The sequence below is a fragment of the Cavia porcellus genome, unplaced genomic scaffold (assembly GCF_034190915.1).
Source record: "Cavia porcellus strain 051 isolate PalLab524CR breed Dunkin Hartley unplaced genomic scaffold, mCavPor4.1 scaffold_19, whole genome shotgun sequence".
NCBI lineage: Eukaryota > Metazoa > Chordata > Mammalia > Rodentia > Caviidae > Cavia > Cavia porcellus.
This window is the reverse complement of record NW_026947502.1, coordinates 4,271,070-4,413,218: the sequence shown is the minus strand read 5'-3', so window position 1 is coordinate 4,413,218 and position 142,149 is coordinate 4,271,070. Positions and strand designations below refer to the sequence as shown.

General features: G+C 47.2%; 3 protein-coding genes, 1 non-coding gene and 1 pseudogene across 7 annotated transcripts in view; all 5 read right to left on the bottom strand.

Annotated features, from left to right (window-relative positions):
• Slc22a5 (solute carrier family 22 member 5) overlaps positions 1 to 17,009 on the bottom strand; it is a 28,931-nt gene extending 11,922 nt beyond the window's left edge. For both annotated transcript variants that reach the window (XM_003464533.5, XM_013146748.3), the window contains exons 1-2: positions 16,383 to 17,009; positions 6,905 to 7,008 (exon numbers count right to left, since the gene is read on the bottom strand). In XM_003464533.5, coding sequence (XP_003464581.1) covers positions 6,905 to 7,008; positions 16,383 to 16,775 — 497 coding nt within the window. In that variant the 5' untranslated portion in view covers positions 16,776 to 17,009. The remainder of the gene's footprint in view (positions 1 to 6,904; positions 7,009 to 16,382) is intronic.
• A 19,246-nt stretch (positions 17,010 to 36,255) lies between these two features.
• LOC111755365 (septin-10-like) lies at positions 36,256 to 37,803 on the bottom strand (annotated as a pseudogene).
• Positions 37,804 to 50,258: 12,455 nt separating this feature from the next.
• Slc22a4 (solute carrier family 22 member 4) lies at positions 50,259 to 99,949 on the bottom strand. 2 transcript variants are annotated; one of them, XM_023562739.2, is made up of 10 exons: positions 99,410 to 99,949; positions 77,857 to 77,960; positions 73,767 to 73,921; positions 67,118 to 67,289; positions 61,856 to 61,982; positions 58,599 to 58,699; positions 56,947 to 57,161; positions 55,907 to 56,089; positions 52,769 to 52,904; positions 50,259 to 50,719 (listed from the first exon to the last, which is right to left on the bottom strand). In XM_023562739.2, the coding sequence occupies exons 1-10, from the start codon at positions 99,800 to 99,802 to the stop codon at positions 50,629 to 50,631; spliced, it is 1,677 nt and encodes a 558-aa protein (XP_023418507.2). In that variant the 5' UTR covers positions 99,803 to 99,949; the 3' UTR covers positions 50,259 to 50,628. The 2 variants fall into 2 exon arrangements, with proteins under 2 accessions (XP_023418507.2, XP_063086660.1); XM_063230590.1 differs by having other exon boundaries at positions 50,259 to 50,704.
• On the bottom strand, positions 82,589 to 82,717 carry LOC111755371 (small Cajal body-specific RNA 24). The gene has a single exon (XR_002789933.1). It is a non-coding gene; the product is annotated as a small Cajal body-specific RNA 24 (non-coding RNA).
• A 14,245-nt stretch (positions 99,950 to 114,194) lies between the features above and the next one.
• Positions 114,195 to 126,840, bottom strand: Pdlim4 (PDZ and LIM domain 4). Of its 2 annotated transcripts, XM_063230587.1 has the most exons (7): positions 126,668 to 126,836; positions 122,363 to 122,514; positions 118,848 to 118,926; positions 115,319 to 115,500; positions 114,941 to 115,104; positions 114,599 to 114,716; positions 114,195 to 114,491 (listed from the first exon to the last, which is right to left on the bottom strand). In XM_063230587.1, exons 1-7 carry the CDS (start codon positions 126,758 to 126,760, stop codon positions 114,287 to 114,289), a joined length of 993 nt encoding a protein of 330 aa, XP_063086657.1. In that variant the 5' UTR covers positions 126,761 to 126,836; the 3' UTR covers positions 114,195 to 114,286. The 2 variants fall into 2 exon arrangements, with proteins under 2 accessions (XP_063086657.1, XP_063086658.1); XM_063230588.1 differs by lacking the exon at positions 114,599 to 114,716 and having other exon boundaries at positions 114,421 to 114,491; positions 126,668 to 126,840.
• Positions 126,841 to 142,149: the final 15,309 nt, after the last annotated feature.

Genomic DNA, 142,149 nt, shown 5'->3' with positions numbered 1-142,149 from the left:
TGGAAATCAAACTCAGGCAGGCCCTTGTGTGTGTTAGGCAAGTGGTCTACTGAGGAAGTGTACTAAGTGACATTTCCAGCCCATAATCTGTCTTCTGATGAGATAACTGAAAGCTCTGATATGTCAGTATGGAATACACAGTTTCCCAAGGAGCTGAGACCATGAGAAGTTGTATCTTTCACAAATGCAGATATACAAAAAGGACATCTTTTCATTTATTAGGTCTGCAACCATTTTACTTCTGGGCACAATGCTTATCCACGAAATAGCACCATAATTCACTTTCATGGAGTCAAACTTGCATTAAATACAGAAAATGCATTAGGACTTCCAGAAAAGCTTTACACAATCTAAGTCCCTAGGATTGGAAATGATAAAAACATGAAATAAACAGCACGAAGAGTTGTAAAAAATAATGCTGGTAATTTAAAATATCGGAAGGGCTGAGGGTGTGGACCAGAAATAGGTGGTATGCTTAGTATCTTCAAGGCCCTGAGTTAAATTTCTAGCACCAAATGAATAAATAAAATAGTTGGAAAAAAAAAGACATGGGGGCTGGGGATTTAGCTCAGTGGCATAAGTGCCTGCCTTGTAAGCCTGTGGTTGTGAGTTCGATCCCTGATACCGGTAAAAATACAAAAAAAAAAAGAAAAAGTAAAAGAAAAAAAAGACATGAATAAATGAAAAAAGAAAGCAACATATAAAAAAGTGTACCACAGACTGAGGATGTAGCTTCGTATGCACATGAAGCCTTGCACGCCCAAGGTCCTGGATTCTATCCCCAACGCTCCCCAGAAATTTGTATTACAGGGATAAATTATAGGTAACTGATTTGACAATCATTAACTACTGTTTGAAGTCTTGCATCATGATAAGTAGCTACTTTGTCTTTTAGGGAATGGCTTTTCTTGGAGAATAAACATATTCATATTAGATGTCTATAGACAGATCTCCCCCCAGGTGCATACGGACACACAGGCACCCCAGGTTTCACGGCACTGAACATGGTGCAGCTCTCCTGTGCACAGTCAAACCCACACCAGTCCCTCCCAGGCATGAGGTTTTCTACTTCTCTTATTTAGTTTTTTTCCAACAGGAATTTTAACTTCTAGGATTTCAACATTCAGGATTTTAGATTTTAGGGATTATGGCTCTAGAGATCATATCTTTTAGGATTATAATCCAGCTGGTGGAGAGTCAGACTAGTGGCTGTGTACGGGGAAGGGTGGGGGTTGTATCTGGGATGGCTTCACAGATGCAGCTTCTTTTTTTTTTTTTTTCTTTTTCATTTTTACTGGTACCAGGGATTGAACTCACGACCGCCTGCTTGCAAGGCAGGTGCTTATGCCGCTGAGCTAAATCCCCAGCCCCCAGAAGCAGCTTCTTGACAGCAAAATTCACTGTGTGCCTTGGTGGTGGTTACTAGGTTATTTTCTTGGATTAATTCATACATCACACATTTGTCCTGTGTGGTTTTCTGCTTCTGTACTCATTTTAAAGTAATTTTTTCCATTTTGTTGGTTGCTCTTCTCATTTAAAAAGAATACCGCAAACAGGAGGAACAAGTTGATCTAGTGGTAAGCGGTAGTTTCTGCTTCAATCTGGCCAGAGCTGGCTGAAACCTTCCTTCTGTAACACTTACTGAGCATGTATTATCGTAGGCACTAGGGTTATCAGTAAATTAAAAAAAAAAAAAAAAGATGCTCAGAGATGACATGGGACACTGACGAGACCCACAGGAAAAGCCAGGATTGACAAGGGGGATTGAGAATATAGGAACTCAGCTTTCAAAGATATTCACAGTCTAGAGGAGGAGACCAACATTAATCCTATGAGAAAACTTATTTACCAACTTGTCACGTGTAAAGACGCCCAAGTCATAGGAGCCAGGGCAATGTACAGCAGTTGCCTGCATCAGCCTGCATGGTTGAGGAGGAGTCCTGGGTGCAGCGCAGGGACTTTAGACACTGAGAAGGGCACACACCACCGTAACTGGAAGTGGTGTGAAGAATTTGGAGCAGGTGTAGCTGGCCCTGCTTGTGCAATAGAAGGCTGTGGAGGAGGCAGGAGCCAAACTGCACAAGGCCTCTCAGCTATGTGAGAGAGTTTGTTTTTCCTTAATGCAATAGTTTGTGTTGCTATTTGTGTTTTGTGTCTCAGGGAGACAGTGCTACTGATCTCTAGTGAGTAGAAGCCAGAGATGTTGCTAAATACTCTAAAATGGCCGGGTTAACCCCCAACAACAAGGGAACATCAGGGCTGAGGCTGAGAAAGTCAGGTCTAGAAGGAAATTCCCATTCTACCTGTACTGTTCTGCACATGCCAACTAAGGGGTGATCTGCAAGGCAGACTGGTGTAACCCCTGCACCCTGTCCCTACCCAAGTGCTCCCCTGGACAGTAAGGAAGAAAAGGCCCATCAGCCCTTGACAGCATTAGCCTCTGGCAGTCAGGTGCTGGGACCAGAACCTCCTTTCTAAAGTCCATCAACCACATGGCAAACACATACCTATCTACGAAAACACGAAACACTGGTTTACTGTGCTTCCCATAATTAGTAAAGATAACTCAATAATGTCAGACAAAAGGCTTTGGCAACCCAGGGTTATTTTAATTACTCTTGAACTTACACTTAATAATATGGCAGAAAGAAGGTTAAATAAACTTTTGTCCTATATAAAAAGTTCCTGCTGAATTCCTGGACAACAGTGGAAGGCATGAATCTGTAGCTCTTAAGTGACTTACTGGGCTTAGGTTTCAAAATTGCTCACTCAGAGATGATAAGATGAGAAGCTTCTGTCCCACAGAGCCCTGCACTGCTGTCGGGGTGCAGGGGAGCTTGAGGAGAGTCTGTGGGAGCTGCAGTCAGGACAGTCATACTATTTTGCTATTTCATCATTGGACTTAAATGACCCTACTTAAAGTTCTGCTGCCAAAATTTTTTTGAAAGACTTGAAACACACCATGTATGCCAGCCCTTCGGTAGGCTGAGGCTTGTTCCCACTGTTTCTGTGGAAGTAATCCTTCTGGAACGTAACATTTTTCTTGGGTGATCACAGTGTTACGTGATAAACAGGTTCGGATGCTGGCCCATTAAAATCCACATAACTCATGTCACATTTGACCTGGGGAAGTATATCGGGTTTCCACTCTGAACTTGGAGTACCTCCTTGTTTTTCACAGCAATGCAAGTCCTCTGGACCTTGGCTGCCCCTCCACCGAGGAAAGGATGTCCCCCTCTCCATGTGGAGGTCCCCTAAGCTCGGTCCTGTCCCGCTTCTTCTCCTTCTCTCTCTCCCCTGGCCATCTCATCCATATCTGGGGCTTGGGTGTGGGTTCTACCTGGCTGACAGTTCCCAACTCTGCTTCTGCAGCACGCACCTCTTGTGGAGTACACACATGTGGCCACACACCTGGGTTCAGCATAGGGTTCCCATCCCCTCAAATTCAGTACGTTCCACCTTAATTCAGTATCTTCTCTGCAAATAAGATGCCCTGCTAGCATTCTCTGTCTTAGGGCATTATCTTTCCAAGAGTTAAAGAGACCTGAAACCTTTAGTGGCACCGTGGAGTAAATCCAGGGAGCGCTGTGTTACATCTCCAGCCAGCCAGCCAGACAGCCTGCCTGACTGTCTGTTATCCACCTATCCATCTATTAACTGACACAATCTCATTAAGTTCCCTAGGCTACTTATTTATTTATTTTTGAGACCTGGTCTCACTAAATTGCCCAGTCTGACCTCAAACTGGAAATCCTCTTCCTTCAGCCTTCCAAGTAGATGCGGTTACAGGCATGTGACATCACTCCTGCCTCATTTCCTGCTCCTACCCCATCAACAAATCCTGCTGATTTTACCCCTACCGTTTCTCTCCATTTCTACCAACCTCACTGCAGGCCAACTCACCATCATCCCTTGCATGAACTGCTATGAAACTGATCTCTCCACAAAATCTCTCTGAGCCTTTCTCCACAAGGCTATCACATCATCACCTCTTAAAAGATACAAATCTGGCTGGGAATGGTGCATGCCAGTAGTATCAGTGCTCCGGGAGGCTGAAGAAGAGGATTACTAAATTAGAGCCCAGCCTGGGTAACTCAGCCACTTAGTGAGACCCTGACTAAACAAAACCAAAACCAAAACCAAAACCAAAACCAAAACCAAAACCAAAACCAAAACCAAAACCAAAGCCAAAGCCAAAGCCAAAGCCAAAGCCAAAGCCAAAGCCAAAGCCAAAACCAAAACCAAAACCAAATCCAAAACCAAAACCAAAACCAAAACCAAAACCAAAACCAAAACCAATAAACAAAGAAAAGGAAAACAGAAAACTGCAGGTAGAGCTCAGTGTGAAGAGTGTGGGTTCAACACCTAGTACTGGTAGCGGGGAGCAAATCTGCTGTCATGTTCCTATTTTATAAATTCTCAATAGCTCCTTGAGGATGAGGCCCAAACTTGTAAGCCCTTTTCTGTTCTGTCTGCAACTCCGTCTGCCTCGTGGCCCTCATCTCCATTACATGGGACTTTTTTCCGTTCCAGGGCTTCCCTTCCAGGCTTTAGTGTGGGCCGTTCTGCCTGCCCAGAATGCTTTCCTCACCACCCCACAGCTAGCTAATCCCTACTCATTTTCCAACTCCCAGCTCATGCTTCACATCTCAGGGAAGCCTTCCCGACCTCTGGTTACACGCTCCCAGAGCACCTTGTATTTCTGTTTTCCCACAGCAAATGATAATCACCTCTCAATGAGATGTTTAATACATTCTTTCCTTCCTTCCTTCCTTTATAGAAGGCAAGTTCTTGGGGAGCAGAAACTTTGAGTATTAGTCTACACAAAGTGGAGGAACAAAACTGTCTGGGGTCCAAACTCTGTGATGCCACTTGCCAGCCCTGTAAATTTGGGCATGTTACTTAACCGCCTCACTTACAAGATAGGAAAAATAGATTTGGGGGAGGCCAGTGCTTAAATATCCCTCAAAGCTCGTGGGTTGAAGGCTTGGTCTTTGGTGGAGCAGTATGCAGAGGTGAGGCTATGGAAGGTGACTGGAATACAAAGGCTCTGTTCCCATCAATGGATCAGTCCATTTAGGGATTCACAGCTTCATGGGCTTGGGGAAGAGGCTCTGCTGCAAAGTGAGCTCTCTCTGTGCCTCCTGGCCACTGGGAGGTAAGCACCCCTAGTCGTACCACGCGCTGTCTGCCGCCCCACAGGCCCCGAAACAATGGAGCCAAGTGACTACAATCTGAAACATCTGAAAGTGTGACCCAAAAGAAATCTTTCCTCCTCTAAATTGACTTTCGCCAGGTATTTTGTCACCACAGTGGGAAGTTAACATATTCATCATAGCGTTGAGTTTTTTTTTTGTTTTTGTCTTTTTCGTTTTTATCAGTACCAGGGATTGAACTCACGACTGCCTGCTTGCAAGGCAGGCTCTTATGCCGCTGAGCTAAACCTCCAGCCCCATAGTGTTGAGTTAGTACTTCTAACAATGAGTAACACATACTGAGTACTGCATGCCTGTTAAATCAATATAAGTAAATAATTGATTCTTGCTACTAGGTTAAAGATCTAGAGAAGCAAAGATCTTTGCCCAACAGGGGGAAGTGTCTCATGGCCTACTGAGCTATAACACTTACTGGGAATTATAGGAGTTTTTCTGCCAGTACAGGACACTTTGGAGAAATGCACATACTTTCATGAGAAAAATTTCAATGATGACATGGAGGATATGGATACAGGATGAAGTATCTCTGTTCTTTGGGGGATGATGTTCTTTTTCTGACTTTTGTGAGTCCCCAACCAGTACGGAGGATGCTGGGACTCCTCTCTTTCAGGTGACTGACTGTGTGGGTGTCCTTTCTGTGCCACTGTGGCCACGCTCCCTATCTCGGACTTCCATGACAGTCCCTGAAACACCAGGATAGGAATGCACAATATAATGGAACGCTTTGGGAACTTCACGAAAACTTGTCCAAAAAAAGGGCTTGCATATAATCTCTACTGTTTTCATGTAATTTCAAGTGTTTTTGGATTTCCTAAAGCACTGATGGACCTCAATTAAAAGCTTTGGAGTTGCTGGGTGTAGCAAAGCATGCCTGTCATCCGAGCACTTGGGAAGACAGAGGCAGGAAGATGGCTGCAAGTTTGAGGCCAGCATGCATGACATCCTGGCTTCAATTCCCAGTACTCAAACACACCCCCCAAACAAAACAAAACAAGAGAAGCCACCTACGATTTAGCTAAGGGGCCTCAGCCTGGTGGAGATAAGAGTTCTACTCCTTATAACAGCACTGAGGGGTAGTGGGATCTCTTCTCATCTTGCACAGAAAATGCTGGTCATAGCTAGGCTTGGTGGCATATGCCTTAATCCTAGCACTTGGGAGGCGGAGGCAGGAGAATTGTTGCAAGTTCGAGACCAGCCTGAGCTACAAAGTAAGCTCAAGGTCAGCCTGAAGTGCATAGTGAGATCCTATCTCAGAAAGACCAAAGGGGGAAAAAAAAGCTGGTCTTGGGAACACAGAGATGCTCACTGTGGTGTTGCCTAAAGATCTACAAAGCAGAGAATGGCCATGTGTGCATGGCATCGACCTCTCCCGTGTTCAAGGACATGAGAGTGCTATGTTCACTCAGGGAGGGCAAGCCCTGTAAGTGCAGAAGTAACAGTGGCGCATCACCTGATTCCTGCATCATAGCTATAGTTGGCTTGGACAGCTCAGCTTTCTTTACTCAGCAAGAATTAAGGAGCAAGGTGAGAGATTCCTGGGCATTTCACTCTTGGCATGAAGTCCATCCTGGGCAGCTTCCTCTGCTATTAAAATGCAGGGCCCTGGTCTCAGAGAACACTACTGTGAAGTCAAGCCATGTTTCCTGCTCAGGGCCAGGGCCTGTAGCTGCAGGAGTCAGACACCTTACCTGTCTGAGAGCTGCCCCGAAACGAAGGAGCCCACCAGCACACCCACAAAAAACAGGGACATGCTTAGCGGGGTCTTCCAGTCGTCCTTACACACCAGGTTCCACTGTAAGAGAAGCAAAAGGATGGATGTATCACTCACTTCTTTTTAGAAAAGGTTTTAAATTTAAAAACTGAAATCAGAATATCCTGCATCCCTGCTAGGTACACGAATTCCATTCACAGGTAGTGGTGCACTTGGGCAGGCTGCCTGCCTACCCCATTCCTGTTTTTCAGTGACTGGGGCCCCTTGTCTTGCTTCAGTTTTTCGAAGGTCACAGAAGCAAGATGTGTCCTGTCCACATCTAAGAATGTGGATGGAACCTATAACGGTGAACCAGAAAGGATGCCCTTGTGCAGTGGAGTTTAGGCACCTGAAACTCAGGGGAGCCAAATCATCCAGGAAGGAAGGAACTGAGCCAGAGGTCTGGAGTTAACCATATGGACCTGCTTCTTCAGCTCTGCTCAGGGCCCAGCCGGTCCTTCTTGTGACACTCAGGGCTGGAATCCCTGATAGTGCACACCAACAGTACTAGGCCCAGGTAAGGCTGAGAGCTCTAAGCTAGAAGTCAGGAAAATGGGTTTTATTTAGTTTGGAGAAGCTCAACTTTTTAATAGGACATAAAGTATCATGGGTTCTTCTGGTTGGAAAGGAAAAATGCCAGTGAAGGGGCTTGTCTTTGTTTTCTTGTGTCTCTCTCAGACAGGCCTATTTATATCATTGAGTCCATTTTCAAGACCTCATGACACCAACTACAGTCCCTTTCCCAGAGACCACACACCACGTGTGCCAAGGCGACTGTCTCAACAGGGTCCTTACCTAAGGGAGTGACCTTTGAAAAAGAACAGCTAGCCTCCAGGTCCTGCCCTAGGCAAGGAAGGTTTAGTAAGGGATGAGGCCCTGTGCAGCAGAGCTACCACTGAAGGCAGCTTTGTCGCAGTGATGTCGCTAAAGGCAGGCTGGCAGGATGGACACACCAGTAAAACATGCGTTATTTCCAGAAGGGAAGGAAGCAGATTGGGAGAAGACTTTAACAATGGAGGTAGGGTCTCTAGGGAAGCAAACGCTTAGATGGGGGACACACTGCATATCAACAGTCCACTGGTTCACTTTTATGCCATCTCAGCCTGGGTACAGTGATGCCACCCTGAACTGCAAATCACCCTGTCCCACTGACAGCTGCATTCATGATTACATTCCCCTGGAGGTCAGGCATAGTCAGCTCGGAACTTGGAGAACGATGGATTCAACAAAGCATGTCCTATAGCTTCCCGATGAACAATTAGAACATGATCTTCAAAGTATATAATTAAAAATTTAAAAATGTTAATCATAGCCTATTTCACACACTCAAGAGCAGAAGATAACATAAATTATTTTGGGCCCTCCATGCTACTTCACACCTGTGAACATTTTGCCATTATAGCTGGAGATTAAGAAGCAATACGTGGTTATAGGTGACAGCTCACCTGGTCCATCTCATCTGAATCCATTCTCTTCTCTTGATAGAAGAACCCACTCTCTTAAAATAGCTTCATATCTTTTCTACACTGTATTTTTCTAGGTCACACATATTTTTCAACAGAATAGCATTAGAATAGCATTTTGAGGGTCAAACTACATGCTGCTTTAAAGTTTTGTGGTGGTGTCTGCTGTGCTGCGATTGGACAAGCTTAGATGGCTGCTAAGGGTGACTGCAAAAGGACCAGCAGCCAGTCGTGAGCCAGAGTGAGCTACATATATCTCCGTGTGAGCAATATGTAAGTTAACAGTTCCACAAACTGATTTTTAGGAGGCTCTAGAGCATATCCAGACAGACAGGGCAGAGCAGACAGAACGCCAGAGATACTGTTTCAAGCTGCAGCCCTCCCTCCTGTCTTGGATCACAGGACCTGCCATGAGGAAACTGGCCTTTAAATTCTGTTCTAGTGTTAACTAGTTGTCTAATCCCAGATAAGTTCCTACCACCACACCCTGCCTTAATTTTTCTGTCTGTAAATCAGAGAATGGCAAAGGGAACAGTTGCCCTGTTCAATATACCAGGACCTAATGTGTGGCTCCAGAGGACTCATGGCGAAACAGTTAAGACACTCAGACTCCCAGCCAAAAAAAAAGAGCCAAAGGAGGAGGAAAGCCAAATCAGGAAACCTGTGATTCCCAGGAAAATGCTTTCCAGGACAGAGATGGTGGAGAGCAGTGAATGATATTTTTGGACTTCTCATGCAGGGCCACCATCCTGCATATATGCAAACCCTGCCTGCTTGGTTTGCCTTCCATACAGCCTGCTGGCTCCCCAGTAACCAAGAGAACTGGGAGGTGTGCAGCCCCCCAGAACAAAGCACCTCTTTTACCACAGACAAGGAAAAACAAGTTTGCTTTCCTGTTCCACTGGGCCACGCACACAGCACACAGCTGCTGGGTACCTCTCAGAGGCATCAGAAGGCAGCCCTCTGGCTGAACATGAAGAACCCCTGCAGCCCACACAATTCACTCAGGCATGCTGCAGACTCTATTTTGGAATTCACATGCATCTGATAGGCTAAATGGAATATGATCCCAACCCAGGGAAGAATTGGGGGCACCCAACTCTCAAATCTGGAGTCAGCCCAGACTGGCAGGAGCCAAGGCCATGGAGCACTGTGGCTGGTACTGCAGCTCAGGCTGCTGCAGCCTTCCTATCCCAGCAGCTTCAGTGGCCCCGGCACTCAGATGCTCCCTCTGAGTGTAGCCCCCACCCACTCAGGGCTGCTACAGCCAGCACTGGGAACAGCAGGGAGACAAAGCCAAGACAGCAATAATGGGTGCCAGCCCCTGGCTGTCAGGCTGAGCTGCAAAGGCCGCCTTATGGCTGCTGCCACTCTATCACCTCTGCAGCAGCAAAGATGAAACGGTGACTCAAAAGCCAGCAGGTGTTTTTCAGCAAGTCTTTCACGAGAGTTGGAGAAGCATATGGCTGAGTCAGACAAGAGAGTCACATGAGTTTCTGCACTGAGTCCTGGGGTCTGTAGTGACCCCAGCTAGGTCTCCCCAAAGCAAACTTCCAGGAAATGGTACACTGACAAGGCTGAAACTAGGAAAGGGCACTATTCAGAGGACAAAACAACTGTAACGCTCATCCTGAGACAGCCTCGGAGCATGCTGGATTCCTCATCCCCGCTCTCTGCACGAGGCCCAGCCTGCCCTAAATCTGGGCAAGTATATACCTCCTTGGAGGAACCGTGCCCACTATCTACTACATCCTTGACAACACAGGGCCTGGATCTGGGCCCTCTAGAAGGAAACATGTATGGACATTTCCTTCCTACTGCCCACTGGAAGTCTGGGAGTATAGGATCAGGAAAGGCGATCGATTTCAAAAACTAATGTAAGGGCAGGCACAGAATGGGTTTCACCTAGCCCATCTATCCACTTCACGGTATTTCTTTTTTTTTTTATCAGTACATCTTAGATATGCACAATGATCACATTCATCATAGAGAATTAGTACCTATATGTGATATAACTTGATTCTTTTTTCCCATTCTCCTACCCTCCCTTCAACCCTTTCTCTCCTCCCCATTTCCAAAAGCTTTGGTTCCATTTTTTTCTTTTTCTCACTTCTTTTAAAACTCTTCCTTTCTTTGCTTTCCCCCTTTCCTCTCCCCATCTGAACATTTTCTTCCTATTTCACAATATCTAATATACATTTTGGTACTTACTTACACTTTCAATTTCTCACACCAGAGAAACAAGGCGGTTTACACATATGTCTATTTCACTTCAGAGTATGGCCTCAAGGTGCATCCATTTACCTAGGATGCGTCCACTTACCTAAGCTTAACCTTTTCTATGGGACTTAACTGTATTTCAGTGGGTTCCAGGTCTTGGCTTGAATCCTCCTTAAGAAGAAAGGGATGAGAAGCCTATAGAGTGCAGGCTAAGTACCCTTCGTTTTTACGAAGGCATCTAGTGTTCTTGTACTGAGCTCATGGCTCCCCACTTGTTATGGTTTGAGTTTGGACATCCCTCCAAAACCTCATGCAGTCATGGAGGCAGGTTTCTAGAGTTCGTAATGCTGAGATTATGAGTGTGAGTGCTACACCCAAGTGAATATGGCCTACACACGATATAAAGGGCAGAAAGAGTCTTCTCTCTGAGCTCCTCCCTTTTGCTCTTATTGCTTGTACTGTTTTTTGCTGCCATGGACTGCTGTCCTCAGCCACGTGCCACTCTGCCTTGCATCCAGTTAATGATGGACTGAAACTTCCACAAACTGTGAGCTAAATAAACTTTTTCTTCCTTAACTTTAGGTGTTGGCTATTTTGTCCCAGCAACAAGACAAAAGTAACCAAGACACTACTTAACCAGCCACAGACCTGCTTACTGATGGTCCTTCTTGAAACATAAGATAGGTTATACTGGCCGAGGACAGCATATATCAATGTTAAAAATAAATGCATGGCATTAAGATTTAGATCTCAAGTCTAGCATCATTGCCTGGGTAATCTGTGAAGCAGGTCCAACCTGAAAACACCTGGGAGGAGCTCTGGCAAGGGGTGGCCTTGCTGTCTTCTTGCTCAGAATCACACCCTTCTAAGGGTGATATCTTCAGGTATGTGTATCAAAGCTTTCCAAACTGCACACTTTAAGCCTGTCCAGTTTCTTTATAGCATTTATCTGCCTCAATAAAGTTGATAAACTTTTTAAAAAGGAGAATTGTTTTTTGGATCTTGTGTATAACTGCAGCAGCTTTTCAGTTATGGGATGTAAAAAGAGGGCATAGTTCCCTGGGACTAAATGTTCTTATCCATGAACTGACTGTTAGGGAAAAGAGTTAGGACATGTGCCCACAAGGTGATAGTTTTTCCCTGAGGTGCACCTAGCCTGTCCGCATCAATGGTCAAGTGCACTGGTAGGCACCATGTGTTACTGAAGGCCATGTATTCCCACATACATTTCATCCCGCCTCCCAGTCCCTTTAATGGTCAACCTTCACTGGGCATGGTGCCACAAGTCTATACAGTTCTAGCTGCTAAGGAGCCTGAGGGAGGACGATAGCTTGAGTCCAAGAGTTCAAGGCAAGCCTGGGTAACATAACAAGATCTAATCTCAAAATAAAATAAATTTAATGGTGGATCTTTGCTCTAAGACTATTGGGCATAGAGAAGAGATATTTGCTATCATATCCTCTACTAGTGTATGGAATAGTAGCTAAGGAGTTGTCTGGTACATTGCTGAGTGAGTAAACGGAATAACAAAAAGGCCACAACCTTTGTCATAGTATAAAGACAGTTTAACATTAGTTAGCTGATGACTAGGCAGCTGGCTAGACAAAGGGCCTGGGATAGAGTTGGGGAATCAGTCACACCACTAAGAATTAAAATAAGCATAGACAATAAAGGAGGACTTGGGAAGAGTAGGTCTTCAGTAACATGGGAATACAGCCCCTCCTTACTAAAGTAGTTATTGTTCTTCTCTATTAAATTCTATTTAAAAATGCAGAATAATCAGCTTTCCTTTAAAATCTCAGTTTCCTTTAAATTCTGCACATGGAGTAAGTAGCTTAGAGAGCCTGAATTCCAACTGGTCATTTTAAATCCACAGAGCTGCCTGTGATAAGTGGTCACTAAATAGCCCAGCAATTATTGTACTCCCCTTATCCATGAAAAGTTCTGGACCAAGAGGCCATGGGCACCCCAGTTTCTGGGAGCCTTCCTGGACACCCACCAAGAGCACTTTTTCTTCTAATATTCCCAATAAACACTCTCCCTTTAACTTCCTTTTTGTCTAGGATTTCATTCCTGGACTTCATGAGACAATAGACTTGGTTTATATGATGACAGCTGTTTCACAACGATATCTTTTCAGCTTAGTCCTTGCCTTTAGATGCCAGAGCCCAGATGAATCCTGCATTTCAATCTATAAAAGGAATTCTTCTCTCTCGGATCCCTGCCTTGTGCCAACTATCAGAACTTGGACTCAACATAATGGTCCTAAGCCAGGTGGTGCAGAGAGGTGCTTGACCTGACCTCATCACCAGATGTGTCACACATAAGGGGCCACCGAGCCCAGCAAGTGGTCTACCTAGTTTGTTATGCTGCTGCAAAGAGACAGATGAGGGTTTGTGATTCCCCTGGAAGAAGTCAGCAAAGCTCCAACAGCAAGGTGCGGGTTCTGGGTTGCTCTGACACAGTTAGCCCTGGCCCTGCCTCCTAGGAGGCTGAGTCTTCCTGCGGGCAAAGAGGTGGATGACAGTGTGGCTCTTCTAGCCGCAGGCAGGATATTGAGACTCAGACAAGAATGGCACCAAAAACAAAACAAAACAAAACAAAACAAAAAAAAAACCCACACAAAAAAAACCCCAAAACACAACAAAACCTAGTCCACTACAAGAGGGAATAAACAGGAGTCTCACCAAGGACTGGGTGGGGGCTTCTGGAAAGCAGAGACAGCAAGAAACAAGACTGCCTAAGCCCTGACTTAGAGGTCAGACGCCTCAGAAGTTACTAACGGTTACTTCCTGCCTGCATGCTGGGCTCATCTATGGCAAAACCAAAGAACAAGTACGCCAGGAACCTGCGAAGTCACCTAGGCTTCCAGAGGAAGGGAGAAGTCCTGGTCTCTAAAGCATGGCGGGTTGGGGTGGACGATTCCCCAGTGCCCAGGAGTGACACAGTGGCCATGGGAGAGGCCAACCTAGAGGCATATGGATCACCAAGCTAGTCCTGAGACACAGGACACAAACTTCTTTCACTTCTTTCTGCCAACCCTGATTCCTTGTCCCATAGACGCATAGCACCAAGTTCTTATCAGACGGATAGAGAATCACATTTCTTTTAAAAGATGCCTGGAAATTCTTTTTAGATACCTCCGAGTTTCTCTTTTATGAATTTTTTTTTTATTGGTACTGGGGATAGAACTCACGACCACCTGCTTGCAAGGCAGGTACTTATGCCGCTGAGCTAAATCTTAGCCCCTCTTTTATGAATTTTAAACTATTCATTTTGCTTTAGTTGTTCAACTTAAGAGATTTCCTAGGTTATTCATTAACCCATTCAGTTGAAATTTTCCTGAGTGGAAAATTTCCCTGCATTGTGTCAGAAATTAAGGGAGATGCAAAGGTCCCAAAGCTTAGTGCTACAGGTATGTACTTTAATATACACACACACGCAAAATCAAACAGGAGACCAGAAAATTTAGTCTTCTGTCAAAAAATATAAACAGAAGGGGCTGGGGATTTAGCTCAGCAGCATAAGCACCTGCCTTGCAAGTGTGGTGGTGAGTTCGATTCCCGGTACCGATAAAAAACAAACAGAGCAAAAAAAAAAGGGAAAAAAAATATCAACAGAGCTAGGGATAACAGCTCAGTGGCACAGTGCCTGCCTGCCTGGCAAGTGCCTATCTGGCAAGCATAAGGTCTTGAGTTTAATTCCTGGTACAAAAAAAATAGGAATTCAGTACCAGAGTACTTACAAACACCTCTATGTTTGATTTGGGGCGGAGGGCAGGCTTGGGGACACCTATCAGCACAGAATGAACTGCACTAATCAACAAGCCATGTCTAAGTGGATAAAACTGGCTTTAGAAAAAGTAATCAGAGTGTCGATGCAGCAGTTTCCAGCGGTGACTGAGTTCACCTGAGAGGAACATGCAGACTTGAACTTTAAGCCAGCACTGCAACATCCCAAAACAAAGGGTAAGTACTAATCTTGCCTCTCTGACACCTGTAAGTAGGTGACAGGGCACATAGTTCTTACAACACTGCTATGACAACTGAATAAAGTCTGAACACAACCTAGAGGAGACAGACATTGGCAGTACAGCCGGGTCAGGAGGGTTGAGATACTTCTGTTAAACTGGCCCCCGGGAGCTCATCGATGCCACTGACACTCTCTACAGAAGGCAGGATAGACAGAGAGAACTAAGTGCAAGTGACTACAGTGAGCTGGGGAATCCTAAACGTCAGGACAAACAAACCCCACAAGATGCTACGAGCTGCTTGTGACTTCACACCTTCCCCTTCTTTGAGGAGCCACAAGCAGACTTTGTAGGAACTTCTGTGTCACAAAGCCTGCTGTCTTCTCTGTGGTCTCTGCTTGAAATCCCAGGGACAATGTCTTGTTTTCACAGTTCTCACTGGCTTCCAAGAAGGCAGCAGACTCACTTTTGAGGCTAGTAACCAGGATTTGGGACAAATCAAAGTTTCCATTCTCTATGGAGGTAAAGCAGAACGCTGCCTCCCACTGTTGCACTTCTGTCAGGGAACAATGCTTCTGTCACTAGATGGGAGACCGCTGGTCACACTCCAGCTACTTGTATTCTTCAATAAATAAGCAGGCACAGGTGCTAGGGACATCGAACATTCAAACATACGGAGAAAACACATGGGTGTACATGGCGAGTCTCCTGGGGCAACTCAGACTCTACCTCCTGGAGCATTTGACACCACACTAGAGCCCCGGGCTTCTTAGCATTCCTTTTATTCTGCCCTTCTGATGATACCTTCTTGCTGTTGCACCTGGGCCTCTAGCTCAACACCATGGACTCTGTAAGAAGTCTCCACCTCCAGGAAGCCACCCCTACCCCGAACCTCTAATCCTGACACTCGGTGAACTACCCTATGCCTGATGAGGGTTCTTATCACTGTCCTCTGCTTACTTTGCTCTTCTAAGCCTCCAGGGAATTAGTGTCAGTGCCTAAGTCAGTCCCAAAACCCATCCACATGCACTATTACCATCAGGTCATACACTCTGCTTAAATGACTGCAGAATCACTGGGGGCCAAAGCCACCTGAGAGGAAAATTCAAGAGGCTGAAGAATGAGAAAGGCTGCCCTACTCTCTACAAACTAAGGTCTTAAGTTTCAAGTAAACCCTGCCAGTGACACTGCCTCAAATATCCTGGGAGATACTCTAGGATCTTCAGAAGCTCGGATTCATAAAAATGACAACTGACCATGGGAAAAAGGAAGACAGTTCCTCACCAGGCATGACCGGATTGTTGGGGGGAGGGAGGGAGATGGGAGAAGGAGTAACTAGAGAAAAGAGGGAAGATAGTCTTATGCTTCCTTTCACTTTAAAAGTTCTGAAAAGAGGAGTATTTCCCTTTTTTCAACAGATGCCTTAAAGCTCAAGGAAAAATGGTGACAGTCCCTTGGTCCAAGCCCTGGCCTTTTCTCCTCATCTTTCCCATCACCGTGAAGAGTCTCCCTGGCTGCCAGGGCCTTTCTAGCTCCACCACCGATGTGGCCTTCGGGATGGGTGGCCAGCCTGACACCTGTGCTGTGAGCAACGCTCACTGGCCGGGAGTCACCTTGTGGTGCCTCAGAGCTCCTTGGCCGAAGGATTCTCATCCCCAGAGCGCTGCGCGCCCAGGTTGGGGGTTGGGGGTTGAGGGTTGGAGTGACAGCGTCCGGGGCGCCCCGGGAGGCTGCAAGGACCACGGTGACGGCCTGCCACCCACCTCAGTCACGATGGTGGACAAGAAGACGTCCTGGCTGAACTCCCAGCCGTCCAGACAGCTCTCCTGCTCCAGCTGCCCCAGGTCCACGTCGCGCCCTGGCTCCAGTCCGAGCGCGGAGAAGTTGGCGACGGCCGCGAGCCGGTAGCGGTGGCAGCTGTCGGGCACCTCGCGGCCGTCGCGCTGCAGCAGCGGGATGCTGTGGTTGCGCCAGGCGCTGCTCAGGTTCGCGGCGCCCGGGATCCGGCAGTGGTGCTCCGGGATCCCCGCCAGGAACACGAACGAGATTCCGTTGAAGCCGTTGGGGATGATGCTGGCACTGAGCAGGAAGAAGATGAGGCGCTGGAAGGGTCCCCACTCGCCCAGGAAGGCGGTCACCTCCTCGTAGTCCCGCATACTGCCCTCCGTGGGACTTGCGCGCGAACCCGGCCGGGACCGCACCTGCAGACCGCTGTCCGCTCCGGGAGCCTCGCGAGCTTCCACAGGTCCGCCGCGGGCCCGGCCCCGCCGGCAGCCTTACATAGTGCACGAGGCCAGGGCGGGTTCTGGGCCTGGGCCGCAAAGCCCGCCCCGCCGACCCACGGTGCGGCGCCCAAAGCTGGGGCCGACCGCGCGACGCAGGGGCGGAGCCGCGCGACGCAGAGGGCGGTGCGGCCTGCCTGCGTGCGGGCGCGGGGCGGAGCGAGATCTGGGGGCGGGGCCTCAACGGGCCACGCCCCAAGAGCGTCGCCTGGGTGACCCAGGTCCGGCGTCTGCTCCTGCTGGTTGAGTGACCTTGGAGTGTGGGACTGAAGTCGCTTTACTCAGAAGGGCCGGCGGCCCTGCTGAGTGTCTGGTGGAAGAGCGACCGTGAGACGCGACTTTTAAAAGTGTTCATTATTCCTATTATTATTGCAGGCCCAGAGGGGGACCCTGACTGGCCTGGGGTCATAGTGACAGCTGTCCCTGTCACGCGGGTCCTTATGGAAGGTCGAGGGAGTCTTGAAACTGGGCAACAGTGAGGCTGAGAGCATTGAGTTAATTCTAACTCAAATACCTTTTCTATATTTTGATCTTTAAAAAAATTCTGTTGTTCTTTAACTTGTTCCAGCAAATGTAAAAATTTAACTGCGCGATTATTAAGAATTTTAGCTTAGGGTCAAATGTTCCCCTCAGGTTAGTTATTTTTGCAAGGTTAACTCATTAATTCGGGAACTGACTGATTACAAAAGAAAAGTAACTACAGTATGCGATTCTAAAGCAGCACTGTCTAGTAGAATAAGGAGCTACGTTTGTTATTTCATTGATTAGAGACAGTGTCTCACTATTGTTCAAGGCTGGTCTCGAACTCCTGGGTTCATCTTCCTGCCTCAGTCTCTCCAGTAACCAGGACTATCCATACCTCCACAGCCGGATATGTGTGTAATTTTGAATCCTCTAGCAGCCATGTTAATACAATTTGTAGATTCAGCAATTAAAAATAAACAGTTAAATTCAAATTGTGACTAAAGAATGAATTACTTTAGTATACAGATGTCCTTTGCAAGGATAGATGAAATTCAGTTGTAGTTGGTGTCCTTTATCATATTTGACCATGGGCCATATTTAAATTTTTAAAGGATGAATTAATTTTAATGATATATTTGTTTAGTGTATCCACAATATTATTTCATCATATATCAAAATGCGATTTGAGAATGGAATTTTACATCCTTATGTAAAAATCATTGCCGCCCCCCCAAGAATCCAGTGCGTGTTTTTTCAGCACTTTTCAGTTGAGAACAGCCAGCTATACTTTATCTATTTATTTCAGCTCTATTTTCTTTTTCTTTTCCTTTTTCTTTTCCTTTTCTTTTCTTTTTGTGGGTACCAGGAATCAAACTCACAACTATGTACTTACTAGGCAGGCATTTATCTTTTCTTATAAAGAAAAGATTTTCCCTTCCTTCTTTCTCCATTCCCCTCCCTGGTTCTTCTCTCCTTTTGAACAATTTCTTCCTACTTTGCAGTATCTATTGTACACTTTGGTCCTTATTTACTTTCAGTTTCTCACACCAGAGAGACAATGCAGTATTTACATGTGTATCCAATTTATTTCACGTGAGTGTGGTCCCAAGGTACATCCATTTGAGGCTGGGGATTTAGCTCAGTGGCACAAGTGCCTGCCTGGCAAGTGTGAGGTCATGAGTTTGATCCCCAACACACACACACACACACACACACACACACACACACAAAAGGAAAAAAAGTACATCCATTTAACTAGAAATACCTCAAGTTTATCTTTCTTTATAGTGGGCAGTACTCCATTATATTAAAATTACACTTTTTTATTCATCTGCGGTTGATGGTCATTTGGGTTGTTTCCAAGATTTAGCTATTACAAACTGTGCTGCTATAAACATGGGTGCACATATATTGCTGTGGTATGATGTTTTTAATTCTGGGAAGACACCCAGAAGGGGAATAATTGGGTCAAATGAGACTTTTAGTCCAGTTTTGTTTCGGTCTTTCTGAAACAGGGTCTCACTATGCAGTTCAGGCTGGCCTTCAGCTCACTTTGTAGCCCAGGCTAGTCTCAAACTTGCAACAGTCCTCTAGCCTCAGCCTCCCAAGTGCTGGGCCTGCAGGCATGTGCCTCTATGCCCAGATCTCTAGTCCTTGCTTTTTTCTGGACTCTCCACACTGATTCCTACAGTGGTTGTACCAGTCTGCACTCCCACCAACGTTGGAGAAGTATTCCTTTTTCCTCACAGCCCCTCCAGCATTTGTCACCGGTTGATTTCTTGATGACAGCCATTCTTTCCGGAGTGAGGTGCAATCTCAGCATTGTTTTAATTTGCATCTCTCAAATGACCAGTGATGTCGAACTTTTTTTTCATATATTTATTTTTTCATCTGAGAAGTTTGTATTTCTTCATCTGAGAAGTGCACATTCATGTCAGTTGCCCATTTTTGGATTGGATCTTTGTATTTGGAGGATGTGATTTTACTCAATTCTTTTTATATTCTAGATATAAACCCTCAATATGAGGGACAACTGGAAAAAATTTTTTCCACTCAGTAAGTTGTCTCCTCACTATATTGGTGATTTCTGTTGCTGTGCAAAGATTTTTAATAACATGAGATCGTAGCTGTTAATTCTTCGTAGTATTTCTTGTGTGATCAGGGTTTTGTTTATGAAATCTTTGCCTGTATCTGTGTCTTTAAGAGTTCTACATATTCTCTCTTCCACAAGATTCACTGTTTCTGTTTTAATATTTTGATCTTTGATCCGTTTCGATTTTAGTTTAGTGAATGTTGAGAGACATGGGTCTAGTTTTATTTAGGCATGTGGAAAAAGTTTTTCCAGCACCGTCTATTACAGAGGCTATCTTGGGCAGGGGGTTTAGTTCAGTGGCATAAGTGCCTGCCTTGCAAGCACGCAGTCCTGAGGTTGATCCCCCATACCAAAAAAAAAAAAAAAAAAAAAAAAGATAAGTTCATTTATTCACAGATTTGATTTAGTTCTGGTATTTCTTGGTTGATTTTTTTGTCTAGTTGATCTATCTGTAACAGTGGGGTATTAAGGTCCCCCATTACAACTGTGGGGTGCTTATTGGATTTTTCATGTCCATTAATATTAGTTTTTTGCAGTTGGGTGTACTGATTTTTGGTGCATGTATATTTATGATTGTTATGTCTTCCTCCTGTAGTTTTCCCTTAACAAGTATGTAGTGACCTTCTTCATCACTTTCGATCAATTTTGGCTTGAATGTCACATTATTTCAAATAGAATAGTTACTCTTCTTTTATCTGGCCTCCTGTCATGTATAGTATTGTTTTCCATCCTTTGATTTTCAGTCTATGAATTTCTTTTTTTAATTAATTGTGACTTTTTTGTCTTTCTGAGACAGTATCTCACAATGCTGGCTGTAAGCTCACTTTGGAGCCCCGGCTGCTCTTGAACTTGCAATGATCCTCCTGCCTCACCCTCCTGAGTACTGGGATAAATGGGTTTCTTGTATGTGGCATATTGTTGGATGTTGCTTCTTGATCCATCCTGCCAGATTGTTTCTTTTGACTGGTGAATTGAAACCACTTACATTGATGCTTCATTATAACTGATATGTATTGGCTTATTCTTCATAGCTGTTTTCCTGTTGTTGGTACGCTTCTTTCCCTTCTATGTAATTGCTTGCTCAGTCTGGTGGCTTCTTCCTTTTGGTGTTCTTGGAATTGTGGTCTTTGTTATCTCTTTCTAAAATATCATTCAGAGCATTTTGGAGAGGCTGTTTGGTGGTCATGAATTGCTTCCGTTGATCTTTTTCATGGAAGTATCTTTTTTCTCCATTGATTCTGAAAGATAGTTTTGTGGAGTATGTCAACCTGGGTTGGAGGTTGTTTTTGTTCAAGGTTTGAAATACTTCTCTCCAAGCTCTCTTTGACTTAAAGGTCTGTGTTGAGAAGTCTGCTACTATTCTAATAGGCTTTCCTTTATATGTGATTTGTTTCTTTTGTGTAACTACATTTAATATTTTGTTTTTGTGATGAAATCCTGAAACCTTGAGCTGCGCATGGTGACTCATGCCTATAATCCCAGCACTCAGGAGGCTGAGGCAGGAGGATCATTGCAAGTTCGAGACCAGCCTGGGCTACAAAGTGAGCTCAAGGCCAGCCTGAACTGCATTAGAGAGACTTGTTTCAAACAAAACAAAAACAAACAAAAAAAGTAAATCTGAAATCTTGATTATTATGCCTTGGTGTAGATTTATTTTGGTCATAGCTATTTGGAATTCTATATGCTTCATTTATTTGTATGCCAAAATTTTTTTTATTATTATTTAAAGAGAAAAAAAAAGAAATAAAATAAAAAAAACAAAGCAGTAAAAGGGTACAAATAATACAGAATTTCAAGGAAAAAAATACAGTAAGATATCACTAGTTAATAGGTTACATATTGTCATCTTTGAAATAGTTGTCCAAATTATAAAATTAAAGCATGTAAAGTGAACATTCATACAATGAGATTGCACACAATGCCGATCAATGATCCAACAAAAGTTTAATAATATGGATTTCCATCCTACACACTCAAATATACATGCAGTTATATCCCTTAGACCATCTTCCTTTCCTCTCTTTTTAATAACAATTACACTTTTTGGGTTTTTTTTTACTCCCACAATTCTTACTATTTTTTGGAGAGAATAAAACCTAACGTGGCTAAACAAAACAGAGTCGGTTAGAACAAAAGGATGGGCATAGTACATGATGTATGCCAAATTCTTTACCCATGTTTGGGAATTTTTCTACCATTACTTCTGTAAAGAGATTATTTTTATGTCATTTGTGCTAACTGCAGCTTTCTCTTTGATCAGTTGCATATTGTTCTTTGCTTCATCTTGCAGCTGTTGGATTGTTTTTTTATGGTCCCTTGCTATTTTTAAGATATTTTTCTTTCCATGGTTGCTAACCCAATCCTGTCTTCTAGATCTGATATTCTATCCTTGCCTTTGTTCAATGTATTGCATATGCTTTCAATGGAATTTTCAATCTCCTGGATATCTATCTTTTTGTTTTTGTTTTGTTTTGTTTTATTTTTGAGACAGGGTCTTACCAGGTAGTGAAGAGTGGTTTTGAACTTGACTATGTAGCGCAGGCTGGCCCTGAATTCATGGCAATCCTCCTGCCTCAGCCTCCTGAGAGCTGGGAATGCAAGTGTGCACCGCCATGCCCGGTGCTGGATATCTGTTTGGATCTGTTTCCTGGATTCCATTTCTTTTCTGTGTTTAGTATTCATGATTTCCATCATTTTCCTAAGCTCCTCTATTTTTTAAAATGTGTCTACTCTAGAGTCATTGAATATATCTTTCATTTTGATTGTCACTTCTTTTTTTACCTGAGAGATTATTTTTTAAATTTTTATTTAAAGAAAGACTAAACAAAACAGAACATAGGTAGAAATAATACATATGTTCAGAAAAAAAATAAATAGTAAGAAATCACTAGTTGATGCTTACATATTGTCATTTTACAAATAGTTGTTCAAGGTACAAAAATGGAACATGTAAAGTGGGAATTCAAACAGTGAGACCGCAAACAGTTCTGTTCAACTATCCAACAAAAACTTAGAAATATGGTTATCAATCCTACACACTTAAATATACATTCTCTTCAATTATGTCGAGACTGAAAAAACCCAAGCAGGCTAATATCACTCTGAACAAAGAATAATACTACTGCTGGGTTTCACATTATGACACTCCAGGATCAGCACTGGGTATTTTAGTGTCTCTTTTTCTTCAAAGTATCTGTTCATTTCATCATGTGTCATAAGATCTGTTCTCATAAACTGTTTATAGATTCTACACATGCATGAGTCTTACCATGTATTTCTATCCTTTCTATATTAGAGGGAGAAACAAAACAAAGCAAGGCAAAACAAAACATATTCCTATAAACACATGAAATGAAATAAACATATAAGACAGTTGTACAAATCGTTCTACCATAGTTCCTGTATTGTCTATTGTTATCTCCAATAGAATTGGCTGTATCATCAGACAGTATAATTGAATATGTCAGTATATAACATTAATAAAAACACAACTTTGTATATAGTATAGAACTTCAAAAACTGGCAGTTATCAAACCAGAATGTGTATTGTTGAGTCTTGTCATCTTCAGTGTAGTTGCCTATACTCTCAGACTTGATACTATCAATCATATCAGTTTTGAATAAAATTTTCTCTGTTTCATTTATGTTATACTCTTTTTGCCATTATCTGCTTATCTTCTTTATTCTGTTTTCTGCTCCATTCATTGAGGCCTTTCTGCCTCCGTTCCTGGAATCCTAGTACTTTTCTCTCTCTCTAGAATGCCCTGCAGTATTCTCTGTAGAGTTAGATTGGTGGTTGCGAATTTCCCAAGTTCTTCTTTGTCTTGGAAGCATCTTGTTTCTCCATTAATTTCTAGAGACAGTTTAGCAGGGTGTATATCAATCTGGGATGGAGGTTATTTTCTTTCAAAGCTTGGAATATTTCGCTGCAGGCTCTTCTTGACTTGATGGTTTGTGTCGAGAAGTCTGCCGTTATTCTGATGGGCCTTCCTCTGTAGGTTATCTGTTTCTTGTCTCTAACAGCTTTTAATATTCTGTTCTTATATTGAATTTCTGGGATCTTGATTATTATATTCCTGGGTGTAGCTCTGTTTTGGTTGTAGGTGGCTGGAGTTCTGTATGCCTCATATATAAGAATATCATTTCCTTTTCCTATGTTTGGGAAGTTTTCCTTAATTATTTCTGTGCATAACCTTTGTCGTTCCTTTGTTTGTACTCCAGCTTCTTCATTCACATTCTTTATTCTCAAGTTATAGATCCTTTTGTCATCTTCTAGCCTTTGTATTGTTACTGCTTGTTTCTTTGTTATTTTTAAAAAGGTTTCCCTTTCATACTCCCACATTGCAAAATTGTCCTCCAGTTCGAATAATCTATCCTTAGTTTCTTTTAAGCTGATTTGCCATCTTTCCATAGAGTTTTTAATTTCCTGGTAATCTCTTTGAATCTGCTTCATGTATTCTATATTTTTTTATATTCTTCACCAAATGGTTCTCTCCTGTGTTTGAGTTCCTCCCTTCTTCCGTCTGTGTCTGCTTGCGGGGTGCTTAGTATCTCTTTTATTAATTTTCTTTTATCTTGCTTTATTTGGCTAAATATTTCACTTTTGAACTCGTCTATGAGGTCCCGAATATATTTCTTTATGTCCACTGGTGCTGTGTCTGATATTGCATGTTTGCTGTTCTCATTCTCCTTTGTATTTACCTGTCTTGGGTCAATGTTCTCAGGTTGGGACCTGGGGACTTTTTGTTGTTGCTTCCTCTTCCCATCTTTTTTGCTTCTTCCAGGAGGCCCCAGTTTCTTTCTTTGTTGGTTACAGTTCTTCTGAAGTGCACTGGCTAGATGACCCTTCACACTGCAGTGTGCTAGTGAGTTGCAGACAGGGACAGTATATGCCAGCCCCTCCCCTCCAGATCAGTCAAGCTGCTGTGGCCTGCACTACTGTATTACTTTGCGCCACCTCCCCTCCAGACCAGCCGAACCTCCGAGGCCCCACTGGGCCAGTGTGGTCAGTGTGGGACACCGCTGCAGGGACTTGACCTTGGATAACCTATTGGGTCTCAGCCAGGTCACGTGACCCAGGCCTAGCTCACTCCACCAATTCCGTTTGGGAAGGGAACAACTGACTGAAGTCACTGCTGCCCTTTGTACTTGCTAGTCCTGCTGGTTCCCAGAATGTCGTCCGCCAGAGCCCACCTATTTATGGAACAGCTCCATTCCCATCACTCACCACAGGTCGATGTAGGCTCCCCGCCAACTCAGCTCTCCATTTGGCTTGCTGACCCTCAGACTCAATGTAACTGTACCTCCAGTGAGTCAAAGCGGCTGGACCTCAGATGGCTCAGCAAATCTCGGTGGGACCCCAGCAAGTCACAGCATCGGCCAGTCACAATGGGACCTCAGATGGTCCGCAAGTTGCCTTAATTTCTTCTTGGGAGAAGAGAATTCATCTCCCTCTGTTTGGGGCTCCCCACTCTATATTATGTTGAATTCTAAGTTGACTATCTCAGGGAGCCTCTGTAGCCAGTTGTTATTTACCCACCATCTTTGCTCCTCCGTCCCTAGAGAGATTATTTTTTTCTGTCATCTTACCCATTTGTTTTTTCACATTTGCTGCTATCATTTCAGAAGGTTCCAGCGGGCGGCTTCCAGTTCCTTACCTCACTGTGCTCTGGACTTGCTCTGGGTGGGCTGTGGTTGCATTTTGCTTCTGTATCTTGTCACTTTCTATAAATTTTGATTTCTGTGTTGATGCTTATAGATTTCTTATGGTAGATAGCTTTATCGCTAGTATTAAGGCTTCTCCAGGAAATATCTATTCCTCAGAGACATCTTCTTGGTCTTTGTGTCTATCCCAAGAACCTATTTTCCCAATTTATCTGAGATGGGAAGCTGCTATCTGGTTTAGCTTCCTGTCCTCTGGTACTGTACTATGATGATTACGGCCCCAGATAATCACAGCGTTGTCATACAAGGAAGACAAACTAATTATAATAGATATGACATTCTAGTTAAAGTAGCACAATTAGCAGTAACAATAGCATCAGTCATAACTTAGCAGCTAATAAACTGGTAACTATCAATTTGGTATCTTTAACCAAGCTTTACAGTTATATAACAAAATAAATCTTTAGCAAGCTTTACAGTTACATAACAAAATGCAACATATACCAGGAACTTACATGCAAGGGTTTCCCCTTACTAGAGTGACTTTACTCTGAGATTTAAGAGGGATGGGAGCCACAACAGAGAGATGAATGAGGAGAAATCTAGTAAAGGCAAGGCTGGAGGGCAAAGGATGGTCACCCAAGTTTTGGGAAAGTGGAGAAGAGTGCAGGAGAGAAAGGATGAAAGAGAAAGCAAAAGAATATTGAAGTGAACCAAAAAGAAGAAAGACAATGTTCACTACATGAAAATACTGTGAAATAGAGAGAGTTGAGGAAGGAGAAAAAAGATGCATAGAACAAAACAAAAATACAGTAAGAAACCTTAATAGTCAACACACACACACACACACCAACCCCGACCAGACAGAAAAAGGAAAACCAATCAAAGAAAAAGAATAAAACTCCCCTGAGGTCCACGGTTCTGTGCTGGTGTCCAAGTCAGATCCCAGAAACATGCTGTGAAACCCTAGCAAGTTTGCAGTAAGATTGTGCTGGTATAGGGCTGATCTTGGCCTCGGGTGTGGGGGCGGGACTGGTCTTCAGCTGACCACGTTTTGAATGTCTCCTTCTCCTTACGATAATGGTCTCTATGGTGCTCTCCTGATTGCTATGGCAATCAGGGTAGGAAAATCCCAGAGCTGCACCCAGAGCATTCCCTCTTTCTGATCCTGCATGGTTTCCTCTGTTCTACACCACTGACACACTCCCCGTACACGCTGGCCGCTGGGTTGCAGGAGTGCCCCTGTCCTATCATAGACCAAGGCTGCTTGCCTGCCTGTGCCACTGGGCCAAGGCAGCTCTGCTGGTTGTGAACCGGGGACACTTTTGGCCCTTTGTATTTAGGGCTAAGACTGGCTTTTGGAGGCTTGCGGAGTGGAGTCTGGGTGATCCCAGCTCCTACCTCTCAGCAGTCCTCCTGTCTGCTTCCCTACTTCTGGCAGTCTGTGGTGACTGGGTGGCTCTTCCCTTGTTCCACTCTGGGACACTGGAAGCGAAGCAACCTGAGATTGTTCTGCTGCTGGGGTTCACCCTGAATCCTTTGGAAAACAATGGTGGCCCTGCCTGCCTGGTTCTGTGAGTCTGCTGTCAGGGCACAGTGCTGGTTCACGTCACTCACCAAGCCCCTCAGGAAACGGTATGGTGTATTCTGATTCCCCACTGGTTGCCTGCCATCAGCCATGCCGCGGGCCGTCTGCCCCCAGCTGGCCATACTTTAAGCGCTCTGTAGTTACATGTGGCTGGAGTGAGGAACTGTCTTATTGAGTGGCACTGTCCAAAGACCTTGAGCTGCTAAATTTAGCACTGCAAGATACTCCTTTTCTATGAAGACTTCCCTGCCAGGACTCAGGATTGAGCCTAGGGCCTTACACAGCCAGACAAGTTTTTAAAATGTAAAACAATACTATTTTCTTAGTGAGTGATGGAAAGAGAACTGGGTTTAAAAATGTAATTGGTAAGTATTATTTAACAGAGACTGTATTCCAAATTGAAAATAAAATCAGAAGTAGAAATTGGCATTGCCAATGTTTTGTGTTTTTTTTTGCCAACAGGTTTTATACAAGGAAATGTAAACATTTTCAAAAACATAGATTGTTAAAAATTACGATGTTACCATAATTGTCACAGTGTTGCTCATCTCTTTACACTTCACCATTCCTGTTTCCAGACAGTGGGTGTCTAGACCTTCAGAAGTGGAGCTAATACTTCCTAGTATCTTAAAGGAACTAACTGAAAGAGAAAGCAAAGCTTCCTGAAAATAAACCTGCTTCCTTAATGCTAAATATTATTTTAACATTTCAAAATAAATGAAAGCATCTATGACCAGAATATGCTGGCCTATTCAGACCAAATAAGGTGAAAAAGTCTTAATTTAATCTTAGGAAAGAATCCACAGGGCATTAGAGAATACTCCAAAAGATTCAAAAACAATTCAGTAGACTGCCAAAACATTACAAGTAAAATTGTGTGTGTGTGTGTGTGTGTGTGTGTGTGTGTGTGTGTGTGTGATTCCAGGGATTGATCTAGGATCTAATGCTTGCTTTGCCACTGAGTTATATCATAGCCTTTCCTTCCATCCTTGCTTCCTTCATTTCTTCCTTCCTTTCTTATGTTCTTTTTAATTTTATTTTTTTCAGACAAGTTCTCGCTATGTATGCAGGCTGGTCTTAAACTCACAGGGATTCTCCTACCTCAGCCTCCCGAATGCTAGGATCACAGGCTTGTGCTACCAAAGCCAGTTTTTTTTTTTTTTTTGAGTTTCAGAAACAATCTTGTCAGATGTGGTGGTGCATGCTTGTAATCCTAGCACTTGGGACGTTGAGGCAGGAGGATTGCTGCAAGTTTGAACCCAGCCTGGGCTACAAAGTGAGCTCAAGGCCAGCCTGAACTGCATAGTGAGACCTTGTCTCAAAAAAAAAAAAAAAAAAAAAAAAAAAAAAAAAAAAAAAAGAAAGAAAGAGAGAGACAGACAGACAAAGACAAAAACAAAGAACAGTATTTTTTAAAAAGTCAATGCCTACTAACTGCTTTTGTCATACATAGGAAAATATTAATATCTAGACTAGATATTATAAAATTAGGACTGATTTGTCCAGTACATAATACAGACAGCGTAGCGAAGCTGAAAGAAATGGCTGCCTAACAAAACAACGTTTGCAGTTCCTCCCTTCTCACTTCACTCAACCGGGGGAGCAAGTTCAGACGGTGTACAGTGTGTGTCCTGAGGTGGTTTAACCTTCTGTTCCCACACACAGTTTTTCCTAGTCAATTTTAAAAGCTGCTTATAAAAAGCATTATTTTCTTACTTCTACTTTTAAATACATGTAGCAATGCTAAATATCTAGAACTATTTTGAAGATAGCAAGAGGCATTATGTAGCCATTGTTGATTCCCTATTGTCTTGTTTTGAAATCCTGTATCCCTTACAATGTTTGGTTTTTTCTTTTTTATCTGTACTGAATTGCCTGCTTGCAAGGCAGGTGCTTATGCCGCTGAGCTAAATCCCCAGCCACAATGTTTGGTTTTGATTGGCTCTATTCTGTTTTATTTTATTTGGCTTTATTCTCTCTAAAATAAAAAAAAATATAAAAAATAAAGTAGTTGGGAGGATGCAAAAAATATATCCAGAATTAGGTTTTTCACATAAGAACTTGTTGGTTATGAATACAGAACTGGTAAAAAAAAAATTGCAGCTGTAGCAATGCTTATAACCTGAGGTGTCTTCTAACCATGACTATTTTGGCTTTGAGCCCTTCCCTCCTTTGTTCCTTCTGCCTTCATCTCAGTGGGCAAGAACAGGCATAGGCAAAGCTTCGAGATGGCTGAAGGGATGCGTGCCCAAATTCATTTCCCACAGACAAGGGTTGCTATGAATTTTTTTTAAAAAGCATACCAAATGTGCCAACTTTACTGTGTTCTTTGTCATATACTGGCAACCCCTCTAACATCTAGGAACTTGATATTGCAAAATTTGAACCTGTTTGCCCACAAATATCCAGGAAAACGAAACCCACGAAACATAAAGACAATGGTGTCTGAAAATGTCCAAGACATTTTCAGGATGTTTCAAGAATGTTCTGTGTTTCATTTCAAGAATGTTCTGTGACACTCTGTCTTTCACAATTGCTTCCCTCCCACCTTCTCCAAACTGTTCAACCAATACAGATGATACCTCAGAGGTAGTTTAACAGTTCCATTCCCAAAGGACAGAATTTCATGTGCATTTTGGTAACAATGTATTTACACAGTGATATTTTACTATCACTACATTTAACACATGTCAGGCACTTCTAAATATCTAGAGAGGATTAGATATTTCCAAGTGAGTACTCAATTTGTCCACTATTAAAAACACAGCAGTATCGAATACATTACATACATGTAACCGTACTGATAAGTTGAAAATGTGTTTAAAATATGAACATTCTGGCCACTCCTCCACAGTCCAGCAGGCTAAAATGTTCAGATTTTCAGAAGACAATCTTTCCTAGGAATTTTAACACAAAATGTACAAATTTCTTAGTTCATTATTTTTGTGACAATTGGCAACCTCTTTAACATCTAGGAAGACTACATAGACCACAGGACTTATTTGTCCCTTAAATACGCTACACACAGCAAAGGAAAGCAAAATTCAGGCGTGGTTACTCCATTGGGCGACGGTTACTCCTGCCTCACTCTAGGGTACTGGTCTCCTATCTGCTGCCTTGGATGGTTCCTCCTATGCGATGTCCCTCCGCCACGCCACTCTGCCTTAGAACCAGCCAACTAAGAGCTCAAGTAATCTTCTTTTTAAATTTTCGGTTTTGGGTATTCTGTCTCAATAATGAGAAAAGTAACTAAGACAGGCTGACAATTACTGCTAGTTCCTGGGAGTGGAAGAATCTTCCATATTCCAGGAGGGCCTTTTGGAGGTTCCTGTGGACGACTCTCCTTGAATAAAGAACAGTGATCTCCAGTTGGCTAAACCTGGCCCTGTCTCTATGTACTGATACGCACAGAGATGGCCAGGCCATTTCTTTATTCTTCAGCTGGCTTTAAGCGATGTAAATCGGGCTGGCTGAGGTGCCAATGCATAATATTTGAAGCTAGGCGACAGTCATTGTTTCCCAACCCTGCGACTCCCAAAGAACATGGTTGAGCTGGGCAGGACGGCAGAGCCACCGCTCCAGGCTGTCAACTGGGATTGGGTCTTGAGATAAGACCCCAGGGCAGAAAAGTTTAAGTATCAGACCTGAAGCACAGGCCTCAAAACACACAGGCCTCAGATATTGTCTCAATTTTGTTATGCAGATTGTCCTTCCCTGCACATTGCAGAGGTGATTCCAGGCCTCCTGCCCAGCCCTGCTCACAGCACTCACGTATCTCCCACTGTCCTGGCAGTCACTCATCCTCAAGCCACTCCTTCCTCATGAAACAATAAAATCTAGGTGGGGCCCTAGGTCATGGCGTTCATTCTGAGCAGCCATGTCTTGGCTGGACTTAGGACCCCTTGGCTCTCCATGGCCATATATATGTCTTAAGGTCTTTATTCTCACTGTGGGTTGCACTGCAAGTGGTAGATTAGACTTGACTCAGTAAAATTCCAATACTTGTCCATGAGATTACAAACTTCTGGACTGTGATGAGGTCCAGGGAGGGCTCACAGATGGGTCAGAGGTCCAGATGGGTCACACTTTGAAGGAGCTGGGAAGTTTCAGTGTCAGCAGGTAAGTCAAATGTCAAAAAGGGTCTCCCATAACGCATCTCAAATGGGCTGTGATGAAATTTAGGGTTGGGGGCTGCCTCAAACTTCACTAAAAGAAATTGGAGGGAGATAGATCTTACTGTGGGTTTCTTGACACTGCTTGGCTAGGGTGCACTTGGGAGTCTGCTTTGCTTTCTTGATTTTTCCTGTGGAAATAGTGCTTAATTCCAGGAGCTTTGACAACTCCCATATGGTTTTGGATGTAAAAGAGGGCCTGTTATCACTCTGGGTAGACCCAGGCAGTCTAAACCGAGGGACTACTTCTGTCAGAAGGACTTTTGCCACCTCTAAGGCCTGATCTGACTTGGCAGGGAAGCCTCTGTCCACCCAGGTCTCAGGCTGAGGATCTCCGGTCTACATTTTAGTGGAGACTAACAACTAGTCAAAAGTCCTTTGGCCCTGGGCAAGTTGAAGAGCCCAAGTGAGGGCAACAAGTTCTGTCTTTTGGGCAGAAGTTCCAAGTGGGAGCCCTTTTGATCCAGTGACCTGGGCTGGGCTAACTACAGGGTGATCTGCCCTCCTAATGCCTTCCCTTATGGAACTGCTGCCATCAGTGAACCCCGTGCCAGCCAGCCCTGTAATGGTTGTCCCGCAGATCAGGATGCTGACGTGATTCCAGGCGACGGTTTGTTCACACTCAGGTTCTATCTGTTGGGTAACTGGGAGGAGGGTGGCTGGGTTTAAAACAGTACAAGACCGGAGACAGACATCTGGAATTTTGGTAAGAATGGCCTGAGATATTGTGAGTCTTTCTCTAGTCATCCACAAATGTCCTTTGAGTAATAACAGAGCCTCACAGCCTTTTAATTCCCGAGGTTATCTTAGAAGCTTCTTGGACTAAGAGTGCCATAGCAGATGGTTCTCACAGGCAGCTGGGCTAGCACTGTGTCACCCCATCTAGTGACAACTACTAGAAACCGTAGGCAATGGGTCGGTTTTCCTGGCCCAGGTGCTGAGTTAGCTACTCTTTGTTTTTCAGCCTCAAAGAGAGACAGTTAGTTAGGTCCAGACTTCCTAAGGGTGAGGTCCACCGCAGGGCCCGTTTGAAGGATCTAAAAGTCTCTTGAGTGCTGCTATGAATTTTAAGGGTTGAGTTGCCTTATATAAGAGCTGGCTATGACTCCAAAATGAGCTATGTGTCTGTGCCAGAAGCCTGTCATTTCCAAGAAAGCCCTCAGCTGTTCAGACCCTGGAAGACCCGGATAGCAAATTGCTTCTGTTCTCCTTGGGGGCCACTGTCTTTGTCCTGGAGTTAAACTGTACCCCAGATATGCTACATGCTATTGAGAAACATGGGCTTAGATACCTTGTAATCTCTTTTTGCTGGAAAATTGAGAATCTAAATGGTGTTTTTATCAGATAATCCCACAGTGAGGGCACAAATGAGGAGGTTATCTATGTACTGTAAAAGGTCTCCCTTTTTGTCTTTTTTTTTTCTATGTAGCCCAGGCTGGTCTTGAACTTACAGCGATCCTCCTGCCCCAGCCTCCCGAGGCTGGGATTACAGGCATGAGCCACTATACCCTGCAAGTCTCCCTTTTTGAATTTTAAATATTTTAGGTCTTAACTAAGGCCCATGCAACTAGGTGGGGGCCGTCTCTAAAGTTCTGAGCCAAGACAGTCCAAGTATACTGTTGACGAGGTCCTGTTTGGAGTCTCTCCATTCAAAAGTGAACAAATACCAGAGCTAAGATGCACAGGGTAGAAAAGAACGTATTTCTGGAGCTGAGGACAGAAAACCATTTAGTGTCTCCTGTGTCTGTGCTGAGAGGGTGTGTGAGTCTGCTACTAATGGATTAATAGGTGTCACTGCCTCATGGATGGCTCTGAGATCTTATTCTAGGCAATGGCTTGACTATTGGTAAATAGTGGCTTGACTATTGGTAAAACAGGTATATTGCACAAGGACTGGCATAGCACCAGGAACCTTGTAGCCAAAACTTATAAATTTTTTTATAAGTTTATAAAGTTTTTATAAGTTTGTAAACTTATAAATCTTTTTATAAGTTTATAAAACTTATAAATGATGGGCTTTAACCTGCTCTAGCTTCTTTGTTAAGGTAATACTGTTTCCTGGGAGGATATCAATTAGGGTCCTTTAGATGACTCAGAATTAGGGTCTTCTAGCTGATTTAGAATACTCAGCTTGGGGGACATCACATCATGCTTGGGGATCAATTTCTGGTAAAGACATCAGGCCCTGGGGGGTCAAGATAGAGGGTTCCTAGCAACTAGCACATGGGTTTCTAGAGTTAGAGTGGCCTTGAGGAGGAAGAGGATTTACTGGTATGGACACCCTCGCACCATCATAAAGGCAGCTTGGGAAAGGAAATCTCCCGTATGGCAATTCAGAGTGGGGGTAACAAAGCTGTCCTGTTAGCTCTTTAAGGCCCAACAACTTTAGAATGGGATGAAAGCTCACCCAATAAGAAACTAGAATCAGACGAGCTGCCCCAGCACGGCAGAGTAACACGTTTGCATGTTACCTCTGGACTTACTGACCTGAGCTCGCCATAGTTCACAGCTGGGGCATTTCTGATTGTACACCTGCTAAGATGGCCTTGATGGATAACTTTCATTTGACTTCTCGACCTCCTGTGTTATACTCCCACTGCGGCAGACAGCTACAGGCAGGGATCAGGACCTGGGCGAGAACCAGGTGCTTGGGCCAGAGCTGCCTACTGAGCTGCTGCTTTTCACCACTTCTTTTTGGTGTGAAAATTGCCTCTATTGAAACAACTATAGGGCGGGGCATCAGCGGCACAGCACTAGCCTGGCAAACACAAGGTCCTGAGTTCGATTGCCGGTACCAAAAACCAACTACAAATTATTCTTTTTTGCAGTCGTGAGTTCAATCCCTGGTACCGATAAAAATGAAAAAGACCAAAAAAAAAAAAATTAAAAAAAAAAAATTATTCTTTTTTGTTGCTGTTGTCTTTTGTTTTGGGTACTAGGGATTGAACTCACAGTCTCGCACTTCTAAGTCAGGCGCTTATGCTGCTGAGCTAAATCCCCGGCCCTGTTGTTGTCTTTTGGAGACAAGGTCTCGCTATGCAGTTCAGGCTGGACCTGAGCTCACTTTGCAGCCCAGGCTGGTCTCGAATTTGCAATGATCCTTGTGCCTCAGCCTCTCAAGTGCCGGGATTACAGGTGGGCCACCATGCCTAGCTCAATTATTCTTTCTTTTCTGCAGGGGGAAGCACTGTCCTTCTTAACTATTTTTCCCTGAGTTACTCAACACTCAAAAAACAAACAAAAATCTCAAAGAATCTGAATACCTTGATAGAAAAAATGGGGTTGGGGTCAGGGACAAGAAGGAACCAGGATCATCCCTGAGAGAGGAAGGAAAGAAAGGAACCCAGCAAAAGCACCCACTTGGCATGACCCGCGAGCAGCTGCTGCACCGCACAAGCTCTCAAGCAGCCGTTTTGGTCTGTGGGTACAGGGCGAGCTGCCAACTGTACTCCACAGAGAAAAGTGATAACTTCAGGTGGACTGGGTCCACGCTTCTGGTTCCCAAGCATCAGCAGCTATGCCCAAGCAGTGACCCTGCCCTGCTGGACGCCAGCTCTGTCTGTTTGACTCATCGCCCTCAAGATGCATGGAGCCACAGCTGCTGGAATCTGCATACTGTGAAGACCATCAACAAAGTAAATCCAACCAATCAGCAGGAACCTTCTCGCTCCCTGCAAAGGCTAACATCTTTTCCCCCGACAATCTGGTCATCTCCAAGTGGCAATCCGGTCAGTTGCCTGTCCTGGGAACCTGTCTAGGTACCTCACAAAGGGGACAAGAGGGAGTCTCCCCGAGACAGCAAGGAGTTATCTTCCTTTTTGGGTTGCTTCTGAGCCTCTGTCTGGTGGCTGGCGACACCTGTCAATATCTCCCAGTGTCCGCTTACTGCCAGTCTGGCTCTCACCAAAAATGTTACTGTGCAATGGAAGTTGTGTGTGACTGTCAAGCGCCAAGAGTACACTTGGTAGCCAGTGGTGAACGGCTACCCTGATGGAAGAGCAGGGAAAGTTGTCCCGAAGTGTTTAGAAGAGAGGAATTCAAATGTACTCACCACAAAGAAATGACAAAAGTTTAAAGGGTTGCATTTGCTAACTCCTGAGTTCACCCTACCCCAGTCTCTCTTGGCCTGAACACACTGCTGATCATAGAGAGGCTGGGCCGTGAAGCATTCAGAAGACTGGGAAAAGAAAATCTATAATCAACTACTGTGAACAATTGTTTAAGGACTGTGATTTTCAGACTTTTTCTCTAGAGGAGTATAATTTCTAGGGGCTGGGGGCTTAGCTCAGTGGCATAGTATCTGCCTGGCAAATGTATAGTACTCAGTTTGATTCCTGGTACTCTCCCTCAAAAAAAAAAAAAAAAGAGTATAATTGCTGGTATGAAAACTCACGTTTTGTCTTCAAGAGATAAAAGACAGTTTTTCAATTCCATTGGAAATTATACATTGCAGGGATTATACATTATACATTGCAGGGAACGCATTCATTCCTTTCATTAAATGAAATGTGAAATATGCTGCTTTCATTTTGAAGACTGGCATTTTAAAGACATTTTAGAATAGACGGAAAAGATACTAGTGAGAGCTGATGCTAGAAATACGAGTTTTCCTTATTAGTGATCCAATGTGTGTTCACATGTGTGAGTGATATTGGGTCACTCATGTTTCTTTCCTTCCTTCCTTCTTTCCTTCCTTCCCTCTTCCCATGCTTCTTTATAGATTTTTTGAAATGGGGTCTTGTACTAACATAGGCTAGTGGAAGTAGTGTAGTGCACCCAGGTGCAAAGTCCTATAAAAAGGGGTCTATAGAGCTGAATGTTTTAAGTGTTTGAACGTATTTTGTTTCATCAAAGAACTATATCAATGCAATAACACATACTGAAGCATAAAAGTGGTTATTGTGTAATATGATTTGATCCAAAAGCTTAGGATATTGTTTATCAGTTGTATCAAAAATTAGTTCTATAACACTATTGAGGTGTTAAGAGTTTAATTATGATACATTCCAAAAAACATAATCTTTGCATTTTTTTTTGGTATATATCAAAAGAGGTTCAACTTGGAACATAAACGCAATTAGCTATATAGCATGAAGGTGTTCTGTATTTTCAGTGGCACTAAATCTTTACTGCTTGGGATAACACACAGCAAAATGACACCAACTTGGCAGTAGGAAAGACATCTAGAACCATGGTAAAAGAATAACTGCTTTCTAAGAATAGCAAATATGTAAATAGTATTATCAGCTGGCTTCTGTATCGACCTCGTACTTGGAAACCTCATCCTTGCTTTCTCCAGCAGCAAAGAGCAGATGTCTGCCCACTGCAACACTGATATTGGTAATGGTCTGGATTCCATGCGGTGGATCCCAAGATAGAGCCCAGGTTCTTGTGTATAATGAGCAAAGAATTTCTAGTGTACACTCAGTGGTAAAAGCAAAGCAGTTACTTTTATTGAAGACCATGGGGTCATGGAAAATGTGCTGGGGCACTTCTGTGTCGACCAAAAGGTTGCATGAACAGAGAGTGGTGCCAGGAGGACAGGGAAGTAAAAAGCACGCCGATAAATCGGGCTTTTGAATTTGAAAGGATGTGCACTCCAGCCTGGGTTCTCTTCTTTGGGCCTATGTAAAATTGACAGAAATGATGGACAGGGTTCCATGCTGAGTAATTCCAGGATTTTGCAACAAACATGTATCCTATAGTTCACTCTGATTGAATCACATGTATGGGATGCAGTCCATGTTTATAAACCTTTAACAAGTTTAGGGTGGGGGAAAGGTTACACACACATGCTCAGAGATGTCTTAGGTCTTTGCTGTTTTTGTTTTTGCTTCTCTTAGAACGGTGGAAGGAGGACTAGCCCTGGGTGTGGCCCAAACTCAAGGGTCTGGAGGGGAGTGGCCTCCTAGCTGCCCCTGCACCACCGTACCAGTCTCCTCCTCTGTTGGGAACTGTTGTATTTGGATCCCATTACTTATCAACTCCCTTGTGAGTATCACTTTGAAGTTGTGTAATTCAGTTTTAGAAATTGTATCTGCTTTGGCAAACACCAACTGTTCAGGTTCTTCATAAGTAAGAGGTGGGATGTCTTTAAAGAATGGTACACGTGGATATGAGAATCATGGGAGCTGGAGAGGGAGGGCTTGATCTTCAGTTCTCCTTGGAAACAGGCCTCAAACTGAGTGTTTATGAAGTCTGTGTAGGTTGGTAGCTTTCTTCTTTCTTTATTTGGTCACCAAATCCCACTGAATTCACAATGGTCAATTTTAACCAAACATTACTTTCCTAGAGTATGTCTGATTGTTAAGTCTGAGATCTGGCCCAAAATGTGAGCTTTCCTGTTCTTCAAAATTAGCATTAAAAATATATGAATCAGTGTTGATTTCCCAATTCTAGTGTCTCCTCTCAGGGAATATTAAAGCAGAATCATTGATGAATGGATTTATTGGCCTGTAGGTTTTGAGATCAGGCAAACTCTCAAAACCAACATGATCACACACAGTCAAGGACTGGCTAGATTTTCTTTCTCTCCGTTCACCACTGGGTACCAGTGAGGGCACAGTGAAATTTCTGATGCTACGTGAGACTAAAAGAATCCAGTGCTGCCCATCCTTGAAATTGCCCAGGGCTTGGGTGGACACTCAGTGATGCAGCAGTCTCCCCTTCTAGGTCAAAGTTTTTATCAGATTGAGATAAGGTCCTTCACTGCCTATATTCTTCAGGGATTTTTTTAAAAAATCATGAACGGATGTTGGATTTTGTCATAGACTTTTTCTGCCTCTATAGAGATGATCATGTGGGTTTTTTTCTCGCTTTTTTAATGTGATGAATTACATTTATTGATTTGCAACTGTTGAGCCACCTTGCACCCCTGCGATGAATTCTGCTTGGTCCTGACGTGTGATCTCTTGATGACATGCTGCACCCTGTTCGCCAGGATCTTGCTGAGGAGTTTTTCATCTATATTCAGGAAAGAGATGGGCCTTTCGTTCTCTTCTTTGGTAGGATCCTTGGTCTGCTTTTGGAATCAGGGTAATGCTTGCTTCCAGGAATGACTTTATAAGCACTGCTTCCTTTTCAATTTCATTAAAGAATCTGAGGAGTATTGGCCTTAGACCTCCCTGAAGTTCTTGTATAATTCAGCAGTAATCTATCGGGACCCAGGCTTTTCTTAATTGGTAGAGTTTTATTAGTTATTGCTTCTTTGGATTATTCAGTTTTTGTATCTTCTTAATTTTTTACATTTCTTCTGAATTCTCCAATTTATTGGTGTATAGTATTGTTAGGTAGTTGCCAATACTCGTTGATCTTGGCAGTGTCTCCTATGATTTCGTGTTTTCCATTTCTAATTGTACTGACTTGGGCCCTTTCATTCTTTCCTTTTTTCAGGAATCAAATTCATGTTCTCACACTTGCCAGGGAGGCACTGTGTTGCTGAGCTATATCCCTGGCTTCTCTCTCTCATATTGGCTAAGGGTTTGTTTATTCTGTTTATTCTTGCAAAGAAACAACTCTTCAAGTCATTATTTTTTGTGCATGTGGTTTTTTTTAAAATACCAACTTCATTGGTTTCTGCTTTGATCTTTATAATTTCTTCCCTTGCACTAGCTTTGGATTTGGACTGTTCTTGTTTTTCTAGGACCTTGAAATGCTCCATCAGGTTATTTGAGCTCCGTTTTTCTAATGTGGGCATCCACAGCTATCAGCTTCCCCCGGGACTGCTTTCATTGTGTCCTACGGGATACCATAAATTCTGGTATGTTGTAATGACATTATTGTTTATCTCTGGGAACTGTCTCTTTATTTCTTCTGGAACCTAGTTATTATTCAAGAGCGTATTGTTTAATTTCTTTTTTTTAACAGCAAAATATATTTACTAAAAGAACGCTTCTGTCTGAAGACAGAAGGGGTCCTGAGAAGCTGGCCCAACTGTTTAATTTCTGTGATTGCTTTTGCCACTGATTTCTACTTTCATTGGTTATGACCTGATAATATACATGGTGTAATTCTGATTCTTTTGCATTTGCTTACGCATTCTTTTTTGTCTAGTATGTGGTCTGTTTTAGAGACAGGTTCATGTGCTGCTGAGAAGCATGTGTATTTATTGTTGAGTTGAATACTCTAGAGACACCTACTAAGTCCATTTGTTCCAAAGTTTGGTACAACTCTGGAATTTCTGTGTAAATATTTTTTAAATCTAGTTGATCTATTTGTGACAGTGAGATATTGAGTTTCTCCGCTAAAATGATGTTGACATTTATCTTATCTTTTATATCCAGTAGTGTTTGTCTTACAAAACTGGGTGTGCCATTGTTGGATCATGCATGTTTACAATTGCTGACTCTTTATGCTGAATTGCTCCCTTAGTCAATATGTTGTGATTCCTTAAAGTCTGAAAATAGGATGGCTATTCTTGCTTTTTTTCTAGTTCCCATTACATGGAATATTGCTTTTCTATCTTTGGCTTTTAGTCTATGAATTTCTTTTCAGACTACACAGTTCAGGGTGCCCCTGAACTTACTGTGTAGCCCAGGCTGGCCTCAAACTCATGGTGATCCTCTTGCCTCAGCCTCCTGAGTGCTGGGATTAGAGGTGTGTGCTACCAGCCTGACTCTGCTATCTTTTTATTATTTTTTTTTTGTTTTGTTTTTTTCCTCAGTTTTCCTTTCCGGTCTTATTTTTTTTTTTTTTTATTATTGTAGTGGTTTTTAAAAATGATACCTATTATTTTTTAAAGACATTGCTCTAGGGATTACAATATGCATAGCTAGTTGTTCATAGCCTATGTTGTGTCAACTAATATAACACGTAGAAACTTTCCAAAAATAGTCCCTTCACTCCAATTTGAAATTTACATGACAGCTATCCTACTAAATTTGGGAACATTGGAAACCCCAGCCCACCCTGCCCTACTTTTTGCTTTAAACTTCCATTAGCATTTCTTTCCAAACCTGACGCAGGTGACAGACTCTTAGTTTTCCTTCATCTGAGCAGGGTTTCACTAAGTTACCCAGGGTGAGCTTCATCGTTTGACCCTCCTGCCTCAGCCTCCCAAGAGCTGGGTGAGTGCCCCATAACCCGCTGCCTACTTTTCTCCTGTGCTTGAGCTGGTCTCCGTTGTTTTGTTCGTCATAGAAAGGGCTAGTGTGTGTGACTACCCTGGAAGCCAAGTGAAAGGGATTAAGGGCAGCAATGGGAACAATCGAAAGAACCAGGATGGGCGAGCACGTGTGAGAGCAGGGAATCAGGAGGGACAGACCGCAGTGGTACAGACATGAAGTGAGCTCAGGAAGGACGGGCCAGAAAACAGAAGGCTGCCAGAGTGGGCCGGCACTGTTGGGACCAGGATGGAGCTCAGGGTGTGCCCTCCTAGCAAGGAGGGCGGAAACAGGTAAAGGTCAAGAACACACAGGATGAGGTGCGGGATTACTCATCCTACTGAGCAAAAGTCCCTGCGGCTGGGGGCTGAGTCCGGAGAGTTCACTGGCTACAACCAGGCGTGCTGCTGAAGCCCACAGCAGACCCAAAAGAGGCATCCCATGAATGTGAAAGTGGAGGCTGACGGTTTGAAGACCACCACGGTGAACCAGGAAAACAGTGAGGGCGTGTCTGGCTCTCATGTTCATGGCCAGGTGAGAAATGAGAAATGAAGAGCCTCCGTCTAAGAGACAGAACCCCTGGTGGGGGCAGGTGAGCTCTGGGGAAGCCAGGCCTCCATGCAGGATGAGGAGATGGAGAAGGCAGCAGGGATATATCTGAGAGAGGACAGTCGTCTCTGGACATGGAAGGGACTTCCAGGGGACAGGAGCGGGACAGCCTTCGTGGGAGGGTGAGCAGGTGGGCCGTGCAGGTGGAGGGCACTGCAGGTGTCTGGGACCAGAGCCTTGGACAAGGAGGACGGCGGCAGTGCTGGGGGAAGCTTGTCTCAAGGTTCTCAGAACCAGGTTTTAGGGTTTTCTGTGTCGACATAGACAGATGCCCTGGTGAAAGTTCAGGTCCTCATAAGAGCTTTTTTTACAACCTGTTTAGCAATCTGTTAAATATAACCTTGGTACAAGGTGATTCACCTCAGCGGATCCAACTTGGCTTGGCCTAAACCAGGGCAGAGGTGACTATTGCTCCCGGAGCATGAACAGGGGCTGAAAACATCCAGCTCTGAGCAGGAGAAAACAACTTTGACCTGGGCTGCAGCCTCCTTGGAGTTCAGTTCCAGCGGGGGGCACTGGCGGGCTCTAGGACCAAAGGCAGGCTTTTATCATCTCTCCAGACTGCATTCCTGAGAGTAAGCAGTTTACATTTTTCCTGTTTTCACTTCTGACTCCAAGACCTGGAACCAGGGGTCGAAGTATAGTTCAGTGAGAACTGCTTTCCTAGCATGCTCTGGGCTCTGGGAGCTATCCTTAGCTCCAAAGAAAGAAAGGAAGACAAGACAAGACAAAAGGAAAAAATTACCAAGACTTAGCATTTAGTAGACATTCAGTTTAAAATTTTTTTTATCTATTAAGAGTGTTTTATTAAGTAAAGAGCAATTGAGATTTTATAACAGCACACACAGTTTCAAGAGAAATATTAAAATAATGTCTTAAAATTCCATTTCACATGACAATAATAGAAAACCTTAGTTATGAGATGGGAAAAGACTTGGTAGGTACTTGGAAAACAGAAATTAGTTTTTTTTCTTTTTCTTTTTTGAGACAGGGTCTCACTATGCAGTTCAGGCTGGTTTTGAGCTCACTTTGTAGCCCAGGCTGGTCTCAAACTTGCAACAATCCTCCTACCTCAGCCTCCCGAGTGCTGGGATTACAGGCGTGAGCCACCACGCCCCACTTAGTTTGTTTTTCTTGCATGGCAAAACTCCTACAGTGACTTTTTTTCCCCACTTACCACTGTTTCTAATTTCAGACATTGGCAAGCTTATACTTGAACCCTGTGAATATAATACGACAAAGAAATGTGCATGATATATAGAGTCTTCATTTTCCAAATAAACTACTTAAAAATAAACTCCATGAGAACAAAATTCTAGACTTTTTCTAGAGAGATGAAATCAAGTAGATTAATGTTATATAGAATATATAAAAATAAACATAAAACATTTGCGAAACATAACAAAATGAAACACAAATTATAAGAGAAATAAGAATGAATTCTAGATTCTGATGAAATATAAATATGAACCTTTTCTCCCAAAAGAATTACGTGAAGGCAAAATTCTCAATTTTAACTGACAATTTTAACTCTCCCTAATTAACCAGATTCAACATCTCTTTATTTTCTCTCTAAATTAATGGGAAAATTCAAGAGAAAGAAAATGCTATCATGTAGTTTACTGTGTCAAAAACATGTTCACAACTGATTCTGGGGAAATTCTGCTCTTTTTATATAAAGTGAAGATATCATAAACTTTTAGGCTTTTTAACTTTAGGGGAATAGACTTAACCCATCCACGGCATCTGAAGGATGTATCAGCTTGTCCACATTGTACAATGGTACCACGAATCACATGACTAGTAAGATTTTCTACCCTTCACCAGCTACTAACACTCTCAGTAGTAAATTTAGGGCTTTTTCTAAACAAAAGGTCAACGAAGTGTTCTGTACAAATCCTATTTTTAGTTTCATCTCATTTTTCTTGTTTGTTTACTCTATATCTTGATTTTACTGACCTACATTGTTTTTTAACTGAATGAATTTCTATAAGCCAGTTTATATCCTTTCTGGATCAAGGATAGTTAAAGAAAGTCTATGAAGCAGATGATGACTGAGAAAGCCAACACTATCAAACCAAGTATAAATAAAAGGTATTCTAGGAAGAGAAGAAAACCATCAGCAAGCCACTTTCTGTATCTCACCTAAAGCCGTATGTAATAAATTACAATAAACATTTAAAGGCAAAAGCGTCATTACACAATAAAAATGTTTTAAAAGTCTCTTCGACTTTGAATCTACTTTGTGATATGTTTAAAAGCCCTGGTGGTTCTTTCTGCTAACCATACTCTGATGCAGGAGTGCAGCCAGCAAAGTTGAGAAAAAGCCAAGAAGAGAATTTGAATCTCCACAACAGTCCTTTAACTAACACATAAAGAAAATAACCTAATCATTGGAACAAGAAAATAAAAAGCATGGAAGGGTAGAGAAGCATTAAATGTGAACGCACAAATTTGTCTTTGCTCTGGAACAAGAAATCAGCCTAGATCCTGAGGGTAGCGTAAAGCAGACTGGATGGTTCCACAGTATCAGTCAGTGAGTAAGAAGAAGCCAAGAAACAGGCAAAAGACTAATTTTAATTACCAGGAAAGCTGCAAGAGAACAAGTGCAGAGCTTGTGGTGGATGGCTCCCAGCCACAGAGTGAAGGGCACCGCACTCATCCCTCAGAGCCAGCTGGACCCCCTGGGGGACTCAGGGAGCAGAGGAGCCAGCCCGGGCTGGCCTTCGCACACATGCAAATAAGGCACCAGCTGGCACAGGTGTGATCCAGGCTCCGCACACTCTCACGTGCAGACACAGACATGCAGCAGTCCCAGACAGTCGGTGGGATTCTTTCCACGGCATACAGGTGCAAGCCACATTCTCTATGATATGAGATACACTGCCAACGCAATGTGCGATAATTTACCTAACAGTCAGTGCCACCAAGCGAAAAGACAGAACTGGAGAAGGAGTCCCAGACTGCCAGGAAGGGTATAGAAGGGAGACTGGCAGAACGATGGCACTAAAGCTGCCACACTGTGGCTTTACGGTCTGGGCTGTTTTCCAATTACTGCCACTGTGATATAAAAATTGACAAAGGAGAGAGAGAGAGAGAGACAGAGAGAGAGAGAGAGAGAGACAGAGAGAGACAGAGAGAGACAGAGAGAGAGACAGAGAGAGACAGAGAGAGACAGAGAGAGACAGAGAGAGACAGAGAGAGACAGAGAGAGACAGAGAGAGAGAGACACAGGCAGGAACAGAAAAAGAACAGAAACAGAGAGAGATTCTGTCTGAGAATAAATAGGCAATGTTTTTACCTTTAGCACTGACAGGATCGATCAATACCAAAATCTGGAAGAAATAAAACAGTCCCAACCTAATAGTCCTTAGTGTACAGACAAAAGAGAGGCGCGTCCCTGCTAGGACCCAGGAAAATTCTCCAAAGTGCTCAAGCCTGCCCTGCGGAGCGCCCCTGCGACCTGCGGTGGCCAAACACCAACCCGGAGGGGCTGCAGAGCCGGAGCTCGGCCAGGGGCCTTGGGAGCCGTGGCTGGCGAGGCAGGTGAGCGGGGAGACGGAGGAAACCTGCCAGGAGTCAGTCGCCCAGGCTCTTAAACCCCAGGACCTGCTAAATGAACCTTGGGGGCGCGAGGCTGTGAGGTGCTGGGCGAGGGCGACAGCCTTTTTTTTCTTTTTTGTCTTTTTGAGATAGGGTGTTGCTATGCAGCTCAGGCTGGCCTTGAGCTCACTTTGTAGCCCCGGCTGGTCTCGAACCTCCAATAATCCTCCTGCCTCAGCCTCCCGAGTGCTGGGGTTACAGGCATGCACCACTGTGCCCAGTTTATTCACGGCTTTTATATAGTTTATTTGCTCATTCATTATTTAGGTGATACTTATCTGTGTGTCTGCGTGTGTGTGATGCTGGAGGTTAAACCGAATCACGGACTTTGTGCATGCTAGACAACCACACTGCCACTGTGCCCCACTCCAGCTCTTTACACTGATTTTAAACCCTCGAGTTGTATCACAAACATTGCACCGTGTCATTAAAAATGTTTAAACACTCTCTTTAAAGGCTGCATAATATTCCTTCATAAAGATATTAACTATTTCTTTACTTAATTTTTTAAAATTACAAAAATACCATAATAAACATACACTCCTAAGCACTTGTATACCTTTGATGATTGCAGACTTGTGGAGTTAATGGTTCAAAAAATAAAAACCAAAAAGCAAAACCACAAACTAAGCATTTCAAGGCTTTGGAAACATTGCCAGTTTGTTATCCAGAAAAAAAAGCATTCATGTCACATCAGAAGAGTATGGGAATGCATCTCCTTATAATTTCATCAGCACTGAATATCATAGTTCCTTATGCTAATGTGTTGCTGGAAAACCATGCAGCTCGGCATGGTGGTGCCTGACTACAATCCCAGCACAGAGAGCCTGGGGCAGGAGGACTGAAGTTCAAGCCTGGATAACATGGTGAGACCTTGTCTCAAAATAAAAAGATAAAACAGGGCTGAGAATGCAGTTCAGCAGAAAAGCCCCACATTCAAACCCTAGTACCACTCCTCATGAAGAAAACGCCATCCTGTTATTCTTTCAATTAATATTCATTTGATTACTTGTGATGCAGAACACTTTTCTGTATGTCTAATAGCTAATGTTTTCTCTTTTAAAAACTAGTAATTACTTTTCTCTTTCAACTATAATAGTAATGATGATAATATCCTCATTCGTTTGCTCGGCAAATATTTATTAAGCATTCATCACACGCTTAACGCTGTGCTTTGTTTTGCTTCATTTGCAGTCCCTGGGAAGAAGGCCAGGGTGCTGGACATGCTAGGCAAACGCTGCACCTCTGAGCCAGAGCTGAACACCTCTGAATCCTGCGGACCCAGAAGTGATCCTCATGGTGCTTACATTCTAGCGGAGGAGGAGGGAGGACAGTAAGCAAAATGAAGAAGCAAAGAGTCAAGGTGTCAGAGTAGAAAGTACCGTGGAGAAAAATGAAGCAGGGATGGTGAGGTTAAGACACAGAGAGAATGGGACGAACAATCAGAGAGCTCCAGGAAGGAGGCACACGGGAAGCGTGTCCGTGTAGTCAGAGGCCTGGTGACCTGAATGGAGAAAGCTATGGAGCGGATGGCGTCCGAGGGCCAGTGGAGAGAATTCAGGTAGAGCAGGGCCCCAGACCATGACCTCATGTAATCCATCATCCACATTGGGAGACTCAGTTTATTAGTTATTTCTGAGACTGGTCTCAGACTTCTGGGCTCCAGTGATCCTCCTGCCTGAGCCTTCCGAGTGCTGGGGCTAGCGGCGTGCCTCTTCCTGGCCAGCTTCCTTGGGAGACTTTACAGGGAAAGGTAGGAGAAGGAGACATGCATAGTTACCCGAGGTCACTACGGACAAACCATCCTGGACAAAGCAGGGCGTGTAATCGTACTACTTACATGCCATTGCGAAGTCTCGTGCTTTTGGAAGTTTCTGAGCAGAGAAGCAACAGATCTGACTGAGCTCACTCTGCTAAGCTGGCAGTAGGTCAGAAGGGATCAGGGGAAGAATGTGCAGGAAAGGACCTCTTAAGCAGCCAACAGAATCTGTGCAAGAAGCCAGTCTCTAGTTATGTTGAAATTATGGCCCAGGATTTATGGGCAGGTTGGATTAAGGCTCTGGGGAGAAAGAACAAAAACAAACAAGCAAAAATGGAGTTGCCATTTATTGAACTCTTTAGACAGAGAAGGTTTGGAGGGGCAATTAAGCACAGGTCAAATTTGGACATGTTAAGTTTGAGTTGTGTATTACGTAATCAAAGGCGGCTGTATGAAGCAGGCAGGCAGTGTGTGAGTCTGGAGTCCAGCTGTCTGTTTTTATTGGATGATTGCCGATGTAGAGGTGATACTTAAAACCGTGAGACCGGGTATTCAAAAAAGGAAGAGAATCAAGCACCAGGTCTGAGCACTGAACACAAGAGGTGGGGCAGATGACAGAGGAGCTGGTGAAGTCAGGTAGGAGGAAGCCTGGGAACAGTCATCAGGGTCAGAAACGTGCAGCTCACTAGGGGCCTGGGACTGTTTGAGTGAAAGGTGGGGATGAAAGTTTATGTGGATCGGGGTCCAGAGAAAATAGGAAGGAAAAGAGTTGGAAGTAGCAAGTATATAGTCATCTTTGGAGGAGTTTTGCTGTAAAGGAGAAATGAGGCAGTAGCTGTACAGATGAAGAGACTGAGGTTTAGGAAGAAAATAAAAGGCTGAAGGTCACGTAGGGGGACAGTGACAGACTCAGGGATGTTTGCCTCCAAAGCCTGGACTGTTTGCTTTAACTGGAGCACTAATGGGCATTTTAAAACTTAGTGCGTAAGATGAAGATGTGATATGTAGCCATTCCACGAGACAAATGTAATTTATGTGTCACAAATACTAATGGAAAGTTTTTTAATGGCGCATACAGGAAGATAACTTTGCTCAGTGTTTTTGAATCTTATTTTTCCAAACTCTGTTAATTTTAAGATTTTCTGGGTATTGATTTCTTTAAAAGTTCATAACAAAATTTATTTATTTTATCTTATCTTTAGCTCCCATAAGAGATACTATAAACTGTAAAAAGCAATTTTCAAAAGTAGTTTATTTGGATTTAATCAAATATCCACTTTGATGTGTGTTGCCTAGTTGGTCTCTGAGCTAGGAGAAATATAATCATTTGTGTACTTGTTTACTTAGATACACATCATCTCTTAGCTGGGTATGGAGGCACACACTTCTAATCCCAGCACTCAAGAGGCCAAGGCAGGAGGATCACAGCATAGAGAGACATTGCACAGAGAGACATTGTTTTAAAAAAAGTCATATTTTACTGTTACAGAGCCCCCCCCCCAGCAATACAAATTAAATAACATATCTTTACTTTTTATATTTAGAAAAACTTTAAGAGCATTTAATGTTTAGGTGCACAAAAATCAAAACGTCCATGTGTTAAATGTAACATTTCCAAACTGGTTGTGGTGATGCTCACCTGTAATGCCAGCACTAGGAAGGCTGAGGCAGAAGGATCACCAAGAATTTGAGGTCAGTCTGGGCCAGCCTGAACTGCATAGTGAGACCTTGTCTCAACTCCCCTCCCATGCCCCCCAAAAACCCAACCAACCAAACAAAAGAAAACTACAAAAAACACCCCCCCCCCAAATTTCCCTCAAGTTAGAGTTGTAAAGTATTTGGGTGAAGATACATGTTATTACTGTGAAAGTGTTACACTGAGTGGCCCTAGAGAGGAGGAAAAGATGGGTAAGACAGGTGCCTGGCCTCCCGGACCTTACAGTCACCACAGGGACAACTAGTAAGGATGACAAGTGCCAAAGAGCAGAGACGTGAGTCCCTGCTGGTGGGAAGGAAGTCCAAGGTCAGCCCCTGCAGGCAGCGGTGACGGGCAGGCTGGTGGGAGACATCTAGACCAGCTGCAGGCCTGGCAGCAGAAACTAAGCACCAACATTCCCAACCACGGATCACAAAGTATTCTAGGATGTTGTGTGGGGACTAAAGCAACAACCAAAAGTGAGAATCAGTGTGTCTGCACCTCCACATAAATGTGGACAACACAGGAAAAACACTCAGAATGACTAAGCAAAGCTTAGCAGTTTATGGAGCTATTACATCAGTGGTAATTACTTCCAGGAGATGATGTCAACAGCAAGCAGCATGTCAAAACCAGCAGCTTCCCTGCCTAGGGGCAGATTATAGCGCTGGACATGATCAAGAAGTCCTTTGCTGCAGGGCTGTTCTGCAGAATCCACTTGAAAGGACAGTTTGCAGCGTCAAGACTGCAGAAGTAATTTTGAGCTACGTTATCTCTGTGCGCCCAGTACATATCGAGACATAGCTGACACATATTTCCTGACCTCACAGCAATATGCTCTCTTAGCGGCTTCTACCTACCTTTTGCACCACTGTCTTGGCTCTGGGTTCTGCCATCGCAGAGGATACACTGGAATAAAGTGTGCAGGAAGGTCCAGGCTCACAAAGGAGCAATTCTAAACTTTGGGCGATGTTGCTTCTCAGAGCTCACTCTTGTTGACTGGGGGGCATGCAAGCATTCTCTACCTATCTAACTGGTTTGTGTAGTTTTCCTGATTTTCTTTTTACCAGCAAAATGTGACATACTATACATACTACTGTTAAGCCAGCTTAGCAAACAGGAGGCTTTTGTCACATGCTCTAAACAACAACGGTAACAACAAGGAAGCACACAGAGGGGCAGCATTCCAAAGGCTGCCAGGCATAACTCCCACCACTGCAGCCAGATCATCCGTGGCTCCTCAAAGGCAGTAGGCTGCAGGAGCCTCCGTGGCGATCTCTTGCTGCATTTCACCTATGAAATGCTGCATATATCTGCCATTGGGATAGAACATGCAATGTATTTGCTTTTCATCCCAGGTTCTCATCTTAGAGCTCCTAAATGCCCCCCACCCCGGAATTTCCTGAGTATAAAGGGGTTCTTGTGTCACTCACCCTAAACCCTGTGGTCACTTTATACTAATTACTTATGGTGTGGCCTGCAGAAGGGGTAGTCACCAAAAATCCCAAATGACAGAGGATAAGAGGGCTGGAACTTGCAACTCACCCGCTGGCCTCTGGGCTAGGGTGCTGGAGGGCAAGCTCTATAAAGATTCCGCAATGGCATCTGATGAGCTTTTGGAACATGGTGGGTAGGTGAGTGCATCCACATGCGGGGTAGGGGGCCCTTCGCCCGTCTTCACTGGCTGTTCACCTGTAACCTGCTTAACAGGTTGCTTGAGCACACCCCTGACTTTGGGGCATCCTTCTAGTAAATATGGCAGAGTAGGAGGTGCTGGGAGCCTATTGGTCAGAAGTATGGTGGCCTGGATGGGCCACTGGCATTAAAACTGGCATTAAAAGTTGGGGCCATCTCACAGGAACGAAGCCTCAACCCTTCGGGACCTGAGACTATCTCCAGGTAGCTAGCATCAGAATTGGACTGAAGTATTTATTTAGACCCCATTAGCATCTTCTAGAGAGCTGCTCAATGTGTGGGGAGACAGCTACCCCCACTTCTGCTACAGAAATGCTCTTAGTGTGCCAAGAGGGAAAAGCTTGCTTTTTAATATCTATGCATTCCTCTCCAAGGAGTGTGTAACATTTTCTGGATGTGAATACTGTATAATTTGTCCCAGGGTTTCCTCAGGAAATTAGTTTTGAGACCCCTCATATAAAACGGTGTGACATTTGCATATAACCTATGCATTTCCTCCTGTACACTTTAAATCAAATCTAGATGACTTATAATACCCAATACAACGTAAATCTGTTTAAATAGCTATTATAGCCGGGTATGGTGGCTCACGCCTGTAATCCCAGCACTCAGGAAGCTGAGGCAGGAGGATAGTTGCGAGTTTGAGACCAGCCTGGGCTATAACCTGGGCTCAAGGCCAGCCTGAACTGCATAGACCAAAAAAAAAAAAAAAAAAAAAAAAAGCTGTTATACTATATTGCTGAGAAAAAAGCCTATACATGCTCAATCCAGACACAGCCATCACAGGTCTATCTGTGGAGTATGAGACAGGACTATCAGTCTAAGTTTGTTGAATTTAAGGATCTGGAACCTGCAAACTGTGTAACATCCTCCACGTGTACACACATATACGTATCTATACACTGCTGTCATCTACTAGTTGTACGAAGGCAAACAACCTTTTTATTTGAGTGGTATTGGTATGTTAGGAAATGAATGTTAATCTTTATATGGATTTTTCCAGTCCTTGACTAACACATTTTTCAGAAAGTCTTATGAGTACATTTCATGGAAGTTAATTAGTAAGGCGGACTCTGGAAATATTTGTTTTTAAAAACAAGATTATCTGGAAGGGCAGTCCAGGGTTGAGGAGATGCCGAGCACTTTTCTTCTGCAGCAAGCTCTGTTTCAGCGTGGCCTGTCACTGTCACTGACAATCCATGCTGGCAGGAAAGGCTTGCGTGCTTCACAGAGTCGGAGGCACGGCTCTGGTTTGTACTTTGGCATGTGCAGAACAAATGGTATCAGAACACAGTTACTAGGACTTTGGGATTTTCTTCTCTCTTGGTTGAGTCTTTTGATTTGTTTCCAGATCTGAACCTGAAAATACAATTGCTGTTAGGGAAAATTAAATATTTAAGATTATTCTCCTTGAAAAGTCACACTGATAAACATTTCTCCAAACAAGGGACAAGCGATTATTTGAATGGTAATTGAAGACCCTCGTGAGTAGAGATCCACTAGTTTATGATTTTGAATATCTGGGATCATTTTCTTAATTAAAGATAAACCCCAGAATTTAAACTCATTCACAGTTTTCCTGCAGGAAAGAGGAGTAGGCACGAATATCTGGGCAGGGAAAGTTGGCACTGAAGTGGTTACAGTGACACTTCAGTTGTCCAACTCAGTTCATTCCAAATTCATGTTGAAACACTGAAAGCCTGAGAACTGAGCATATTTGGAAAAGTGAATAAGTAGGTCCTGAGGCCCCCAGAATTACAGGGTACTTTTTTCCATATTACTAATATTTGTTGTTCTGTGGAACTGGGACTAGAACCCGGGACTTTGCACATGAGCCTCAAGCACTCTACCGCTGAGCAGCACCCCGACTCCGGAGATGGACCTGGCCTTGCCCCTCTTCATCTGGCTGCTCATGTCCTTAGTGGCACACTCCTTAGAGTCAGCGAAGTGTGTCCTAAGGCCTGTGAAGTGTTCCTAGCAAATTACTGAGCACAAGGAGGGGAACTGTGGAAAATGCAGGCTTTCCAGGCAGGCAGGCAGCAGTGTGGGAGGGTGAAGTTCAGCCAGGGCCGTACTGCGGGGCGGGGCCCTTACACCTTGGAGCCTGATGCTAAGTCCAGATGGTGTCTGGACTGAATGAATGGTAGGACCCCCAAAGGACTCAGAATTGGCTTGGGTCAAAAACAAACCCTCCCCCCACAATCTTGTAGTATGAAAAAATAAGTTTTTGGGGCTGGGGATTTAGCTCAGCAGCACAAGTGCCTGCCTTGCAAGCGTGTGGTTGTGAGTTTGATCCCTGGTATTGGTAAAAAAAAAGAAGAAGAAGAAAAAAATAAGTTTTTTATTTTGCATTTCTTTGTTAATGTGGACAAGTAATTTTTCATGTGCATATTGGAAACTCAACTTCATCTTGTATAAACCGCCTGTTTATGTCCTTAACCAGGTTTCCTATCGCTTGTCTTTTTCTCCACTGGTTACTAAGAACCGTCTGTATATTTGCTATTTTAGCTCATGTCTGCAGTTTGAGCTGCAGATATTTTCCATGTCTTATTGGCCTTTGTCTTTATGGTTCGTTTTTGGCTTTTAAAAGTCATATGAGTAGGCATATCACCTTTTCCTTTATGGCCTTCTATTTTGACATTATTCTCAGATTGGCTCCAAGAGTTATAAAAATACCCACATTTTCCAGGATGTGAGTCTGCTCAGTGGTACAGCACTTGCCTAGCATGCATAATTCTCTGGGTTCCATTCCCAGCAGCACAAAAACAATCATAAAAATATGTTCTCTTCAGGAATATTTATGATTTTACACTTTAAATCTATATTTTACCTTTCTGGATTTTTTCTGGATATATTTGCTAGGATTCAGGTTTTTTTACTTCTTCAAAATGTCTATGTTCTAACATCTTTAACTGAATAATCTCTCTCTCTCTCCCTCTGTCTCTCTCACACACATTTGGAACTGCTACCTTTTATTACATACTGAATTACTGTATTGCCTTGGGTTTTACCTTAAACTGTATTCCACACCACTGACCACTGATTTCTATTCTTATACCAATTACTTCTCTTGCTTAAAGGTGTGCTTTATTATCTGACCAAGCTGTTCCCTACTTAGCATTCTTTTTTTTTTTGGTGCCGGGGATCAGACTCATGACCTCACACTAGCCAGGCAGGCGTTTAAGCCACTGAGCTAAACCCCTGGCCCATAGTTAGCATTTTTTTCAGAACCTTCCTCGATTTTTGTTTGTTTGTTTCCAGTACTGGAGATTGAACCCAGGGCCTCACACATATCAGAACAGTGCTGTAGCACTGAGCTACGTCCCCGTCCTTTTTACTTTGAGACAGGGTCTCACTGAGCTGCCCGGGCTGGCTAGCTATTCTTTCACATTTATTCTTTCAATTATTTTAAGTTCCACTCACCCTTTCACTTTCTGCATCTGGTCTAAGGTCTCTGGTAGAGTCACTCCAAAGCTTTCGGGGAAGAACAGGGTGACGATCCCGATGAAGACAGTCAGACTGCCCATGACAATGTAGGGCAGCAGTTTGTTGTAAGCACCTGCAAACCCCGAACATAAGCACATTGGTTAGACCCGGGGATTCCCTGGACGCCCTCGGGAGCGTTCTGTGAAGGTGGCACACGGTGGGACACGAAAGCGGTTTTAAGTTGGAACTTTCTCCAAAGAACGAATCAGCAGAATATCAGTTTCTTCTCGCAGGTGTCCTTGACCGCGTTTTTATAATCATTTACCCATTTGATTTCCAGTTATCGGAAGATTCTTGCATTCTTGCTTGGCATCTCCCAAGTTACTGCTTAGTCGTGTGTGACGGATGTCCTTGGACGGAAGCCTGTGCCTGGCGGGGCTCACCTCTTAAGGTGGGGGTGGCTGGAGGTGGGGAGCGTCCAGGGGCAGGGCGTTGAGTAGGGTGTCTCAGGACACTAGCTCCAGGGTCACCTCGCTTTTGCCTAAAGCACAGGCTGCAGTGGAAAGTGAGGCCCACAGGGTCCTGAGACACTTAAAACTAATACAGTCAACCCAACTGAAAGCAATAAATGACAAGCGTCAGGTACACAGTGTCCAAGGACTACGCCTGGAATTAGTTCCTGTTTTATTTCATCTTATTAGTACATATTTGCAATTCATGCAATTTATAGTCAACTTGGGGAGTGGTTCTATGTATATAGTACAGCTTGTTTCTTTTTACATCCCCTTCCCATTCCCTCCCCTCTCCTAACACCCCCTCCTGTTTTGTTTGTTTGTTTGGTTTTGTTTTGAGACAAAGTCTCCCTGTGTAGTTCAGGCTGGCATTGAGCTCACTTTGTAGCACAGGCTGGCCTTAAACTTGCAACAATCCTCCTGCCTCAGCCTCCCGAGTGCTGGGATTACAGACACACACCACTCCTATCCCTCTTTTTGTACTTGTTGATATTATTTGTCTTAGTTCATGTTATGGCATATAATGTTTGCACTAACTGGGGTTAGAGTCCTTCACGTGGCACATCCCTATTCCTCTCATTTCCCCTTCCCCTCCTCCTCACCCCTCTCTTCTCCCTGGTCGGCTTCTCTGTTACAAGAGATCTGACCTTTGTACCTTTCTACCCATCCTTTATCACTTTCTTTGTTTGTTCTTTGCCTCCCTCAAACGAGAGATCCTTTTGGTATCTAAAGTTGTGTGTTGAACTTATTTCCCTTAACATTATGTTTTTCAGGTCTTTGTATTTTCCTACAGTGTCTCAGCGTGGTTGGAATTAGTTTCTTTTCACAGAATTTATGTGTGTTCATTTATAATGTAAGGGGAGAATCATTCCACCTCTTTTTTATGTGGAATTACTTGGACAGAGGGGCAATAGATCTTCATCTTCCTCCTCTTCTGAACACAGAGGTTACAAAGGACCCCTGCATAGCATTTTATTTTATCTAAAACACAAGAAAAGCATTTTTAAAAAGAAAAGGAAAAAGTAAAACACTGATCCTGGGGCTTCTCTGGGATCAATAATAGCTTTTGAGGTGTGGAAAGCTCGCTGCTCTGGGGCGCCTCCCATGGGCCATTTGAGTATAGTTTGAAGGTCTGGGGAAGAACCAAAGGGCAGCACTGTATATAAAAATACCACATAACATTATACTCAGAGCAGCTGTGCAGAGTATGTTTACATTAAGAGAGTGTTCTCTGTAAGAATTTAGAGCGTATCTTTTTGGGGCTTTGGAGTGTATCTTGTTTGGCTTTGGAGTGTGTCTGAACCAGTGAGTAACAAGTAGATGACTGGAAGGGGGTGGGTCTGCATTTCTCATCAGTGGAATCCTTGGAAAGAAGGTGTGGCATGCTGAAGCCTGCACCCAACACCTTGTGAAAGCCTCTCTGTGGTATTATTCTAGATCGACGTATTTGATTATATAAAAACTAGAAGTTTTTGCACTGCAAAAAATCATAGTCAAGATGCAAGTAACAAACTAGGAAAATAATTTACAACACAGACACAGAGGGCTCGTTTCCTTCCATTGCAAAGAACTCACACAAATCAGGAAGAAAAAGATGAAAAGATCACTAGAATAGTGGGCAGGAGACGTAAGCAGCCTTCTCACTGAAAAGTAAAAGGAATGTGCTAATGTGTGAAAACATGCTCAATGACATTAGAATTTGAGAAATAAAAATGAAAGCAGTGGTGATATCCACTTCTCATGTGACAGGTTACCAAGTACTTAAAAACTGGCCAGTTCCCACTGATGGTAACAGTAGAGGGAAACAACCACTGTCACCTACAGATACATTGAAAATTGGTACAATACATAGAGTTCAGGTTAGGAATGTTTATGAAGTTGTAAAAGGATGTTCTTTGCTCCGGCATACTTCTTTGAATCTACCTATGAATCCAAATACATGTAAATAGAGGCACAAAGGTTATAGTGGCACTGGGGAAACGCCACTTTATAGCCAGGGAAATGGTGGCTGTGAAGTTACAGTTTTGTGTGGACTGAGCATCCCTTATCCAAAGCGCTTGGAACCAGAAGTGTTTTCAGTTCCAGAGCTTTTCGGGTTTTGGAATATTTGCATGGACTCTACCAAATGAGCATTTCTAATCTAAAAATCCAAAATCCAAAATGTTCCAAAATCTGAACACTGACCTTCAAAAAGTTTCAGATTTTGAAACATTTTAGATTTGGGGTTTTCAGATTAGGGTCACTCAGCTTGTAATAGCCAAAACCTGGAAATGGTCTAAATGTCCATTCACTGGAACCTGTCTAAATAAATTATGCATAGACAGATGTTGGATGTCTACATACTTACTAAAAACAGAATAAAAGAATCCTTTGAAAGGATACTCTGGTAACAATGCTAAGTTTCTAAAAGTTACAGGAAAATGTGTATAATTTTATTTGTGATAACAAAGGACAACTCCTCAACTCTTAGAATTGGCTAAGGGATCTGGGGAGCTGGGGGGAGGGGTGAACTTGTACTTTCTCCAGTAATTCCTATGCTGTTGGAATTTTGCACCGGGACAATCTGCCACCTTCACACTGAAGGCCAGTTTAAAGAGACAAGACGCTGACAGGGACATCTCACCGAGGTAGACAAAGTAGGGAGCGATGATACTGCCCACCCTGGATGCCATGGAGGCGATGCCCACCGCCATGTTCCTGACCAGCGTTGGGTAGAGCTCTGCGGTGAAGACATACAGCATGGCGAAGGCGGAGGTGACCCCAAATTTCCCCAGCATCACCAGACCGATGGACAAGAAGCTGTAATCTGGAAAAGAGAGCCTTGTATGCAGGCCTTTACCTCCTTTTGCTCTGATGGGGAGTTTTCACCAACACAAAGGATCCCCACAAGAACACTTTCTCTTCAGATGGCCTGACAATTGGATATGGACAGACATGGAGGGTGAGGAGAGGCTTTGTACTTTGTTCTCTCATTATTCTAGAGCATTAATGTACCTGGTGACCTTTGCCTGCTTGTTTTTTATTTGTCACAATGGTTTCTTGGGAAACATGTTAATATAGTTTAGGGAAAGGCCAGTGCTTTCTGCACTCTTACATATTAAGAAACATGTTTCTGTGTTGCTGCTATGTGTGTATTGTTTTCAAATTATAATGTTTTCATATTATAATATGAAATACTGGGCATTTCATATTATAATGAAATGTTTCATACTGTAATGTTTTCATATTATAAGAAAGACATAAGAGGAAAACAGAAGTTTGAGTTTCTTTGTATGCTATTTAACTACTTAAAGGTTCAGACCATAAAAATCACCAAATATATATTGGAACCAACAGGCACTACCAATATTAATACTTCAATGTACACTGCAGAGAAAAGTTTTGAAAGTATCAAGAAATTTGGAGACAGGAGGATGGCTCAGAGGGAGAGGTCTGAGAGTATATGTTGAGCTTAGGGATAACTAGCAGACTTTCTCTTCTTTTGTGGTTGGTGATTTCTGGTTTCCCAAGGCCAGTTCTTCCATTTGAATAGAGGAGGCGGTGAAGTCAGCTACTACCTCTCTCCCTGGCCTGTGAGTGGCTTATGATGTACAGGCAACATTATCAAGGAACAGGGACTCAGAAGCAGCCTAGCCAACGGGCGGGTTTTGCTTAGCCTCTTACCTGAAGGTACCAGCTGAATTAAGAGGAGCACACCTCCTCCAAAGCAGAGAACCCCAGCTATGATGTAACGCCTGGGCAGATTGCGCAGTAACAGCCAGGCTGTGATGTAAGCTGGAACTTCAATCAAGGCAGAGAGGAAACAGTTCAAGTAGGTATCTCCATGTAAATTAGGGACATTGAGAGACAGGGCAAAGTAGCCCACTGAGGTTAGCATCCTGAAAGATAAAAGACAAAAATGGCAAAAATGGTGTCGCACTGAAGTGTGGTGGTCAGGAGATCATCTAGATCTTGCTGTCCCGAAAACACCAGGCAGAGGCAGCTTTTTTTTTTTGGTCTTTTTAAGACAAGGTCTCACTATGCAGTTCAGTCTGGTCTTGACCTCACTTTGTAGCCCAGGCTGGTTTCAAATTTGCAGTGATCCTCCTGCCTTAGCTTCCCGAGTGCTGGTATTATAGGCATGTGCACCATGCCCGGCTTCACAGACAGCTATCTTTAAACAAATTAAAATTGGGTTAAATTTAAGTTTCTCTATCATTCCAGCCATCCTTCAAATGCTTGAAAGCCACTTGTGGCTAGCGGCTACTGCACTGGGCAACACAGATAGGAGACATTTCCATCTTTGCAGCAGGTCCCGCTGGACAGTGCTAGTCCAGATCCACCAGGACTCCCCAGTGCAGTCGTGCCATCTAGAGATTTGCTCATTATTAACATGACCACAAAGCAGAAATATCTGGGGAATGTTTTAGGGAATATTGTCGGATCTCTTTGGAGATGTTAGACCAAATTGGGGGTAGCACAAGGACTAATTCAAAATGAAATGAAAAAGTCAACTTTATGACCCTAGAAATCTTCATGATTTTCAAACTGAGGCATCAGGACAGCGTGGACGGGACCAGTGACTCACTGGTTGCTGACTGCATGGCGCTGCTGCCGAGATACACTTGACCAGTGGTGTGCCCAGGCAAGACCGAAGGCAGCTGCAGTGGGGCAGCTGTGCCATGGCTCAGGACACGCCTGCTTGATTCAGAGGCATCAGCTCGGTCCTGGGTTTTCTTTTTGTAATTGCAAAACAGGCTGTTTCTAAAACTAGGCTAGCTGCAGCCGGAACCTATCACTTCTTTTTCTGCCATAAGGAGCAAGCAGGTACTTGTTTTTCTTTCTTTCTGTTTTTTTTTCCTCTCATTTCTTGGAAGGTGTGTCACTAAATCTAATCTGCAAAGTCAGTCTATGATTCCTGCATTTTAAAAGCACTTAATTTGCTGCTGGCAAGTAAGGTCAAGATTTGGGCCCCAAGAGTGGGGTCCAGGTTACCCTGGTCTTTTGCTCAGTTGCCGGTTCAGCTTCAGGAAGTGGGAGCTGAATTAGCACCCCTGCTTCAGGCATCAGGGGTATCATCAGCATTCATCTTACATGCTTAGGAGGGGAGGGAAACTTTCTCCTGTGAGCCCCAGAATGCAGGGGTAATGTTCCCTTCTCACCACTGTCCCCCAGCAACTAGTCCCCCAGATCGAACAGAGGCGTTTCTCCAGACCTCACAACTCTGTACATGTTTTGTCTCAGGACAACCTGGGCTTGCCATGTTTTCCTGAACTGGGGACTGAAGCTGCATACTGAGGTGCTGGGCCCGCGTTTCCCACTCATCTGTTACTTACCATAGTAGCAAAGACATAATGGTTATTTGGGCAATGTTCCAGGTCCTGAACAGGTCCAGAATGAAAACTCTTGGCTGCTTCAAAGAGTTCAGCTCCTGTAGCTAAAATAATGCAAAGAACCATGAGTTTCAGAGTAGTGACGATGCAGCCATGGCGTGTGCAGCAGCTAACTTCACCTGGGATATGCTTGTGAGTCTGGAGGAGCGGTGAGGGCGTCTACCTGTGTGATGTTTATCCTGGTGCTTTCAAATGTTTGTAGCCCATTTTGGATGGAAGTCTTAGAAATATAAAGCACCAGCCCCTCAGTTTCATGCGAACCTGTTTTCATTGACAGTCGTAGCCATGGATGGCCTTTGTCATACTGGTCTGTGATCCTTGAGGACTGTTGAGGGGGAGGGCCACATAGCCCAAACTGTGACTTGCAGGTCATGTTTGCTTTTTACACTTTGCACATTGTCTCTTAATGTCAGGACAGACTCCGGCTAGTTGACAGACACTGGACAGGTTATTATTTACTTTCTCTGGGCCTAAAAGTTTACTTTTCTGTAAAGTGAGTGTGTTACTTGGGTGGTGGGAAGATTAAATGAGATCACACATGTGAAGCTTAGGATACACAGTCCTTCACAGTAGCTGCCCACTGAGTTTGAACTGTTTATGTTTACTGCTCCATTGCTGAGAAGATGCTGGGCATCAGTGCTTAGGGGCGATTTGTTACTTCTACCAATAAACTTCATTCCTTTACTTTTCTTTCTCTTTTTTTCCTGGAGACAGAATCTTCCGAGGTGACCCAGCCTGGCCTTGACTGTGCAATCCTCCTGCCTCAGCATCCTGGGTACCTGGATTAAAGGCATGGGCCACAATACTTGGCTCCTTCCTTGCTTTTAATCTGCTGGTTTATCTTGCCATGTGTTATGACTTTAGATAACCAAGCTGATGAGGACTGCAGCCAAAATAAAGCTGTGAGACTGGAAATGGGGGACACCTTGGGGATACAGTAGAGGCCTGATAGCATGTATGCAGCTCGAGACTGAGGACGGGCTTCCGTTATGAAGGATGGCAAATGCCAGGCCACCTTTGGGGTGGGGAGTCCCAGTGCCAGCTCTTCTCTCTGGATAACGAGACACTTGCTCAGCTTGCAGCTCTGTTGCTTTTCCCGTCGTGTGCTGTTTGGAGAACAAACCCTGGCACTGCATAGCCCTGCTATTACAGTGAAGCAAAGCCACTTCGTGAACTAGCAGGGGCCGGGAATCTCCTGAGGACCCTAAGAATGCCAGTCCTGTGCCCACATTGGACCCATCCACAGGGAGCTCATTAAAATGCAGATTCCAGGGCTCCAGACGTAGGTCAGTGTTCGCATGCTTGCTTAGCATGTCTGAGGCCCTGGGTTCAACTCCAATACTAATGCGGGGAAGAAGGAGAGGAGAGACCGGAGAAGGAAAGACAGGAGTAGGAGGGGGAGAGAGGAAGGAAGAATCCATAAATTTAAAACTTCTTGGTGATTGTGATAAGCAATCAGGTTGAAAACCTCAGGACAAAATTCTTGTATTCAGTGGTCATCCCTGCCACGGATAGAGCTACTAAGGGACAAGGTCCACGGGTAGCTTGAAGGTGCTTCTTCTGAAGCCACAGAAACTTAAGCCTGCTTTCCAAGATGATGATGCTCTATATGTTTTTCCCATCCCAGTTAATGCCCCAAAATGTAGTTTATTAGAGCATGGACTTTGATGCCAGACAGATCTAGGGTGCAAATCCCAACTTAATAGCTGTGTGATTCTGGAAAAGCGATTTACTTTCTCTGAGCCTCAGTTTCCTCTTCTGAGAAATGAGACTAATGAGTCAAACATCCTGCCTAGCACTGGTTAGGCTCTGGGTTAGCACTCTGAACAACTGCGCTTGCTGGCTCTGTGGGTCCTCCTAACGAAGACACTGGCAGGGTGGGAGCAGGGGGGGACTGCCGCAGGGAGGCACAAGCTCTCTTTTCCTCAGAGCCCCGTCCTGACCAGGCTAGACGTGCATCACGGCTAAGCAGAAGGCTGGGTTTTGATACCAGACTTTATTCTTATTTATCCATAGCTATATGGCTGTTTTATCAGGCTTTCATCTATGTTGGTCTGGCTTCCACAATTAGACTGTTTCTTGAAGATAGGAATCATATAGACTATGTATCCAATAAATACTAGTAAATACACAGCTCTGAAAAATGGTGGTGTTAGACACTCCCTATGTTGTTTTTGCAGCCAGTTAAGTTGACTAAGACTGGCAATGGACTTGTTGATATAAAGGACAAAAAATTAAGGATGTTTTGTTGTGGGCGGGCCTCTGAAAGCTTGGTGTAGTGCCATTGTAGTGACACCTCTGGCCATGGCCAGGTTACATGCTTCAGGAAAAGCTCCTGATGGCCAACGATAGTGGAGGCCTCTGGATGGGGCGCTGTTACCCCCACGTCCTCCGCAGTTCTGCTTCCCATGGCCGCCAGCCGTGCAGCTGCTGTTGTCTCCTTCAGGTGTCCTGAGAGGCCCCTGCAGCATATCTGTGTCTGTCTGTCTATCTATAACTTAATGCTTTCTTAAACTTTGGTAGTACTGGAGATTAAAGCCAGGGCCCTATGCATCTTGCCCCCTGTAAAACCTCTATCACTGAGCTATGTCCCCAGCGTTGCTATAAGCCAGCAACATTTCATGAAGATGCCTTTCCAGTGATCCTTAAAAAGACCATGCCGGGTGTGGTGGCTCACACCTGTAATTCCAGCAGGCATGATGTTAGAATATTATTTAATTCTAAAACAGCCCTTTACGGTGGTGGTTTTTTTTTTTTTTTTTAGGAGGCAGGGGTCTCACTATGTTGGCTAGGGTTACCAGAAGCTCTTGGGTTTAAGAAATTCTTTTGCTTCGCCTCTCAAGTAGCTGGGATTGTAGATGTGGGCCGCCACATCCAAAAGGTTTTTTCTGGCTCTTAGGAATAATAAAAGCATTTTCAAGTTTCAAAGTTCTGATCAGATTGCTGTGCATAAGCCGTGGAGCAGACCTGCGGGGTGTCTGAGCCCAGCAGCTGCAGTGGACAGTGGAAAGTGCAGTAGCCAGTGAGGCTTCTAAAGGGAGCAGACGGGAGCCACCCAGAATGGCATCATGATTGTATTCCTGACACCGAGCACATCGTCTGGTGCCTGGCAGGCACTTGACAAATACTAAATTAGACGAAATTCCATAAAACCAAGACTGCAGAGCTGACCGTAAGAGGAAACATCTGCGGATGCTCACCTCGACGGGATTGAATATCACGGCAGGTACAGGCACACTGTTCATCTTTGCAGCTTTCTGGATGATATCTTCAGCCTCTTTAAATCTTTTCTGGGATATCAGCCACCGAGGAGATTCAGGAATAAACCTAGGATTCATTTTCAGTAGTTAATCATTTTTCACAACAGTAGCAGGTGACACTGATATTTCTCAGACACTCTTCAGACGCTGTTATCTAGATTCTTTTAATTTTGAAAATTTCTAGTCTGTTTTTAGTTCAAATGTATTTATTTACTATTTTTTTGTGGTACTGGGGATTGAACCCAGGACCTCATGCATGCTAAGCAAGTGCTCTACCACTGAGCAACATTCTCACCCCTATATTTTCATTTGTAACTGACACAGTAATTATACTTATGGCTGAAAGGTGACATTTCAGTGCATGTATACAATGCATAATGAACAGCTGGTCTTGTTTGTTTGCTTGAGACAGGGTCTCCCTATGTAGCTCAGGTTGGCCTTGAACTCGCTATGGAACCCAGGTTGACTTCCAACTCTCAGCCATCCTCTAGTCTCAGTCTCCTGAGTGCTAGGATTACAGGTGTGAGCCACCGTATCCGCCATGTTGGATCACAGGTATCTAATGCTGGACATTGGAAGGGAGTCCTCATTAGATTTTCACTGGCTCATGGAAATAATAAAAGTATCTTCAAGTTTCAAATTTCTGATCAAATTGTGCATAAGCCTTGGAGCAGACCATGACAGTGACCTTCACTGTGGTGTGTCTAAGCGCGGCAGCTGCAGAGGACCATTGAAAGTGGAAGAGCCAGTGTGGTTCTAAAGGACGCAGTCCCTGGACTGTAAGGGCCCGGAAAAAAGAGAGTGTCCCTTCACTGTGTCCCTGTGGGGTCCTGGGGTGTTCACACCTTCCTTCCCTGGATAAAGGACAGCCAGGATCCAAGCTCCACCAGCTTTTCCTGCAGCCAGAGGGGTGGACAAAGCTTAACACCATCCCAGGCTATGCCTACAGCCTTTTGCAGGTTCACAGATCAGTGAGTTTCCAAAGCCAGCTTTTGAGAGGAAGCTTTTTAAGAAAAAAATATCTAACAACTTAATTTTTAAAATTTTATACTCCAGATACATTTATATGTATGATGTATTTTATATTCCAGTTATATTTATATGTATGATGTTCAAACATAGTTACAAATATAGGACTCTGTTTTTTTCCCTAATTTTTATTTCTTAGACACTCTTTTGCCATTTTCTTGCAAGGCCTTATTTTCCCTAATTAGGTATTAGCACTTAGTTATCAATTACAAGAAGCATACACAGAACCTTCCTATAATTAATAGACCCCCAAGCTGCACTGGCAAATTAGCTCAGAGAGAAACACTGTATCTCATGGTCAACCAGGAACCGCATTCCCCAGCCTCCTAGAATGTGGATGGAAAGGATCCCAGTTTGCATTTTGCAAGCTATTCCCTTAAGGTGGTCCCTGTAGAAATTGTGATGAAGTTAGGTCACCGACCTTCAGGATTTAGAGCTGTGTGGTCTAATAGAAACTTCTGAAATATGCAAACCCATGTTGTCCAGTAGAGTACACAGTAACCACATGTGGCTATTAAGCTTGTATAATTAGTATGACTGCAGAAATGGAAATGTGACTGTATTTGCTTTTAATTAATTTGAATAGCCCCATGTGGTTGGTGGTTACTGTACTAATAAGTACAGAATTAATCTTACTACATAGCCACTATTGTGCTTTGTGGCTGCCTGTGCTTCTGAGCTGTATCTTTCCCCAGTAAGGTTTTGCTTAGAAATATCCTTTCTGGCTGGGTGTGGTGGCACACTCCTGTGATCCCAGCACTCAGGAGGTTGAGGTAGGTGGACTGCTGCAAATTCGAGACCAGTCTGGGCTACAAGGTGAGCCCAAGACCAGCCTGAACCACATAGTGAGATCCTGTCTCAAAAAGAAAAGGAAAGAAAAGAAAAGAAATATTCTTTCTGCTGGCTCTCAGGTTGCAGTCAGCTGGAAATTGCAAAGCTCTCCCCACCTTGCATCTATGGTGTCCACCCACAGCCCCATGCCCTACTGTAAATGCACCTGTGGCCACTTACTGCCAAGTCTCGTAAAGGAAATTTGGGGTGCAATAAATCCCAGGCCACATGTAGCAACTCAGTGTGGGTTTTCCTCTCATTTCTGGCCCACTGTATTCGGACCACTGAGGTCTCTACTTTCAAATTACCTTGATTTTCTTGGTACACAAAACCCCAAGCCTGGTGGACCATTTCAAAGCAGACAGCCAAACAAGGCTGTGCATGTGGGTCTGTGGCTTCATGTTCTCTTCTGATAGAAGTGGGCTGCGTCTTCCTGGAAAACGCAAGCAGGCACCACCCCCCACCCCCGTCCCAGCCCTCTGGCCCATAAACTTTGCTTCAGAAAGTTCCCCTTCAAGGACTAGTCATTTAGAAGAAAGCTGTTTTATTTTTATAGGAAAATGAAAAGATTGTTGTCAGACTCTGAGGATGAACACTCAGCTCATTATTACTGACCCCCAGCTGCCCTCTGTCTGGGACAGTCTTGTCCTGGTACATTGCGTCCAGAGCCAGGGACACTCATGGACCAACCCAGGGGCTGTGAAAGAAAGGACTCTCCCAAGGGCAGAGGGAGGACGCTTCTTATGGGATGAGTCCTCTCTTCTGGAAATCTGGGGGCTGATGATCAGGGTGGTTCTCACTGTGGATAAAGGGGTAAAAGTACCGTGCGGGCCGTGAGAGCTCTTCAACTGTTAATCATTCTCTTCCTGTGTTTCTGTCTGCCCGCTCTCTCTCTCTCTCTCTCTCTCTCTCTCTCTCTCTCTCTCGCTCTCTCTCTCTCTCTCTCTCTCTCTCTCTAAATCATAGTGTAACAAAGTGGATTATAACATACTTTGAAAGTACTGATCAAGTAAGCCAAAATGACAGCTAGAGCCAGGGATTATTAAAATCATTCATCCAAAACGGCAGAAAATGACCTTATCTTGAGTCTTAAGAGAACCTCTGGTACCAACGTCTTTTCCAATAAATTCACTCAGCAAGGAGGTTGTGGAAAGCAGGAAGCAGGTGTGTGATGAGACAGAGATGCTGACTCTCATTCTTTGAAAAGTGCTCCGCCCTCGGAAGTCTGGGGGCTTTCTTTGGAGGCAGAGTTAAAATAATCTGCATTCATCTACTGATGCTCAGGCTGGGCTCCAGAGGAAAGTTCCAATACATCGGAGTAACATTTGGTCTTTAAACATCTGCCTCTCATCTACCAGGAAATTAAATTTTTCTCTTTCCCTGTACTCTGTCCTTCATGCCAAGAGTTGACCCTGGTAACCAAGGCAGCCTTACAGGTGGCAGAAAGACAAGCATCGGGGTGGTCCTGTCTGAGCTATCTGGTCAGAAAGGCCGCGGTGGACCACCTGTCACTTCTACTGCTGTCTGACCATGCAGCAAGATGAAGGGTCCTCTGGACAGCTTTCCAGGCAGGATGTGACAGGAAAACCAGGAGGTCTAGTCTTAAACCGTGAATTCAAAACACGATCAAAGGAACTTATATTATGTAGTTATAATTTCATAAACAGTTACAGTTATTTAAGCAGTTGAGTAAAATCATTCACTAGGGAAAAGTCGTTTTTAATATAATAAAACTAGTGGAAGCCACTAGCCAGTGGAAGAAATCTTTTTCTCTTATTTCTTCTTTCTCCTTGTTTAAATGTCACAAATCAAAGAAATAGGAAATCCCTCTGGAGGAGCAAAAGTTATATGGCTGGGACCATTTTCCATCGTTTCTAATCTGTTCTCTCAGCTGAAATCTTCCAGTTAACTGATGGGCTTGGGTTCTGTCCATATGAAACGCAATGTGGCGCCTGCCCAGCTTGGTGTAGGGCCCTACAGTGACAGCTCGCCCCTCCAACACTGACTTCTGCGTTCTTCTTCCAAGCCTGAAACTGAACTTCCTGCTTCTTGCCCGCATGCCAGCAATCCCCCAATCAGCTGCCAAGACGTCATTCTTCCCGCCCCTTCAAGCCCCGCCCCCACCAAACTGAATAAAAGCCCGCCTTTCTTTGCCTCGGAGGGAATTTTACACTCTTCCTGCAGGCCTCTCACTGCCCGCAATAAAAGGCCTTTTTCTTTTTCTGCCTTTGTTTCTCTACTGTGCCAAGAAAAACCTAACATTAACCATTTTGGATAAGACTGTGGGTAGAATCTCCAGACTTCAGTATTTCCATAACTGTTCAACTGTTGTGTCAAAATGGAATCGAGGGCCTGGGAGGATAGATGAGTGGCAGAATGCTTGCCTTACATGCATGAGGCCCTAGGTTAGACTGATCCCTAGCATCAAAGGAAAGAAAAACAAAGAAAAGAAAAAGAAGGAAAGTTTTTTGAGTTGGAGGATTGTGAGAGGACAAAAGAGAACATTTCAGCAACTCTTTAAACAAAGCAATCCCCTCACTCTCTAGGCATGTTAACAGGCACACCTTAGGTATTATTCATGGTGAGCAAATATGTGACCCTTGGTGTTTGGGGGAGGGTTGGTTCCAGCTTCCCCACTGATCTGAAACTCCAGAGCTGATCAAGTCCTTTCTATGGGATAGCACAGTATTTGCATGTAACTGATGCATCTCCTCCTCTGTATACAGTCACATGCACATACATTGTTGTGTGGGGGTGGTTGGGTGTGTTTGGAGGAATGGACCCTAGAGCCTTTACATGGGCTTATCATGTCTGTAGCACTGAGTTACTACCAGCCCCTTAACATCTAATGTAGTGAAAATGCTGTGTAAATAGTTACTGCATGGTCTAGTGTGTATTGCAAGCAAAGTCTACCTGTTAATCCATATGCATTTAAATTTTTTCTGGCCATCATCGATTGGTTGAACCCACAGAACCCATGGACACAGGCTACTGCCCTGTGGCTGAACAAAGATTTTCTAGAGAAAGAAAAGTGGCCAAAGCAAGGAGAGGCAGAATGAAAAAGAAAACCCAGCAATCGCATCTCCACAAACAGTAGCCAGTCACAGACTAGACGGGGGAGAGTCTGGACTCCCGAAGCAGGGCTTCGTGGAACAGTGCACAATCACACCCAGCACGGCCCACCCACGAGGAGCCAGGGCCACCTTCACCTCCGCTTCCGAGGCAGCCTTGGCAAGGTGCAGTGGAGGGCATGCACTCAGGCTGAGGTCAGCACCGGGCTGCCAGCTCCAGGTGCCTCGGGCACAGCCAAGGGCTGACCAGGAAGGCCTGGGTCGCACTCACCACCACAGCGGCACACACAGGACCCCAGGCACCGTCAGTGCCAGCAGCAGCATCCGCCAGTCTCTGATGAAGTAAGCAAACAGGGGCAGCAGCATGTAGCCGAGTGCAAAAAAAGTGCACACTCCTAAGGTGGAGAATATGATACGCACTGACTTGCCAAGGATTTCTGTGCCTGTTCAAAACAAGGGAGGAGCATTAGCGTGGGCACCCGCTTGCATATCCGCTTTGCATATCATTACCTGCAAGTGAGAGTTCAAACTGTGGCCCCTTAACAAGGGAAAAGTGTGTACTTCATGGCCCAGAGCAACTGTGGCGGTGGTAGGAAGGTAGAAAGCCATCAGGGACTCTCGTGAGATTTTTAAAGGAGCCATAGATTTACTGTTTTTTTTTCTTTTTGAGACAGGTTCTCACTATGCAGTTCAGGCTGGCCCTAAGTTCACGTTGTAGCCCAGACAGGTTCAGCCTCCCAAGTACTGGAATTAAAGGTGTGTATCACCACATCAGGCTGTGTTTGGTGTTTTTGAGGTGGGGTTTTGATATGTTGCCTGGATGGACTTTGAACTTGTAACGTCAAGTGATTCTTCCACTTCACTACCCCCTATCCCGGCTTGAGCCCAGAACCTTTGCATTGAGGTATATCCTTAGCCCTTCATTTTTCTTTTATTTTGAGTTTATTTCAAGTTGCAAGGCTGGACTTGAATTTGTGACCTTCACAACCCCACCTCCAAGCGCTGGGATTATAGGTGCAGACCCTCATGCCTGTATTAGATTTGCTCTTTGAAAGTCCATCTCATGTCACAGGAATGTCCTCTCCAATGCCAAGAGATAATCCCTCCTGAGAATGTTGTGTTTCCAGAAAAACAGCTCCAGCATGAGCTGCAGAGGCTTCCTAGCCTGCAGGAAGCATCTCTTCTGAGGCACTGTGTGGGGTCAGGGTGTCTGGGTGTACTGGTCCCACGTCTAACTGTATGTAAACAGACACCGGCCCAGCAGGAAATAGGAAGCTCACGGTTTCCTAGCTACTGGACACACTTTCTCACCCTGAGTCCTGAGACAACAGGAGCCAGTTGGGCCCAGAGGTGCAGAACTGGACCCCAACACCAGGGCTCACTTCCTCATAGCTTTGTGGTACCTGGAGATAGGCCCCAGGCAGAGGCAGTGCTCTCAGACCAGGGCAGGAAAGAAGGAGCTGTTCTGCCTGCCTGTAGGCGGCTGCCCTGGAGCTGCCCACACATCCAGGGAACTCCTGAGCTTTCCCAGAACGCAGGCCCAAGGCCATGAGGTGGCTGGCACGGTTTGGGAAAGGACAGGCAGGCAGTCGTAGGACCTCTGCACTACAGTGGGTCAACCAGTGGGCCAACCGCTCAGCACTGGCTCTTCCACACCGTGCCACCCTTCAGGGTGCTCGACTTGAGACACGGAGTCCGTGGGCAAGCTCCTGTGGTTATAGAGCTCCAGGCCTTTCCAGAGTTCATTCTGGGTCCTCTGGCCCTGGGGAGAGGTCCGTGGAGAAGTAGTAGCCCAGAAAACACAACACAGATAAATTCAAAGGTCACACAGCTTGGCTTTCAAGAAAGATTTCCGTAATCGTATTTATGTGCCCCAGGCACAGACTCAGATTAATTTCCCAGCTCAGGAAATGAAACTGCAGTACAGCTGTCAGGATGTGGGCACAGAGCAGGCAGGCAGAGGACACACAGCTCCTTGACATTAAGTCCCTGCTCAGTGACTTGAGTGCCGGGAGTGAGGTACTGTAGGCACAGTGGCTAGCAGTGTGCTCTATCTTGGTGCAACAGCTGAAGTGTGCTGGGTGGCAGGGGATGACACAAGCACCGTACAAAATGGTGCAGCCCAGTGGAAAACTGCAGGATCTCTCTGCCTTCAGAAACTGCTTAGAAATATCATCAGATTAGTAAGTGTTCCTGCTCAGGGCACTGTAGGCCAGTGGGACTTTTCTGTCCCTACCAGTGCCCAGCAACGCTATCTATACTGTTCTCCCCCGTGACATACGTCATCTGCTCAGCCAGGACTCGAGCTCCTGCTGTGTGGTCAGGAGTGAGTCCCTGCTCCTCCCTGGGAGACTGTGATGCAAACAAGGCCATTTCTGTACTGTGCTTGTGTAATTAGACCTCAGCTTTCTCCTGGAAGATTTTGAAGCAGCCTGTACTTTAAATCCAACAAAACTATAGTGCTATTTTGTAAAATATTTTTAAAAGCAAAATCTTATGCCTTGAATGAAAAATACAAGTATTGTAATTGATCACTTTGCACAAAAGTCTGGCAGTTCCTCAAAGGATGAACCCAGAATTTTTGCATGACCCAGCTATTCCATCCTAGGTAACTGAAAATTTGTCCACAGAAAAACCTGCATTAAAATGCTCACAGCAGCGTTATTTACAATGGAGCCCAGAGATTTCCTAATCAATGAACAGATGAGCAAAATGTGTTGTAATCATACAGTGGAATATTGATTTCACCCTGCAACACGGCTGATTCTTGAAAATATTAAGTGAAAGAAGTTCGTCCCAAAGACTACCCGCTATAATTTCATTTGTATAAAATGTCCAGGGCAGGCAAACCCATAGAACCAAAGTGGATTAATAATTGCAAGAAGTTAAATGAGGTCCTAAGAGCAGGGCCTTGATCTGATGGGACTGCTGTTCTTATAAAAAGAGACACCTGCTGAGCATGGTGGCACACACCTATGATTCCAGCATGCCGAGAGGCGGAGGCAGGAGGATTGCAAATCAAGCCCAGCCTAGGCAGCTTAGTGACTTAGTGAGTGTTGTCTCAAAATAAGGAAAGAAGGGAGGCGAGACAGAAGGAAAGAAAAAAAGAAAGAAGGAAAACCTGGAGATTGAGAGAGAGAGAATGAGCAGCACTCTGCTATTTTCCTAATCCCTACTGAGCTGCACTTCCCCCCTGTGACCGCAGGGGTGTGTGTGGGAGCAGGGGGGGGGGAGGGGCGGTGGTGGGGGGGGGAGGGAGGCGCTGTCAGGGGCTCTCCCCAGTCCCTGGCACCATGGCTCTCTCCAGAACAGTGGACACACCCCCCCACTGCTAAATTTGACTGGCTTTAAAAAAAAATAAAAAATAAAAAATAAAAAAAAGAACAGTGGACAATACGTTTCTCTCGTTGAAGCCATCCCAGCCTATGGTGTTTGCTTATGACATCCTACCTGACATCATAAAACAGAACTACATTCCCACTTCAAAGCATCTGGGACTGCCAGAGCTCAGTGCCTAAAATGCATAAGGCCATGGGCTCCATTTGCAGCACTGCAAGACAAATAAAAACCTAAAGAAAGTCCAGGGCCAGGGATATAGCTCAGTGGCACAGTGCCTGCCTGGCAAGCACAAGATCCTGATACCAAAAAAAAAAAAAAAAAAAAAAAAAAAAAAAAGGTTAATTGCTGGGCATGGTGGCGCATGCCTGTAATCCCACCACTCAGGAGGAGGGTCTCTGAGTTTGTGGCCAGCCTGGGCTAGAAAGTGTATCCTGAAGGGCATATGTTCAAGGGTATCCTGAACTGCATAGCAAAACCCTGTCTCAAAAAAGACAAAACAACAACAAAAAACAAAAAGCCCCAGCTACCTATAAAAGCTGCTGATAAAAGTCACACAATTAATGCAGTTCAATTTGCAACTTGCCTGAGCTTCCTGAGCCAGAGTTACAAAGGAAGACGCCACCAGTTACACACTTATCAAAAGGGGAAATAGCTGAGTGTCAGAGGAAACAAAGTTTTAAACAGTTCGGCGTGTCCAAACAAATGTCACAGGGAAGGCTGAGGTGAGGAGTCCTGGAAGATACGGAATGAATGAGTCCGTCAGACAGGAGCAGATAACTGTCCGTGCAGGAGTCACGTAAGCAGCTGGTTACAGACGAGAGCTGCTGTGGGCATTTTACCGGTACAGTGAGCTCTGAACAGGCTCAGGGCGTTACTTCTGAGAAACACGGGAGATTGTGCAGGTGCTAGGGTGTGGGTAGGATCCGTGTCCTTGGCCCGGAATCCTCACTTCCTCTGAAATCAGCGTCCTGCTGGCAGGGCTACCCTGCAGGCACATCAGCCTTATATTGCTTTGGACAGCAATGTGCTTTCCCGTGAGTTTTCTAGACTCCTATAAGTGTCACAGGCTTTTTGATTTTTCCTTTAAAGCAGCCCTAGGAAAGGACTCATTTCTGATTTTTGTTTTGGTTTTAGTCCCAGGGGTTTAGCGGGTTTAGTCTCCTGAATGCACTCCCTTCCCGTTTTTATTTTGAGACAGGCTCTTGGTAAGTTGTCCAGTTGCTCAGGCAGAGCTCAAACTTGCAGTCTTCCTGCCTCAGCCTCCCAGAATGCCAGGTTACAGGCATGCACCACTATACCCGGAGCATGTGCCTCTCCTTAGGATGTAACACTGTGCATGGCTAGTTAAGTCAGGTTGCTAGTTTAATGGGAAGATTCCTAACACTGGAGTTTATTACTGAAGAGCCAGGGGACAAACAGAAGATCTTAGTGAGACCCTATCCTTTGGTTTATTTGAGTCATATCAGAGCTGGTTGGTTCGACACAGCACAAGGAGAAATAAAAAATAAAAATAATTGGAATGAAAATGAAACCTAAAATTTGGTTTGAAACACCAGAGGGCGCCCTGCGCTGCGGGGAAGCCAACAGCCACCAATTCACCTTCACACCAGGCCCTGATGCTGTGTCCAGCTGCTCCGGAACAGGCTGGACTTTCGAACGTTCAGACTCAGGAACCCCACACAAAAAGTCTGGTTCCAGGACACCAAGTCCCTGTGCAGCAGGCACGGCAGGAGCTGACAGGTGCCCTGTGCACCCCGTGTCCTTTGCGCCGGTTCCAAGCTCAGCACATCTAAGCTCAGACTTACCCTCAGCCCTTACACTGCGCAGCCCACATATGAGACCACAGACTGAGGGGAGCTGGGAGGGCAGTGGATGGTGGTGCCCGGACCCACAGGGCAGCTCGCCCATCATTCTCAGAGGAGAACCCCAAGGCCTTGGAAGCATCCTGTGTAGTGCAGAGGCAGGTTTAACTGCAGAATCAGGGGACCCCCTGCCCAGCGCACCCTCCACCCTGGTCCTGATGGGTTGCTCTGGCTTCCATCCCTTCCAGTCAGGCCCAAGTCCTCTGCTGTGGGCTGGTGGGTCATGGGCTGAGTCCTCTGTACTGGGGAGGCCAGCTCAGTTTCTGCTCTGGGTCTGGCCCAAGCAAAGTGCTTAGTTGAGTTTTTCAGCTATAGCGAGAGTCACTGCAAGGAAGAAGGATCCTGGGTACTTAGAATATGAGAATGGCCTTTGTTAGGCCCAAGAGTCCTGTGTCGCAGGGACCACCGGCCCTTAGGAAGCTACAATTTCTGTTCCAAGTCCATCTACTCCCCAGTTTCTAAGACCATTGTCATGTAGGGATGTGGGCTCGCTACCAAACGGGCTTGAAGTAAATCTTGCCCCTCTTTGCCCCTGCAGGGAGGACCGCAGCCCCTCCTGCTGGGTCCACTGAAGTCTGCTCTCTGCTGGGACTGTGTGGCTCCAGCGGCTCTCCCCACCTGCTCACCTCCCCACCCTCGATAGACATCCAGACTGGGCCTGAGGCAGAGAACCCTTCATAAATAATTGAAGGAGTGGAATTTGAAAAATTCCATTTTGGCAATCTGACAGCTGGTACATGTCTTCAACTAAGATAACACCACATCTCCAAAGCCAACGGGTCATCAGACTCTTGAAAGCAATGAGTCACCCAGCCAGGTGCAGACTTTTGAAACAGGAATCATCAGGCTGCAGTTAAAGGGCCACTCCTCCTAATTACATGGTGACAATAGATATAAATGGGGGTAGTGCCAGGCCAACAAGAGTGGTCACACCAGCACTAGAGGGGCTGGTGCCTGTCGTGCTGGAGGCGCCCTTCATCTCCCCTCTTCTCGTCTGCCCATACTGGGGGCTCAGAGAGAATTTGGGGACTCACTCCCGAGGCTGGCTCTGACCAGTCCATCTATGGCTCCCTTGGTTTCTTCCCCCCAGAAAAGCTGCAGAAGGTGTCGAGCACCTCTCCATACCCTTGTCCCTCATGGCTTTCCTTCTGCGGCCTGCTATTCCCAGCCATAGCAGATAGGCCAGTAACAGCAGGCCTATCATCAGCGCAGTGAGACTAAGCCTACATAGAGCTGATAGACTCGAGGTTGATGCTGACCTGGGCAAGATCAGATCTGTCCAGAGGTACTGTCATTAATTCCTTCTGTCTGACCAGGTGCCTTTCCACCTGTGTAGCAGCCCTACCGACTATCCTAAGTCCCTTCCTAGGCTACAGACAGAAGCCTCAGCCGGCACAGCCCAGATCAAAGGCATCCCCTGGCTGTTTATCCCTCAGCATCCCGTCATTTGTGTTTCTCCCAAGCCCTGTGCTCCTAAGAAAGGCTATCAGTTATCTTGTGGCTGCTTTTGTTTCCTTTCGTGGTCAGCTGCAGAGGTGGTTCTCTGGGAGAACCTGCCCTGTCCATGACTGGCCTAATGCCCCATGGCTGCAGCTCCCACCACAATGCACATATACTTCAGGGTGATTGAGCTTTGGAAGCATATCCTAGTGTTCGCCTCTTTCTTGGCTTTTCAGAAGGCTGAAGGCAGGAAGCTGGTGGCTCAGAAGCCATTCCTACCTAGTATGAAGGCCACCACATAGTTGGAAATCTGGCCCATGCCCACGATGACAAAGAGCACTGTGAACATCTCCCAGTTGACAGAGAAAATCTGCAGGAAGCTGAAGCCAGTTTGCACAGCCATGGTTGCAAAGAGAATGTTCTTCCTTCCAAACCTGTGAAATACAGAATAACATAAGACATGAGACATACAGGCTGCAGCAGGCAGCAACTCAGAGTGTGCCTTGGTTTAGAGACCTAAAAAGCCTCGTGTGTTTGGAGGGGGCACTGTCCTTAATGAAAGATTCATCCATTGTGCATTCAGTAGCTTAATGTGCTCTTAGGGGGCAGAAGTTGATTGGAGATGGGTCACTGTAGGTGTGACTTGAAAGGGTATATGCTCAGTGGAACCCCCTTCCTGCCTGTCTTGCTTTATTCTGCCAGGTGTAGCTCCCCAATAAATATTGGTCTGATCTCCAATGAAAGACACACAAGGAGAAGGCTAATAACCACTCCGTTTATTTTAGGTGTGTTCTGTCTTATATACTTGGTGAGAACAAAGGCGTCCCTTGAGGAATCCTAAAGATAATTTATGAAAAGTACATGTTCTGCTTGAGCTGATAGCACGAGAACAGCACCAAGAATGTTCCCATATCCTGCAACTGCAAGGCTATGTCCTCCCTCCAAGTCATGCTATGCTTATCTTCAGAGTCCTTAGATGATAATAAGCTGACCCTAAGGACAGACCACATTTACAGCTTAGATGCAAGGTACTTCACATATATATTTTCATTGTTGACTCTCACACCAGACCCTTCCATTGTGCCATTTCTGCCTCAGAGTTAGCTGACAAAGGACTGAAACCTTGAGCCAAAATAAACCTCTCCTTTATGTTGTAGGTATCAGGTATTGGATCCTAGGTATAGAAAATGACTAGGGTTCCAAGAGTAGGGTAAGTGATGTAACTATACAGAACTACGTGGCTCAAAAGCCTTTAGAGTTAGTTTGCAGGAGGCATTTGGAAAGGTTTGGAGATGTCAGGTAGAAAAGCCTTAAACACTGTAAGCAGACTGGTAGGAAACTCAGAAGACCAGAATGCTGTTGGGAATGAAGAGGATAAAGGCCAGGTACAGGAGGTTTTTGTTACAAATAACTCCACTGGCAGTTGAGCTGGAGCCCATGTGTGTTACACTCAGGCAGAAAATGTGTGTTATGGTGGATACATTGTGTCAATTTGAGGAATTTAGAAGTTTAACTAAGGGACTCAGCAGGGAGCCAGGATTCTTACTTTGTAAACACCATGAGCCTGTACAAGAGGAGGGCAGGGAGATGGTTGAGTGCTACCCTGACCCTGGGGGTGTGTGGTAACCTACTTATAATATAAAGAATGGGAAGAGACTTGTTTTCCCCTTTTTGCTCTTGCTGCTTTTGCTGTCTTCTATCACCTTGAAGTGTTGCCTCTGTGCTATGCCACCCTACCTTGGAGCCAGCTGATTATAGAATGAAACTTCCACAAACTGTAAGCTAAAAAAATCTTTCCGTCCTTAATTTTGGGTGTCTAGTACTTTGTCCCAGCAATTAGAGAAAAGTAAGCAAGACAGAATTTGGTACCAGGAGTGGGCCAATGCTGTGACTATACCTGACCATATGGTTCAAGAGCTTTTGGAAATGGTTTATGGGAAGAGTTTGGAAAGGTTCAAAGATGTTGCCTGAAAGAATAGCACTGGAATGCTTTAGGCTGTTCTGTATATGAGATTCTGATCAGAGCTCAGAAAACTGATAAAAATCCTGCTGGAAAAGATCAGGCTCAGGAAGTTTCTGCTGGGAGTATGGACTACATTGATTGTTGGAGTTCAGATGATATGTGTTATGGCTTGGCACAAAGTTTGTCTGCATTTTGCTTATGTCCAGAGATTTTGTCTGAGACTGAGATTAAAGACAGTGGATTAATTAGTCTGGCAAAAGAAATTTCAAGGCAGTCAAATGTTGAGGCAGTGGCATGGCCATTGTTGGGGATTTTTAGCCAGATTTATGTCAAGAGCAAAGAGCCTAGTAGGATTATTTAAAACACTGTGAGTCTAGCCAGGAAAAAACATCCAGTAAAGCTGTGAACTGTAAAGATAGAGCTGAGATATCAATTGCTGAGAAGGAACAGGAGAATAGAAAAGCTAGCCCAAGGGTATCACAAGAAGCAGCAAGTCTTCACCCTTTGCAGCCTCAAAACTGCAAAAGTGAAAGACTTTGCTTTAAGAGAAAGCCACAGAATGCCATCTTTCAGAATGATGGTGGTGGCCACACCAGGTTCCAGAATAATGGCAGCATAGAGACCTTCTTCAGAATCGGGTTCAGAGTGCTCAGTGTTACAGGCATTTGACCTCTGTAGTCAAGAGAGAGGAAAGCGTGGCTACTGCTCCAACTGACAGCAGACCATGGCATCGTCCACATGGCACTGGTTTTAGGTGCATACAGAATGTAAGAGTTATGAGGTTTAAAAGGCTTCCACCCCAATTTTGGAAAGTCTGAGAGACTAGGCTATTGGATATTATGTCCCAGTGACAGGAAAGTGACTAAAACAGGGTGTGTTGCAAGGACATCACAGTGACTTTGTCTTGTCTTGGAGCTGGGAAGACTTTCTCTCTTGTACCCTACCAACTTCCTCCCTGATGAGGCGTTGGGCATTTGTCTCCCAGGACAGACCTTTGGAGATTCTGAGCCTTGTCAGAAGGCCCCAGATCTCAAAAACACAGAGAAGCATATTCAAGGACCATGCGGAAAGAGAAGGAGACACAGAAAGGAGTTGCTACCACATTTCTGGGAAGTGGGTATGGCACAGATGACAAAGATGTCTGACCTGGGAATTCTGTAAGTCCAGAACCAAGGTCCTGCAAGGGCAGTGGTTTTTAAAAGTGGCAGCAGTCAGAATCTTCTGGAAGACTTAAAAAGTACAGACAGCTCCTTAGTCAACAATGGTTTGACTTAGGATTTAAAAGTCAACCCTGCTTTGATTTTTGAACTTTGACCTTTCCCTGGGTTACAGAGATGCTATTTTTTTAATGCCCGGCAGCAATAGCAAGCTGCAGCTCCCAGCCATCCTCTTAATCAACCAGCACTCTCTAGTTTCCTGTACTGTAAGCTGTGACAGTCAGTAGGCTAAGGGTATTATGTGTATTTCCAACTTGGGATATTTCTGGCTTATGTGGGGTTTCCTAGGCCATAACTCCACTACAGTCAAGGAGCATCGACATAGTGACCAGGATTCAACAAGTCTGGGATGCAGTCTGAAGGGTGGGATTTTAAGTTTCTCTCCTGAATTTAATGTGCAAACCACTTTCTATGGGACGATAGAGATTCCCAGCTATGCCTGTTGGTGATTTCATAGTTAGTTTAACTGTTAATTTCACATTCTGGTAGGATAGAGGAAATGGTGGAGAAAATGTCTCAGTTTAATGTCTCAGATATCAGGCCATTTGGTGGGGGTCCCACTGGGGTTTTGGAGCTGGGGGAGGAACAATGGTGCCTCTGGGAAGTCTTCCCCAGCACCTCCATTTTTAAACCAACTCCTCCCTTCCCCCCCCCCCCCCCCCCCCGCTCCTCTGGGCTGGTGGAACTTGTGCCCTGGTGTTGAAATGCTGTTAACTCCAGCTTGTGAGCTCCAGGAAACCTAGACTCAGCCTGGGTCAGCTCTGTGGTCCCAGGCCCAGCCAGGACCCAAAGTTTGAACCCAGGAAGTGCAGAGCTAGTGCTCACTGTCTGGCCCGACTCTGTTAAGGGGTCAGTTATATAAGATCCACTACCTGCCCCTGACATGACTTTCAAGAATCAGGAAGGGATGGGGTGATGGCAGCATTGCGTTCTGAAACGGATTTGGAGTGAGGACTTCACTTAGGTGGGTCGGGTGACCTCTCACCCACCATAGTCAAAGCCCTGGAAGCAGGGGCTGGGAGAAGAGAATCCAAGTGGGCAGGTGGGGAGTGCCGAGGACAAGGCCCCTCGATCGCTGACTTAGGGCTTGAAGGGCCTCCCCTTCTCTAGGGGAGAAACCTCCTGAATCCAAGCCGACCCCAAGACAGGCAGTGAGCCACCCCGACTTTTCTCCCTCCACGGTCCTTACCTGTCTGACAGCTGCCCAGACACGAAGGAGCCACAGAGCACGCCCACGAAGAACAGGGAGGTGGTCAGGGGGGTCTTCCAGTCATCCTCACACACCAGGTTCCACTGCCAACGAAACAGCAGGGTTGTGAGCCAAGCCCACCAGCAGGTGCCATGCCCAGCCAGTGCTCCTCCCTGTGCCAGGCTATGCCCAGGGCGCCGTCCTGACAGCTCCGTGGCTGATGCCTGACCACCATTCTCCGCGGTGAGCGAAGCTTCTAAGCTGCTTGTGCTGCCCAGGGAGAGGCCCAGGCTGCATCCGGGGACCCCCTTAGCTGCAGAGCAGTGTGAGGCAGAGTGGACCTTGCCTTTTCAGGAGGCAGCCCCCGCACGGAAGGAAGATGTCTGAAAAGCCTGGGGATCAGGGGGAGGCCATGGTCACTTGATGCAGGGATTAAAAAGTGTCTTTCCTCACGCAGGATAGTGCAAGTGCTCTCAGGGATGCTGAGTTTTATTTTCTGGGCACCCCTCTCCAGTCACTCCAAGGCCAAGCTTAGGACTTGCCAGAGGGCCCCTCCATGCCAAACAAGGACTAACCCACCCCTTTCCAGGGCGCCTGTCACCTCCTCCTGCCCCTCCCTGGCAGCCGGCCTTCTCAGCAGCTTGGGTTCTCGGGTTCCCCAGAGACCAGGCTCTGTCCCTCTAACAAGTGCCTGCTGGTTGGGCCATAAAACGAGTTGCAGCCGGAGCTTCAGTTCCAGCTACTGACTTAAGTCAATTCAGCAAAATCTTAAGGGAGGTTGTAAAGATTTCAAAGTAGGTTAATTATCTCTCATGAAAAAAAAAAAAAAAAAAAAAAAAAAAAAGAAGTAGGTACCCATGAGTCTCCCGAGCCTGGGAGGAGGTTTGGGGGTGCGGCTGCGAGGATGCAGCCTGGAGGAAAGACCCCGGCCGCCCACTCCCGGGGGTGAACCTGCTTCCAGGAGCCGGAAAGCAGTTCGCTGCTCACAGGCGCGGTGCAGGCGCCACGGAGGGAGGGAAACACGCGTTGCTGTGTAGACCGCACCGGCTCCTGCACGGCGAGAGTGTTTGTAAAGACATGCGTGGAAAGTGGAAAGCTAAGGGGGATGAGAGGACCCGGAAACCAAGCGGAGGGAAGTGACACGCCGAGGAGGCAGGGGCGAGACCAAGCCCACGGCGTCCTCCCGCGGACCCGCCCAGCTGCCCCGCAGCTCGGTCCCGGGTGCGTCCCGGACCCGCATGGTCGACTTGTGCCTTCTCGTTTTATTTGCTTCTTCGTACATGCTTGCGATGCATGATGAGCGTATTTACCAGGGTGTTGGTCCCTGAACATGACACAGCCTAAGGCTTTTCCTCCTTCATTCCCCACCTTCGCCTGGCTCCCTGCCTCTTCCAAGCATTGGCTTCCTTTTCATTTGAAAAAAAACTCTATTTTCTTTTTTTTTCAATTATTTTTTCCACCCATTTCTCTCCCTTTCCTCCCTTCCCGCTCTCTTATTCCCTCATCCATTTGAAAAACATGTCCCTAATTCCTATCTATCCTTTTTAGTTTCTCATATAAGAGAAACCATGAAATATTTAAGTGTATATGTCTGAGTTATTGCACTTAATATTATGGTCTCTAGGTGCATCCACTTACCTATGAGTGCCTCGAGTTTATCTTTCTTTATGGGGGAGTAGTATTGTATTGCATAGAAGTACCACACTTTCTTTATCCATTTATCTGTGGATGAGCACACAAGCTATTTCCAAGATTTAGCTGTTGTAAGTTACAACCTTGGACATGCATGTATTCCTGTACTCTGATGACTTCAACTCTTTTGGGAAGATTCCTAGAAGGGGGATTGTTGGGTCAAAAGGAATTTCTAGTTTTAGTTTTTTGAGGAATCTCCACAATGGTTTCCACAGTGGTTGTGCTAGCTTACACTCCCGCCAACAGTGCAGACGGGTTCCTTTTCCCCCACATCCTCGCCAGCACTTGTTATTGGATTTCTTGATGACAGATATTCTTTCTGGAGTAAGGTAGTATCTCAGTATTGTGTTAACTTACATTTCTCTACTGGCCAGTCATGTTGAACATTTTTTCATGTATTTATGGGTCATTTGTACTTTTTCTTCTGTTCATTTCAGTTGCCCATGTTTTGACTGAGTCTTTTATTTTGGGGGGGATCTAATTTTTTTTTAGCTCTTACATATATTGCAGACATTAGATCTCTGAGGATTAGCTGACAATATTTTCCATTCTGAAGACTGACTCTGCACTGTGTTGGTTGTTTCTTTTGCTGTGCAGAACCTTTTTGATTTGATCCCTTTGTTGATTCTCAGGATTATTCTTACTGGCACAGGTTTTCTGAGTACTGAGACCTGGAAGTCTCTCCTATATACCTTCTTTTACAAAAGGGCCACTCTGATGTGGAAGATAATGTCCTCAAAGACACCCTTGTCCTAAAGACAGAAGCCAGGGCCAGGAGGCTTCTTCTCCTTGTGCTCACAAGGCTGGCTCCAGCAGGGTGCTCAAGCTCAGCTCTGCGGAAGAAAAGCAGTATAGGGCAGGAGTCAGGGTTTCCAACCGTAGACACAGCGCCAGGATCCATCTGAGACCATGCTCAGATAGGGTGGCCTCACCTGGTACTGGGTTAGAATGCCTCCATTAAAACTCATGTTGAAATGTCAATCCCACTGTAAAGTACTAACAAGCTAAAAACTTAATCTGACCAAGGCATCCTTTGGGAGGTAATTAAGGTTAAGTGAGGCCATAAGGATGGGGCTTTAACCCACTGGGACTCTCACTTTATAAGAGGCAGTGGGATCTCCATTGGCTTGTGCTGCCTTGCAGAGTCTCTCCCAGAAAGAAGGACCTCACCAGATGCAGCTGCCGAATCTTCAAAATGTTGAACCGAACAAATCTTATTCTTTGACAGTTGCTCCAGGACTAAGACACCTTGTGGTCGCTGAATGGGCTTTAGAGACGGGGCACTGGTCCCCCTAATATTGTATCTGCCAGCCCACAGATCAGAAGTGGTAGAGGAACATACCTGAGTTAGTGGCTGCCTAGCTCCAAAAATAACCCTAGCTTTAGACGAGAGCTTGGAATCCGCCCCTGATTCAGTAAGACATGGGTGATTGAAGCTCCAAAGCCAAACCAAGATGCGGAACCCTTGTTCCAAAGCTAAGACTGTCAACACAGCTGTAGCAGAGCTCTGAGATCAAGTGTGGAGCTCTGGGGAACCGTGCAGGTGGCATGGTCGCCAACCTGAACCTAGCCTTGGTAGGGGCTCAGCCTGGTCTCTCTGGAGAACGGAGCAGAGGGAAGCGTTCTGAATGGTGGGGGGTACTGGTATCACAGACAGCTAAGTTAGGTAGAAATATTAATTTCTAGGCAGTCAGAGAGGGGCAGGGCCCTTGAGAGAGTCAAAACAAAAGATAAGACACATTAAAACTGGCTGGAGATGAATTTGGAGACAGCTGAGTCTCAAGATGGAGACACGCTGTCCAGTCCTGCAAGCGTCCCTGCAGATAAACAGCAGCCGAGATGGATTGTGAGTAGCACTGCCTGGTCCAGGGCTCCATCTGGGCGTCAGACACACAGCGGGGGACCAGAGCATGTGGCCCGTCCTCCATCCCTTTCCAGAAATGCCTTTGTTCTTTCCATGGTAGACATGACAGATAAGATATTCTTAGACACTGGGTTTAGTTTAACCTTTTTCTGCAAACGGGTACCCTCTGAGAGAAAGTGGAACCCCAAGGAAGATATTGACTATCACACTGCTTTGCAACTAGAGTTGTTCTATAAGGGAGAGCAGTGGTCAGAGGCACCACATGTTTAGAACTTTTGTTTCTCTAAGAGCAAGTCCTGATTTAGGTTCAAAGTGTAGATGTGAACCTCTGCCAAGCAGGTGGCTCTGGCCCTGAAGCCTCACTGATGCATCTGCCATTACTGAGGCTAACGTTCCTCTCCCTAGTGCTAATTTTTTTTTTTTTGTTTTTGAGATGGGGTCTCTCTATGTAGTTCAGGCTGGCCTTAAACTCATGGTGATCCTCCTGGCTCAGTTCCCCAGTGCTGGGATTACAGGCCTGCATCACCATGGCTGGAAGGAGATTTCTAATCCACTGCTAATTAAAATCTCTCCTGGGCTATATCCACCTCTGTCTGATTTCACTCCTCAGGAAGCTGGGTGGAAAATTTGGCCCAACCCTTGTCTCTGTGTCCTCTGAGCTCAGTGATTTATCAAAGAAGATCTGGGAAAGTTTCCCGATAATCCTGATAAGTACCCTGAGGTTTTAAGAGGATTTACTCAGATCTTTAAGCTGGACTGGAAAGATGTAATGTTGGTTTTAAATCAAACATTACCCCCCTCCCCATAAAAACTAAGCAGCATTACAGGTTGCTGTTACACTTGGAGATGAAAATAATACTGCTCATTTTAGAAGACCAGAAAAGAGACAGCAGGAGGAAATTCTGGTTCCTACTGGGGTCCCGGCAACCACTATACAGGATCCCTACTGCTCTATCAATGGAAAGGAGATCGAGATAGAAATCATTTCCAAACTTGTATCCTTGAAGGCCTAAAAAGAACAAAAACTAAACCCTTCAATTATTCTAAATTATCAGCTGTTAATCGGGGACCAGATGAAAATCCCGCGGCCCTCTCAGATCATTTACAAGAGGCTTTGTAAGGTGTACGACTGTTCCCTGAGGCACTAGGACGGGGGGTTATTCTTTTTTTTTTTTTAAATGTCAGTGTGGAATGATACACCCTTTTAACTTGCAAAGGGTGAACAGAAAGCTACTATATTTCTCTAGGACATTTATAAAGGGTTATCTTCACCTTGAGAAGAAACTGAATAAAAATAAATGTCCACGGGTGGGTTACTCTTAAAGACAATTTTATTACCCGGTCAGCATCAGACAGCAAGAAAAAGCTGCAAAATATGCCTTTCACTCTAGAGAGATCACTCCATGCTCTAGTGAGAGTCTCTTATAATCAGACTAAAGGCGCCAAGGGGAAAAAACAAAGAGAACAAGAGAAAACAGCTGCTTTTGATGTGGGCTTAAAAGGAGAAGCCGCTGTTCTGATTGCTGGGACTGCAGAAACAATTGGACAACGCCCACTTGTTATGGCTGTGGGGAACCAGGACATTTTAAAAAGCACGGTGATAAAAAGCATCACACTAGAGGCTCCCTCCACATGCCTGAATGCAGGGGTGACCACTGCGAGTCGGACTCTCTGAAGAACAAAGGTCCCAGGGATCAGGCCCATCTTACCACCTGGTCCAGAGAGACTCAAGGGCCTTGGGGGCACTCTTCACCCCTTCCCCTGGCCAGACTGTCATCTCCGTGGAGGAGCCCTGAGTGTCGTGATGACGGCCAAAAAGAGACCAGCCTGTTGCCAGGCGTGGGAGCCAGACTTTCATTTCGTGGTTTCCACCCTGGCCTTCCTTCCAGCAGCGTATCACTGAGGAGGGGTTCACTGTTTCTCACAACCTCTAGGCTGTGCCTGGGATGGGTTTCTCTTCTCCTATTCCCTTTTGATCATATCTGAAAGTTCAGTTCACAGTTTGGGAAGAGATATCTTATTTAAATGCTCTGATACACAGCACCCAGGGCAGACATGACTTCTTCTCATGGAGACCAAAAGAAACCCTAAAGTATGGGTAACCAAAGGTGACATTGGGAGAGCAGTCAGAGTTGCCCCAGTACAAATACATCTTAAAAGCCCCACTATTTTTCCTCACCAGACACAATATCTTCTAAGAAGTAAAGCTAAAAAAAAAGGAATATTGCCTATAATCGACAACTTAAGGGCACCAAGTTTACTTACATCTTATAACAGCCTTCAATATTCCAAAAACCTCACAGAGAGTAGCGGTTGATGGAATCTTAGATTGGTAAATGAAGCAGCAGTTACCATCCACCTGGTGGGATGCAGCCCATATACTCCCCTTCCCCAGATCCCTAAAGATGCTAAGGTTAATAACAAGAAAGTCAAGGTGGAATGAGGTACTGGAGGGAGGGGGAGGACTTAAAAAGGAGACAAGCTGTAGTAGATATAGGTACCAACTCCCCAAAGTAATTATAAAACGCATGCACTGCAAGATGTATTAATAAAATAAAATCTTAAGAAGAAAAGAAGATGTGGCTGGTTCTTAGTATTAAAAGTAAAAGATGCCTTCCTTTGTATTTCTTTGTACCCATATTCCCTGTTTTCTTTTAACTCTGAAAACCCTCACAATCAGGCCTCTCTGTGGACTCAAAGGCTCAGCAACAGTTCCCTTGTCTTTAGACAAATGTTTCCCCTTGACTTGGTAGTTTCAGGTGTTCCCAAGTCTTAGACCTGCAATATGTAGATGGCACACTGTTACATCCCTCCTCAGAGGAGCTCCCCCACCAGGGCACTCATGCTCTGCTGAACTTTCTGGCAGACAGAGGTTACAGGGGTTCTAGGTGTAAGGCACGACTTTGCATTCTTAAAGTATAGTCAAGAGACCCCAATGACTTGGGAAGGGGGTTAAACCTTCACACAGCACAAGATCCTAAAACTGCTAAGAGGATTCCTCAAAATTACAGACTTTTGTCACCTTTAGATAGCAGAGGAGTGTGGTGAGATTGCATGCCCTCTTTATCAGCTTGTAAAGAAAACCCAAAAGGCAAATGCCCATATTTTAACCTGGGAATCTGGTTACTAGTCTGTATTCCAGAAGCTTAAATAAGTATTTCTAAATACTCCAGCTCAAGCCTCTGGACGGGACATCATGTCAACCTTTATGTCAATAAAAGGCAAGGAATAGCCTTGGGAATGATTGCACAAGGTTGGGGGTGTGCATGTGTGCCCAACAGCCCATAGGGTATCTGAGCCACAAATTAAACATAGTAGCAAAGCAATGGCCAGCTTGCCTTAGAGCTGGGGCCACTGTGGCTTTTCTGGTGCTGAACACATTTAAACTGACCGTTAGTCAAAGATCTCCCTGTATATAATGCAGCAGGACCTCATCCCACCAAAGGAAGCCTGTGGCCATCAGACTCAGTCCAAATATTCTCAATAAAAAATTGAATGGGGGCTGGGGATTTCAGCATAAGCACCTGCCTTGCAAGCAGGCGATCGTGAGTTCGATCCCCAGTACCGATAAAAAAGTTTAAAAAAGTTAAAAAAAAATTGAATGGTCTGTCTCCTATGACAGCCAGTTTCTTCCTTTGGTCTGATTACAGTCAGATGATGGCAAATTATTCAAGTTAATAGGTAGTCAGAGGGGGATCTGGCCCTCAAATAAATCAGCACAGAAGATGAGACACATCGAGATTGTGGATGGAGGCAAATTTGGAGAAATCCAGGCCTCAAGATAGAGACACAATGGCCAGGTCTGTGAGCCTCTTTAGAGATATACAGCAGCCTGAGATCACCCAGTGCCATGAGCTAAGATAAGCATCAGACACATAGCGGGGGACCAGAACATCTGGACCCATCCTTCCACCCTTTCCAGGAATGCCTTTGCTCTTTCCATGTTCTGGATACACTAAAGTTACCAGTGCTCATTATATACACTGGCTATGTGTCTTACTTCCCTATTGGATCAGTACTAGCTAGGTGTCTATGCTTACGGGCCAGCTGAAGTCTGACGTGTAGCTGCCCGTGTTATACCTACATTTGATTTTGCTGCAAAAAACATCCTTGGACAAAGATTGCCTCAGCACCAACTTACTTCCAGGACCTACTTGTCCCTGATCTTTTTATCTTATTATTTATTATTATTATTATTTTAAAAGGAGTAAAACAAAACAGTAAAGTGAAACAAAACAAAACAGTGATAGGACAGTAGGAAATCCACCGTCCTTACTATATTGCATAATCTTAACCTTTAAGTAGTTGCTCAGGCTACTGGCCCAAGGCCTGCAAAGTCAATCAAACAATTTAAAAGTCAGGCTGCTTCCTTTTCAGTTACGGTCATCTCAGCCTGTGGGGTAGGCTGGGTTGGGGGAGGGAGGCAGGAGGCGGCAGGCGGAGGGGGCCTCCTTGCTGCTTCTCCTGGCTCACAGGGCGCACGCTGGCACACAGGGAGGCTGCTCAGCTCTCCTGCTGCTTCCCCGGGCCCTGGGCCTCCGCAACGCTCGCTCGCACGGGAGCGGGGCCGCACTGCTTCCTTGCTCTTTCTCCACGGCCACTGCCTCTCCTACTCTTAACCTCCTCTCTCCTCAAAATCCATCTTTCATACGGAAAAATGCAAACTCAGCACATCTGACCTCCAACAAGTTGGGAGTTATTTTCCCCACGACTGGCAAGGGCAAGGGGAGAGCCAGCTCCCAGCCGCTCTCTTTCTGGAAGCTACGCAGCCCCAGCTCTGGGTCTGCATTCCCTCCCAAGACAGGCATCCAGGAAGCCCTAACAGCACCCCACACGGCAGGAGGAGGTCACGTGTCTGCAGAGGACAGCTATTTCAGCCCATATGAGGTGCCACCTTCCTCTAGAGACCCTGGGAAAGGTAGTGAGACCTCGTGGCTTTGCCCACAGGTCATGCTGGGGCTGTGTTCTCCCGTGAGAGCACCATGCTCAAGATGTCTTTTGGGAAAGCTGTGAGGAGCCTGGTAATGGGACCCATCACTGGCAGGCAAAATTCCATGGGCCTGGCATTGAATAAATCTGCTGCCAGCTCTTTTCCTCCTGGGGAATCGGGCAGTGCCTTCAACAGAGCCTTGGGATTTAAGGGATGTGCCTTGGCGGTTCCATTGGCCACGACCCAGAGAATTTGCTGTGGGTAACAATGACACAGATCCAGTAAGAGAACATGTCCCCCTTGGTGGGATAGAGCTATGCCTGCGGGTTCCCGCATGTGGGGGTACACACACACGCGTGCTAGAGGCCCAGAGGTTCATGCTGTGCATCCTACAGAGGAGCTGGCTCACACTACCTCAGGCTGTTCCTGTAAGGAAAGGCTAACAGTATGGAAGCACAGCCCCCCTCCTCCTCTGGGGAAAGCGTGGGCTGTGGCAACCCACACTTGGCCCACACTTTGCAAAGAGAGGCACGGGAGTGCAGTCCCAGGGAGATACATTCAAACAATGCTCAGGGCCTCAGACCAAGCTGGATCACATGTCCTTCCGTTTAAAAAAAAAAAAAAATTGAAGGCAATTTCTTGCTATGTAATTCAAGTTAGCTTTGAACTCACCACGTAGCTCAGGCTGTCCTCGAACTCTTGTGATCCTCCTGCCTCAGCCTGGGATGACAGGTGTAAGCCACTATGCCAGGCTTTCAGTTCCATTTTAAAAGACAAAAGTCCAGGCCACAAGGTCATAGGGGCAGAAGTGTATTCTTGGCTCTAATACCTCCCAACAGTAACAATGAGAGGAATCCTAAAGATAGTGCATGGAGAATTTACTGAATGTGTTACATTGTTGCATGACTGCGGTTGCCTACTCCTTTCATCTTCCTGTTACAAATGTGTAAATGAAGGCACAGAGCAGTGAAGTGGGCAGTCCCGTTCTCTTAGGGGACTGGTCAAAGGAGTTGGTTAATCATTTGTTCAGATGACACTGAATACCTGCTCCAGGCCAGACTCTGTATTGGGTCAAAGATGCCAAGCTTGCCTTCATAAAGCTCTAGGCAAAACATGTTTTATGGGACAGAGCATGCGTACACACACACACTGAGAGTTCAGCAGTCCTGGGTGCTGTGTTTTGGGGTCACTTTTGCCTTTGTTTTCTGGCTAAAAGGGAAAAAGGCAGCTCTTCCTCATCTTTTGCTGGAGGGAGAGCTCCAAAATCAGAATCATCCACAAAGTTGTATTTTCAATAACATTACACAGGGCTGAGCACATAATGGATGTTTAACAAGTTGTTAATGAATGAATGGTGAACAGTTAGAAGTAACAGAAAAACGAGTTTGGAAAATGCATGGCTCCCCCTGTGGCTGGGGAGCATGAACTGTACCTTGAAAATCACTTTTAACCTTGAACTCTCAAAGTAGCCCAAGTATGGCAGTCTTGGCCATCATTAGGCCATAAAGGACCGTAAAGATAAGTCTATCTGCTCGGTTCTGTTTAGGGCTCTGGAAGGTAGCCTGGTGTCGGGCAAGGAGCACAGACTTTCTCTAAGGCTACCCTTGCTGGGTGTGTGCCTTTGGGCATGGAGTCAGCTCCACCAACCTGCATCTTCCTGAAGAAGTAACAATACTTTGGGGTTTACTGCAGCACAGGACAGGAAATGTAACTAGAGCGTCTGATATATTGTAAGTCTTCTTAAGCTGCAGTCTCCTTCCTGCCTACCTCATGCCTTTGTACTAGGCAAACCCATGATTTAAAAGACACGGATGAATAAGCAAATATTTTACACTTAAACCTAACTAGGTCAAAGAGAGTCTTAGACATAATCCTTCCATTAAATTACTAAAGCTAGAGAAGCTCTTACCACAAGGTATAAAATTCTTTTATAAATGGGCTTTAATCCCAGAGATGACTGTGAGTGGAAAATTAGCAGTGGTTCCTTTAAGAATGAAAAATGTATCTCTATAATGTTTGCTCACAGTTATCCTTTATTGGGGGGAAGTAAGAAGTAATAGTTAATAACATATATTCATCAAATTCCTTCTTTTTGACCTGGTGGTGACTTAAAGCTGGAAATTTCTCGATAATCTACAAAATAAAATAAAAAACAATAAAAAATCCCTGAGTGCTGAATGCTTTTTGTACAAGCTTTATTTAAACAAAATTTACATGTTATAACATCTTCTCTTTTAAAGTATACAGCAGTGTTAATATATTCAGAGCTGTCCAAATACTGGTGCTGCTGTATCTAATTTTAGAATATTTGCTCCATTCCTAAAAGGATTAAGAGGCACACCTCATTCTTTCCTCGCAACCTTTGGCAACCAGTAAGCAATTTTGTGACTATGTGGATTTGTTATGGATTCCATAACATGTAAATGGAATTCATGTAAATGGAATTATACAATATGTTCCTATTTGTTAGTTTTGCTTCTTTCATTTAGTATAGTATTTTGCAGGTTCATACATGTGGTTGTAAGTCACAGTAGTATTACTCTCCTGTGTGGTTGAATATTCCATCTACCAGATAGACCACATTTTACTTACGTAAACATAGATTCTTGGGTTGTTTACACTCTTTGGGTACCATGGATAATGTTGCTATGAACATTCATGTATAAGATTTTGCAGGGACATATATTTTCATCTCTCTTGAGCATATACTTACTTAGTAGTGGAATTGTTGGGCTCTGTGGTAAATCTATGTTTTACCTTTTGAGGAACTTTCAATCTGCTTTCCAAAATAGTTACATCACTTTACAGTCCCCACAGTAATGTATGAGGGTCCCAAGTTTTCCACATCCTTACATATACTTACAGTAATGTTTACAGCAAACATTACTTTAGCTTTATAGTAGTAACACTCTCCGTTATTATGTATGTGTCTTTTTAATGCTGGTCATCCCACAGGGTATACAGAGGTATCTCACTGTGGTTCCCATTTGCATTTCCTAACGACTAATGTTGATGAACATCTTCTTGGAATTTTTAAATTAAATTTTTCCTATAGAACAGCAGGGCTGGAAACAAACTCTGTTTTTGTGTACTTTGAATGCCTTTCACTTACAAAAAATAGTTTTGCTTGGATACATGATGCTTGATATTTTTTTCTTTCAGCAATTAGAATACGTTATCCAAATGCTTTTGCTTTCTGCCCTTTATAATTTTTCATGAAGAGTCAAAAGCTAATCTTACTGGAATTCTTTTGTTGTGATAAATCACGATTTTTGCTTCTTTCAAAATTTTCTCTGTCTTTGTCTTTCAGGAGTTTTACTATGATGTATCAGATTATAGATTTCTTCAGTTATTGTACTTGAAGTTTATTGACCTTTTGAAATGTGCAGATTAGTATTTTCCCATCAAAGTTGGGATGTTTTCAACCATTCTTTCTTTGATTATTTTTTTCTGTTTTTTTCCTCTCCTTCAAGTATTCCCAGTGTGCATATGTTGATATGTATAATATTCACATTTCTCTGAGACACTTCTTATTAGTACATGTTTGCAGTAAGAATGTTCTTCCAATCCTATCTTTGCTGGTACTTTATTCTGTCTGCTCAAATCTTCTGGTAAGATCTGGTGAATTTTAAATTTCAGTTATTATACATTTTTATCTTATAATTTCTATTTGCTTTTTACTAGTATTCTGTATTTATGAGATATTATCTTCAAACTTTCTTTTACGTTTAAAATCATGAACTTTCTTTAGTTCTTTAAACATATATATTCTTTTGGTTTTGGTCCCTGGGATCGAACTCATGACTTCACGCTTACCAGGCAGGCGCTTAAGCCACTGAGTTAAATCCCCGGCTTATTCATACATTAAGTCTTTGCTAAATCTTTGCTTTTAAAGTCATTGTTAAATCTGACACATGGCCTGCTTTTTTCCTCATGAGTGGTCTTATTTTCATGTTTCTTTGCATATCTTTTTTTTTTTTTTTTTTTTTTTGGTAAAAATTGAACAAACAAAAACTAGCCTCTTAGAACACATTTTGTAGAAACTGGATACTGATAACAACTACCCCCACTTCCTAATCTTTCTGTTAAGCTGACCTGCTTCTGTAGGATCAGCTGGCTGTTGGGCTCCATTGATTGCTGATTGATTGATTTATTATTGACAGTCTCTCAGGGCATAAACTGTCCTGCAATATCCAATCCAACTGAAGTCAAGCCCCTTTCAGAAACAAGTTTTTTAATTTATTAAAAGAATCTATGCATTTTTTGGCTATTTTAAATAGCAACATATATGATGGATATTCCATTTATAATGAAATCTTTAAAAACAATAGAGTAGGGCCAGGGATTTAGCTCAGTGGCACAAGTGCCTGCCTGGCAAGCATGAGGTCATGAGTTCAATGCCCAGTACCCAAAACAAAACAAAACAAAATATAGTATAAAAGCTATATATGTATTGTTTTTCTAAATTTATTAATGGTGAACATATTCTGAACTGTAGCAAACACTCAAATTTTAAGGAATTTGATAGGAATATTCAATTAAGATTCATAATAAGGAAATGTGGCTTAAATGTATCTTGCATGGGCATCAGGTGTTTAAATATAGACAAAAATTCAGATATATTGCAATTTAATGTTTAAGCATAATATGAAACAATATAAAATAGGCAAAGTTTTTGGAATCTATAGTTCAATATCTTTATCTGAATTGAAGAAACACAAGCCCAGGTAATTTCTTTCATTCTTTTTGTTGTTGATGTATCAGGAATAGAACTGAGGACCTCGCACTGCCGGACAGGTGCTGTGCCACTGAGCTATACACCCTCAACCCCTCTCCCATTCATTTTTACAAGTTGGCATACTTTGCTAATGGAATGCAGTTCAGCTTTGCTGGTGTTCACCACTGAACTGGGCTAAGTCTAATTAGGATACTGGGTGGGGTAGCTCTTTAGGCAGATCTCTGAGGTTTGTTCTGAGTTCTCAAGGCTGCTCTTACATATATCTTCCACTGATTCTTTCTGGTGACCTACGTGCCCTGTGCCAGCTTGTTGCTTCACCAAAGCTACCAGTCTCCTCTTAGTTGTCATCTATAAAATCTCCATCACTCTCAAAACCAACCTCAGGCCTGACCTTCTATACCCTCTGCTTCAAATAAAGTTAGCTCCTGTGGGGACAGTTTCAGAGCTCTCTGTTCCACTGGACTATTTGTCCCCACTGGGCAAAATCTCAGTGCTGCCCCAAAGCCATGAACAGCCAAAGCTGCCCTTTATCTTAGGGCATGGGTGCTTCTCCATGAACAGGACCCTGGTACCGGAGTAGTCTCGGGTCTTTTGGGCTTGCTTCTCCCCACATAAAACACATGACCTATGACTTGTCTTTAGCATAGCCAAGGCCCCCGTAATCTCCACCCGTGGTGCCTTGGAAGAGGCTTCTCTATATGAGCAGGGGCTGAAGACGCAATGGGATCCCCTGGTCTCCCGGATGTACCCACCAGAGTTTCAGCCCCTGCAACTCAGAGCTAAGAAATGTGGAGGAGGGAGGTTGACCCCCATGTTGGGAACATGCACTATCCTTGACTGTGAGATGAGGGCAAAGAGAACTTTTTCTTGGACACTCGGTCTAGAGAGGAGCTTGGTCTATGCTGGTAAAGAAGGGATTGGGACCCAGGGCCACAGAGTCTTTTAGCCAGCTGCAGTAGACTTTCTTGAATAGGAGTTTTCTCATTTGATAAGGAAGAGGGGAGAGAGGATAGAGAGGGAGATGGAGGGGAGGGGGGAACAATTATAGCTGTCTCATGGGGAGGCAGATCTGTGTGGCTTATTTCACTGCCACTTTGGAAATCTTGCTGACTTACTTGTAAATCTTCTTTGGAGAAATGTCTTCTCTCCAAAATGGGCAAATGGTTTTACTCTGGTGTGTGTGTGTGTGTGATAGGGAATTGATCCCAGGGTTTCACACATTCTAGGCAAGTGCTGGACCACTGAACTGCATCTCCAGGCCTTCATAAAGGTTTTGAGACAGCTCTCATTAAACTGTCCAGGCTGGGATGCAGGTTGTAGTCTATTGCCTTAGCCTCCCAGGCAGCTAGGATTACAGGTGTGAGGCACCACCACTGATTAATTCTACTCATTAATAAATTGATTGTCTTTTTATTGTTGATTTGGATCTGGATACAACTCCTTCAAGAGCTATATGAGGCACAAACTTTTCTCCCATTTTTGGGGGTTGTTTTTTGGCTATTTAATTATTCTATTCACATTTCCCATTATAAATGAGCCAGGAGGCTGCTGGACCTTAAAGTGGTCTCAGAATATTTTTTCCTTTAGGTTAGAAATGAAACAAAAATCAGCTCTCATAGGTGGAGAGGCCCTGAGCAAAAATTTGGTGGTCCTCAGAGTAAGACAGAGGTCTATCAAGGTAGGGGTAGGATTGGGGGAGCGGGAGGAGAAGAGGCCCTCAGGGGCCCAGATCTGCCCTTTAATTCCAGTCCTGGGCCCTTTATAAGCATACGGAATAAGGTTTGTGCCAGTCATTTAGAACTGAGAGAAAGCCCTGGAATATGCTAGTGTGAAGTAACCCTCTCGGCTTCCAAATGCAGAGCGGGAATCCTCAGCTTTGGGTCTATTTGGATTCTCGCTAGAACAGGGCTGGCGGGGGGGGGGGCGGGTAGAAGTTGGGGTAACGGGCCTGAGGTGGTGGTGGAGGGCATGGCATGGGAATCCAGTCTTTCCCCAGAACCTCTATTCCTTCCACACCATCTCAGTTCCAAATGAACACTGGAGCCACACTTTAGGGGCACCTCGGCTTCAGGTAACGAGGCAGACACCGTCAGCCTGGAGCATAAACCACAGGCAGGTGACACAGGGAGGAATCACACCTGGAGGTTCCAGCCTCCGCAGCTCCTCCTGCCCAGCCCTGCCAAAGCTTCTTTTTGTCACCTTGCCATCTTGGACTCTGTCTGAGGGTCTGATTATCTGGAGGCCAGAGGAGAGGTGCAGATCAAGCAACCTGGGAACCAATGCATGTTCCGAGATCCTGATGGTTGTGTCAGAGGAACAGACCTGAACTACTTGAGGCGAGCCTGCTAATACACACTTGGGCCGGAGCCAGGGGAAGCTCCTGTGTGATCTCTTGCAAAATCTGCTTTTTGAAACACTGATGGAAAGAAAAGTCTTTCTGGTGCTGGTTATCTCTGGAATCTGCCAGCGGCCAGGTCTGAATGTGGCCTTGCCTGGGCCCTTTGGTGAACAGTCACTCCGCTATCTTGACAGTGACAGTGACGCTGCCAGATCCTGGTGACTTGGCCAGCAGTGCTCCAGGGCAGCCTGTGGGCCCGACACACTGCATGCTTCCTTTCACTTGAGGTCTTCCCTCTGCCCAGGCCACCCCGATCCCAGAGCAGATCCATTCTTTTCTGCCGTGTGAAGTCTCACAGGCAGGCTGCTCGCTCGGCTTAGGCAGTCTCATCCTTCCCTTGCCTGCTGTCCCCGATGTGGCCCGGCCCACTGGTGGGTAGTAGGTGGCATAAATGTGTGCTGACTCCAGGCGTCAGGACAGCTGGTACTGTGTTGGTGCCTCCAGAGGTACAAGACTCTTTGCGGAGCACAAACAGCTAAGGGGAGGCTGCCTCAGTTTCCCCAGCCCATGGACTGGGGAAGGGGATCAAAGCTACCTAATGATGCTCCATAGGGAAAGAGGATATGCTTGAGACAAGATCGTTCCAGGCTTAGACTCTGGGCAGCAGCCAGGCTTACCTTTGCTGTTCACATGCTGGTAAAACCAAGCCCCTTGCAAAGCATGGCTCTGGTTTGCCCTCCCTGCTCCTTCAGACTTGGGCAGCGGCCTCTGAGCCTGCTCTCACACAGGGTCTCTGCTTTCTGGGGTCTGTGGAACTGAAGGACTACGTGGAGAGCACGGCCATAGACATCCAGCTCTGAACACTGCAGGAGACCGCAGTGACACAAAGACCACACCACCAGACAAACTGGCATGCTTAGGGTCCCTTTCTTCCCCAGTAGAACCTTGAGTCCCCGCCCAGATCCCACCTGTTCCTGCCCCTGCTCCTGCCCAGCTGCAACTCGGGAGATAACTTGCCTACCAGATGTCACTGGCACTCTTCCCCCAGCAGGGTGAACGCACTCCTCCGCTCGTGACTCCAGAGACAGATGAAGGACTTTACCCTGCATGTTTGCATTCTTTTTCCTCAAAGTAAAAAATAACTTAGTTCAAGCTGGGACAGTTGGAGCAACAAAATAATTATTAGATTATAAGTGATGGAATAAAAGAAATGTGCAAGAGCTTGTAATGGATATAAATCAATAATGTGTAAATAAATGAGCGGGGTAGGGAAGCCCTTTTTTCCAGAAAAGTTCCAAATCACCATTAGACAAATACTATGGGAATAACAGTCTCCATCAAGGTCTAGATGTGGGTGTTAAAAATCCTGGGTAAAAACTAGGAGACACAAATTTTTGTATTATCTCAGAGTATCTCCTCAAGCTATTTATCAGCTATGAAAGGAAAAACACTAATTTACAGTGGAGAGATCTTCCAGAAGTGAATATACCCATGTGACAGAGGTAAGCAGCACTAATAGTGAAGATACACAGGCATCACGCCCTTGCTGGTGCGACGCCCTGAGAACTCATCTCTTCTACAGTATTATTACTAACAAGAACATAACACTCTAAACACAAACTCATACAAACCCAAAGTAAGAGAACTCGTACAATATGTGAAGGTCACGAAAGATAAGAAAGACTGGAGAACTGTCACAGATTGGAGACGGGGACATGACCCCTAAGTATAACGTGGGATTCTGGATTGGACCCTAAAACAGAGAAAGGGCATTCGTGGGAAAATTGGTCCCACGCGATTGTAACCATTGTTAATTTTCTACTTTAGTAAGTAGGTTATGGGCAATTTCAGTAGCTAACAGCTGGGGAAGCTGGGTGCAGCGGATGTGGGAGGTCTCCACACTAGTTTCAGGATTTTTTTTCAGCACTCATCATCAAGGCTGTGGTGACACAGGCCTATAATCCCAGCATTTGGGAGGATACAGCAGGAGTTCAAGGCCAGTGTGGGGTATACAGGGAGTTCAAGGCCATGCTGAGACTGTCTCAAAACACTATCTAGTAAAGAAGTTATTTTGAAATAAAGTTTAAAAAATTGATTCTCATCTGCACAAGACAGATGAATTAGATTTTACAAATAGCCTTTAGGGAGGAAACTACCTATGCACGTATGTATACACATGCAGACAGATACACTCATGGTAAGACAGCTCAGAGGCCAGATTCCTGTGTCCCGCCCTATGAAAGGCACCCCTGGGGGCAGAACATGCCATCCTTGGTTCCTGGCTGATTGTCCTCCTATGGTAGGGGGTGTCAGGGCCAGGTCCTCCTACAAGGTTATGCTCATTGGGACACCTTGGCACAGGGGATGGTGGAGCAGAGGCACATCTGAGGATGCCCTTTAACCTGTGCCAGGCAGGTGGCGGAGACCTGTCTGGCCCTGTGGGCTTCATCCCGTGGAGGGACATATTTTTTTTTTTTTTTGATCTTTTTTCTTTTTTTATCGGTACCAGGGATTGAACTCACGACCACCTGCTCGCAAGGTAGGCGCTTATGCCGCTGAGCTAAATCCCCAGCCCCGGGATATTGTTTTTCAGTGGCACTGGTCCAGTCAGCTGGAGGCTCAACCTCTAGCCAGTGTGATCACATGTTACACCAGATGGACACGGGCCATAGGAAAGCTCCCACAATGTCCGCTGTGCTGCAGAGGCACAGACAAGAGGTGACAAGGTCCTGCACTTACAACAGCTCCCCCCACCTATACAATCCTGTGTGCCGGTGCCAGGCTCAGTGCCGGTTAGCACGAGACCCAGTCTCTCTCTGTAGGAGCACGACCTCCCTGAGACACAGGTGAGCTGGCCACCATTAGTATCTTTATTTTGTAAAAACTGTGATAAACACACATAATACAACACATGCCGTCTATGCCACCTTAATCACTTTTAGTGCACAGCCACTAACCTTCACATGGCTGTGCGATCGATCTCCTGAACTGTTTTTGTCTTACAGTCTCCCCATTCCTCCCTGCCTTCACCCCTGGGAAGTATCACTACTTGCCGTTTCTATGAGTGACTACTCTTTATTAACTTGTATAAGTGAAATCACACAATGTTTGTCCCTTGTGACTGGCTTATTTTACTAAGCGCAGTGTCCTTGAGGTTTATTCACGTTGCTACATGTGTCAGAGTTTGCTTTCTTTTAAAGCCAGAGAGAGAGAGAGAGAGAGAGAGAGAGAGAGAGAGAGAGAGAGAGAGAGAAACCAAAAAAATGTATGCATACTTCAGGAAAAGAAAAATAATTGTATGATTTTTTCCCCTGGCAGAAGGTGTTACAATCCTATTGGGGACCCTAAATGATGTCGCGTATCACAAAAAAACCCCATATAGTACTCACCCTTAGGAAGAAATTGAAAATGCACGTGTGGCAACCTCAATGACCAAGGTTGCCCACGCAACTGCTTGCCATGCTAATAAATGTCTGGAAGTTGATGGGTACCGCTTTGAGCACCTCTAGTACTTATAGAGGACAAAGGTAATGGGTATTAATCTCATGATGTCTCAATAAATTTACTATTAAAATATTTATATGTTTTTCTTTTCCTGATGTGTACATTTTGGGGGAGTCCAAAAATATTACTATACAGATATTCAACTAGGGGTATGGAGCCATGCCCCTTCATTTACCCCAAGCTAGGCAATGCCCCAGAGCAAAGTCCCCTCTTTGTCTTAAGGATTGCTATAAGGCTGCAGGCCTAAAAAGACTCCATCCTGTCCTGGAAAATTCCGAAATCCCAAGCCAGGAGACCTGTGCACCCAATTCGCCTGCACGGCCCCCAGCAGCCTTTCTTCCACAGGGGCTCACTGGATCCACGCATATGAACTGCATGTCAGCCATCCAGGGATAACACAGTGAATTACAGAACAATGGACATGGCCGGCCTGACTCAGCATCCTGTCAGTGGTCTGAAAGACTCCAATGGGAGGTGCCCCAGAACTGGGCACCACTTCACCCCTTGCCACAGGGTCTGCACTCATGCTGCTGGCCTCTCCCTGGCCTGCGCCTGCTCACCCAGAGCATGCTATCAGCTCTGCTGCTGCCTCCTTCCCCTCCTGTGCCATGTGCAATTCCTTGTTCCTTTTGCACAATAACCTAGGAAACTGTCCTGGACCGCATCACCCATAGTGACGACACACACAAAGGAGCAGATCCGGGTGCTCATGGCGGAGAATAGGATGCCCATTCCTAGAGGTGCACAAAGGCCCCTGTGAACAGGGACTTGGAGGCCAGTAGCTACCAATCCTTCACATCCCGAGGTGAACAAAGCCAGCGAGGAAGACAATAGCAGAATGGTCAATCCTGCTGTCTGGGAAGACTGTGGCCAGCAGGTCCAGCCTCTGTCTTGGGTGGTGAGTGCAGGTCAGGAACCGAGGCGGACTGAGCTGCCGTGCAGCCTTAGATGTCCCAATGCCAATGCTGTGGGCAGGGTTGGAGCAGCATTAGTAGCTCCTGCTAGGAAATCTAAGCTAGAGAACACAGCCACTTCAGGGCCCACAGTGCTAAGCCTCAGGTATCCAGAGGTGGTCCACCACCTAAGCTGCTTTTCACCAGTCCTGCAGATTCCACGGCCATCAGCCCTGCTGACCACTATACTTTAGCATGGGTGACTTCTAGATCTTCCTCATAGGTCTTTCTGCTTTTCACAGCAGCTAGAGTAGACTCTTTTTAAAAATACAGATCTGGCCTTGCCATCTCTTCATTGTCTTCAGAATAAATTCTGCTCTCGTGTGTGTCTGCAAAGTGGAACTACAGGTGTACCTGGCTTTCTGTCCTCCTCTGAGCTCCAGCCACCCTCAAATGTGGGAATTCCATTGCCAGAATCCTCCATGTTCTTTGCATGGACAAATTCAGCTCAAATTCTGTCACTCCTTCTTGGAGAGTTTCTTCATTCTGTTATTCCACAGAAAGGGTACTTTTTTTTTTTTTTCCCTCACAGATCACACAGAAAACAAGCCATTACTTGAATTTGGGCTCCAGAACTGATTGCTGATTCATGTGAACCTTCTCTGCAGCACAGCCCATGGGCTTCATGGGTTTCTGAGCTCTGAGGACAGGACAATGCCCAGATGTCTACCCCCTAGTGCCCAGGAAGAGATCAGATGTGTGGTCTGATGATTGCCATGCTGCATTGCAGGAGAGAGATAAGCAACTAGCTTGAAAAGAACATAGAGCAGAGAAGTGTCTAAAAGGCGGGAAATTCCACCTGCCTGATCAGCAGCAGGGAAGACCAGAGGATGTTTTTCTCACAAACTGGGTGTGCCCCGCCCAGGCCTCACCTCGAAGCTCCTGATCATTATCAGGTAGGTACACGCCAGAAAATACAGTGGCAGAGTGAGGTTCTGAAGCCTGAAATTCAGGGAATCTGCCACCAAACCCGAGGGTGCTGCGGGGGTTCCTACCCACCGCACTATGCTGGGCGAAGTCTCTACGAGCCGTCCTGCCATGAATGCCTGGGCATTCCTCCTGTGGTTTCCTGCACCCAAGCAGCCCGGGACAGGGTGGGCGTGGGGAGCGATTCCCCGTGGGAGAAACTGGGCCTCAGGACAAGGGTCCCTCTCTGTCTGCGCTTGGGCTCCACAGAGTCCTTTCACCCTCCTCATCCCTGGCAGGAAGGTGACTCAGGCTGTTTACATCGAGGTAGTCTGGCTGGGACTGAAATCATTAGGAAATAATTTTCATCTGTTGTGAAACTCGCAAAAGAAAAGCCAGTTGGTGACAAGGCTCTTTTCTGCATTCGCCCCACGCTGGACAGAAAAGCTTCAGAAAGCGCCTGCAGGGCTGAGCACCTGTTGCTAGGTAACCGCAGATCTGGAGGGGTGGAGGAGGAGATCCGACCTCAGCATTGCCAGGGATTCTCAAGAGGGGGTGACACCCAAGGGTGGGGGTGTTCTCTTCCCAGTTCCCAGCCTCGACCCCGCCGAGACGGGCTGCCACCCACCTCGGTCACGATGGTGGACAAGAAGACGTCCTCGCTGTACTCCCAGCCGTCCAGACAGCTCTCCTGCTCCAGCTGCCCCAGGTCCACGTCGCGCCCTGGCTCCAGTCCGAGCGCGGAGAAGTTGGCGACGGCCGCGAGCCGGTAGCGGTGGCAGCTGTCGGGCACCTCGCGGCCGTCGCGCTGCAGCAGCGGGATGCTGTGGTTGCGCCAGGCGCTGCTCAGGTTCGCGGCGCCCGGGATCCGGCAGTGGTGCTCCGGGGTCCCCGCCAGGAACACGACTGACATGCCGTTGAAGCCGTTGGGGATGATGCTGGCACTGAGCAGGAAGAAGATGAGGCGCTGGAAGGGTCCCCACTCGCCCAGGAAGGCGGTCACCTCGTCGTAGTCCCGCATGCTTTCTGCTGCCGCTCTGCACCTTGCAAAGTGGGTGGCCCGAGGGGCTGTCAGCGCACTCCGGGCCCGGGTGGGCAGCGAGACACTGGGGTGGGGCGGCGGGACGCGGGCGGGACGCACCGGCCTCTGCACAGCGCGCCGCAGGTGCAGGGCAGGGCGCACGCGGGGGCCAAGGGCACAGGGGCGTGGCCACGACAGGCCCCGCCCACACCGGCCCTCGCCCCGCCCTGATCCCGCAGCCCGCGCGGGGCGGGGCGGTGGCGCCCTCGTGCGCCCGGGTGTCCTTGGCGATTCCTTGGCTGCGCCGGCCGCCCGGAGGGCAGGGCGACGCGCAGGAGCCCAGCCCGGGTCCGCCCCGTTTCTCCGCGGGCGGTGGCCGCTGCGCGCCAGGCCTGGCCCCGGGCGGCAGCCCCGGTGCGGGCGCCGCTCTCTCTCCTGGCTCCGTTCGCCCCGGCGAAGGCGGCCCCGAGGTGGGCCCCAGCCGCGGCGCCCGCCGGAAGCGGCTTCGGTGCAGCCGGCTCACCACGAGAAGGCGCGGCGGCCCGCAGCCGGCCAGGGAGGGGCGAGGTCGCGCGCCTCGACGGCGGGGCTGCGGCTGCGGCCGTCCCTGGTCCCCGCAGCGGGGCGCGCGCTGTCTGGGCCTCTGCAGCAGTCCGGTCACCCCGCAGGCCTCCGGTGCCCACCCTTCACTCTCCCCGCGCCCCAGAGTTCCGTGGTGGGGCGCGGGTGCCTGCAGGACCCTCCCTAACTGGAGGGTCTTGTGTTTGTGGAAAGAACTGCCTCCTATGCCACCAGTGGGGAGAGAGGGACGGAGGAGGAGAAATGTCCACTGGTGCCCAGATCTGACAGGGTACCCAAAGCAAGGATCGTAGCCTCTTTTTTGTTTTTAAGTTATTATTATTATTATTATTATTATTATTATTATTATTATTTTTCTATTAGTGCCCAGACCTAAGGCTGCCCTGGGCTGGAACCCGAGTCTTGGGGTCTGTGGGTCAAATGAGATTGAAAGGCTGAAGGGCTCTCTCTGTGCAGATTTACCTGCGGTGAGTTTGCTTCTCCAGGCGCCCTCTAAGAGGCTAGGGACACTTCTTCCTCGTTTCTGTGGCTTCTCCTCTGGCCTGTCTTAGTCTGGCTTCCCACCACCCTGGGAAGTTGTTTCCTTGCTTGTTTAAGGCAGTGTGTCCTAATGTGCCAGGACAATTCTGATTTATGCCCAGTAATCCAGAGAAACCAACAGATTCCCTTCACTCGGAAGTATCATTTGAAACAGGGTCATCATCATAATTTGGGTTTCATTTCTTCACCCTAAATTTAAGTAATACAGCAAAGCTTGAACAAGAACTTATACTAGGTAGTTTATTTTGAGCAGTGGTCCCCAGGAAACAAAGGAGTAGGGAAAATGAACTGGGAAGTAGTTAAAAATGGGCATAAGACAGTGAAACTGAACTGGTCATTGGCAGTGACCAGGGTCAGCAACAATCTGTCCCCTTATAGCCTGAGACAAAGGCGAAACTAGCAAGACCACACCTTAAAATTTTGATATTGTATTCATCATAAATTTTTGCATTCTTTTAAAAAATAACATCGCATTAAAACAATAGTTGTATTTATTTGTGGGTGTCTTGCTTCTTTGCCCAGGAGAATGAATAGTCTCAGAATGCCGCCTCAGCCTGCCATGTAGCTGGAACTCCACAGATGCACCACTGTGCCTGGTTTAAAAATGTATCTTGATTACTGAATTTCCTGGTGCCTCTTTAAATTTTCCACCAGCAAGTGCCACACTCTTCATTTGCCTCAGCTGTGTCTCACCCCCATCCCTGGGAGTGACGGGTTAATCCCACTGTGGGGGGAGGGTCTAAAGGGCATCTGTCCCCTAGTTCTGACACCTTTGGTTAAGGCTTCCACTCCTAAGAAGAGGCACCTAACAAGAGCTGCAACGTCACCACTCAGCCACGCTCTGTTGTGGCATACAGGTGGATATAAATCAGACTGCTTTGTCCGCGCACCAAATGAATGAGCAAGTCCACTGCCTCCAGCTTAGCCTGTTAGGGTTTTCCTTTCCCGGTCTTTGGGGCCACCCGCTAAACGGAGCTTTGTTGCAGTAACAGTCCCCTCCCCCCTTTGGGCTGATGTCAGCCTTCAGACTAACCCATGTGTGAGTCATTTCTTTCCCTCTCTCAATGGGTCATGGAAAGTTACCCACAAGGGTACAGTTTGAGTCAAGGGAGAAGTGTGCTGGCATATGTGTGAGTTACGTGTCAGAGAAATCTGAGCTCCTGCTGTTGGTGTGCATGCCCCCTATTGACCTGCTTAGCCCTGATCCTGAACCTCCTGTTTCGTTGTATGATGGATGTGGAGTGGCCTGCTCGATAGGATGGCTTGATGGGATCTAACAGTATCAGCGATACTGGGTATCTCTGTTTGCCAACCCTACTACTAAGCTCTTGGTTTTTAATGGGTGCAAATCGATGCGTTTCAGAGCTGTCTGCTGCAGAGGCACGGTCTTGTTCCCGAACACTAGAGGTCTGCACTCAGATGGGCTTATCAGCGACTACCTAGTATCCTCGTTCACCACTGACACCTCTTGTATGGGGACCACGTAGCAGGGATGTTTGTACTTCACTAAACACACTGTAGGGCTGTCTTAACTCCAGGCTTCCAACATACCCGGCAGATGGGTCAGAGTAGTAATCCATTGGGCACTGTGTTCAAAGGCTAGGGCCAAACAACTGTCTTTACTCTACAGGGGATAACCAGGTGACTCCAGAGTACCGCATTCCTAGCTTCACAAGTTTGTTTTGAAATCACGTGGGGTGGAGGGAGTGAAAGGGAGATTGATGAGCTAAGGTCGGCAATGGTTGCTTCTTTGTGCCTTTTACTCATTTGCTCAGTTTCATGTGCACTCAGCTTTCCTAGACTAAACAGTAAGAAACGTCCCCCATGTGCAAGGGCCTTCATGCTTTTTTTCTCAGTCCTCTGTAGATGTATCTTCTAGAGCGTGCAGAGTACCCCTAGTGTCTGGTGCACTAGGACAGATTTGCATCATGTCATTGATACGTGGACTACCAGGGTGTCCTATAGAATACTGAGACAATCACAGTCACTAAGTACTGTGACAGAAGGCAGGCAAGCTGGCACAGTCCAGGAGCAAGCAGCTTTTGATGCCTGCCTCATTCTGTATCCTGCTGTGAGAGTACCGCAGACTGCAGGCTGAGAAGTCCAGTGGCAAGGGGCTGCCATCTGTGAGTGCCATCCTGCAACATGGCAGAGCAGAGGGCACCCTGGGGGGCACCGGAGAGTATCTTCGTGCGCTTGCTTAACTGATAACAGAGATTACACTTGATCTTAGCCAAAAGGCCAAGAAGCCATGTGTGCTCGCTTTTATGACCAAGCCACTCCTAAAACAATTAAGCCACTCCTGCAATAACAAGATGAAAGGATTAATCTATGCATAAAGTGGAGCCTCTGTGACAAGGTCCCATCTTCCAATACCATCTTAGGGACTTTTGAATTTCCACAGACGTTTTGGAAAAGACAATCAAGCTATAGTCATCCTTCCTGAAGGATGAAGTGAAGGATCTCTGGGAGAAAAAGAGTTTTTTGAGCCATTACATTATGCTGGCCAGAAAAAGTCCTGGGACAAATCCCTACCACTACCAGTGGTGAGAAATATACCCACTGGACCTAGAACTAAGTTTATGTCTACAGATGTTTGGGAAGGAAAGCACTGTTTACAGTAACATTACTTTGGTTCTAGACAAGAAGGGCGAGGTCACGTGGTGGGGAGGAAGCTTTGGGGTAGGAGGGCCATCTAGGGAGAAGTGGCCTTAACACCCCAGAAAGTTTATGCGCAAATTAGGTGCAGTGGCCTGTTGTTGGCAGTGAGGGGGTTTAAGTCAAGGTCTCCACAAAGTCATTTATTGTTTTACCTGCAGTTGTTGATCTTATTTCTTTCTCTCCTTGCTATAGTTCGAATCTTAACTGTCTCCCAAAGGTAGAGACTGGGCTCCAGGAAGCCCCTGTGATGGTGGCACCATGAGGAGCTGTGGCCTGATGGGAGGTCCTCAGACCATTGGGGTAATTCCCTTAAAGGTGACAGTGGTAACCCCCATCCCTTTTGCTCTTCTACTTCCTGGTATAAATGAGTTTGTTTTGCCACATGCTGCCATCATGAGAGGCTGCCTTGCTACAGGCCCAAAACAACGAGGCTAATTGTCTATGAATTTGAACCTCCAAAATTGTGAGCCAAAAAACCCATTTTCTTTTTATATCTTGATTGCCTCAGGTGTTTTGTTATAGTAATAGAAAGCTATATAATACACTCCTTCACCCTCTAGTTTTTAAGTAATTAAGACATCTCAGAAATGTTCTTTTATTAGGTGCTTTCTACCATAATAGCACTTAGTAGGGCAGAGGGTGAACGTTAAGAGTTCTACTGGTTGCCAACTATAACTATTCTAATTTTTCACTCAGGGAACAGGGAAATACTAGTGGCTCTTCAGACTCACTGGACCTGTTTACCTGAAAGCTTCATTTATCAGCTGACTTTTTTTTTTTTTTTTTTTGTCTTTTTCCTTTTTATCGGTACCGGGGATCGAACTCACAATTGCCTGCCTGCTTGCAAGGCAGGCGCTTATGCTTATGCCACTGAGCTAAATCCCCAGCTCCTATCAGCTGACTTTTAAGGTCCCACCAGTTTAATGGGAAAAACATGACAGTGTCTTCCCCCTTATTATTGTTGCCAGCTCTGTGTACCCCACAGAAAAAGTTTGGCTCTTTTCCCTTGGTATGGCCAGAGCTATAGGTAAGAAGTTTACAGCAAGAAATCATGGATATAATTATTGTGTGTACTTTTGCAGCCGTGAAGTTTTCTTCTAGAATGAAACTTGAGTCTTCCTTAAATCAGTAGACTCTGAACCTTAGAACTGGCCTAGATCTGGGAAATTTATGAGGAAATACTATTTTCCACTGTGGCAGCCAGCATCTGCCGTCTCCTCTCTAACTCTTAATTTAGAGGGTGCAGTTACGCAGTGAGGTATCACACGTGCCAATTTCCTTAACTCCTGGGAATACCATGGCCTGTTAGCTATTGCTACAGATAGATCCCCATATCAGAGCACTCTGGTTGTTACTTGGGTTTTGCAGTAATTAATTCTGCCCTGCATCTATTAATTAAGGCCACCATCTGCCTTCTGTGTTAGTACTCTACAGACGTACTGGCACCTCCAACTCACTTCTGTAGGTTACGATTATACCCACATTTCAAAGAGTCATCTCAGAGGATATGAAGGACCCTTGCTTGGCTATTAATCCATGAATACTGAGAGTATACGCTCGGGCTAATAGTTTTACACACGTGACCCCTGTTCTTGCAGAACAGAAAGAAGCCCTATAGTTTTTCCGTGTGTCTGCTGTTCCCTTGTGGAACACTGACTATTTCCCACTCAGACCATGCTGAGACCTACCCTAACTATGAGTGTAGAGTGGATGAGGAGAGTGAGGGCAAAATCATCTTTTGAGGCCTCCTGCCCCTGGAGGGCTCTTGGCAGGGATTCCAGGCAGAGATAAGCTTGACTCCTATTGTAAGGGTGTTAGCGGGACCCTGGGGTACTGTGAGATCTTTTTCAGGGGTCCCTTCCAGACTTTGTCCTGAACAAAGAATTGGACAGGAAATGAGGTAGTGGGATTCTACATTTATTAAAGGAAAAAAGAAAAAGGAGAAGTTCTTTGAAGAGCAGTGCTCTACCCAGAGAGCGTGAGCCAGTTAGTCTTTAGTCAATATCCATAATTCTGTGGTTTCTTAATGATGGGGAACTAACGGGAGCCTGCAGGGTGGGCTGCAGAGAGAGAAAGACGGCAGGGCCCGAGGTCAGTGGCTGTGCCCTTTCCTGCCCCCATCGGATCTGACATCAGATCTAGGCCATCCTATCAAAACCCCACTTGATGGGCTCGATTTTTGCCAGAAGGATTGAAGACAGTGTTCTCTGAGTGATATCAGGTACAGGGCTTTTGCACATTTGGGTGTCTGCCTTCCAGGTTGTGCCCAGTTACCCAGCTGGTTTGCCAGGCTCTCATCTCCTGCCTCGCTTTCCTCCCCTGAGAGCCATAACTGTTTACAGGCTGTTGAGGGTGTGGAGGGCTCTGACCTCATGTGGCTGTTTCTGACTGAGAGGCCGTAGGCCCTACCTACTGGGGATCATGCACTCTATTTTAAGATGTGGACACTCCCGAGCTTGGCTGAGGAAAACCAGTCAGAAGACACTTAGAAAACAGAGCCTCTTTTCAGAGATCTCAGTGCCAGGCCCAAGGCCTGGAAGTGAGGCCAAGGCATTCAAGATGGTGCCCTTATCCAGAGCACAATTTCTTTGCAGGGCAGCAGAATCTGAAGCCGGACTTGGCCATGAACCTTGGAGCTGAGTCTCTGGCCACTGTCACCTGCCACCGCACTGTCTAGCCACATAGCAAGGAGGCTGCCCTCAGCGGAGTTGGGGTCTAGACGCCGGGTGGGACTCCATGGTTTTCCAACCATGCTGTCTTCCACCTCCAGAGAGGAGACAGGAGAGCAGATGCTCCAGGGTCAGCCCCCAGCGCACTTCCGGTCCCCTCTCAGGAGGACCAGATACCTCAGCACCAAACTTCCAGTGAGAGAGAGAGAGAGAGAGAGAGAGAGAGAGAGAGAGAGAGACAGAGAGAGAGAGACAGAGAGAGACAGAGACAGAGACAGAGAGACACAGAGAGAGAGAGAGAGAGAGAGAGAGACAGAGACAGAGAGAGAGACAGAGAGAGACAGAGAGAGACACAGAGAGAGAGAGAGAGACACAGAGAGAGAGAGACAGAGAGACAGAGAGAGACAGAGAGACAGAGACAGAGAGACAGAGAGACACAGAGAGAGATCCTGGAATCAGAGTCCCAGCTGCCTCTGTCTGTGACTCGACACACACTCCTTAGGAATCACCTCAATATCACCATCCTCCTCCTCCCTACGACAAACCTTCCAGCCCTCCTAACTGTGTTCCTGGAAAAAAATGCTTTTCTAATGCTATTTGACCTGAGTTGTTTTGTTTTGTTTTTCACTTTGGTTCTGGATATAGGAAAAGGATAAATAGGATGTCAGATTCTCACTGTGCATCCCAGCAGTACGGACACACACACCGCGGCCCCCTAACCCATCCATTCAGTTACACTTTAGGTGACACTGGAGTTAATCTTGATTCACGTGTGCAGAAACTTCAAGAACTATGGAATGACTGCTTCCCATGTAACACAGTTCTGTCCATGATTCTGAACTCCCACTGCGAAACCGTTTCCTCCTGGGTTTCCTGTGTTCTCTTTTTCAGTCTGAAAGGCATCTACTAAGTTGGAATGTTCTGTCTCACAAGTGGAAGCCAGAGGTCTGCTCTGGGCATTCAAAGTAACCAACGGTGAGCCCATCTCACTCCACAGGCGTCCTTGGTCTTTTGTGGAATTTGACCTTAGTCAATATCTATAATTCTAGGGGTTTTTAATGATGGAGAATTAAAGGGAGATATTTATATGAGACGTGTTTGTCCTTCCTGTGTTATGGATGAATTTTTTTGTAGTGTGTCTGGGTGCACGTGCAAGAGAGTAGGAAAAACATTTCTGAAACAAAATGACAAATATTTACGGTGAAAAGTAAATTTGAAGGCTGCTTTAACTGCTCTAGAGAAACCGCTAGTATGAAAATATGCAATAAAAATAAAGTGTTGGTGTTTATGTGTGGAGAAGTGTTGAACTGCTGGCTCTATGTGAATACATGAGAAAAGCTTTCCTGCAGAAAAGGATGGCAGAGCGGGACGTCAGCTAGGGCACCAGCGTCATCCATCCTGTGGTGGGATGGGGATCCTAGGGGCCACTTATCTGCACTCAGAGTGGAACTGGACTTGTGTTTTGAAGAGGAGACCTAGAGACTCACAGGGGTAGCTTTTTCTTTTGGGCGGTCTTTTTCTTCAGATAGTTTGGTTGGAGCTGGCTTTACCCCAGAGAGGCAAATCCACCTATCTATCTCTGCCACCTTTACTGCAGTGGGTGTGGCAAAGGCAACACTGAGAAGGGATCCTCCCATTGTGGTTTTAGTTGGTCTCAGGAACCCCTTTTTTCAAGTTTTATTGAGCACTCAGTCTCCAAGGCAGGCACTAGGTGATCCCCCTGGGCCAGAAGCTGCAGGAATTTGTTCCCGTAGTTGGACAGCCTCAGATTAATATCTGAGCCTGATGGGAATCTTGTGGTCTCTGGGTCTACTCCCATATCAGAAGATAGGAAAGGCCTCCCACATAACATCAGAAAGGGACTCATGTTTAGCCCAGTTTTGGGGTATTGTGAATCTCCATGAAGGCTATTGGAAATAATAAGAGCTGAGAGGCAGGCATCTCTCGGGAAAGTTTTGCCAGGGTTTGCTTTAGGGTCTGATTGACTCTCTAGATCTTTCCAGAGGACTGAGGTTGCCAAATATATGGGAGATGGCATTCATTCCTAAAGCCTTTGCCACCCACCCACTTCTCAAGTTATTTGACTGGTACAAGAAAACCCATCATGACTCTGAAAGGGGTTGACTTTTTCAGGGGCACCTTGACCACCTTTCTAGCCTTTTCTGAACAGATAGGGAAGGCCTCAGTCCAGCCATAAAGTTAACAGTTAGGACCAGTATTTGTTTAAACCCCACCAGGCATGTGGGTAAAGTCTAATTATCAGGCCTCCCCAGCTTACATCCCTCTCCTCCACACAGTTTAACAGAGGAGGTGGTCTGGCTTTTCCAAGGTTACTGTAGGCAGAGCAGGCGAGCTCTGCAGCCCACTGACTGAGGAATGCATAAAAAAGGGATATTTGTATACAATGGTGCGCTACTCACCCAGAAAGGATAAACTGGAGACTTCTATAGGCGATAGATGCAACGTGAGACCCACGCATTAGTGAAACAGGCAAGACACACGCGTACACATCATACTGTTTCAGTGTGAGAAGCTGAAATGCGCATGTATATAAAAATAGTTCAGACTGTCATGCTCCAGATTTGCCTGAGCTCATGAAGAGAAAGGTTTGTGCCGATATTGTTTGGACAATTGAATGCAGATGTCTTGTGCTCTGGGGGAATGATGCCAATGTGCCAGTGTATGTGCCACTATTGCCCTGATTGGCATGTTTTGAAATTTTGTTGTATTTTTATTTTTCTTCTTTTTCTCTTTGAAAGAAAATGGATTTGGGGAGAAAAAGAAAAATTGAAAAAAAAAAAAAAAAAGATGTCCCAAGCATTGGACTTTCTGGAAGGGTATCTGAGCCTTTCCTTTAAAAATTTATAACTCTTCTTACCTAGAAAATCTTAGATTTGGATAATATCATGGTTGGGATGCATATTAGACTATTACCTGCACACTGTAGCATAGGCCCTTGCTTAATATGTAGGTCCTCGAAGTCTTTTTCCAGTGCCCAAGCAAACAGAGGAGGGCTATCTCCAAAGTCCTGTGGGAGAACTGTCCAAGTATGCTGTTTTTTTGTTTGTTTGTTTTGTTTTGTTTTGTTTTTTGCAGTACTGGGGATTGAACTCCTGACCTGTTGCTTGCCAGGCAGGTACTTATGCTACTGAGCTAAGTCCCCAGCCCCCTTTCTAAGGTACTGCTAGACTTCTCTTTTGTGTGTATCATTGCAAGGTGTGATCAAAAACACAGTGAAAGCTGCCGCTAGGTGCCTCCAATGGAAAGAGGCTCACAGGAGTGTTACCCGGTGCATTCTCATCCCCCGGCCGTCAGGTCTGGCCCCATGCCACTTCTTGTTCTTCCCCAAAGTCAACATGACCATGAAGGATAAATGTTTTAGATCAGCTCAGGACACTGAGGCAGCCAAGACAGCCAAACTAAAGACAACCAGAGCTGCTTCAGAAAGTGCCAAAATCAAGGACAATATGATGTGTGAGTTTGCAGCGAGGAGGATTAATGACAACGCAGCTTTTACTGTAGTCAATGTTTGAGTTTAAACATTCACCACATCTAATTCTTCTCCACAGCCAGTAAGCTATAGCTCTGCCACTTTTTCTGTGTTTCTTGTCCAGTTCTTTGTTCAGGACCCTAGGACCTGGGAAAGAAGCCCTCTGGGATTCCCACTCGGTGACGGTACAAGCCACGAGGTCTCTGGCAGCCTGTCCGGGGATCTCCACCCTCTGCCTTCTGGCCAGCGTGGATCTGTGTGTGATACCAGCAAGGCTGAGTGAGGTCTGGTTTGGGTGGGGGTCCAGACAGAGCTTTGCACTGTGGCAGAGAGGCATAGGCAGGCACAGAAGGGCACAGGAGCACAGAGACCCCTTTAATACTCTCCAAACTCTCTTCAGGCTCCCCTCCATTCAGAGGTGCTGAGGGAACAGAATGAGAGAAGCAGACAAGGTGCGGGCAAGCCCTAAACCGAGAAGTTACACAGAGCTGTGGAGAGCAGGTCAGAGGTTGGGCTAGGGTGGCAGGGCGAAAGCTGCCAGCTGGGTCGGAGCGAGGGCAGCGCTGGAGTGCACACAGCTGCGCAGGGGTCCGGAAGTGAAAGGGTGCTCACCAGATGGCACCTTGGAAGGACCCTTGGAGCCCGGAGCCCAGGCATTGGGCCACAGTGCAGGTCACGACGTGCCCCCAGCAGCTCAGCTGGACGCGGCCCGTGAGCCCCTCGGGGCTGGGCTTTGGCTGGGAAGGGGAAGCTGGTGAGAAGCAGCACCCGGGCTCCTCCTGCCCTGGTCTCTGGTTCTCAGGGAGAAGGCAGGGAGTAATAAAGCGTGCCTTCACTGACTGGACCAGGGGGAAGGAGTGTTTTCCTTTGAACTTCCTCCGAAGGTCAAGGAAATCTGGAGGAGGCCGGGGGAGTCCTTGATTCTGAACTTACAGATCTGCTGGGCTGGAGCAGGGCTGTGGGCAGAGACCAGCAGGGCTGCTGACCTCGTGGGACTCTGTGAGCAGGGGCCAGGAATTTAGACTTTGAGCTGAGAGCAAAGAGGGGCCACGAAGCTTTCATAGCCAGCAGCGACACTGCTCTGCTTTTAAAAAAAAAAATCACCCTTTGCCGTTATATAGAAAAAATATGGACAGCAAGAGGCAGAGGGGCCAGGAAGGAACTGTCACGGTGTCCGGGCAGGAGGCGGAGAGGAGCCTGCGGGAGCTGGGGCTGCAGAGGCCGAGGGAGGGGCCGGTTGGGAGCTGGTGATGAACCCAGTCATGCCTGCAGACTGCTCGGCCGGCCTCCACCTTTGCCCCTTACTGTGTCTGTTCCATACAGCAGCCGGAGTAGTTCTGGCTAAGACAGAAGTCCAGGTCACGCCACTCCTCTGGCTTTCCATCGCAGAGGAGAAGCCAAAGTCCGTGCCAAGGCTCACAGGGTGAGCAGAGCTGTCCTTCCCTTCCCGCATCCCCCCACTTTACTGTTGCTACCTCTCACCCCGCGGCAGCCGCCGGTTCTTAAGATGCAGTGCCCCTAGATAGCCACAAGGGTGCGCTCTCTCTATCTCGGTCTTCGTGTTTGATGAAGCAATTCCTTGAACTCTATTATAATATTCTCTTTATTTCCTTGGCAGCATTGCTTATATTGGAAAATTTTATTTCATTGAATGAAAGAGCTGAGGTTGAGGATGCAGGAGGGAGAGCTGCCTTCAAGGACTTACTTCCCCGTGAGGCCCTTATGCAGGATGCTTGCAGAGACCTGGAGGGGAAGGCATGGGGGAAGGTGGGGGCAGGCAAAGTAAGTGTACGTGTATGCACACGGATGGGTGTGTGAGTGGAGCTGGACCCACGGCTCCTGCACCTGCCAGGGTCTGGCCTGGGGTCTTGGCAGGCCAGAGGAAGCTTCCACTTAGGCTCTGACCAAGAGGTGAAAGATTGTGCCAGAGGCATGGACAGGAATGGAAGGAGCGGGGCAAAGGTGCTGCGGATGAGAACACCTGACTGTGAGGCTGGGCTGGGGGACTGCGCTAGGGTGGGGACAGTTATCTGGGCCTTGAAGAGTGAATAGGGGTTTGCCGGATGAAGAAGGGCTTTTGATCTGACAGTCGGTCTCGGCGTCCATGTGGGGTGAGCAGGGGAGAGATTAATGCCCAAGTGTCTGATTCCAAGACCTGAGAGGTTAGGATCTACAAGTGACAGTAAGTTTGGGGACAACAATGAGCATTGGTTCTCGGCCAAGTGGGCTGCAGGCGCTGAGATGGGGATCCTGGATCTGGCTACCCTTCCTGCAGAGGGACTCTGGTGTCCCTTGTCTCGACTGGGGCCCTGGGCCTCAGAAACCTTGTTCTGCAGAGACCATGTCCTACAGGGACCCCCTAAGGCTTTTCTTGGGCACAGTTAGGGTCCTGCATGGAAAAGGTGGGTGGGACACTGGGTAGAGACTGGGCCTGGAAGCCGGCAGTGGACGCAGCAGGCTGGCACCTCCTGGCCTCCACCCACCTCCCCACCTCCACTGATGCTCTGGAGGCCACAGCCCTGCAGGTGCGGCTCAGTCTGGGTGGTGAGGCCTCGTGGGAGGGAGGGGCAGCTCCTGGGATTTTCCCACTCATCCCTGGGCCTAAGGGTTTCCGAAGCTGCTAGTTATATGCTTTGTTCAGGTCTAGACTCCTGGTCTTTTGGAGAGGCACAGTGGGGAGAGAAAGGCAGGCTCTTTCACCGTCTCCCCTGTTCAGGGGTGGCCGTAGGGAGTGTGAATCTTAGTGTGGGGGGGGGCAGCACCAGAGCCCAGCTGATCACCAAAGAAGAGGGAGGAGACACGGACAAGGGAGGACAGGGCCATCCACAGGACAAAGGACTCTAGCCCACTCCCTTGGCCCCACTCCTCTGTCCACCGCCCTGAGGAGGCTCCCTCAGGAACATGGGGGATGGTGGAAAGAGCCTTTGGAAGGACTTCCTAGGCCGAATCCATCAGAAGGAAATGGAGGTAAAAAGTTCCAACAACACAGACGCTGAATAAATGCAGAGTAAGTGCAGGTGACAGATTCTCGCCAGCTCCTCTCTGATTCAGGGAAACCCCGTCACGGTTCAGAGAGGTTTGTTTTTTCAGAGCCTGGCATACAAAGTCTAAACTAATTACCGGAAAAGCACAAGAATAACCCTGACATACTTCTAAACAACAAACAAGGAGAGATTAGCTACTAAACTGTGACCTGGTAGCAGTGAAACACGGTGATGTGGTCATCAGAACAGCCATGTAGGTGGGATGCACAAAAGCCTTTTACAAGACTATGAAAAGTCCCTACCAATCACTAATAGAAGTTAAACACACCTTGGAAAAATGAGAGAAAGGCTTAGGGTAATGAACGCAGGAACTGATCTTAAGAGAGGGAGAAGCACTTGCTTTCAGTTACCCCAGCTGTGGGCCCCTCGCAAGCACACACTGATTGTTTGCAGAATGACTGAAAGCTCATCACTAGTAATCAGAGAAATGAAAAACGAAAACAACCACATGCCATGTTTCACTTACCAGATGTATAAAAACCGAAAAGGTCAGGATATGGGCAAGAGCTAGAGGAGACAGGTACCGGTGCCTGCTGATAGTGAGAGACTGTGAGCTGGTAATAGACTCTTGTGGTTTGTGACAGCACAAAATTGAAAATAGAACCAAGGTACTCTCAGCTCACTACATCAATGGGGCCCCAGGGCGAGCAAACCAGAGAGCTGGTCCACCGGGCCTAGGATCCAGGGCGCAGCTACCAGCCAGTGGCAACCCTGATACTATTTATGTGCATGCCTTTTTAAAAAATGAGCCTTTGGGCGCTGGGGATTTAGCTCAGCGGCATAAGCGCCTGCCTTGCAAGCAGGCAGTCGTGAGTTCGATCCCTGGTACGGATAAAAAGGAAAAAGCAAAAGAAAAATGAGCCTTTGTATCAGCACGTGCGGAGAGGGACGCAAGGCCCAGACAGACCCGTGGTGTGGGAACAATGAGGTCTCCCTGAGGAATGAGGGAGGCGCAATTTTCCTTCCACTCTGGAATTAAAGCAGAGCATCTCTGGAGAAACCAGGAGGCCAGGCACTACTCTAACCCAGCCTTCTCTCAAGCTGGAAAAGCAAGGCCGCCCTCTACTGGTAGGAGAGAGAAAATACAAAGAAAAAGGGGATCCAGAGATAGAAGCGGGTGCCGCAGCTGCAGCAGGGCCAGCTGGGTGACAGGGCTCAGCCCCGGGGTCTGCAGGCTGCTGAGGTCACCCCTGCTCATGGCGCTGAAGGAGCCCGCAGGCCCTTTGCCGTCCACGCTCAGCTAGGCAGGGTCTCACCGTGCAGGGCTCCTGTCGCCTCCACCTCTCACTTATCTGTCCTTGAGGGCAGCCTGGTGCCTGTCTTGTGTCCCACTGCGCCCATGCTCAGGGCATCCCTGGCATCTAAGCCGACCTCACGGCACAGGGGCGCGGAGGCCTGCACTGCGCAGAGGCTGAACAAAGGCACTTTATTAGAGGCGCGGGGACATATTTACATGGGCACAAGGGGGCGTCAGATGAAGCAGGGTGGGGGGCAGGAGGGCTCAGACCAGTTCCACCTTGGCGTTGGGGTAGACGGCCACCACGTCGTAGCCCTCGGGCGGCTTGACGCGCTCCTTGGCGTGGCTCTCGCAGTACAGCCGCTCGTCCAGGAAGAAGTAGCCGCGCTGCTTGAGGTTCAGGCCGCAGTCGCTGCACATGAAGCACTCGGGATGGTAGAGCTTGTCCCGAGCCTTGACGATCGTGCCCCTGGGGGGGAAGGGTCGGGGGAGGATGGGACAGGACAGAGTCAGATGACCCCTCGGATCCTCGGGCGCACCCCCGTCGAGGCCCTGGGTCACGGGTGGGGCACTCACACGATGCCATGGCCGCAGCGTGTGCACTCGGGCAGTCCCTGCAGGCCGCTCAGCGGAGCGCCCAGCTTGCTGGCTGTGGGCTTGAGGTTCCGAGGGCCGCCAGGCCCTGGCCGCTCCCCTAAAACCGGAAGCACGGGTGGGGTGAGCCCCGGACAGGAGGCCAGACCTCCATTTCTGCAGGGCGTTGTTTCTGCCCCCCCCCCCCAAGACTACAGGGAGGGTTTGGCCAGTAAGGCGGGGCCACGAGAGGAGCGGAGGGCTGGCCGGCGCCTGGGGGTCAGAGGGGCACCTCGGGGTGCAGGGTGCAGGGACGCGGGCAGGACATGGAGTTGGGAGTCTTACCGCCCTCGCCGGCCTCCAGCATGCCCTGCAAATAGCGGAAGGAGCCTGACTGCTTGGGCTCCACAGCCGTGGGCTCTCCGGGCTCCCTAAGCATCCTGTACACCTCCGAGCCCAGGTCCACTCTGCAGTCCCGGCTGCGTGAGAGGCCTCTGGCTGGATCAGCGCTGGGCAAGAAAACGACATGGGGGAGAGACAGGTTGCCATTCCAGCCTCCGCTCTGCCAACTTGGCAGTTTGGTGGGGCTTTGGGAGTCAGAATGCAAAGCAGTTCCTATAAGGCTCAAGTGTCAGGGGTCAGCAAGGGACCCCGAGAGACCACAGGGAGGAGGAGCTAGGGTGGGATCCAAGTGTGGCTTCAGAGCCCAGGACTGTGTACTACCTGGGAGGCGGAGACACGTGCAGGGCGCTCATCTGGGCCGGCAGGGTGGCCTCATTGCTGCTGCCATTCTGAGGGACGGGAAGACGCGGTGACTGCCCATACGGAGACCCCAGGCTTGGTCGAATGTCTTCTGGCGCCATCCCGGCGGCTGAGGCCCGCCTGCTGCTCACTGGGCTGCCATCCTGTGAGAGTGAGGCCTGAGGCACTGGCCATGTTCGCCCCTCCTCCACCCGGCTGTGCCAGGCCCTGATGGATGCCAACTGGCTGTCTCTGCTTAGGGGGGTCTTGTCCATCCCTTCGGAGCCCAGAATTGTGCTACTACAGCTTGCAGGCACACGAGGACACCCACACCATTGTGAACAGGGACATGCACGCACACACACACACATGTTTAAAGACATACACACACCATCAGGCCAAAACACACAGTAGCCAGTCTACCTACATACATTTAACTGTACCTGCGTGGCTCCACACTGGCCCCATTGGAGAAGGCCATGGTGGTTCCTATGGCTGAATCTGGGCTGGCAGCCAGAGCAGCCTCATTTTAGGGCCAGGCTCAAGTTCAGGTCATGGGGTAGGTCCCAGCCCCAACCTGGGAGGCGACTCATGAACCTCTGCCGTGTGGAGAGGAATCCTGGGTGGGAGGGAAAGGGTGCCTAGCCCAGCGGGAAAGAGCTGGACCTGGCCTCAGGCAGCTTCCAGCACTGGGCGCAGGGGAGCCTGTGTCTTGCTTGCTCCAGGGTCACAGTGTAGGGAATGCATGAGCCATTGGTTGAATGGGAATCCTCTCATTTCCCCCACCCAGCAGACCAAGGGGAGGGTCTTGCTGCCTAGGATAGCCCCCATCAAGGCGGCAGTAGTGGCGGGGGCAGCAGCAGCAACAAAACCATTCCAGTCAGACCCAGAGAAGTTCTGAGAAACCTGAGCGCTCTCACACATGTCCGCTGGGCAAGCAGGCAGGCGAGGTTGGCCTCTAATGGGGGCCAGATGGGCTGTGGTTGGTGGGGGTGGGGCTCAGCCTCCAGAAGGAGGCTTTAGGGGGAGGGGAAGGGGCGTCAGGGATGTTGAGGAGTCAGAGGCTGGAAGGACTGAGGCCCTCCAAACCCCTGCTGGTAGCGTGAGGGAGTCAACACAGGGTCATCAGTGCCACTGCCCCTCCCCTGGCCACCCATGCAGCAGCCTGTCTGTAGGTCTGAACTCAGTGGTGGCCTCAGTGCTGTGAGTTCCTGATCTACCCCTTGTGAACTTGGGGAGTCACTGCACCTCTCTGAACCCCAGTTTCACCATCTGTGAGCTGGGAATGTGACAGGCTCCTAGCTCCTCAGCTGAAGGACCCTCCCTGGAATTCCTGCACCTCCCTTCTCCAGTGACCCCCACTGCGTCCCAGCTCTGAGTACCTGCTGCAGATTTGCTTGTGGAAGCCACAGTGGGCTTCTCAGCTCCCCTGTGACTAATTCAGATCCAGACCCTCGACTTAAACGGTGATGAATGCTGCATCCAGCTGAACAGGTGGCACCTCCTGGGGTTAAGTGCCAGCTCTCTGCTGCGCAGCAGAGGACAGGCTGGGTGCACAGGCCCACGGACTGCCTCCTACAACTTGCTCCTGGCCCTTCATATGTCTCAGCCCTCCAAGAAACCTCTTCCTATCACTGCCCTTCTGCTGCCCTGCAGGCCAAGTACCTTCTGTGTTCTCACTCGCAGTTCTGCAGGGGTTCCCTGGGGGGCCTGAAGCCCTAGCTGGTCCGTTGGATCACCCTGGGGGATCCATTCCCAGGTACCCTGCACTGGCCCTAGGCTAACAGTGGTTTTCTCCTCCTCTGATGGCTCCAGCTTGCCCCACCCCCACAGGCAGAGAGTGGGAACAGCAAGGGGACAAAGAGCCCTGTGTCTCCCAGGGCAGTCGGTCGCAGCCCAGCAGCCCTGTACGGTGGGCCAGGGATGTTTTTGTGGCTACCTATGGAGCCCATCATCTTTTAAGCACAAAAAGGGGGCCCTGGGTTGCCCTGTCGATTATGGAAAATCCATCCCTCTCGCCCGGGTAGCTAGCAGCCTGGTCTTCAGAGTGGATGATGAAGAAAGCCCTGGGGGGAGGGGAGAGCCACCGGCTGTGAGCCTCAGGGAGGAGTGAACTCAACCAAGCTTCAGATCCCAGAGCTGTCTTCTGTCAGTCACGGATCTGCCGCCTTTGAGGGAAATGGCAGTGCACAGGCATGCAGGTCTGTTTTCCCTGCCCGCATCTGCCTGCCCCTTATCAGACCTGGTTACCTGTGCATGCCAAACCTGACGCCCCTGCCCCAGCCTTCAGGGCCTTGGGTGTACAAGGCCACCAGAGAAAGCATCAGAGGCAAAAAAGTGGATGTGAATCCCTGCAAAAACAGATGAGATGCTGGACAGAGAAACGCTAGAGCCTCGCTAACCTCCTCCCTCGCCACTACCCCGCCCCCATCCCAGGCCTTTCTGTTTTCTGAACCTGGGGTACACAGTGTCACCTCTGGGCCTTTGTGTGCACAGCCCTCCACCTGCCGGTTCTTCCTAGGAAAAAATATCCCTCCTTCAGGAAGCCCCCGGCTGAGGCCCGCACCTCCTCTGGGCTGCTCTGACCCTGGCTGAGCAGTGTGCCCACTCTGGCTCCCCTGGCCAGTCTCCAAGTGTCTGACCTTCACCACCTGCACCAGAATGGCTCTCTGCAGTGGCGAACACGTGGCCTGGGGACGTGCATGAGGCCAGACAAGGACTGGGGTAGTTGGTGAGGGAGGGCGAGGGCAGATCCCTTCTTGGGTTTGTTGAGGCCTCCTCCCCCTGTCCTGGTCTCTTTCCTTCCATACAGACAGTGGACAAGAGGGGGCTGGGGATATAGCTCAGTGGCGCAATGCTTGCCCAGCAAGCTCGAGGTCCTGAGTTTGATTCCCGGGAAAAGGGTGGACAAGGGCAGGCCCAGGATGCTGTGCTCCCTCCCACATGCTGGGTCCATGTCTCCACCTTGCCCACACTCGGAACTGGGTCTAGATACCACACTCCTGGCAACGTGGCTAAGCCCTCACACCCAGGGTGGAGGTCCTAGGGCACCGCACCCCGCCACTTCCCTTGAGGACACAGCCATCGCCTGGACTTCCACTGTACACAACAAGGTGATTAAGCGGACGGAAGTTCGGCCTGCGATCTGCTGGCTGCAGTCCCAGGAGAGAACTTCATCCTCAGGACACCCAGGGCTGGCATGAGCCTGAGCTGTGTCCCACGGGCTGAGATCACTGGCCACCACTCGTTCAGCCCTCTGCCACACTGCTTTTTCCTAATGTGGCACTGCTGGGTATCAGGATGAACTCCAGCAGGGCTCAAGAGCTGTGGAACGTGGGTGGGCAGGCGCACGGCCCAGAGAACCTTCTGTTTCAGTCTCTGTCCTGAGTATGCAAGAGCCACAGTGAAGGCGGCCAGGAGAGGTGTGCCTGTGGACCGCGCCTGGCTCCTCTGCAGGGGGCGGCGCTGAGCTAGGCCAGGCCAGGCCAGGCCAGGCAGTGTCTGCACCCACCTGGGCCTCAGGGTCTATGTGAATCCTGTGTGCCTGGACCTTGTCGTCAGCAGCACCGGGCCAGCTCCTGCTCTCAGGCCTGCGGCAAGAATTCCAAGGGTCATACATACTGGCCCAGCATGCTCAGCACACCTCCGAGCCAGGACCAGGAGCTCTGATCCGGGTCACACAGGATCGGCTTGTGTTCCCTGTACCCCAGATACCCCTGTACCCCAGTGGTGTCTATGGTGGTGAAGAGCTACAGGTCTAGATCTGCCGCCCTCCTGGCATGAGGCTGTGCGTCCCCTCCCCACTCCCCGCCCAAATGCCCATCCCTGTCTCATCTGGTTCCTGAACAGAGGTGGTTGCAGGGGCCCTACAACTTCCCCACTCCTCCACCCTATCTGTGGCCTGCAGAGGTTCAGTTCAAAGGGGCCCCACTCAGGAGGGTGCAAGGCTGCACGGGTGGGTCAGCCAGGAGCTCATCCGGGACCCTTGGCTGTCCTGGCCTCTGACCAGGCTAGGGGTCGGCTCTTGGGGAGGTGAAATGGAGGTTCCGAAGGGCGTGCCTTCCCTCTCGCTGCTGTCCCACACAGCCAGCAGAGTCATCACTGAGGTCTGCCTAGCCCAAATGGGAAACAGGCCATTAGGAAATTCCTGCATCGCCATAGAAACCAAAAGCCAAACACTACTCAGGAGGGAGAAAAACATCGTAAACCTGCCATAAGCAGGGCGGCAGGCCTAGCGGCTGTGAGCTGGGGCCCAGCCCTGCCACTCGGTAGCTCCTAGCTCTGAGAGAAGGGAGGCCAGGAGGACATGCAGACCCTGGACTGCAGGTGGTATGAAATGAATCCAGCAAGAATAAAGGAAAGAAGGACCCCTAAACAAGGGGTCTCCTGGGGCTTCTAGGGGCCTCATGGCTTGATCCTGTTTATTAACTGAGAGATTTAATAATCCCTTTATAGCTGTAGTCCACAGATTCTCTGCCCAATCCCTGGACCCTCACAGACTGCCTCTCTACCCTACAGCCTTTGAGAGTCCTTGGCATAAAGGTCTGCTGGCCCCTTCCCCATACAGCACCTTCACTGTGCAGCTAAGTGACTGCCCTAACTTACAGCCCTAACGATATGTTCCCCTTCAACACTCTGCCAGGGCACACTGGGACATCCCACCTGGCTATCCAGCCTAATTCTTTCTGGGAGTTCTGCCAAGGAGAGTAGTCCAAGCCTGAGGTCTAAGAGGCAGAGGGCACCAAGTGCCCAGAGCCATGAGAGTGGCCCAAGGCATCAATCAGAATGATGGAGTTAGTTTTAACTCCATCACAAATGTTCAGGCCAGGCAGGTGGCTCCATCTGCCCATCTTCAGATGAAGTGAGAACCAAAAGTTGGGCTATGCCAGAGCACCTTGGATCACAATGCCTCCGTGGCAGAGTTGGGGTTGATGCTAGGAAGGTCCTGGACCTCCAGAATGTGCCCATGAAGCCTGGGTTAGCATAGAGCACGGCTGCCTGGCCTTGGGAAGGGAAGCTAGGTCTCTATGGTGCATTTCATTCCATGGGCAAGTCCGTGAGGGATCAGAGCACTCTGCACACAGAGGCGGGCATCAAGGCTAGCCTGGCACCTTTTTTCCTGCTAGCAAGCTTGCCAGGCTGATCCTCAGGGAAGCCCATGTAGCAGGTGGAAAGGTTGGGGGTCCTGGAATAGCAGGTGAACAGGGTCAGGGGCACTAGAGGGGAGATGGTGTCCAGAGAGAGGCATGTTAGGCCAGAGTGCCTGTGTGCGCAGGGGTGAAGGGCAGGACTTGTGTTTTCACTCTGAGCAGGCTCAGAACCTCATCATCACTCAGTGCCCAGATCACCAAACAGCTCCTTGACCAGGAAGGTCAGGCTCAGGGCACACAGCTCTGCCACGGCTCTTGAGGGCACAGCCAGCCTGGAGCCGAGCTGCGTGACTGTGGAGAATGGATGTGCTCCCTACTCCGTGGCCAGACAGCAACTGGAGATGGTAAAACCCAGAGTGGAACAGGTCAGTGAACCCCTGGCTCCATCTGCGCCTGGTGTGGAACAAGTGACCAGGAAAGGAAGGAAGGAACAGGGACCTCCACCCGGCCACCCTCCTGTGACATCGTTCTGTCTAGGAATCTCCTGACTCAGGCCCCTCGGGTGCCTCCCCCAGCTCGGCTACCACCAGGGCTACCCTTGTTCAGCTCAAGTCAGAGCCGGAGGTGAGTCAGGGCCCAGGAACCCAGCCAAGGCGGGAGGCCTTGGAGGCTGTTTGTGGGCAAAGCAACACTGACACTTCCCCCAATCCGCCGTCCCTCAGTCTGGCCCCGCGTGAGGCACGTGACCTTGTTTTATGGGAAAGGAAATCCAGGCTCATGGAGGTCATCTGGGTACCCCAGACCTGGATGCGGGCTAACTCTGCTGAGCTCCTAGGCTAGGGCGTCCTTGCTATGTGCCACGTAGAGTGTGAAAGGTCCTGGACTTGCAGCTGGGCCTCTTCTGTGCCAAGCACACAGCCAGGGATCCTGACCCCCTGCCTGGACCTAGTCTTGGGCCGGGACAACAGGTCTGCCTCATAAACCTTCTCACCGAGTTTAAAGGCTCCAAGCCAATGCCTCACCTCCCACCCCGCCAGCACTAAGGCATGGTTAGCTGTGTTGTGGTTTGGAGAGGTTTTGCCCACACAGTTCCACAGAGGGTCGTGGAAAGTCCCTGTTAACAGGGAACGTGGCGGAGCTGAGCAGCTGGATGACTCCTCCGGGACCAGCCAGGGCAGAGGTGTGGGGATCCCACTCAGCTGGGCTTAGTCCAGCAGCCTTCCAGGCTGAGTAAAGACCTAGGACTGGGCAAGGCATCCTAGCTTGGGACCCCCACCCTCTCCTTCTCAATGAGCTGCACAGCATTACACAATTCACCGCAGGGAGAGTTTCCAAATCCACATTCAACCGGCACAGAGGCACGGGCCACAGTGGGGGCAGCTGCCATAGGGCAGCTGCCATGTGGGGTGGGCAGTGGTGGCTGGCAGCATGGCAGAGGAGCTGGAGCCTTGAGCAGTAAGAGAGACCAGAGGTCAATTCTGCCCCCTGCCTCACTGTGTGGCTTTGTGCGTTGTCCAACCTTTCTGGTTGGTTATCCGTAAAGCAGGGCCTCTAATAGCTTTAAATCTTTTAGTTGGTTTGAAGATAAATGCCCTGAGATGATCATTAATGTGGTGGTCACTTGTGGGTAGGAGAAGGGACTGAAGTAAAGCCCCACAGGCAACTCAAGGTCTTATTTCTGCTGCCAGCAGCACCTGCTGGAAGTGGCCCCAGCACTTCTAGGCTGGAGTTGAAAGGGACTTCTCCCTTCTGTAAGCTGTTCCAGGTCTAATCGCTGCCCTCCGGGCCCCCAGGAAAGCATAAGCTCTAGGTCTGGACTTGGTCAGGGTGCTCAGGAGCTGGGGCAGACAAGCCCAGTTCACCCAGGACAGTGGTTGCTTCCAACCCCGCCCCCCATCTCCTGCCGGCCACCCTGCCCAGTCTGCCCAAAGCGCACCTGCTCACAGAGAGCGTGAGGTGATCGTGGCAGCCTTTGATGCGGTTCTGCGCCTCCAAGTGTGTCATAAGCTCTGTGCTCTCACCATTGATGGCCTGGATCAGGTCTCCAGGACACAGGGCAGCCAGTGCAGCCTTGCTACCCGCATGGACCTATAGGCAGATGAGACAGATGGTCAGCACAGTGGTCAGGCGACCCTCTGCTCTAAAGCTCCTCCAGCCTTAGCGCCTGCCTGGTGTGGCCTGGCCCTCAGGGGGACCCGTGGATGGGCAGGTCAGGAGGCTGGCTGAGGCCCTCTGGCAATGCTACAGCCTCTGCTTCAAAAACACCCAACTCCAAGTCAGGTGTGGGATGCACTCTGTTCACAAGCTCAAGCTCAGCATGGGCAACTTAGCAAGACCTTGACTCAAGAATAGTCAAGTGTAGCTCAGTGTGCAGGCCCTGGGTTCAATCCTAGCCCTGGAGGCCCGGTGGAGTGTGAGGGTCTGATAGGGTGCTGTGGGGGACCCGAGGCACCAGACAGTGCCCACCTCCCTGTTTTCCGCAAATGCTGATCCTTCCACCTGGCACGCCGCCTCTTCTGACTCCTGCTGCTATCCTGTGCCTCCTCTTCCAGGTCTCAGCACCGAGGCCACCGCCTCCGAGCTGCCCCAGTGCCCCATCCCCATCTCTGCCTTCTGCACTATTACTTCATTATGTTAACATGGGGGAGTCCGCTGACCAGTTCCCCGGACAAGTCCAAGGCCATCTAATTCCAGCTGCCAGCCTGCACTCAGTCACAACCCTACTACCTTTGCAGGGTACTTGGTGTCACTGCTGAATCCAATAGGGTTTGGGTTTGGAGACTCCTGTGATGCCAGTCTTCTGACAAAGGCTACGTGCATGCACGTGTGTGTGGAAGGTGGGTGGGGGGGCGGGGACTCGGTCAGGAACTGACAGTGACCGAGATCCTACTGTGGGAGTGGGCGCTCCTGGAGGTCTGGCCAGGCTCAGCTCGGCGGTTCACAGCAACAAGGGGGCAAAGCAGCAGTGCTGGCAGCTCCTTGCCCAGAGCCTGCTGCGGGCCCTGCCCCTGCTGCCTCCCGCAAGGAATGCTCTTCTTCGGAACCATGATGTCCCCAGCCCACCGGTAACGGTCACTGGCAGAACCCAGGTATCTGCACAAGCTTGTCCTGTGGCAAGTGGCCACTGGCACCATCACTCTTCCTCTCCAGGGCCTGCTCTCTGGGTTTCCTGCCTTTCATGGACACCTGGACACGGCACTGTGGCCATAACTAGCTCACAGTGATCCCAGTCACCAGGTAAGGACAGGCTGTGCTCACTCAGATGAGGAGGAGGGGCTCAGGGCTTAAGGAGCTTGCCTTGCTCCCCCACTAAAGAGGAGTCTCCTTCCTCAGGGGGCAGCTAGCTGTGAGATGACTCAGCCCACACAAGGGGTGCATTCAGGTCCCTGTGGGCGGAGGAAGTTCTTGAAAGCAGGGGTGGCTGGGAGGCTGCCAGCTCCCTTATGCTAGGGGCATTCTGGTCAGAAAGGGCACAAGGCCAGGAAACCATGACTACCCACGCTGCCTTGACATGCTTTGACTCATTAATTTGCGAGGCAAACCCATCTCCTAGATGAGAAAACTGAGGTCTGCAGAAGTACAGAAGTACAATTTATACAGTAAATGATTGAGTCAGGATTCTAATCCAGGCCAACCAATTCCAACTCCAAACTTACATTCTGAACTACTGTGCTTCTGTGCAAAATGGGAGCCACGGGAGATAGTGCCCCAAAGGAGACCAGCTCTGCAGGGCTCCACACACCCAGATTGGAGCCAATATTTCCCTGGGTAGCTGGGAACTACGGAGGGTTCCAAGCAGGAAGTCACAGGACGTATCCCTCTAACCACTGAAGCGAGGCACAAACACAGGGGAAGCAGAGGGGCATGGTGAGGCCGGGGCAGTGCGGGCCTGAATTTGGCCCCTCACCTGGAGCTGAGGGCCCTGCCCACCCAGTCCTGCTGTGGTGGTAGACAGGGAGGGAGCCACAGAGGATGCTGCAGTCCCAGCAAGCTCCGATGGGCCCAGATTCCTGTTCTCACCGTGCTTCTCTGAATGTGATACCCCGAGTTCTCTGCGCCTTGGTGCTCCCATCTGCAGTGTGAGGTTGCAGCGAGGCTGTCTAAGGCTGCTGTGTGGACCAGCTGAGACAATTTGAGGGGGGAGGTGTGTGTGACACCTCCACAAGAGGCTGGCTACATAGTGGGGTTCGCAGCAGGGCTGGGGGCTGAGGGGGTGCGGGTACCAATGTGCATTAGGGCAGGGCTGGAGCATTGTGGATGCTTGGGAAAGGCCGGGCGTCAGGGCTTGTCTGAGGGGAAGGGCTTGTCTGGGGATCTTGGGGACCACGGAGGCTTCCAGGCAGCATCTTGAGGCTGTTTTTTCCTGCTGGGTTCTGGCTGGGGGAGGCCCTGGCAGCATGGGCAGAGCCGGATCTCAAGTCCCCTCGCTAAGGACACTCCCACACATCTGAGTCCCTGCAGCCTTGCTCCTCACGTAACAGCTAGGCAAGCTGTGGCCTGCGCCTCCTCAGCCCTGTAAATCCTCCCAGATCCCAACCAAGCCCAGGCTCAGTCACTGTGGCTCCTTGGACCTGAGGGGCTGCCGTGTGACTCTGCGGGACAAAAGTGGGGCTCTTCTCTGAACACCTCGCTACCAGACTGCCTGAATGCCAACCAGGCTCCTGCATCTTCGGCCAAACAAGACCACTGCTGCTCCTGTGACGCCAGAGGCCTTTCCTAGGCGAGCAGTCGGCCGCGTGGGCAACAGATGTCTCAGCTCCCTGCCGCCCGCGGCCGTCAGCCCCTGCCACTGAGCCTGTCAGCGGCCTCACACCCAGAGCGCCTGGCCTGCCTGCCGGCTGGCCTACCACTCCCACCGGCCCTCCCCTGAGGACGCACAGCGTGACCCACACAGGCCGACGCACTGCACACTCGCGCACACACGTGCACACACGCATATGCAGAGCCCTGGCAAGGGTCTCCCGGGGAAGTCGGAGATGAAAGGCTCCGGATGTACTGAAGGCCCACCTCTCCCGGCCCCAGGGATCTCATGGAGAGGACAGATGTGGGAAGCCTCCTAGGACAGCTGGTCCTGCCTGTCACCGGGCCCCCAGGAACAGGATTCCACGATTCCTCACTCCACCCGGTGCCCACCCCCATTCCGGAATTGGAAAGAAGTCTCTGAGACTTAGCCTAGCCCCCAGGGTGGAAAGAGGGATCACGCGCGTGCATGCATGCTAACATGTGTGCACTTTTGCATGCGCATGGTGGGGGGAAGTGGTCCTCAGTTCCTTTGACCTGAGTCCCCAAAAGCCAAAGCAGCCCATGAGGTCAAGAGAGAGCCCTCAGCAGGTCCCAAATCTGTCTTACATTCCTTCTGGACCAGGAGCCACCAAGGGCAGGGCCTGGGTACTTCTGTCCTGTGGACTGGGGGGGTCCCCAAGGGCAGGGATGGTGCTTCTTCTTCTGCCTCTCCAGACAAGAGAACTGCAGGACTCACCCGGGATCCTGTCTCCCCTGGGTACCCTTTGCAAGGAGGCCCGAGTCCCCTCCCTGCTGCTTACCCTCAGCACGCCACCCACCTCCCCGCTCCGCGCCAGTCCCTATGTCTCTCCTTTCCTTCCTCCTTCTCAAACCTGGGCAAGACATGGCCCTGGGAGCCCGGAGGACCTGGCCTGAGGACGTCCTGGTCCCTGGCCCTGGTCATCTTGAAAAGCAGCGGTGGTCTCATCACCTCTGAGTCCTGTCTCCCCCTCGCTTGGAAGCCAAAGCTTCCTCCTGGTCATTTCCCCCTAGGGTGACAGGCCACAGAAGAATGGGGAAGGAGTCCACAGTGGGGAAGTGCAAAGCCTTTTCTCAGATTCGGAGAGGACCTCGCGCCAGCCTGGGGTCACCCAGCTCTGCCATCGGGGACCCCTGAAAGGGCAGGAGACCTCTCTATCACTTTGCCCCAAATCTTCAGGCAGGGCCACGTCTGGAGTCTATCTAGGTCCCTGCAGATCTGTCTAGACCCTCGGCCTGTGCCTCTGGGTCCCTCCCTGGCCCACAGCGACGCCCCCAAAAGGAGGCCAGCGGGGAGGGGGGCCGGCTGAGAACTCGGGGGGAGCAGTGCGGCGGGGCCAGCGGGAAGGGCGTGGGGCGGCGCGGCCCCGCGGGGAGCAGCCTCTCCGCTCGGAGCCTCCGACACGTCGGGGATCGGGGTTCTGGTGACCCGCGAGGACCGGTCTCAGACCCAGGACCGCCCCGTCGCCGTAGGACTCACCCGCGAGATGGTGAGGGGCGCGCTGAAGTCCCGGCCGCCCACCAGGCGGAAGCCCCAGGGCGAGGGGCCGCGCAGGGTCACGGAGTGGGACATCGCGCGCCGAGCCGCAGCCGAGCCAGAGCCGAGCGCCGCGGACGCCGAAGAACCGCCGGGCCGCCGCCTGGCCGCGCGCCCCGCCCCGCGCCCTCCCCCACCCCGCCCCCGGCGCGCCCCGCCCCTCCCCCGGCCCGCCCCGCCCTCCCCTCCCCTCCCCTCCCCTCCCCTCCCGGGCCGCGCCCCTCCCTCCCCTCCCCCACTCCTGTGCCCACGCCAGCCCCCTCCCCTCCCCTCCCCTCCCCTCCCCTCCCCCTCCCCTCCCCTCCCCCTCCCCCTCTGAGCCCGCGCCGCGCCCCTTGCGTGCGATTGGCCCCGCGGCCGCCGACCATCCCGCTGCGGGGTTCACCACGCGCCCCTCGGCCCCCGCAGCGTCCCGCGGGCACCCTTGCCCACGCCTCAGAGACCGGGAGCGGGAAGCCTCGACGGCGGGGATGCTGCGGAGGCCCGGGCCGGGCTCTTTGAAGTCGCTCACGGGGCGGCGGCCTAGTGGGGGTGGGGAGCGTGGGGGGATGGGGCTGCGCCTGGCTGGAAACTGAGCCCCAGCCGGCACACCTGCCCCACTCGTGAGGGTCGGGAGCTTTCTGCACCCAGACGCTCGGAACCCTGGAACCGAGATGTGGGCCAGAGACACAGATGCGGGATGGTAGCACCCAAGCGTGTCTTTTATGGGGGTAGAAACAGGCGCCGGAAACTACGGGGCGAGATCCAGGAGGCTGCCTGGAGGAGGTGACCTCGGACTGGAAGCAGAAGCCGGGTACTTTGTCTTTCCTGCTTTCCTGTCTTATCTCTGCTTTTCCCAGGACTTTCTGCCAGCGCCTTCCAGGCCAGCTCCGGACTGCATGGTCCCTTGGTCTCCGCCTTGGCCAGGGCTTTGTTTCCCAGGCTTCCTGAGAAATGAGAGGTCGTGCAGGTGTCGGGGAGTGGAGGTACGGGCAGCCCTTTGCTAGGGGCCCTCAACCCTGGTCTGTTTTTCTGCACGCCCAACCTGTCTCTTCCAGGAGTGCCTCTGAACAGCCTCTGCAGGTGCCTCAGCATCCGATCCCACACACCTCCGAGACGCCCAGGAGGCCCTTCCCTCGGCCAGTGCTCCTGATGGCCATGTGTGCCCCTGGCCGGGGTCTGGAAAGGCCCCTTCTCTCAGGATGCGCTCAGCAGTGGGGCAGGATAGGCTCCCTTAGTCCTTAACTTCCCTCAGGCTCAGGCAAGAGCACTGCTGGGAGAGGCCTGGCCCAGGGCGGTCCAAGGAGGGCGGGGTGCTGGGGGCCCGACTGCAGGTGCAGCTGTGGGAGGTGAGGTGCTGCTGCCTGCTCAGCTGGGAGCGCCCCGCGAGGGTGTGTGAGGAATGGTGTGTACCAGGTGCTAGGCGCGGTGCACGTGGCACGTGTCCAGGGGCACAGAGCTGCAGCCTCGAGCCTCTCTGGGGAGGTTTTGCTCTGCCCCATGAGGGCTAAGTTGGAAGAGCCCAACTGCAGAGAGAGCTCTGTGCAGTCTGCGGTCCATGGGCCACGGGCTGCCTAGGACTTAGGCCCTGCTAAGGTGTGGACTGGGGTGCTCATCACTTAGCACTGCTATCCCCAGAGTTGAATGTACCCCGTGGCTCATGGTCCGTCAGAGGTCCGCACAGGGGCTCTGGGATCCAAAGCCAGTGTGCAGAACGTTGCTGGGGAGGGGAAGCGATTCCAAGAGGCCATGGAAGTTCCCGCCCAGTGACTCCTCAGACCGCTCGGTCCTCCCAGTGTACACAAACTGCTCCTCCTGGGCATGACTGCTTGGCCTCTCGGCTTCTGTACCCGTGTAACCCACACACCCAAAGGTGGCCCATGCCTCCTTTGAGTAGGAGCTGGTAGTGGGACAAGAAAACAGCTTTCGAAACCTGGTGTGTACGTTTCCCAGGTCACTTGTAGAGTCTTGGCAGCTGGGCAGGATGTCCAGGTCCACACTAATATGAGCGCTTGGTATCGCCACTGTGACAGCGCCCCATAGGGGTTCAAGTTGGGGACAGGGTATCAGAAGAGCTTCAGGCCCCCTGGCCCCTGGCTTCTCCGATAGGAAGCCCCAAATTTCATTTCCACCTCTGATTCCCTTGGCTGGGGGAACTGTGGCTGCTGAGTCACTGAGGTGCTGGGGTAGGGAGTCGTGGAGCAGCCTTGGGGACTGGAGTCCACCTTACCTGAAGGTGAGGACAGGTGGTGGCTGGGTCAGGCCTCACCTCTGCCCTGGTGGCCTTCCTGTGTTTGTCACATGCTCCAGCCCGCGTCTGTGCTGCTGTGTGTACCCAGACAGCCTGTTTTGTGTATTTTTCATTCATTCCACAAAAATGTACTGAGTGTTCTCCACATGCCAAGGCCTGGGCCTGCTCGTGGCTGGGTCGAGGTGTCTGTTAAGTCAGGGGCATGTGTCTTGTTTGTGTTTCCTCAGCACCGTGCAGAGAACCTGGCCTTGAACATTTGTTACTAACAGCGTTCTGACTGTCGTGGGATTATTATCCTAGTCCACCTCCTGACCAGGATCCGATCAGGAGAGAGAAGAGTGAGAGGGAGGGAGGCAGAGCCTGAGGGGGCTTAGATGGGTGAAAACATCTGTTCTTGCTGCCTTGGAGGCCACTCTTGGTGGCCCTGTCTCCAAGTAGCTCAGGGCATGGTGCCCAGGTCCTCTGTGTGTGGCCAGGTCTGTCCAAGGTCAGGAGAAACCACAGTGCTCTTTCCTTGATGGGCAGGCAGGACTGGCAGGTTCCTGTAGGAGTAGATGCCCTTGGGAGATGCCCTCAGGCTTGAGATTAGGGGGAGGGAAAGAGACAGGTAGTGCAGGAACAACCCCAGGCTTAGGAGGCTGTCCCCTGGTCAACCCAGGAGGCTGTCCAGAGCTGGTGCAGCCCTGGCGTGGGAGGAAGGAAGCAGATGGGCCTACCCTTGAGCTACCTTCTTGTGAGGTCATGGGGGCTGGCCAGAGAGCTCAGACACAGGCCTTCTTCACCCCCCCCCTCCCAGTGGCCATGAATCTCTGGGGAGAGTCTGTCCCATTTGGGCTCAGTTCCTTGGAGCCAAAACAGTATATCCCCCCTCCAAGGCCAAGCTGCCTTTCCCCAGCCAACAGCCTGGATTCCAAGGACATCTGCAATCCGCTCTTCTTGGAATGCCCAGCTGCACCACTGACCACTCCAGGCTCCCAGAGAGATGCCAGAAGAGAGAACATAAGAAGCCCCCCCTACCCCGACTCCAGTGTGGCCTGTCTGGCCACCCACAGATGGGCTTTCCCAGGGCTCTGCTGCTCAGGGCTGGTGTCTGGATATGACAGGACCACAGTCTGTGGGAGGGGCTGTTTGGGCCTCACACTACGTTAGACAGGGGCCTTAGGGTGATAGGGAGCTGAGACAGACCCAAGGCAGGGTGTAGGGAGTCGGTAAGGTGTACAGGCAGTCTGCACAAGGAAGCTTGGTGTGGTGTGGCCTGTGAAGGATTCGAGGCCTAGCGCTCAGCATATCACAGGAGGGCAGGAGTCAGGGAGGCAAGAAAACTGGCTTTGAAACTGTGCTTGACTCAGCAGGACCCAGGAGAGGGCGTGTCTGTGGCAAAGGGAGTTTCCCAGCTCGGTTCTGTGCCATTCAATCCCACAACAAACGCTAAGTCCCTGCTGTGTCCGGCCTGAACCTGGTGCCAGTCTCTGGGGAGGAGTAGGTCTTTCTGGGGACTAAACTGTGAGGGGCTCCATATGAGCTTCCTAGGGTCCATATGAGAAGAGAATTTGATCCTGCTAACTGGAGCCAGATACAAGGGCAGATACAAAAGCAGAACCAATTCCCTTCAGGAAACTGGGCCTGGGGATAGTGGGAAGGGACCATCCCCCACACACAATTTCTAGTGGTAGATCCAGGGCTCAGAGCCTGTGGGGTGCACCTTATGCCACGTAGAGGTGTCTCAGCCATACCTGCAGTCATCAGTGGCACCTCTGTCAGGCCTGCTCTGTGTTTTCATGGAGAAAACCAGTCCGCTCTGATGTCTGACAAAGGTGCCGCCTTCAGGTACTAGGGCGGGGACAGGTTTGCCCAGCTGAGCCCAGGGAGGCCCTGGCCCTCAGGCCTGGGAGCAGAAGGGTGTTGGGAGGGGGTGATACTCACCTACCAGGAGGCAACAGCCAGGTGGGAGAGCCAGGGAGGCTCAGCCCAGCCCAGCCCAGAGGGAGATGGTGGTGAGGCCCAGGTGCTGGTGGGTTGCACAATGGGGCCTTGGGAAGGTGGCGCCACGGTCTCACCCTTGCCCCGAGGAGACCCCATTCTTTCACTTGTCTCCCACTTGTCACCTGGGCCAAAGGGTACAGGCAGCCTGCCCAGGGTCACCCAGCCTCCTTGTATGAAGTGTTTCCTTCTTACTTGTAGTCCCCAGATAAAGGCAGGACCTAGGACTTCTTAGGTTCCCGACGTCTACACCAGCAGGCTTTCACCAGCCCAGCTACCAGGTGCCTGTGAGGAGAAGCTTCTTTCTTTTACACATCAGCTCTTCCAGTAGAGGGATGGGGAGCAACTGGGATGTGTGCTTACTGTGTGCCCTGGATGTGTTTGACCATGGCCTGACCATCACCACGTCCTGATGAAAGAAAAGGCGCTCAGAAGCCTTCCTTTCCTGGCCCAGGTGAGAGAGGAGCACTGTCTGCAGTTGCAGGCGAGGCTGCACCAGAAAGTACTAGGCTGACAAAGAGGACAAAGTGAGATGCACCCCATCAGTCCAGGAACTGGGGCTCCTCAGACACGCGGAGCCACTCACCTGGGCCTGGGCTCCAGCATTCCTGGCCATATTTGTCCTACCAGGGCAGTGTGGTCTCGGCCCTGAGGACCCTCCTTTTTATTCTGGCCCCAGGGCTACTCAGATGGTAGGAGAAGTCCAAGCCAATTCTGTATTTCTAGCCTTCTGGTAATATAAAGATGGCTGAGATGTAAAGAGAGTGTTCTAGTATCCTGGCACATTTTACTATGCTTTGATCATCTATTCAAACAGATATTTCTTGAGAGTTTCCAGCATACCAGGCATTGAGTATTTGGAGAAATTAAGTCTTTGTAACACATCCAAAACGCATAACCTCATTTGGAAATAACTTCAAAGTTATTTGCAAATGACCCTGTTTTGGGGAAGGATTCCCATGACCCCCAGCACTGATCTAGATTAGGAAAGTTTAAGTTACTTTTCTGTCATCACTGAGACAAAATACCCAGCACTCAAAGTTACAGGGACAAGCGGTTTATTTAGCATATAGTTTGTAGAGGATTCAACTCATAATTGACTGGTTCCAGGGCAGGATGACATATGGAAGGGAGGCGACAGTTCATGGAAACAGATGACACCAAAAGCAGTAAGAGAAGAGGAAGAGCAAGCCTTTGTCCCTCCCTCATATTGTGGGTGTAGCTTTCACATCCTTAATCCCAGCATTGCATTATGATTTAATCACAAATTTTAGATTCAACTGCCTTCAACCCCTCCCCCCCATGACCACATGAGGCTTTGGGGGGACATTTAGACACAAACCACGTTTTACCTCTGCCTCCCCAAAGACTCCTCTACATTCCTTTGCACAAAAAGCATTTAGTCCATCTCCAAGAGTTGCCAACATCAATTTCAGCTCAAGTCTCAAGTCTCCTTGGAGATACAAGGCAAAGTCTTAGCTGTGGGCCCCTGTACAAATGGAAAGAAAGTTCAACACTCCCAACGCTCAGTGGGACAACACAGACATTTCCATTCGCAAAGGTACAAATGGGATACAAAGGAATGTGATCAACGCAAGTCCAAACTCCAGCAGGCAAACATGAAGTGCTGCAGTTCCATGTTTATCATCTGAGACGCTCTGTGGCAAGATGTGAATGCCAAAGGGCTTCGGTGGCACTTCTGGTGGTTATAGCTCCCACGGCTTCTCTTAGGCCCGTTTTAGTCCCTCCTTGCTCTTTCGTAAATGACTCATGTTCCTGGCATCTCCAAACTTCTGGAGTCTCCACTTCACTTTTGGTTTCAAATTCACAGCTTCACACATTGCCCTCTCCAGAGCACACTGCCCGGCCTCTCAGGCCTTCTGAGATCTGGGTGAAAGCCTTGAAACCCAACTCTTTCCTTCTGCATGCACCTAGAACTGATGCTGTGTTGATGATGCCAAGGTCTGCTTTCAGCTGGAGCAGTAGCCAGGCTTCCCTCTTTCTTGTTTGTAAGGGTTGAGTGCCTGGATCACTGAGCACTCTGAATCAATTCTCAGGAACAAATCCTGTAGGCTGCCACCATTCCGGAACATGGTGCTCTGGGGCTTCTCAAAGTAAATTCTTTCACTTTTGAAATTTTTAGTCTGCAAAGCGTGGAGTTCTGCTGCTTCTTGTGTTCCCCTCAGGCTATCTTTTCTATTCTTCTGTTCCTTCTCAGTAGTCAAGATCTCCTCTGCTGTATCTTTTCAATCCACAGGTTTACTGGAGCTTCCTCTCTAGCTAAGCTCACAGTGTTTTAAATCATTCTTTGTTCTTGATTACCAACATAAATCTGGCTAAAAGCCATCCCCAAGCATAGCCATGCCACTGCTTCAACATTAGAATTGCCTTGAAATTTCTTCTGACAGATTAATTAGTCTGCATCCTTAATCTCAGTCTCAGGCAATGTCTCTTGACATGACCAAAATACAGACAAAACACACATCACCTGGAGTCTAATAGCCAATGCAGTTCTTCCCAGCAGAAACCTCCCAAACCTGATCTTTACTGGCAGGATTTCTATCAGCGTTCTGGTCTTCTGAACTCTAACTAGAATCTCCTATACAGAATAGCCTAAGGCATTTCAGCTTTACTTTTTCAGCTGGCATCTCTGAACCTTTCCAATTTCTTCCCAAAGCCATTCCCGAAGGCTCTTGAACCACAAGATCAGGTATAGTCATAGTAATGGCCCCATTTCTCTGGTACCACATTTTGTCTAGATAGGGCTTACAAGGGGAAAGATTCAATATAGGACACACAATTTATAGAAATATTTTATAATATTCATCCAAAAAGTGCAGGAGATCTATCCATATATGAGAAACCCAAAGGATTCAGCTAAGGGCCTAGACCCCATAGCATGTCCTGCACAAGTCCAGCTGAAGATCTAGAGCCCATGGCAATATTCTCCATGAGTCAAGCTGGTGGCCTAGAGCTCATGACAATGTCTCATGCAGTGTCTCATCTCTGTATCAGGGATCTGCACTGGAAAGGCCCAAAGGTCTGGTGTGGAAGCTAGAAAGTGTGCACCAGTAGGATGAGGGATCTGTGCGAGCAGGCTGAGGGATCTGCACTGGAGCCAGGAAGCAATGCCCATGATAAGGACCAGGGCACCCTTGAAAAAAGCCACACCTATCTTCAGTGATAGCAAGGACCCAAACTCCTCTGATGATAACAGTTGAGTTCATATCAAGAAAACCAAGACAAGCTTCTTCAGGAGAATCAGCAGTACACCATCTTCCCCTCTAGTTCTCTTTTTATGTTGTTAGCAACAATCTTCACAGGGCCAGTGATATAGCTTAGTGGTATAAGTACCTGCCTGGTAGGCATGAGGTTGTGAGTTCGATCCTCGGTACCAAAAATAAATAAATAAATAATTTTTTAAAAAAATAAAATGAACCATCTTCAGGTCAGCCATCCACACCCAGCACCATGCTGATTCAGTTCAGATGGATGTTATGAGTTGACCATTAGTTCATCTGTCATAATCCACCCTTGATAAAATTAATAACCAGACACATTTCCTTAAACCATGGTTTCCAGTGGCAGATTTGTGAAAAGTTAACACATCTTGGTTTATTCAGATTTACATTATTATAACAATTACATTTATATATGATTCTTATTGTGCATTAATTTCTATACCAAAAGCAAAATATTCAGAGTGTTCAAAATTCAAGGTTAAAACCACAATACATTGACTAATTAACTTGATTGCAGACATAAATCTAAAATTTACATTAAAATCATTTTAAGAGAGCTAATACAATCACAATCCTTGCTTCCCATTAACTTTGAACGGCGGCATGGCAACACTAAGGGACACCACTGGTGATCTCTTGCAGTTCGGATATACTCTTCCTTCTGGTGAAAGGCCTTAGGCAATTTTTTATTGTCCTGTCCTGTTCTCCTGTTTCATCCTTGCAATCCCAGCTGCACTGGAGCCTTCCCTCCAGTCAGATGCTTCAAGTCACCCTGCTGCCCTTTTGCTCTTATTTTTAAATGTAGACCTGGCCCAAAGCTCTCAACAGTAACTATGCCACTGTCCAATAGATTACACTGAAATTTTTCTGCCACCCAGGCACTATCTCTAAAAACAAACAAAATGCAGACCAACTTCCTGCCTAAGAACAACACACACCACCTGGGATCCAGCAGCCAGTGCAGTCCTTCTCAGCAGAAGCCACCTGAGCCTCATCCTAATTGGCAGCATCTCCATTAGTACTCTGATTTTCCAAACTCTGGTGAGAATTTTCCATATAGTTTATAGCATATTGGGGCTGTCTCTTTAGCCTTTCTCTCAAAACTTTTCCAAACTGATTCTCAAGGCTCTTAAACTACATGGTCAGGTACAGTCACAGCAACAACCCAACTCCTGGTACCAAATCATGTTTTAGTTACTTTTCTCTTATTGCTGAAACAAAATATCTCACACCCAAAGTATCTCAAATCATTTCCCTAACAGAGGGAAAAGGTTTATCTAGCTCTCACAGTCTATGGAGGTTTCAGTCCATAATCACTGGCTCCAAGGCAGAGTGACACATGGCAAAAGGGCAACAGTTGATGGCAACAGATGACACCAAAAGCAACAAGAGAAGAGGGAGAGAGCAAGCCTCTTTCCCTCCCTTATATTGATGCAAGCTACCCACACTTTTAATCCCGGCATTCCACTATGAGTCAATCACAAACTCTAGGTTCAGCTGCCTTTGAAAAGCTCACTTCCTATGACCACATGAGGCTTTGGGGGCAACATCAAGACACAAACCATAACAAGCCCTCACTATCCTGCTGCTGAGGCACCCCAGGGCTGGGGTGTATGTAGGCTGACTGAGGTGTGAAGCCAGCTGGGGCCTATCTCCAGCCTCTTTTTCCAGTCACATCCTTTCAGTCTCTTAGGGATGGCATTGTGCCCTCATGTTCCAGCTTCTGTACTCATTGGTTGGTCTTGATGAAATGCTCTGTCCAGTGATGCTCAGCACTTCTCAGTGGTGACCGAGTCATAGGCTGGCAAGGACTACTTGGGCTGACCTCACCTCTGGACTCTGCTATTGAATGTCCCAACTATGGCCACCTGGTATGACCCTGGCCACTGCATTGCTGGAAGAATGGAGCAGAGCCATGCTGGTGGAGTCCAGTGGGTGCCAGCTGGCCCAGAGGTCTGGGAATCCAGGTGCAGAGGGCCATGGGGATTAGAGGAGGAAAGGCCAGATTCACGTCTGTGAGGGTGAATGACCTGGAGTAGAGCCCATGAGTCAACCTCATGTCTGGGATGGCTATTTGCTTGGATCCCGAGAATCTTCACTATGTTTCCTCACTTCCTCTTGCAAAGCCAGGTCCATAGCTGTGCAGATCTGGGCTCAGCTTTGGAGTGTGGGAGGCAGAGCATTTGGTGAGAGTGAGGCTAAAATCCCCACACCCTATATCTCTCCGTGTCAAGAGCACTCCTGTGACTTGAGACCACCAAGAGAACCCCAGGCAGGCTGTGCTTCCTGAGGAATCACCAGGTTAGTGGGAAGGCAGATTTGCCTGAGGAAGTGTGGGGCTGTGGCTCTCCACATAAGAAATCAGATAGTGACAAGGGACAGAGCTTCTGTGTGTTTAGAATGAGACAAGAAGCCATTTCATCTCAGGGAAAAGAAAGAAAACAGTGCATCTGGGCTTGAGGTACACTGAACACTGGAAAAGGCTCTGGCCAGCATTCTGGGACCAGCATGCCCTGAGAAGTAGCTGTGTCTTGGATTAAAACAAGTTCACTATGAAGAGCTGTGACATTGAGCTTTGAAGCATGAAATATTGTTGGCCCTGAGAAAAAGCACACACATTTCCCTCCAAGAACCATAGTGTTCCAGAGCCAGAGAGAGACGGAACATTTCAGTGAGGCCCTGTGAACAGCTACTATCCTGACACCAGTGATAGCCCTTTCAAAGAAGATGGCAGAGCCATCTAATTGGTGAACATAGCAAACTGGCTTCTGTAATATGCCAATACACGATTGCCAACTTGGGGATTCTTTTTGGAATTATAAGATTGTCTTAACATCATAAAATCTAAGATTTACATATTAGACTAGAAAGAAGAAAGAAATGTTGTGATTATCTGAAAGACATTTGATTTAAAAAACCACAAAGGTGTTTGGTAAAATTCATCAGCCATTCCCAGTAAGACAGTTGGGAAGCCGTGAAAGGAGGAAATGTTGATGCCATTTTAAAGAATGCATGTAAGGAACCAAAGCGAGTATTGGGTTTAACTACCGGAAAGTTCCATTGTGAGAATTCAGTGTCCCTTTCATTACTGTTGTTCAGCATTGTTCGGAACGACCTTACTAGGACAATGGGATAAACAAGAAATAAGGGCAAGTGAAGGAAACAAAGAGTAGTAAGAAGTGGCAGAATGGTCCTTATTTGCAGATGTTAATAGTAATTGTCTGCTCATAACACTGAAGGAAATCAGGTGAGAAACTTTTATGATTAATAGAACGGACCAGTCAGATGTGGCAGTTCATGTATGTATGTCGGTTTTGATAGCTTTTGAAAGTGTTTCGTAACTAACTAAAGATCTAGTGAGAACAACTTACCATTCACAATGGCAGTGAAATATGACATATCTAGAAATGAACTTAGCGCACATCAAAAGCTACCTGTTGAAGTAGGATAGGTTTAAGAAGACAAAGTAAATTGAAGCATATGTAATTTTTCTAGAAAATGCGCAATGTTCATTTTACTAGCTGATAAATTCAACGCAATTCTAATCAAAATTTATTTGGATGGGAGGAATAAACAAGATAGTTTTAATGATTAGCTGAAAAGTAAGTATGGGAAGAGCCAAACACCAAATGAAAGAGTAGCAAGGTCTGATCGGCCTTACAAATATCAGCGCTCAGGTGAGGTAAATGTAAAATAGTTGAGTATGTGGTAGCAGCATAAACAAAAATATAACAGTCTGTAGCATTTCATCAGAGAAACACCTTAATTCAGGAGATAAAGGGGAAAGTGTATTTAAAAAATCACATTGGGGCCATTTGTTATCTACACAGGAGAAAAACATATAACCTTAGATACCATAAAATTTTTCCACATTTTAAAATGAATTCCAAATGAATTAATGATTCATATATTTCAATTTTTATGATGTAAATGTTTTCATGAATTACTCGTATATCTAGCAAACAGGACCTGGTAGAAAGTACTGATAGTTTTTTATAACTTAGGGTGAGAAGGTTTTTTTGCTTTTTTTGTATCGGGGATTTAACTCACAACCTGTGCTTGCCAAGCAGGCATTTGTGTCACTGAGCTAAACCCCTGGCCAGAGAAAGGTTTTTCATCAAGATTAATACTTAATTATGTGTTCCTGTTGCATATGGATTAAAAAAATCACAGAAGTAACTGTTGGTAGCTATTTCTTAAGGCAATATTTTGGACATGTATTTTTCCCACATAATGTACTTCACTAGTGTTTTAACTTTAAATTAACAGAGCTGGGCGTGGTGGTGCAGGCCGGTTATTCCAGCCTTGGGAGGCTGAGGCAGCAGGAGCCCTGTGAGTTTGAGGCCAGTTTGGGATACAAAGTGAGCTCAAGGCCAGCCTGAACTGCCTAGGGAGACCCTGTCTCAGAAAGACAGAACAACAACAAAAAACCAAAACCAAAAACCACCCCTAAAACTTTATATTAACAAATCTGTACAATGTTTGTGGCTAGAAAATAAAGTTAATAAAAAAGAAAAAGACAAGAAAAGAATAAATACTAATTCCTATATAACTTTTGTTTTTTATCAGTACGGGGATGGAACTCACGACTGAGTGCTTTCAAGGCAGGCGCTTATGCCGCTGAGCTAAATCCCCAGACTAATTCCTATATAATTTAAGAAATGTAAAATAATATAGGTTGATCTATTGTTTCCTTCCTTTATGCTACCTCTACTTGGCAAAAACTCCATCATAAATAGTAATTATTTTTACTTTAACAGTCAATTGTCTTTTAAATAATCTGAGAAATAAGAAAACCTACGTTCTCTTTAGTTGTTATATTTACTGATTTTTGTTCCTTTGTTTAGAATTGAATTTCCATCAGATAGCATTTCCTTTTAACCTTAAGAACTTCCTCTAACATTTCCCTACTGCAAATCTACTGGTGGTGAATTTTCTTAATTACTTTTTAATCAAAAAACTTCTCATTCTCCTATAAAGATAATTTCTCTAAATATAGATATTAGGTCTTTTGTTGGTGCATAACTAATACTGACTATGTCATTCCATTTTTTTTTTGGCTTGCACTACTCCTGGTAAGAAATAAATGCTAAATTCTACCACTGTTACCCCTTACATAACACATCTAGTTCTTTCATTGTTTCTAAGAGATCTCTTTGGCTTTATGATCCTTAATTATAATGTGCCCGGAGGTCTTTTCCTTTGTATTTATCTGGTTAGGGTTATATAACTCCAAGCTTCTTGGGATGGTGACTAGATTTTTAAAATCAAATTTAGAATTTCAGTCACTATTTTTAAAAACTTTGGGGGGGGGGTCCCTCAATCTCTTGTCTCTCCTTCTGGGATCCAGTTTTATGTATTGCTTGGTATTATTTCAGTCACTTCATTGGGGCTGTTTATGTTTCTCTGTCCTTTTTGTTTTTGTTTAGATGACTTCCAGTAGCTCAAGTTCACTGATTTCAGAGCGACCAATATGCTTTTAAATTTTTCTAACAAAAGTCTCATTCGGTACATGGTATTTTTCAGACCTACAATTTCCATTTAGCTCTGTTGTCTTCTGAGACAGGGTCTTGCTGTGTCATTCACATCAGCCTTGAACTTAGACCACAGCCTGTAACTCATGGCAACCCTCCTGCCTCAGCCTCACACGTACCGGGATGACAGGTGTGCCTGGCTCCCTGTAGTTCTTGGTATAGTTTTCATTTCTCTGCTGAGATTTCTTTGTTTATTTGTGTCTGCCCATCTGGCAATTTAAAATTCTTGAACGTATTTATAATAGCTATTTTAAAGTTCTCACTAACTAATTCCTATGTATCTATTTTTACTTTTTCTCTTAGTTATGGATCATGTTTTTCTTCTTTGTGGGTCTGGTAATGTTTGACTGAATATTGGGAATTGTGGTTACTTCACTGCTGTGAGTCTGGGTTTTGTTGTCTCTGTCAGAGAGTGTTAAGTATTCCAGGAAGCAGTAAATTTACTAGATACTCAAGTTGATCCTGCTGGAGCTTGGTTTTAGGAGAGGCAAGCAGATCTAAAGTGCTGCACACTCTAGGGGTAGAGTAGTCCTGATCCTAAGTGCGGCCTTTCGAAGGTTTTAATTTAATGCCTGGATCGCCAAGCGAGGTCTTTCCGCAAGGTGTTTCCAGAGCAGGTGTCGGCATTGTGTGATCTCTGGAATTCCCATTTAGTTTCCCTGACAGTAAAATGTGTCAGACTAATCCTTTTGCCAAAAGCAAGTTTCCAAGTTGGACAAAATATATAAAATGACCATTTAAAGGTATTGGAGAATAACCAATGCAGGTGAGAATTGAGAGTTCTTTGAGAAGAGAAATACTGTGTGGTGAACGCCACATTGCCTGTGTTTTTTCCTACGTACATTTCATATATGTTCGCAAAGGAATAAAACTGAGCACAAGCACTAGTCTTGCCAGACTGACCACCCAGAGGTCTGAGCTTAGGGATGCCAAAGAGGCGGGAGCTTCAGAGAAGTTTCAGAAAGACACAGTTGAGAAGGAGCCCAACAATTGCACACCAGTTCCTCTGAAATTACTGCTTGAAACAGCAGGTTGGAGGCTAAAGAACTGTGCAGATTTTAACAGCTGCAAATGTACTGGGCAGACCAACTGGAGTTCAAGCTGGATCAGAGGAAGAGGCCTTGGGAAACTCCTAGGTTTCCAGCTGAGTCCCTGGCAGCGTCACTCCCTGAGGGGGGGCCACGGCTCAGAGCAAGAGCTCTGCCGGAGGGTGAAATGTTAGAGGAGACCCGATTCCCATGATGACGCCTTCGAGGGTTCAAGGGGCGCCCTGCTGGATCGGGAACTCAGGCTGGGTGCTCACCTGCAAACCAACATCTTCAGAGAGGTTTTGCTGTTTTGAACTGCCCTTTCCGCTTTGGCTAGACTTGACTTGTGAAGACCTGGGTTGTATAGACTGGGAGGGAGGGCAGCTCACATGGCTGGTAAAGTGAAGGCTGCCTATAGGAAACCACTGCAGGACCCGGCGTCAGCTGTCTCCTCAGCCGGCTGGTCAGCGGTTTGGCACAGTTAATACTGTGGTGGGATTAGAATGTGTTAGGGTCATGTGCCAGCTCCCCACCAATGAATGTAATCATTGTGTACTGCACACAAGTCCTAATAAAACATTTTAAAACTTAGAACTTAAAAAAAAATGTCTAAGCAGTATCAGACCAGGCCTTGACAGGAGTTAGGTAAATCTACTCTGCCCATCCAAAGACCACTGAACCCTGTTTTTTTCTAGATGAAGAAAACATCCCAAAGAGTCTTTCCCATTTTATTCAAAATGTGTTTAATCTAAGAGTCTTGTGTAATGCTCACAAACAGAACTAGATGACTGAAAATCAGGAAAATAGGTAAACAATAGAAATAAATGTTTCAAATGGAGTACTACTCAGTCATAAAGAGGGACAATCTTGAGACAGTTTAGCTAAATGGATGCTCCTTGAGACCATGCTCTTAAGTGAAATAAATTTGACACGTATGTTAGAATATTGTATGGTTTTTCTGGTGTAAGAAACCAAAATGTATAATAGACAGTGTGAAATGGGAAGGAAATGTTCAAATGGGATGAGGGACAAGGGAAGGGAAAGAGGGGAAAAGAAAGAGGGACAAGAAAAAGAAAAGAGAATAGAAGGGGAAAACGGAAACACAGCTCTTGTAAAAAAGGAGGGGAAGAGGGATTGAAGGGAGGGGAGAGGAACGGCAAAAAAGAAGAATCATGATACATCACATTATGAATGTTATCATTATATATATCTAAAATGTACCAATAAAATATTTGCAATAAAAAAGAAAAAAACTCCAATAAAATAAAGAGAAAAGAAAAAGAAATAGATGCATCAGAAGTAAAAGACTTCAACTGATACGATTAAAATGTTCAAGAAATGATTAAAATATAATTTTACTATATAAAGAGGAAGCCAGGTGTATGGCATATGTCTTAATCTCCGTACTTGG

Excerpts from the sequence above, each read along its gene's own strand:
- Slc22a4 (XM_023562739.2), bottom strand. The coding sequence starts at position 99,802 with ATGCGGGACTACGACGAGGTGACCGCCTTCCTGGGCGAGTGGGGACCC. Across the intron at positions 73,922-77,856 it reads TCTGGGCAGCTGTCAGACAG|GTTTGGAAGGAAGAACATTC; the intron begins GTAAGGACCGTG and ends TGTATTTCACAG. Across the intron at positions 50,720-52,768 it reads CAGATGCAGAAAGTGAAAGG|CAATTGTATTTTCAGGTTCA; the intron begins GTGAGTGGAACT and ends TTTCCCTAACAG.
- Pdlim4 (XM_063230587.1), bottom strand. The coding sequence starts at position 126,760 with ATGTCCCACTCCGTGACCCTGCGCGGCCCCTCGCCCTGGGGCTTCCGC. Across the intron at positions 118,927-122,362 it reads CTCACGCTCTCTGTGAGCAG|GCCTGAGAGCAGGAGCTGGC; the intron begins GTGCGCTTTGGG and ends TTCTTGCCGCAG. Across the intron at positions 114,492-114,598 it reads CGCTGCGGCCATGGCATCGT|GGGCACGATCGTCAAGGCTC; the intron begins GTGAGTGCCCCA and ends CTTCCCCCCCAG.